The following is a 112,661-nucleotide window of genomic DNA, read 5'->3' on the forward strand; positions in this document are numbered from 1 at the left end:
CCGGGATTAGGGCGATGCAAGTAGGACCTAATCCCATTTATAATCGATTATAAAATTGCATAATTGTCATTTCGTTAACTTTCTGAACCTATATTCATAGAACTCGGTATAGACGAATACAACGAGCCAAGTGATGGTCAGAATTCAGTCGGCCATTACTGGGTCCCGTCTTCACCAAACTGGTGTTGTTACTGCCCAATTGGTAGATTAAATCCGCTTAAAAATTGATGTTGAGTTGTATTGTGTTGTAAACGTTCATTATTCTTTTGTCTACGTGTAACACGGGTGAGGGAATGCTGTTTAACATCCCCGCCAAGGCCACAACATTTCACATTCTAAGTGGGATAGCCCTAAGGGGGGACCCAGCTATGGCCGCCACTGAAGTGTAGGAATGCGTGAAATTAGATTCGTCTATACTCCAACCCAGGGGATCCAACCAATCAAACAAACTTACGTAATGGCAGTCCACATATCAAAACCGTCCAAGGGGCCAGCCAGGCCATTCAAATTTCCTCTAGCCAAGTTCACAAAAGTAGGGAACCAATCACTGACATGAATCAAGGCATTGTTGGTTGTCGATTTTGCTGCGGCTGGCAAAAGTGGACTATTAATGAAACCAACTGCATGAATACCACCTTCAAATAAAGTACCCTTTCCTCCTCTCATGGGCCAGTTGTTTCCGAAGCGTGGCGGAGCGCCATTATCTATGAGAAAATTGGTTATAGCGTACAATTCAATCTACAAGCATTAAATTATTATACCTCTTAATCATGAAATGATGTTGTTTTCGTTGTTGCCAAAAGGCAAACACCCTCCACAAGAACATTACAATAGATTGGTCTAATAATAATAATAATACATGTTTGTACAGCCGTCTGTATCAGTAGTATAGTTGCTCAAACTCCGGCCAGTTTGTTTTTGTGGAGAGTGTCTGCCTGCGCCTTTCATCTCTTTCGTGAAAAAAGCCCAGTGTGCTTGGAATTCTACGATATTTCAAAAAGAAGCAATGAAAATAAACGTGAAATAATTAACTTCATCGAGGTTAATTTTGTTAATGGTTTTGAACAAACTAGTTCCCATCTGAGCTGGAAGATAATGATGTATTAAATGTACCCATCAGTAAGTAAGTTTAGTTCCAGTCATAATTGATTGACATTTTGCCCTTATTTTGCCAACTCGATATATTTCATAGAACATTTCACACATCAAAAACGCTACTTCAGAAGGCAACTACTGATATCAGAAACAGATCACTCTATCCGAGGCCGCTGGTATTTTGGAGTAGGTACTAAATCCGTATGACTTCAATGATATTGGTATGCTACAAAATCCCGGGAAAAGTTTTACCAAGCGACTACTCCTCTTTTCGCCATACGGCAAGAGTTTCTAGAATGCTGCTAAAGTAAGAAAACTTTTAATGCTAATTTATTGCACATTCCAGGGAAGCGTGGTTACCTTTTTTTAAATAGCCGAGTGAGAGGGTTTTCAATGAAATATTTTTTGTGTCAAAATTGAAGCATCCTATGTATAAAAAAATATAATGAATATTTACTGCACATCATATATAACGATTCGTGATGCCCAATTGTGGCACATTTGATGTCGTTTAAGAGACAGAGAATTTTATTTCAATTTGATATAGGCCAAAATATTTTTTTTTAATGAACAAGAATAAGGATAGAAAAAACGTTGAAAATTCTATGTAAAAATTACATTAGACCCCACCAAAGATTACTGTTTCCTTTTAATGGTAATCTAATCTTTTATTTCCTGAAAAAAGTGGGGTCTAATGTGGATTTTTTTTTTTAAATGATAAAAACATCGAACGTGTATACAAGAAAAATAGCTAAAAATGGTAGGCTGACTGGCGCGATGTACAGAGCACGTGGCCGAAATCAAAATCGATTTATGTGTATCATAGTACCCTCGTATTAATTGTGTGTATGCGCTTGAGAATTCAACAATATAAATAATGGTAGCTCTATTATAACACACATTAATGTTTTAAGCAGATAAAATTCCAAAATATGGTACGTTTCTGTCTTTGCTTGTCACGTGGTATGTCGAAGTAAATGAAGTTGCGATTATATGTTTGAATTTTCACGATGACACCAATAAGTCCTCGTGGCCGACGGGCTAAGGCGCTGGTGATATGATATGTCGATACTGTATACATGATAGCGGAGTGCAGCGTGGGTTCGAGCCCCAACTCTGCCGAACTAAATTTCCTCTTTTTTTAAATTTCATATTATGTTAGGGAAATGTGGCTGGGAGAATGTATGTATGGCGAAGAGTGGTGTGGCTAGCGACCGGTAGGATTGAAAACGTTATGTGCAGCACACACCGACATCGCCCGGGTAATAATTACATTATACAACCAGAGACACTGAAATGAATACACGGGATCGATACACGTAAATGTGCTATGCACGATTGATATTCAGACGATAATTCTTTGGATACCGGGGTAGAAAATGATGAATATCTCCCGTAAATTCGTTTCGTATAAAGAAACCCGATCTGGTTCCTTGCACTTGAACATATATGTTCAACGGATATTATCGTCGTTAGCTAGCGTCTTGAGAAACTAGCGTGCGTCTTGAGCTGAAAAAGTGACCAAAATTCAGATTTTAAATAGCGCAGCGTAGACCCTCGTGGAGGTAGTCTCGGACCAAACTGTATGTGGCTATCACGAACATACAGGATCGACGAGTGTCAGACCGACTGACACAAACTGGCTGTGTAGGAGACTATCGTAGAGGCAGCCTAAAGGAAGATGACAATGGCGTATGTATGCTCGCTGACCGTACAGAGGTCAGTCACAGGCTAATAATGTCATTAGCCTTAGTCGGATGTCCTTCAGCCCATTATCCCCTTCGTACATACTGTGTACAATTGTACACATGGACTTCTATTGCTCCCTGTATATTTATTACTGCAAACAAACACCATGCGCACAATTGTGCATTCATATGCTATCCTCCAGTGCAGAGCGGCCTCGCCTGACTGAATGTCACTTTTCATAATCTAAGAGGGCATCACCCATTACAGCACGTTGCCAGAAGACATGTACTTTCCCTTTTTAATTTTATATGAAATATCATTGTGGACAAGCTAAATTCAAGTCAGGGGGTTAGTGTAAGACCTGTAGAAAACATGGAACACTATTTTTGATCAAATGCTTCAAACATATGTGGTGTAGAATTTTTTTTAAATGGTGTGTACAATTGTACACAGTGTGTCTCACCTTGTAAATATAAGACTAATATATTGTGTTCAGTTGTACACAGTGTGACTAATCTTATCAATATATAGGAGTTATTTAGTATACTTTGTACATCATTATAAGTTATTTTTAACTCTTTTGTCAATACTTCCATTCAGTTTATAATTTGCTCTGGATGCATTTTTTGGAAAAACCACTATGTAGGCCTATTATTACAGAGATAGTTAGGAGTAACTGGTCGTTGATGGGCCCGAAAATGGATCGTGTAGAGTGGAGTAACAAAATTAGTCTCAGAAATCAAGTGTATTAAGTGTGATGTCTTTTTCGGTCTCTCCATAGACAAGAACTGTTTATTAGCATTTTATACCAAATTAATGAGAGTTAAGAGCCTACAGATATGGACGTATGAAGGCAACAGAAAAAAGAAACAAAGGGTCCAAGTTTGTTGCTTCACATATGTTACCAAGTTTTACTGCCATTACTTAGTCATAATGTGTACAATTGTATCCAAAAAATCATTGTAAACGTCGTCACTTAGTCACAATGTGTACAATTGTACACATGCCCTAATTTGCATAATTGATGAGGTAATTTTTTTTTTTTCAGTTTTTCACAAATTACTATCCAAAATAGTTATAATAAGCATACAAAATATTTTTTTGATCGAGCCATCTTAAAAACTTAACAGCTCGGAACACAATGGCCATGCGTGGCTGTGGATTCAACCTACCATGGCATTTTCTGCCATGAAGATATCGGGCCGATGACACTGTGCAGCATAGACTTGTAAAGGAGAGGTCCTTTCACTAGTCATTTGCTATGCAGTACGTACCCTTTTACCTCTCTCTGGCATAGGAATATTCCACGCCATTATAAATGTATTCATAGTCCCAATTCCAGACAAATACAGCACTAATTGGAAGTACATACAATGTTCCTCTTTGCTCATGGAAGAACAATCCCTTACCTGATGAAAAGAAAATGACGGAGTTGTCATAGAGGCCGTTCTCTTTCAGAGAATCTACAATTTCTCCTACAGATTCATCCATTGCGCTAATCATTCCTGCCAGTTTTTTACGTGATTTGGTATTCATTATCTGGTTGAATGGGCTCTGGTAACTTCGGGGAACTTCTAGAGGTGTATGTGGTAATTGCATGGATACAAACATGAACAACGGCTATGAAGAGATAGTAAAAAAATAATTTTGTTGAGATGAAAATATATTTTTTTATCAAAACGATTGATACTCGTAGGTTTTGAGTGATTACAGTCAAATGTGACATTTCATCCACAATTGAATTACCTGATTTGTAGATTCATGTCGTCATAATTCTAAAATTTAAATCTTGTTCGAATTTTTTAAAGCCTTTGACACCATTGATCTTTTCATATCGCGGATGAAGTAACTGGGAGAAGTAGTCGGGTCAGATGTAGACGGGCTTCGTTCTCTCATCGTTATTAATCTAAACTGCAGCTTTTTAAAATATGGCGTATCACAGGGATCTAGTATTGGCCCAAATGGTCCACCATGTACCCATATGTGTAGTAATACCATTTGGAGAGCTTATGATGCGACTCTTGATCTTGTACTACACCGATGCGTGATAATCCTGGCCGATAATATAACCCTTTCCTCTACCTCCCATCATGCATTATTCCGGGGGGGGGGGTACTCCCGCCGCTTTCTGCCTTTCGAGTGTCGCCGGAGGTTTATTATAATAGAGTTCTGTTCATTCCATTCTGGAATACAGACATATATGATATACGATATGTCTGATGTGCTCTCATGTCCCTCAAAAATACTGTGCAAACGTTGTTTAACCAGAGTCCTTAAAGTGGTATATAATGTCACGATATAGTATATGTTTACCGGTTATTTATATCATTTATAAATTTTTGTCTCTTACCGTATTGGAGTTGTGTGACGTGATAATTTCTTTTACTCTGTTAGTGTAGATATCAGTAGTATATTCATTTGCGAAGTCCTGCCAAACTGTGACATTGTCTCTCCTGAAGTCATAACCGCTTATGTCGATGCCGCTTTTTTGAAAAGAGTCTATATGGTCGAAGTAACCAGTGGACTCTGCGAAGAAACCTGTAATTTTGAGGGTAAGATAATGTGATTAGGCTTACAACCGCTTATGCTGCAGACAACCGCTTATGCTGCAGAGCAAAAAGTATTCTCAAATAGCGATTTCACAATCATTATTACACAAAATTTTAAAGGGAGTCTCCGGCAATCACAACATTGTGCCTTATTAGATAAATAATTATCAAGCACGAATCGCATGGTTTTATTTAAAACAAACATTTAAAATCATAGTGCAGTTTTGTCCACGGCAAATTCACCGTGACCTTTTCAGCCATAAACCCGTTTAGTGAAGACTAAACCGAAATGTGCAGTACTAAACCATTATAGTAATCGATTGTCCAATGCAAATTTCTTACCACGTGATAATATTAACCCAATGAGCGATCGAATTGTCCGCTACGGTCGACTAATCCAATTGATAATGATGATATTGACATGTACGGGCGGAGCTCCACTGAATGAGTTTTGGGGTATTTTTCACTAGTTTGCTATCATTTACTTATCAAGGCGGTCCCCCGTTATTATAAGGACTATGCTAATAATTTAAAGATTGACAAGTAGAGAATGAACCATACTTGATTGACAGAAAGTGCTAAATTTGTACTTTGTACCTATTACGGTTTCGTGGCACTCATCTTCCAAATGCGACCAAGTCAGGGCGGCCCGGTGAAGCAAAATATGCATTGGATTAACACGGGAGTTAAGATAAGATGTAGATTTCCTTTCTCATACAAATGTATGTTCCCCCATTATTAAAGCTTGTACCGGGTTAAAAATTTAGATATTATGAAACGAATAAGTAATTGAAACATAGAGCAAGTACTAAAATCATAGCTTTTATGCTGTTTGATATATGACGCTAACTAGTTCATCTCCTATATCTACAACAAAGCGCTACCAGTACGGGTCAATTGCCTATTGTGAGTGCCCCTGTGTTGTGTGCATACATGTAGTTAACAATAACTGCATGATGTTGATCATAAAAACGAATGAAAACAGCCGGGTCTCAACACGTGATATTCAAAATTCCCGCGCCGAAATTGTCTAAGTGCAATGAGGTAATAGTTATTTGTACTCCATTGTCGTCAGCCTTCATTATACTGGGACGTCATTGCACAAGACAATTTCAGCGCCAGGGAATTTTGAATATCGCGTGTTGATAGACGGATGTTATTATTCGTTTTATGGTCACTTTGTTTTAACAATTATATTTCTTACATTATAAGGCATAATGCTGAGATTGCCCCCAAAAAAAAAAAAAAAAAAAAGATTTGTAATTTAAAGAGAATTGTCCATTACTCATTGAAATGAATCTAGTATAATAAATGGACAATATAAGTGTGCTCTTTCATTTAATGACATAAAATTAGAAAAATGTTTTAGGGATCAATTGGACTTTTGACTTTTAAAACCTACAGTTTGGTCAAAAATCGTGCTTGAATAGACCGTTTTCAACAGATTTACTACATTCGTCTTGTTATAAACATTGATTTGAGTCATCTGTTGACCTTATAAAAAGTGTGTTTAGCGGGAAGTGTTAGCTTTCGTTCAATATACAAACTTTTCTGATTGGATGAAGGAAATTATCGGTTTTTTTACAAAACCAATCACAGATGCCGTGTCTTCCACTAATCACCAGCTAGGAACTCACACAGCTCTTATGATGCTATGCACTCAACCGTGTAGTGTAAACACAGACTGTGTAGAGACAATACATTGCTAGATTGTCCGTGCTTGGAATCATTTGTGTGTTTAAGTGTATCTAGGTGGAAACTGTGCATAGATGCATTTATAAGAGTATCGTTTTGTGGATAAACCGGCGGTTGGGTTTTGAAGCATTTCTAAATAAACATATAGCCCCTAACTTTAATCACAGCGCCTATGTCTCACCAAGAAAAGAATCAAATCCCCTATAGATAGGCGTACACTCATATGCAAAGAACCCGAGATGCCATTTGCCAACCATATGTGTCTTATAGCCGGCTTCCCTTAATTTATCTGCAATAGTCTTCTCATTCAATGGCAAACAAAAAGGTCTGATTTCCTCTATGACATTGTGTTGTAATCCAGTGTGAATCTGAAAAGGGAATCATTATATGGAACGTGAATATTTTAATATTAGTATCATTTTTATCATCATTCATCTTAATTTAAAATTTAATGCGGGAATATCCGGGAGAATATTAAGAGAAAAAATGAGACTAGTTACTTTAGCATACTGTACGAGCGTATTATAGATGAGTTGACTTCTGACGTCAATGCCTGGCAGTATGCGCACGCATCATCACAATTTCCATTGTTTTTTGCCTGGGCGCGCATCATATTTTGTTCAGGACTCGTTTTTAAAACTCCCGCCACATTACAATAAGGCTATTGAATAGTGATGTGGTTGCATGGGGTTCACTCAAGCATATCGATATACCAGTCCCTTGCCTTTGTTGATAAACATTGAGGTCAACTCATCTATAGATATTAGTTTAGACAATATCGAATTACAGATTTATAATATCAAATAATGTACTAGAGACATTTGAATGAATTTTTGAATGAATCTCAAATGTAGCCAAATGATGAAGTAGAATAAGTGAATAAACTTATACGTTTTAAGTGAACTTATATTCATGACAAATTAATGGTATTGAATGTACAACGAAGCGCTAACTTTCGTATGTTGTGAACTGAGTCGATCTAGAAATTAGGCATGTTAGGAGGGCAGATATTATCTAACATAAGCAGCTTATAATGAAAGACAAAGATAAAAGACTAGTTTGCGTCTGACGTCACTGTCAAGCAAATTCTCTACGATCCTTGATTGGCTAATAGCGCGTATAAGGAAGGTCAATTCATCTGGCTGGTGCCGGATCGGAGAAAAGGAATAGCAGTGAATGGCGAAAAATTCGAAAAATTACGTACTCTTACAAGGCAAAAGCAACTTTTCTAGGCATTGTTGACATGGTGCCTTCACCAAAGAAAGTTTCCTAGTATAAAGACCTAACTTTTGAGATGGTTTGTATGTTTAAAGGTGCAAAATTAACAATGAGGCGCCCGGTTTTACCGCCGTGTTCAGCAATTCATATCATCACGAAACTTGTAAACAAACCGTGCTCGGAGTTTGATTGACAGATGACGTCAGACGCAAACTAGTCTTTTTATCTTTGTCTTTCATTATAGCGGAAGGCTTATATACATCCGTTCTTAAAACTTTGGTTCTGTAAATGGTAGCTTCTTCAAACTCAGAATGAATATACATTGGAATGTTACGAAATAAGGGCTAACGTATCTTGATACCCTTTTCAGATTTTTGTAGGTGACCTCAGAAGTAAAGTAAGACTTGATCCACCGGAAACTAATTGGAACAGAATACATTTAATCACCATTCATTTCAGAAAAGCATAATCAACAACACATCAAAAGTCCGCGAAAATCCACGTAGTGGAACAGTGCCTAATTTGCATAAATCCAAAATGGCCGCTTATGCATTGGGTGAAATTTCAAATCTTAATAAATACCATAGCAGTGTTCCACTACTTGGATTTCCGGGGACTTTGGATGTGTTATTAAATGCTTTTCTGAAATGAATGGTGTTTAGTATGGGTTCTGTTGCAATTAGTGGTGAGTTACCCGCTTATTTTTCTTAATTTGACTACAGCCTATTTATTTCCCCTACAACAAATAGAAAATTAAATTTAAACAGAATTTTCGCACAAGCTGGATAGGACCCTGGGGACAATCATGGAAAATATTGAAGGGTTACTATTATGCAGAAGCTGAGATACGAGGGTGGAGGTAGCACTTTCTACCTCCACCAGTAGATATATTTAGTATATCATTGATAATAATATTCATAACTTCTGACTCAAACATCGCTGAAGGTTGGTTAATGTACGGGACAACAATGAATGGTCAAAAGACTAGTGCTCTAGAAGTGTATTACCTGATAGCGCCCCGTTAGAAGCTGACTTCGTGTTGGAGTACACTGCGGCTGTACATAGTAGTTCCTAAGTATGACGCCTTCTGCAGCCAAAGCATCGATTTTGGGCGTCTCGATTCCACTTCCATCCTTATTATAACCTACGTCATTGTATCCAAGATCGTCAGCTAAGATTATGATTATATGTGGCGGTTGGGCGTTTCTTGCAGTCCGGCTGGCAAAAATAGAATATTAAATACAAAGGAGTAAAAAAAAGTCTATCCCATCTTTGCATAGGCATAGGCCTCCATCACAATTCCATGAAAATATGGGGTATATGTCAGTACTAATTAAGTAGCCTATGGATCACTCCATTTTTTTGGCTAAAAAGTCACGTAATATATGTTGTAACAAAATGGTCTACCCTGTGGGAAGGCGATTATTAGCAGTTAATTATTATAAAACACTTAAGCACACCAAAATGGTCAAATGTGACCGAACTAATCGGCACATACACGCGTAATAACCCAGCAGAGAAGAAATTACCAGCCCTTGTACTCAGCAAGATTTTTTGTTACTAAGCTTTTCATTAATTTTTACCCACAAATCAATACAGGATAGGATAATGACTTTCTCAATGGTAAGGGTTTAATTTAATATGCACACAGTCAACAGTGGATCTCTTATCAATGTACATGCAACCAATTCAGCCACTCTCCAGCCTTGGTCTCCAGCTCTATGTACCAGACTGATATCAAGGATGCATGATGTACATGTATAATGCTACTGGCTATTAACATTTATGGAACTTTGACCACTGGGAATGGGATGATTTCATTGCTATATTGTCGATAGGAAGAACGTTTGGCAAGTTAAGTGTGAATTCAATGAAAATATCATATTTTCGTCAAAATGTAACCAATCTAAATGTGTCAGGTGTCAATGTGCACTGAAAATGGGTTATTCGCCAGATTTCGCTGATTGCAGCAAATTTCATCCATGAACAAAAACCATCTGTCACTTTTCATATCTGCCTAAATTCTTCAAGTAGAATAAACAGCCATGACAACCTCGTCTCTTTTTCTGAAAATAGCTATATATTGAAGGTCATCACAAGAAATAATGCACAGGCAATTTAATGCAAATGAGGGAAATACCTATTGCCAACTTGGTAATATTGTATACTCATAGCCCAATTTAATCACATCATAGCACCCAGTTTAAGTTTGTCGTGTTCAAATATCGCAATTAAAAGATTCTTTAATCTTTAAGAAAAAACCCAATTGCAGTAGAAGCAATCTTTACATTTTTAATATAACCGATACGGCGAATTGAAAAGATACAGGGCACCTAATTTAAGTGCAAATTCCTAGTTATACCGCTATGGCGGAAAAAATAGGCTGCGCAGGGTAAACCAGAACCATTGTTTAATTGTTTTATGTTAATAAGCACAGGCCGTGTACACAACATGATACGCAAATAACACAAATTTCCGGGTAATAATGCGTGATATTTGTCAATAACGCGAGAATCGAATGGCCCTTGAGGCTTCAAGCACTGAAATTAGGGACAGCTCGTCTACATATTTTTTATACATGACTGGGAGTAAGGAAACAAACCAAAAGTTGGATGGCGTTTTATAAACGAAAGTGCTTTTGTTAGGGGAAGAGGGTCAAAAAAGCTCAAAAAGTTCGATAACGTTTGTATTAAAACTAGTTGAAATATCCGGTAAAATTGAACATTCGGGGTAAAATTTTCAACATTTCACACTTACGTTTCAGGGAGGAAAGGGTCAGCGTCTCCTACGTCACCGCTAATCGGAAAAGTAATTGCCGAGTTTGGTCGATATAGTACAGGCCGTAGGGGGAGTTCGTGTACATAGAAATTTACTTTGCATTTTCATGTCATATATTTTAAAACATTCACAAAAGGTTTGGGTATGAAATTCAGATCAAGTATAATTAAAGATGGCGTCCAAAATGGCCGCCAAATAGGAGTGCTCCATTAAAACACACTATAACAACATACAGATGATCTTATAATGATGAAAAAGTATCAATGCAATTAATGTTTCTAATCTACAGAAATATCTATGAGCCCATTTTGTTTCATTCGCATCTTTTCATTTCAAGATGATGTCCAATTGGCCGCCAGAATAGCCTATTTCCTTTGAAATACACTAGAGCAACATCAAAATGATACAATAATAAAGTAAATGGAATGAATGTTTCTTATCAAAATAAATAAATTTGCACACAATTTGTTTCATTTGCATTAGTCCAATTCAAAAATGGCCACGACTATTTTCAGTTAATTTAATGAATAAAAACATAGCAATAAAAGGAATCATATTTCCGACACGTGAGCCAAATGAAATGATCAGTGTGATTCCATCATCACATTTAATTTGATTTTTGATTTGTTTTTCAGGCCTGTGAAAAGTTTGGAGAATACAAAGCTGTAGCCAAGTCAACTTTTCACCCGGAACTAGCTGTAATCTTGTCAACTTTGATATTATAGCTGTAGCATTTCCTAATTATAGTAGCTTAGTTAACTTTCTCTACATATAGGCCTATAGATGTACCCTATTCAACTTTCGTAACGTAACTGCAGCAGGCGATAACTGATGATAAAACTGTAAGCACCAGCAATGGCTGTGAAAGAATGTGAGTCATAATGTCCATGTTACCAAGAGGCTAAGGCTAGCTGATGGAGACCCATTTTGTTATTTTGTTATGATCAATGTTACAATAAATATACAACACAAATCTTTTTCTAACACTGGTCTACCGGGTGACATTCGCTCATTTGTATGGCAGAATGTTCATTTGTGTATGGAGAGCCAGTTTACTAGAAATACCTTATAAAAGCATTAAATTAGTACAACCCCGGCAGTCCCTGTGCACTGGAAAACCAGAATTTGTTATATAAAAAGAATCGAAAATACAAAAAAAACCCAGATCCGCCTGTGTGCATGGGTAGCAAAATTTGTCTCAAAACTTAATGAATTCAACATACGGGATATAATGAACCATTGACCTGACGCCATGATGGCAGAATTTTAAATTATAATGTCTAGTATTTTGCATCTTCAATGAGCGTGTTTCTTGGCTTTCTGGCTCTAAATCGTCTGAAAAAAAACCCCAGAAATGTGAGGAATGAGCAATAGGGCCGGTCAATAAAAGTCTTTACGAGGGGGTCTTTCAACACTGGCAAAATTCAGGGGCCTTTTGGTGTTGTGCTGTCCACCCCACACACTCGTACAAAATGGTAATTTCAGTATGTGCATTAGGAATTTATCAAAGGCGTTTTGTATATTTTTCTTTTATTATAACCAATTATTGAAAATATAGAAAGTAAGTGAGATATTCTAGCCCATTTTTGAATATATGGATTTGTGCTCAGTCTGTGGATTTATTGTACATGCAAAATAAGGGCTTTTAGCATTATTTTACTAAAGATTGTTTGAATATGGAATTGAACTATTATTCACAGTCAGATCAAACTAGAGGCTTAAGATTGAGCTAGAAAGTTTGCCCCCAATAATAAATTCTGTTCTGATTTAAGGGCTGGGGTATGAACGTTTGGACAGTATTTATTTTGGGACATCAGACATATCGAATTGCATTCTGAATACGAAGAATGTCATTCTGATATCAAATAATTTTGATTTTTGAAATTCGCAATTTAATACACATTTTATGGCAAATCATTAAAATTGATATTTTTGATATTTAACAGTAGGCCTACTTGAAGTAAACTTTATAAATCTGATGATTTATACTTAAAGTGTATGTAGGTGGGATGAAAAGCCGACGATCAATTGAAAATTTTGACCTTTCGTATTGAAGATATGGATTTTTTTCCCAAAACACCAAAAAAAAATTAGGTCTTTTTGGGAAAAAATCCATATCTTCAATATGAAAGGTCAAAATTTTCAATTGACCGTCGGCTTTTCCTCCCTGCTACATACACTTTAAGAATATATCATTAGATTTATATAATTTACTTCGAGGACTGTTATATATCAAAATTTGAAAAATATCAAATTTTTATAATTTGTCATAAAATTTGTATTATATTGTGATTTTCAAAAATGAAAATTATTTGATATCAGAAAGACATGCTTCGTATTCAGAATGCAATTCGATAGGTCCGAGCTGCTCTCATGTACCACAAAAAATACTGTCGAAACGCAATAAACGCTCATTTTAGATCCCTTAATGAAATGAAGTAACCTCTTTTTGTTACTTATTGTCAAATCCAAAAATGATCCATGTCATTTCTAATAACTGCAACATTCAGATAAAGTTTTAAAAAATCAACTTGGGGTAGGATTTTGGTTATTTGCCTTATTAGGCTATTCCAGAAATTAATGAAGACAGGTAAGTTTGTACCATACATTTTTGGGAATTCCCAGACCAAAATATTATCGAGAAACATGGGAATTCCCATTTTGGCAATAAAATCCCAGTGTCCATAAAGAAGACAGGCAAATTTTGGCCAAATTTTTGGGAATTCCCAAGCCTAAAATAAAAAGGTGTCTTTTTCTTTTGGAATCCCCATGTCTTCTTTAGGGTTGTGAAAATAATGACAATTTTTTTGGGAATTCCCAGAGCAAAACAATGGTGAAAAATGTTGGGAATCCCATGTCTTCTTTAGGGGGGGGGGTGCCTTTAATTTCTGGATTGGCCCATTGACCCGATTTCCTATGGTATGCACAGGACAGGTTAAAGTAGACAAATAATTACTGTAATACCTGTGTGAAGTCAAGCATTACAGCTCAACATCAAAATCAATAGAATCATAGACAGGACGGGTTAATAAAAAGCAACATATTCTTCGTTCTAAATATGGGTCATCTATCATATAGTTCCAAACAATCCTGTTTAGTGATTAAGATTGAATTTTTTGGTGTCAGTTGTTAATTCTTCTGGAACAATAATAGGCGCTTACGGGGGAGAAGGTTTGGTGGTTGTCATGCATAGGACCTTTACATTATGTCAAGCATATATCTGGGCATTAAGGTTAGCAACTATTTCAAACTGTTGCGATTTGGTAGTTCACAGCATCTTTCGAATGGTAGTGAGCTTTGGCAAAAATTGCATTGATCATTTCATAGCGAGCGTACAGAAGAATTCAAATATAATACTTTTGTAGGTCCTGTGGTACTTGGGTTATGTTGTAAGGAAGGCTGCAACAACAACACTTTTGTAAAACGTATCTCATTAAGGCCATACTACACCCATATATTGGTTTGATTGGTCTAAAAAAATATTTGTTCATTTATAGCTAGGCGATATATGCACGGATCATGTGAAATAAAAATAATTATGAAAAAACTTTGTAAAAGTGTGTCTTTTCACCCATTTGTCTTAAAGTTGACTGGTTGGTAAGGACGCTTATTTTTTAGCGATCCACTTTTTACGTCTGTGACAGGCGGCGTAGGAAGCGCAACACGTGACGTACGAGGCTGGCGAAGATACACTGACAGCCCCATTCAAACTACACGGTTAGCAATTACAAATAGAAAATTATCATACTTGCAGTGGGGTACTTTGTCGTACCCCGACGGTTTTAAAGTAAGATAATTTTGCTTTGACACCACATAACAAATTTAGAATTCTTTGTGACGATTTCATGATTATGTGTTAAATCTAATGGCGACCTCAAAATTGGCGATATCGTTTCCATCACCGCCTGGTCTGTGATGTCAGCGGATGTCACTCTCCATAGGGATGGGCGATACCAGCTTTTGTCGATTGTCGATCTAGAGCAGTCAGGGGCGGCGGCCGAATTTTTAGAAAAAATTAAATTTAATTTAAAAAAATGGCCGCGGAGCGCGCTTGCGCGACGCAGGAGGTTGTCTGAGGGAGGATGTTCCCCCCTCAGAAATAAGAAACGGGTGCAAAATGAAGATCTAATTGAAGCGATTTGGTGGACAATTTTGGCGCTATTACTCACGGCGTAAAATTTTAGTTTGGCGGCCGAATATTTGTGAAATGTGCGGTTCATGAAGTCTTTCTTGGACAAGTTTCCCTATTGTCGTAGGCCTATAAATTGTTTTAAACATAAATCGGCGAAAGAAGAAGCGAAAATGGCCACTTGTATATCGATTACGCAGGGGAGTGAAGAAAATTGAAGTGTTTTGGTGGACCATTTTGGTACTAGTGTGTAAAACTTTAGTTTGAAAAAGCCGCGAATTTGTTAAATGATGGTCCATGAAACCTTCCTTGGACAAGTTTTCCCTGTAAGCCTATACCGCAAATTGTGTTAACATAGGGCTTAAATTTGCAAATGTTGGAAGAAGAGCGAAAATGATCATATATTTATCAACTACGCAAGGGTTAGTCTGAGGGGGATGTTCCCCCCTGAGAAGTTTGAAAAATTTGCAAGATGAAGGTCGGATTGAAGCCATTCGGTGCATTGTTTTTACACTACTATTTGAATCAATTGCTTTAAACAGAAAAAGGGCCCGAACTCAATTTGCAAAACTTGAGATTGGCAATTTACTAAAGCATGCATAAATCGATGAAGTCGGTATGGAGTCCGTCTTAATACTGACTTTGGTGGCAAAATGTGAGGGGCCCTGCATATCGGCGGACCCGCAGTAATTTTCACATGCTTTTAGGACGAGGACCCGCCTTCAAGCAATACCGAAAATAATCGCAGGCCTATATAGGACCTACTTCCAATCGTCCCGACTGTGCGATTATTTAGACATCGGCCTACTCTATTTCGTGCGATTTAGTTTCTCTCCTCCTTACCTCCCGTTTCTCTTCTCTCTTTCTCCTTGCTACCCCCCCTCTTCTCTTTTGGGGGGTGGGCCCGTCAGCCCCCCGAATCCGCGCCTTAAATGAGTCAATGTGTATGTTGGGGGAGGGGAGGGGGGTACTGAGGCCTACCACATTTAATAACGAACTTGCTTACTCTTTGTGGGATTTCGAATCGCAACACAGGTAATAATAAAAACAGTAGCAAACTTCACTTTACTAACAAGATACAACAACTTTACAACTTTCTTTTTAATTAATGAAACAAAGCTTATTTTTGACTCAGAGTTTAATTTTAAGATGCTAGCCGAAGTCAATAACTTTGCACATTCTTCGGGTTCCTTTGTTGGTTTCCACTCTTGTTAAAAGAAGACATAAAACCTGATGATCAGCTGACTCTTTCTGTTGACAATTTAAGTTTAAAACATTATTAACACAATTTGTGTGTTGATTGTAAACAAAACCAATAGGCCTACAATTGGCTAGTTTCAAATCTTTCGTAACATATTTTAAACCGTGTTTTTTGTACTGAAAATATTTTGTAAAAGATTTGCAATTACTTTGATTGGGATCGAACATTGCCACTTTACAATGCTCAAGGTCACCAAAACTCAGATGTGTGAAAAATCCTTTTTGTTAAAAATTGTATGAAATCATCCCTCAGCGTAAACTAGTTTCTATACCGGGGTACACTTCTAAATGTGAATGATACGGTAGGTAGCTGAAAAGTGTTTTGTGACGTTACATGTATGTATGTAGGCCTTCATTAGGAAAACAATTGTTATTTAAAGCACCGTAACATTTTTTTTTTTTTTTATTTTTACCTAATTGTAATAAATATAACATAACAAACACACCCTGAAATGTTTTATCGTGTAGGCCTACATGCCCCGCCAATACCCGCCATGATGTGCTGCTGAGTGCATATCCCATAGACAATCCATTGGATTATTCAAAACACTGTTAAATGTAGGCCTAGGCCTAGCGGTGGGCCTGGGCTGCGAGATCTGGATCTGGATCATTTATACTCCAATAAAAGCAGTGAATTCTGCACCCGGAATTCTGCATCACACTAGCTCACACTAGAGTTGGAGATAGTCTAGACCTACCACACAATTTATTCGCTACCTGAAGTCGCTAATAGAGAATGAGAGATTAGAATATTTGTTTTCAATTTTCTAATATTTTTTCAATACGTTCCATTAAATAATTCTTTAGGCCTATTCTGTCATGTCTGTAAAGTACGGTATCGTACGCGTACCGGTATCAGAGAATCCGCGGTATCGAGTATCGCGCAACCTTAGTCAAAGGTCAAAACCAATTATAAAAATATGGCGTCGATTTCGTCGGCTTATCTTCGAAGCGAGCAGTGATGTTATCAGTTCCAAGTTTCACACGGATTTTTCATCTTTTTCTCAAAGTGGAAGGAATACACACCCGCTACAGGTAAGTGACGAAACCGTTACTACACATGAAGTTTTAGGGTGTGTCCAACAGTTTAATATTGAGGTTTTACCATTGTGAACATACCGATTCACATTATTATCGTGTTTTGTAAGCTTTGCTATTTTCTCAGAAAACTGAGCAAAAATTCACCTAATACTGAAAATTGACTGTTTTGACTGTTCTTTAATTTCAACCGTATCAAACCTGAAACAAATGTGCTGCCTTGTGAACACAAATTTTGCATATCATTGTCAACTGGAAGGGGAAAATAACTATAATTTCATTGATAACATGAAATTGATGCATATTTGTGTTTTCAAAGCTGTGCATAATTAATGCATTTCCAAAATAAAAAATATTTTGGTACTATTAGGGTCTGCCATTGCTGATAAATAAGTGTGTAAAGTGGATTCACGTCAGCAGTTCTGAAATTGCAAATATGATCAAAATTGTGATGGGGTCATCATGTACCTCTCTTTGGCTTGTACAATTAAAAGCATGTAAGCTACATTATTATCAATACCACCAATAGAACGAGAAGATTTGCCCCTTCATTTTGCATACCACTTTGACCAATTTTTTTCTCTCATTTCTTCACAAAATGCAAAAAACCCGCAAAAAAATGTGATGGGTGTAGTACCCCCTTAACAACAATAAATCAAGCACGTTTTCAAAGTATATGATTTGTAGAATAAACTTTTGCAAAACATCAAAGTGATATTTTTCAATAATATATTGATTTAAATAATGAAAATCGACTTTTTGGCTGCTTCGCCCAACAATACGTCCTGTACCCTTAACAGCTGAAATAATTGTGAAAAAGTAATCAATAACTGTGACGCCGGAATGTCGAATAGATAAGCAAAGGTAATCCATCTAATACGAGTAAATAACTTTTTTGAAATACCATTGCTTAAAGTTTAACACAACTTACAAGGCGCGTTAATATTGCCATAATGCCTTTGATTTTACACTGCTATGCAGATCTTTTGACACAAAAGTAATACTGAAATCGTTCACCTTGGTTGAAAATTATTTTGAACCCAAAATTCATTTTTTATTCTTCGCGAAGAAAAAGAGACTGAGAAAAATATGAATATTACACCCATCCCATTGCCCACCATATTCGCCGGCGAAGTGACGTAATAATCGGATTACCTGTCATATCAGTAGGTGAAAACAAATGTTGAATATATCGCGCTGCACTACAAGCAAGTTGTATTCATCACCTGCAATCATAGAATCAACACAATATCGCTCTTTTCAAAGATACTAATCTTACAGGTGCGAGTGATCAGCATGATATGGTTCAATGCAGAAGTACCGCGTGAACGTACTAGTGCAACGCGGTATATCAAAAATTGTTTTCACTTATAGCTATGGTAGTTAATCCGATTATTACGTCACTTCGTCGGCGAATACTTATTCGGCGCAGGTTTTTTACGTAGCAGTTCATGCGATACCTATTGTAATTCATGCGATACCTATTGTAATTCAAACTAGTGTTGATTTGATTTTTGAAAAATATTAAGATTCTTGCAAAGGGTTTAGAAACCTTTGAAAATGTGTCAGTATTCTATTTATATTTACTACTCTTTTCTGAAAATAAAGGGAGTTGACACAAACCCTAAAGATTAAAAAGTCTTTTTTCTCAACACTTAGACTTAAATGGCAGGGATCATGGTTATTTTCAAAATCGTGTTCAACGAAAACATTCACTAAATTAAAGGCCTCAACTAGGCTTTCATTTTGCACAATTTTCTCAAATGTTAGGGGGCCCATGACCCTTAGACAACCCCTACGTAGCAATTGCGCGACGTACGCGATGAGCCTCTTTCAAACTTTTTCATCTTTCTAAGATTGGTGATCTGACTAAACCATTTTCCACCCTGATTTGGCAGTGACCATGGTGACGTCAGTGCGCATTTGAGCGCAATACAAATCGCTAGTGTTCGTTCAAAGCGCTGGCGTACACACGCACGCGCTTAAAGACGCCGCATAGATGCGCGCGCGAAACAGCTGCCTCAACGCTTTGACGTCACTGCCACTGCTGGTGGAAAATGCTTTAATCACCAATTCGGGCTGCGCGCCTGTCATAATGGGAAGGCAATGTTCATACGAAAAATTTCTTACTCGTTATTATCTTCTTGCTCTTTCAAAGTTTCCAACAACATCTTTTCTTCTTCCTTTTCTTCTAGAGCCTCCAACACCATCTTTTCCAAAGTTTCTTCTTCTTTTTCTTCGAGATCGTCTGCTAGCATGGCTAGTCCGTTATCGTCTGCTCGGTCTTCAACTTCCAGATCCTCCAAAATCTCGACAAGCTCTTCCGCGCGGGATATTTTCTCCAGTGAAGCTTTCAAATCAGCGTCTACGTCTGGAAATATAAATAAGAACTGTAAAAAATACAACCCCACGGATGAAGATGTTTCGTAAGGGTCTTGAATACTATTAATTGGCTTTATGTGTGGAACAATTAGTTATTTGGGAAATATTGGCATTGATTAATACCACCAAGGACATGCTAAGAAATACCGTAAAATATTCACAAATTTTCATGTTGAAAGTTGAATTTACTTTAAAAATGTGTGCTAAATACACATTTGTAACAAAAACATCAACCAAGTTTCACGATAATCAAACAATAATATTCAGTAGACCTCAGATGACCTTGAAAATTGTGCTGCTCAAGGGTTATGACATACTACGTCCAGTTTCATGACAATCAAATAGTAGACCTCAAATGACATTGACATGGCCTTGAACTTTATTGGCGCTTGATCGTAACCACATCCACCAAGTTTCATGGAATCTGACAATATACTCAATTATATATGACCATTGAAAATAAATCACTCTCAAAAATAAATCACTACAATTCTCACCAAAGCCACTCAATTCTCACTTGTCGTGTTTATTACATGAAAAAAAACAAGGTCAAACCAGGGTCATACCACGTTACGCAGCTCGCAGCATGTCGAACGAATTATAAGTGCCGATAAATTATGATGACGTGATTTAATAGCCAATCAAGACCCGGACCACTTTCGTATTTATGTTGAACAAAGGTAAAGTAGTAAAGGAGTCGACCCTGTATTTTTTATTAAAGGACGGAGTGCCCATCTCTCTTTCGTTAGCGATTATGCTAGACTCAACTGTAAAATGTTGCTGGGGGAGGGGAAACCGGATCGCCACACCTCCTCCACAGTGAGTCTGTTACCAGTGGCGTAGCCAGTGGGGAGCAGGGGGCCGGTGCCCCCCCGCTCGTCATGGCCGTCGGTACATGTAAGGCCGTCGGTAGACGGACGGTGTTGTTGAAAAAAAAAATCGTTCATAATAGACTAATTTTCACCCAGGGTGACAGGAAGAAGGGGAGAATTGTAAAGAAAATGATGAAAAATTATGAATTAAACGCCTATTATCCTTTTTTTTTTTTTTTTTTTGCTCTTCACTTTTTCAAACCATGCAAAAATTTTGGGGTCAACAAATCACAACTTCCGTCGGTAAAAAATATTTCCGTCGGTACATTTACAAGTTGTGCCCCCTCGGTTCCAAAATCCTGGCTACGCCACTGTCTGTTCCCTTCCCAGCAGTTAAGAATGCCTGTACAAATTTATACATCTGGGTAGAGAGAAGTAATCGAGTTAAAGTACCTTACTCATGCGCACAAAACGATGGCGTCACCAAGGCTCGAACCAGCAACCTACAGATTATGAGTCGGAGCCCGTTCCGCTCGGCCACCGTACATATTTACGTAGTACACTCGCTACATTGGCCAAAAGGTGCGAGGGAACACCAATGAAACATGCAGTCTATGATAGAATTTACAAGATGTCATTACCATGTCGCACTATCAGATCATAAGTTCTAGTAACTAAAAACTAATTTATAGAAATCGTGAAATGGTCTTCTTTGATCCTACAAACATAAACATTACCTCCTTATTAGCCATTACCATTTGGTTCAGTTATGTCTTCAAATATACAAGAAATAATCACCTCTTGGCAGATTCAACAATATATATATATTTGATCGCTTCTCTCGATTTATAGTGTGGAACACATACCGATAAGTTAAGCACCAATTGGCAATAATGAGTTGGCTATTCTGGTGCTTTTTACAGACATTTTTGGCTTCACATGGCATTTTGATATCACAAACGGTTTGAGTGGGGTTTTCTGCTGCTTTCTACAGATATTTACTGAAAAAATGTTGTGATATTTTCATGCATAAACAAAAGTTGCGCTATCCTATCACACCGTTTTCCGTTGTTGTGGTTCGAAATGCCAAATAAATTATGGACTCACATCTTCCGTAAAAATCCATTCCAATTGAAATCCATAAAAAAACATAACCTCCCATACACAGGGTATATATTTCAAATTGAGTCCCCCATTCAGGTAGCCCAACCACTCACACTCCTTATGTAATGTCTTCCATAGGGTGCATAAATTTCAACTGGAATAGCATAAAATACTTACAAGCTAAAGTCACCATCACCAACAACACACCAACCACTCCCTTCATTGTGGCATTTAAATGTAGATTTGTCTTATGAGCGAGACCGACTTCACTTGTGCAATAGTTGCCTTTTGGGTAGCAACTTTCCCGTGTAACTTTGACCAGCCGTTCGCTTGTGGATCACTTCAACAGCTTCTTGATAGTAGCTGATAGTTGAGGGGAATTCTTCGCTGTATTGGCGTCAGTTAGTCCGCGTGTATTCGGTACCGGTACGATTAGAAAGACACAGTATGGAATGAATTATAATATTATGTGTTTCGAGTGGGTGGTTCAAGGGCAAGGCCCTATCTTATAGTCCTACCTGCAATAGCTGCTCTACAATATAATAGACATTTGATAATAAGCCAAATCGGCATTGAATTTTTGCAATGCATTGTTGGACAGTTTTTGCAGTTTTTGGACTCTTTGTCCTCTGACCTATCGGCAAAATTGTTTTTTGTGCGTGCAAAATGTTATTTAAAACGTTTTATTATATTCTGTATACCTTTCTCGAGTCAGTAATCTATATTGTATTTTATTGTATCTCTAAATGTGATGATGAGAAGTATATAAAAGTATACATTTACAGAAAGGCAACGATGCGAGGAATTCAAACAGATTCCTGCAGAAATTAACAGTTTTTGAGAAATCTCAAAATTTGAAAATATGAATATGATATAGATTAATTATTCAAAATATTTTTAATGATAACATTATTACAATACTAAATAAATGAATAATATTTAGAGCAATTTTCCCGATATGTCAGAGGTCAAAGTGTCCCAAAAACTGGAAGTTACAATGGCGATTGGGCCTATTCTGCACTCCACCACGGCATTCCACACATCTAAAAATATGACACCTGGCAGCTATTGCAGATAGGCTCTTCGTGAACTTAACCCCTCGGATTTAGAGCTATTTACATGTATAGTAAGTATTGTTGTAGAACTTGAACAAGACAACGTGATGATATATTAGGTATATACAACCGACCGATGGTAAATAACTAATTCTCGAAATGGTTCAATAGTTTCTCCAAGGGCCAAGTCTAGCCTTTAAAAACGACAACATATGCATAAGCAAACCGTGAAAGCGCTTAAGCTAAGCTTAGCATATGCCTTCAAATTTGTTTGTTTTTGAATGCCTATGAGCTAATTATTTGTGCAGATTTATAAAACATGCCAAAGGGAATAATGTAGAAAAAGAACCACAGGCCCTGCCAAGTTTGAGGTCATTTGGTAAATTTAGTCATTTTCGAATTATTTAGCCACCTCCTGGTTAATTTCTCACTCAATTAAAGCAATAATATGCGATTTACATAACGAAATATTAGTTTTACCTAATCACACTATACCTTTTAATTTCGAGCCAAACAAATGAGACAAAACAAAGAAAATTGCTATTCATTCCAATGCCTACAATGCGTGCATTAGCTCGCCATCGTATCATCATTATTATTATTGAGCGTAATTTCATACAGCTGGGACGAATAAATAAGACGTAAGACTAATAGCGCTTTATACGAGACGTGTGAGCCACCACTCGAACGGTGAACTGGGAATAAACCTGGAAATCTCCGGATTAAATATAAAAACTTACTGCTATTAAAGCACTTAAGCCTTGGTCTTTCATATGGTATGTCAGTACACTATTGGGCATTACAATCATGCAAAAAGTAGAAATTCAAGAAAAAATTGAGGGCGTCGCTGTGGAGCAGATCACATATTATAAAGTGCGAACTTGTTGTAACTGCCCAAAGAGCATGCCACCATAATAAGATCAAAATCAAAATCACAACAAAATGTCAAACAGAAATTTCAGAAAAGAAAAGTCAATTCCAGAATCAATTTTTGAATAATTGTATTATTATTGAGTATAAATGTTAAAACTCATAACCATAAACACTTTACATGGATATCGATAGATACTGTATATTAATATTATACAGTGTATAATAAACAAAAATACACACAGCATTTTACATAGCAAAGAATAGTTTGTCTCAGTTTATGACCTGGTTCACAAAATGGTCAAGGTTAACACGATTCAATGGGCTCTGAACTTTTTGCCTTGTTACCCAGGTAACGAGAGATATGGTAAACTATTCTTTGGTTAAAATGTTTTCTCAAGCGAAACAATTTGAGACTATTATATGATAAAAATCGGATCATTTTTGAATTTTTCCCCCTGTGGACGATGTAGACCAAAATATGACATTTGATCTTTTTTGTATATACAGCTATATAACTCAAGAACTGTACATCGGAGACAGATCAAACTATACCTTTTCTGAATTAATGAGAAGAATACAATTTGATGGTTTTTAAAATCCATATTCGCCCAATTTTTCAAATTTGAGCCCTGCATTAGCTGCCATTTTGGATGTATGTAAATTTCCATTTTTACCCCTATTTCCCCTTTTTTCTACTTATATGTTGTACAGGAAGGTGTTCAGAGTCACTAGCAAGTAAAACAATTGGTGTTCCATTTTTGTAGTGCACCCATTTTACTTAAATTGACTATAAATCTAAATTGGCTGGCGCCGCAGCCATCATCAAAGAAGTTCCTCGACGACTCTCCCGTGACGTCACTCCAACTGTGTCACGGGTCAACATTTCAGCGCCAGCCCATTGATTAGGCAACATGATGCATCTGTACTGACCATGCTGACGGTAGCTACCATAAATAAACTGAGCTCATAAAGAAACTGAAAATTTTTCACAAGGTCATATCTTACATCCAAATGAACAAAAATTACACATGGGATTACTTCAATGCTCTACTCTAAACACAAGTCAGTAACCAAGCAGTTGTCCAACTGACACAACAGCAAAATGCATTGAACCAAATTCATAGCCCAATAATTGGCACCCAGCACAAAAAATTAGAACAATGCGTCAAGATCCTTTCACAGGTGAAAATTTCCAACGAGTAATTCGAATATAATGGAACAGGGCTGCTTTCTGCTTTCATCAAGAAACAGGTATTGGTCCACATTATTCCACTTACAGATTTCTTGTGCTGGGTGTCAATTATTGAATGTGGTCCAGGAAATCGTTCTATATCATTGCATTTGATGTTGTGTCAGTTGGACAACTGCTAGATTACTGACATGTGTTTAGAGTAGAGTATTGAAGTAATCTGGTATGTAATTTTGGTTCATTTTGATGGACAGGATTTTAAGATATGACCTGGTGAAAAATTATAAGTTTCTTTTTGAGCTCAGTTTAGTAAGTCCAGATGATTGGTGAACAGTTTAAATATTTATGTTACTATAGCTATCTACCTGGATAATTCAGAATATTCAATATATACACTAAGTACACTTTTAATATGAGTCGGAACTCGGAAATATTAAATTTTGATTTTCTTATATGATAGGACAAAGCTTTTGCAAAGCTGTATTGTGCAGAAAACCCCATTGAAATTGAGCAACAAGTTTCAAAGATATGAGCAATTAAAGAGTTTCCAAAACAAAAGGAAACAAAAGGAAATATTACCTTTGCTTGGCTATATCTCAAAATCAATATTTCTGAGTTCCGACTGATTTTGCTTGATCGCATCACATATATATATGTTATCAATCGTAGATCATAATTCATCACCACGAGTCAAAAGGAGCTAATATGACTGACCATGCTGACTGGGACCCCTTTTGATTTTGGCCTATAGATTATGTTAATACAGTTCTACATCATATTGTCTAGCTGCCCTCTAATTTGCATAATAGTATAATTAATGAGCTAATTTGCATCATAAATGCTAATTAATTATGCAAATATGCGAATTAGAAGGCGGCTAGACTATATTAGAACATATTTGAAACACTTTGGCCAATTTCATAGGCAAAAGTATACAAAATAAAAGTACCCCTGAACATATTTTGGATGTTTAGCAAAATATTGGCAAAAATTACATTGATGAGCGTTACCAGTCATTTTAGCTCATTTACTTGTTTGATTATTGAATTATTCATAAAAACAATAAGACACAAAGAAAATATGAATTTATATAATTGTTATAACCATATGTCCGATTTGCTTTAAACAAAACTGAACAAGCGTCATATCGGTGTACTTTTCTTTAGTCAGTTAATCTGTTTATTTCAGAAATATCCTTATATTCTATATTTTATTCAAAATTTGATTTTTGAGGGGTATGTTAGCTTACGAAAGTACATTACAACTTTAAAAAATCAGAATTTTGACAAAACTTTTGGGCGTCTTCCTCGCCAAATGTTACAATATGGATTGAAAAATGACAAATAAAAAAATATGAATTAATCCCAGAAATAATGAGGGAGGTGGGCGTGAAACGAAGTATTTTTTATGTGGCCGGCCTTGTCAACCTAATTTTTTTTAAAACAATTGATTTAATTGATTTAGTCGAAAGTAACAACAGGCACGTTTTCTTTAGTACCCCATGGCCCCCAAACACCGTTCGGATCGTAACCCTCATCTTTGTCGGGCCAAATTACGTTCGCAGCGTCGTCATAATAGTTCTTCAGATCTCCAAGCAACTCCGTAACCTTGTCAGTATTAGTCGCAGACAAATCGTTTTCCTCATTCGGGTCCTCGTCGATGTTGTAAAGCCAAACATACTTATCAGCATCATCCGTTGATTGGGTTATATCATTACCCGACTCAGGAGGAGGAGTCCAGTCCCTGTCGTCACCTGGATTGATTTTTAAATAAAGAGAGTGTTACAAATACCTCACAGACGAAATGACTGCAGCGCAACGCCCGGGGGAGGGGTCTTCGAAAACAATTGTACAGGGATGTGTCACCCAGACTTTTGGATTCTGACTTTCTCTATACCTACTTTTTGCTGTTTTTGCAACCCATCAGCACCCAAATTTGCCCAAATTTGGTGCCTTTTGGGCACTTTTGCTCGAATGCGCCCAACTTGGCGCATTGGTCTTCACTGAAAACCCAGCCATCGAGTGACCCCATTACAAACAATTAAAATCGGGGAGACAAAGGAACACAAAAAAAGGAAAGTAGCACGTTTCCTCCAAAAATTCACCCGACCATGGACCAAATAGTGTAAAATACCAAACTTGTGCGTGCCACGCGCGCATAATGTCCCAATAAAGACACTTTTTGGAAGCTCGAAAACCTTACATGTAGGCCTATAAAGTCCCTTTGTGAATGAGGATGTGTGCTTGGTTAATATAGCAACGGGTAAAAAAACAACTTCCCCATATACAACGGAGATCAATTTTTTAGATACTTTTTTTCGCTGACCAAAGTTGCCCCAAATTTGAGGTAACTTAGGTTATGCTATTTTTTAACCCCTAGGGCACCCTTAAAATGTAAAAAAAAATATTTTTCAACTTTAAGGTGTAGATTGGGAACCCTAATGTCCTAAATAACACTTAATCAAAAAAATATATAATTGGTTTTGTTGGGAAGCGGTGGTTTAAAAGCTCTGAAAATTGACCAAAGTTATCCCATTTTACGGTACCCGCGGATAATTAGAGTGCGGGAACCGGGAAATTGGGCTATATTTCCATGACCCAGTTGAAATCCACTCTACCCCTGTGGGAGATTTTGGAAATTGATTTTCCAATTGTAATTGGTCAGGGTTAATCATTTTGAAACTCATACTCAGTATTTCAAATGGAAGTTATCCAGTTGTCTATTCTATTTGAAGCTCATACTCCCCCTGTGGAAGATTTTAGTTAAATCTTCCACAGGAGTAGTGTGGATTAATAGCTACTTACCTGGATTGCCTGTTAGAATTTTCCAACTTCCCTTCCTAAAAGCTGCTTGGATTGATGTATCAAAGATACTGCAGTGCAACGCCCAGGGAGGGTCTTCGAAAACAATTGTACAGGGATGTGTCACCCAGACTTTCGGATTCTGACTTTCTCTATACCTACTTTTTTCTTTTTTTGCAACCCATCAGCACCCAAATTTGGTGCTTTTTGGGCACTTTTGCTCGAATGCGCCCAACTTGGCGCATTGGTCTTCACTGAAAACCCAGCCATCGAGTGACCCCATTACAAACAATTAAAATTGGGGAGACAAAGGAACACAAAAAAAAGGAAAGTAGCACGTTTCCTCCAAAAATTCACCCGACCATGGACCAAATAGTGTAAAATACCAAACTTGTGCGTGCCACGCGCGCATATTGTCCCAAAAAAGACACTTTCTGGAAGCTCGAAGACCTTACATGTAGGCCTATAAAGTCCCTTTGTGAATGAGGATGTGTGCTTGGTTAATATAGCAACGGGTAAAAAAAAACAACTTCCCCATATACAACGGAGATCAATTTTTAGATACTTTTTTTCGCTGACCAAAGTTGCCCCAAATTTGCGGTAACTTAGGTTATGCTATTTTTTTTAACCCCTAGGGCACCCTTAAAATGTAAAAAAAAATATTTTTAAACTTTAAGGTGTAGATTGGGAACCCGAATGTCCTAAATAACACTTATTCAAAAATATATATAATTGGTTTTGTTGGGAAGCGGTGGTTTAAAAGCTCTGAAAATTGACCAAAGTTATCCCATTTTACGGTACCCGCGGATAATTAGAGTGCGGGAACCGGGAAATTGGGTTATATTTCCATGACCCAGTTGAAATCCACTCTACCCCTGTGGGAGATTTTGGAAATTGATTTTCCAATTGTAATTGGTCAGGGTTAATCATTTTGAAACTCATACTCAGTATTTCAAATGGAAGTTATCCAGTTGTCTATTCTATTTGAAGCTCATACTCCCCCTGTGGAAGATTTTAGTTAAATCTTCCACAGGAGTAGTGTGGATTTTAAATGGAATAGCTACTTACCTGGATTGCCTGTTAGAATTTTCCAACTTCCCTTCCTAAAAGCTGCTTGGATTGATGTATCAAAGATACTGCAGTGCAACGCCCAGGGGAGGGGTCTTCGAAAACAATTGTACAGGGATGTGTCACCCAGACTTTCGGATTCTGACTTTCTCTATACCTACTTTTTGCTGTTTTTGCAACCCATCAGCACCCACATTTGCCCAAATTTGGTGCTTTTTGGGCACTTTTGCTCGAATGCGCCCAACTTGGCGCATTGGTCTTCACTGAAAACCCAGCCATCGAGTGACCCCATTACAAACAATTAAAATCGGGGAGACAAAGGAACACAAAAAAAGGAAAGTAGCATGTTTCCTCCAAAAATTCACCCGACCATGGACCAAATAGTGTAAAATACCAAACTTGTTCGTGCCACGCGCGCATATTATCCCAATAAAGACACTTTTTGGAAGCTCGAAGACCTTACATGTAGGCCTATAAAGTCCCTTTGTGAATGAGGATGTGTGCTTGGTTAATATAGCAAAAAAAAAAAAAAAAACACTTCCCCATATACAACGGAGATCAATTTTTTAGATATTTTTTTTCGCTGACCAAAGTTGGCCCAAATTTGCGGTAACTTAGGTTATGTTTTTTTAACCCCTAGGGCACCCTTAAAATGTAAAAAAAAAAATATTTTTCAACTTTAAGGTGTAGATTGGGAACCCTAATGTCCTAAATAACACTTAATCAAAAATATATATAATTGGTTTTGTTGGGAAGAGGTGGTTTAAAAGCTCTGAAAATTGACCAAAGTTATCCCATTTTACGGTACCCGCGGATAAGTAGAGTGCGGGGACCGGGAAATTGGGTTATATTTCCATGACCCAGTTGAAATCCACTCTACCCCTGTGGGAGATGTTGGAAATTGTTTTTCCAATTGTAATTGGTCAGGGTTAATCATTTTGAAACTCATACTCAGTATTTCAAATGGAAGTTATCCAGTTGTCTATTCTATTTGAAGTTCATACTCACCCTGTGGAAGATTTTAGTTAAATCTTCCACAGGAGTAGTGTGGATTTTAAATGGAATAGCTACTTACCTGGATTGCCTGTTAGAATTTTCCAACTTCCCTTCCTAAAAGCTGCTTGGATTGATGTATCAAAGATACTGTTATCTGTAGTTACACCTCTTAGAAGCGTTTTAGGATCAATATTATGAAGAATCTCGGTACGATTCCAGTCAAAATCTGGATTCCTATAAAGAAAAACGTATAAAGGTTAACAGTTTATGTATCCTATAATACCATAAAACCTCGACTACAAGCATATAGAGTGCTTTTGATAAAAGCTAAATTAATCCAGGCGCCACCCATAACATTATGGAGTTCGAGCAAATAAATTACCGATACAAGCATATACAAACAAGTATTATTGTAAGACCAATTAATAATATTGACATTTACGGTTGTTTCGTATTAATTTAGCTTTCATCAAAAACACTACATGTAAGGGGCTGTGCAATAATTATGAGCTCGGAAGGGGGCAAACAATTTTTGGCAGGAAGGGGAAATCAATTTTTGGCACACATTTAAGGGGCACCTTGTAAATAACACGCTCTAAAAATGGCTTAGGGAAACACTAGAGAAACGTTTAAATATGCAAAATTTCCTGCTCGCTATGCTCGCATCATATATCCAGACCATTTAAATTGGGGCAAAGATTTTGGCAGGGGTACCTTTTCAGCAATTTTGGTGTATCGATGGGTGGGTTTTCAGTGGAGACCAATGATATAACGATTGAGCCCATATTTATTGGACGAGCTATGAGTTTTAAAATATTGAACGAGACGAAGTCGAGTCGAATGTTTTAAAACTCATAGCGAGAGCAATAAATATTGGGCGTAAAGCATCCAATTTTATCATTATTATGTTTTGGATCCAATATTGTCACACACTTGGATTCATCAAAAATAATAATGCGCCCAATTTGACGTATTAGGCAAAGTGCATCTAAAAGCGCCCAATTAAGGCAAATTTGGGTGAGAAAGTAAGCATCCAAAAGTCTGCGTGGCACATCCCCGTACTTTGTTTCGAAGAACCCCTCCCCTTGAATACAATCATATTATTATTCATATCACCGATTTATTAATAATGTTTAACTTGTGTGAACATAAATGATTTTTAAACCCTGAAAACAACTCTGTAACTGCTAATAATCCATATTATGGATTTAAGTGATTTTAATCCCAATGGTCAATACACAATCTCCCAAAAAGTACGAAACGCGCAAGTCACTCTGAGTACTAGGGCGATACAAGTAATCCTATTAGTCTATTATAAGATTGATAAGAAGCATAATAATGTCATTTCGTTAACAGTGGCGGCACCACGTGGGGCATGGGGGAATTCCTCCAGTCGGAACTCTTGCCCCCAGTAAAAACCCAAAATTACGAAAATTGCCACTTTTACGGAATTTTTGCGGAAACTTTCTTGACCCCCTGCCTGAGATTCACTTTGCATTTCCCCCCTCCCCCATTCCTGGCGCCGCCACTGTTTTTGAACCAGGAGGATTCATCCCTGTGCATGTTAAAGTGTCAGAGCTATTCAAAAAGAGGAGGGGGACCATCCCCGGTTCTGATATCTCTAGGTTCAAGAGGACAAGATGGGCGCGATACAACGTATAAGTTATCTACTCATAAATCCAGTAGATCTAGAACTAGAACTCGGTATGCTCCAACCCCAGTGCTCCAACAAATGATAATTAATCAAACAAACTCACTCTATGACATTCCAGGCATCAAAACCGTCCAAATCGCCAGCAAGGCCATTCAAATTTCCTTCAGCCAAATTCACAAAAGTAGGGAACCAATCACTGACGTGAATCAAGGCATTGCTGGTTGTCGATTTTACTGCGGCTGGCAAAAGTGGACTATTAACGAAACCAACTGCACGAATACCACCTTCAAATAGACTATTCTTTCCTCCTCTCAGGGGCCAGTTGTTTCCATAGCGTGTCGGAGCCCCATTATCTATTACCATGAGAAAGTTGTTGATACCGTAGAATTCAATTTACAAGTATTCTAATTATGCCTCTAAATAAGGTTTTTTGACGTAAGAGACGAAAGGCAAACACCCTCCACAAAAACATTACAATAGATTGGTCTTACAATAATACATGTTTGTAGAGCCGCCTGTATTGTTGCTCAACCATCCGCTCCAAATAATGATTTTGTGGAGGGTGTGTGCCTTTCGTCTCTTACGTCCAAAACCCCTCATTTATAGACATATATTCTTGTAGATGGAATTCTACCGTATTTCAAAAAGAAGCGATGAAAAAAAAAGTGACATAACTATCTTCGTCGAGGTTAATTATATTAGTGATATTTGGACAAACTAGTTCCCATCTGAGCCAGTGGCGTAACCAGTGGGTGCGGGTACCCCCGGGGCATAGCAAGAGCCCCAGGGGCAAATGTGCAAGGAGCAGTTTTAAAATCTGCTTTATCAGCCCTATATCCCTAATCCACTTCATTTTTGCTTTTGTTCGCGGCCCCTGGACTTCGTGTACCTTGTCCACCAGCTTTCTACGCCCCTGATGCTCCCCTCTGTGGGGGTCCCAGAATCTTCATACACAAAATTGATACCAGTTGACACAATCAGGTCCACACCTCCTATTAAGTCTATTAAGTTCTATTCACTTAGAATAATGACCGAGACAAGTTTCATCCATGTTTTGCTAAAGGTGAATTCTGAGTCCATTCGGTGGAAGCACCTGGATCTCACACACGTAAGACGATCATCACTCGAACACCTAAGTGCACGGTCTTCATTGCTGTTTTCTGAGATTCTGAAAGAGTCTTGATGGCAGATCATTTGGCAAATGAAAGTACAATCAAAGGGATATATCATACAATTTTGATAGCAAAATTGAGGCAAGCCATCATGTGAAGAAGGTTGGTGGTAGGAATGTGACTGTTCTCGGATTGTGTCCTGTACCCTATTCTCCTCATTTTGTCAAGCTGTCATTCACGACAGAGAGGTCAGATAACTAAAGCAACCGTATTGTGGTCCAGGCTTCATAATATCAGGTTTGCTGGTGATCAATGCTGGTGATCGAGCCTTTACTGAAAAGTGGCTCATGGAGCATTTCATGGAGACTTTCATTTTGTTGAAATAGAAGGTTTCAAGAATTTGCGACGGGTGGAGTAAGATGTGCAGCGACCATGTTCAAGAGTCAGATAGAAAGAATTTGACTATTACTCTTTTAAGTACCTTGTTGTACGAGTTTATTGACCGCCCCTCGTACCTTACAATCAAAACACCACATCAGGTACTCAATAGCATATGTTACACCGCAAGGTGTGGTTTCACTTTCCAAATGTTAAAATGGTGGAAGTGCCCATAAAAAAAAGGATGGACCTAAGGGATGATATCAAAACTCGACCGTCGGTTGACCGCCGGTTCCGCCCGGTTACCATTGTTTAGACCAATAGCAACCGGACGGAACCGGCGGTCAACCGCCGGTCGAGTTTTGATTTCGTCCCCAGTACCGACTCTCCAAAATTTTGTCTCTTAAGGGCGCTGGAATGAGCGTTTCGACAGTATTTTTTGTGGGACATAAGAGCACATCAGACATATCGAATTGCATTCTGAATACGTAGAATGTCCTTCTGATATCGAATAATTTTGATTTTTTGAAATTCGCGATATAATACAACTTTTATGACAAATTATTAATATTTTTTTACATTTTTGATATATAACAGTCCTCGAAGTAAACTTTATAAATCTAATGATATGTACTTAAAGTGTATGTAGCTGGGAGGAAAAGCCGACGATCAATTGTTTTGACCCTTCATATTGAAGATAATATATTATACATTTTTTCCCAAAAAGACCTATTTTTTAGATGTTTTTGGTAAAAAAATCCATATCTTCAATACGAAAGGTTAAAATTTTCAATTGATCGTCGGCTTTTTATCCCAGCTACATACACAGTAAAAATATTTTAAACAACTGTTTAAAAATTTTAAACAACACTGTTTACGCCGGTCACTCTAACCACTTCTGTTCAAAGTTTAAACAAGCTTGGGTTTTTTAAACTTTAAACATCCAATTGTTTAAAATTTTTAACAATTTTTTAAACAACAGTTTTTAATCATCTGGGTTGTTTAACATTAGTTGTTTAAATGTACACAGTTGTTTAGAGTATTTTAAACAACAAATGTTTAAAAGAAACAGGTGTTTAAAGCTGTTTATGGCTGTTGTTTAAAACAATTGTTTAAAATATACATAGTTGTTTAAACTTGTTGTTTAAACGTTTTAAAAATTTTTGTTTGTTGAAATCAATTTACTTGGGAGAATGGGCAAGAAGAACTGACTGTAAAACATGCACATCAGCTCCATGCATCTGCATGAGCAGTGTGAATGTGATACATTCAGAGGAAAGTGTTTGGTTTAAATATTGTTTGATGTGGTTAAGCTTACACTCACACTGTACTTGTCACGGTTGCATACTACTGCACAGCTTGCATCATTTAGCATGTACAACACACAACTGTGTGTTCATGTAATACTCTATCACATCAAACAATATTTAAACCAAACACTCGCCTCTGAATGTATCAATTAGGTCTAGCATTTCCCACTTTTGGAGCAAGTCAATCACATAGTCATCCGCCATGATGATGAATCTGACCCTGATTTCAAGGAAGGAAACCCCTCTTTTGAAAATTCGATCTTTTTAAACAACGTTGTTTAAAAGTTCCTTTTTTGGTATTATTCATGAATTAAACACACACTGTTTAAAATTCAAGGACTGTCTTTTAAACAATGTTGTTCAAAGTTTGAACAACATCGTTTCAAACAGCGACATTTTAAACAGTGTTTTTGCTGTGTACACTCTAAGTACATATCATCAGATTTATAAAGTTAACTTCAAGGACTGTTAAATATCAAAAATAACAATTTGCCATAAAATGTGTATTATATTGCGAATTAAAAAAAAAATCAAAATTATTTGATATTAAAAGGACATTCTTCGTATCCAGAATGCAATTCGATATGTCTGATGTGCTCTCATGTCCCACAAAAAATACTGTCCAAACGCTCATACCCCACCCCTTAAGGGCAAACAAACATTTTTTATTTGCCTAGTGCAAGAACAAACTCTTACCTGATGAAAAGACAATGACCGAGTTGTCATAAAGGCCATTATCTTTCAGAGAATCTACAATAAGTCCTACAGATTCATCCAATGAACTAATCATTCCTGCCACTATCTTGCGATTTTTCATGTTTTCGTCCGTAATTATGTCTTTGAAATTTTTCCGGTAACGTTGGGGAACCTCCAGAGGTGCATGCGGGGATTGCATGGATACAAATAGGAACATAGGCTATGAAGAGATAAAAAAAAATGACATAAAACATAATTACAACTTTTATTAAAACATCGATACGCGTAAGTGAATGATTACAGCCAAATGCCAAATTTTATCCACGATAATTTATCATCAACTGATTTGTAGATTCATGTTGTCAAAAGTCTAAAGTTTAAATCCTGTTCGAATGTTTTGAAGCCTTTGACACCATTGATCTTGTCATATTTCGGATAAAGTAACTAGGAGAAGTAGTCGGTTCTGATGTAGACGGGATTCTTTCTCTCATCGTTATTAACCCTAACACCCAACCCTGCTTCTGCTATCGGAAGTTAAAGAAGAAACGAAAAAGGAGAGAAGATGAACAAAGAAGCCGCTTGGCACCCCAGGATACGAACCTGCGACCCCGCATACCAAGGACGCGATCACCGAACAGGTATCTACACGGGTCACGCTGCCCCGGGCAGCGATTCCGTGAGCATATAGTACTGGTATTTTGAGGTATTTATGGGCGTTAGGGTTAATCTAAGATCTAACCTTTAAAATATGGCGTACCACAGGGCTCTAGTATTGGACCATAGGGTCCACCATGTACCCAACGGTCCACCATGTAGCCGGACTCGTATATGCATTTGGAGAGCTCATGACACCAGAGGCATGGTCCATAATGCGACTTTTGATCTCTGGAAGCAATGACAGATTTACCATTGGGCCAGATGGACCGGGCCCTGTGCCCTCAACTGTTGGAGCCCCCAAAATGATGCCTATTCTCTCTCTTTCATATTGTACTAAAAAGCTTGGTTATAACAAATCATATTTGCCAAAATATGTTATATTTAACTTATTGGTTGTCATAAGCTCATCATAATTGTTGTACATATTTACCACTTGAGGTTGCTGAACTGACTTTATATACCATTTTAAGTGATGTGTTGCTATATATAGATTACCTAAAGGGGTATGTAAAGTAAATTAAACAACCTCAGGCAGGCGCTAAATGCCATTTATACGTCAGTAAGACATCTATATCGAGGGCTGACAAACAGAAGGCCTTAACTCACTTTTGGCCATTGTGAGATTTTGGTACCAAAATCATCTGTAATACCCACAGAGTCTTAAAATCATAAAGCCTTAACTCAATCAACTTCCTATTGCATCTATATAGCACAATAATACTTGGTCACATTTCAATGCAAAATATTATTTTACTAATTTTTCTCAAAAAAGCACTTTTTGATTTAAGGCCTTCTGTTTGTCAACCCTCGATATATTATGTCAAGTTGCTAAATTTACTTGATACACCATCTTAGGTGATCTACATCAATTAAAACATCACCTACAGTGGTATATACAGTCATGATGTAGCAAAGATGCTTTGACACTGTTCATTTGTATCATTTTTAATTGTTGTCCCTTACCGTGTTGGGGTTATCCGTGGCATGTGATGTGATAATATCTGTTGCTGTTTTAGTGTAGATATCAGTAGCATATTGATCTTTGTATTCCCCGTCGTAATTAGCCCCGCAAGCTACGCTTGTGCCATCCCTGAAGTCACAAGCGGTTATGTTTATGTTGACGGGGGGGTTGACGTTATCATTTACATAAGTATAAGTATGGTCATGGCTGTAGTATTCAATGGCCTCTCCGTAGAAACCTGTAATATTGAGGGTAAGATAATGTGATTTGTCAAGTCGACTTACAACCGCTTGTACTGCAAAGCGTAAAAGGTATATTGGGCACATATCGATTTCTCAATTACTCAGTGACGGCGTTTCTTCCTCATAAATTAGTACACAAAATAGACAAAACTAGATGGACCGCGGTTCTCGGATGTCGCGGTTTTTGACGCACAGCGTCGACCGTGATGCCTCCACCGAAGGGAGCAATGTGGCACTTAAAAGTTGATGCAAAGTTTCAAGCCTCAAGGGCAGACTGAATTTGACATCATATGACCCCTGGATGACTCGGCTGTCGCGATTACCTGGATGATGTTGACTGTACCCACCATACGTGCCCATACGACAGTTTGTACTAATTTGACCTCAGATGACCCTGAAATGACCTTCCAAAAATTTGGCTTTAAATGTTGACTGTACCCACCAAATTTCATGCCCATACAACAGTTTTGACCTCGGTTAACCCCTGGGTGATCCCAAATGACCCCAAAATTACCTTCCAAAAATTTGGTTCTAAATGTTGACTATACCTACCAAGTTTCATGCCCATACGACAGTTTTTGCTAATTTGACCTCAGATGACCCCTGGATGACCTCATGTGACCTTGACCCACTAACCAATACAAACTTGTTCTGCCTGGGGTCAAGATGCACCCACCCACCAAGTTTGAGGAACATGCAACCCCTAGTCTCTGAGAAAAGAGGTAAATAAGGAAAATGGGCCCCCTGTAGGACTACATGCAACAAAGTATAAAAAGGTCCCCATAAATAAATAATGAGGGTTCACATAGTGCAGCCATGACCTGAGATTGGTTGCATTAGGATTTAAACTATTCATATGAGACCAAATTTTAACCAAACGTCTCAAATTACTGGTTTTTGACCATGATCCACCTATCCTGAAAATCCGAAGTCAATCCGCCCATCCATGCCCGAGATACAGCATCCGGACGGACAGACGGAAGCTCGGCGAATTTACAAGTTTACCTTGTTTGACCTCAAATGACCTTTGACCTCAGTATATGACCTTTGACCCCACCCAAAAAAAGTAGCCAGAGTGGTTGACCATGACCCACCTATCCTGAAAATCTGAAGTCAATCCGCCCATCCATGCCCGAGATACAGCATCCGGAAGGACGGACGGAAGCTCGGACATTGCAAAAACAGTATGCCTCGCTGTGGAGGCATAAAAATATATTTTAATATTTTTCAAATGTTAAAATGATACAGGTAAGTCCCCCAGGTCCTCGGAAGTGTACGGTATAAATGGTTGCCACTTGGCATGTGCGTCAATCCCGGGCCACAGAAGGACGTGTTCCTCCGCCCCCACCTTTCGGGAAAATTACCCATTTTTTGTTCTATTCAGCCACTTTTTGACAATTCAGGCGGATTGTCCAACCCCCACTATCCCCACACATTTCAAGACGGATTGGCGCTAATTCCACCTGGAGGACAGTGAACCGATTCTGATATTCGTATTAAGTATCGCTGTGATCTTACCAAACCCCATTCTATAGGTAAGTAGGGGTTTGTGTATATAGGGGTGTATGTATGTGGGTAGGGGCGTGTGCACGTGAAGGTTGCACTTTCCTTAAGGGATGGCGTCAAAAACTATCCACCGGTCGATCACCGCGGCGCCTAGGCAGAACCCACGAATGGTAAATGTGGTTAAACAGCCCATCATGCAGTTATTGTTAACTACATGTATGCACACAACACAGGGCACTCACAATAGGCAATTCTTAGTCAGTGGGAGTGGTCTAGTTCGTAGACACATTTCTGATTGGACAATCGCATGATTTCGGGTGCCGTCTATCAGGCCGTAGATGACCCCACGTCATCATGCGTCTTGATAATGCGTAACACACGTGTAGAGGTGCGCGTATGTATCGCGCTGGATGCGTAGACTAGTGCGGAATACGCGAACTCGCTAGCAGTACGCGCATCAGAATACGTGAAGTTGTAAACAAGTTTCGTTCATTTTATAAGGAGGGGAGTTTTTATGACGGTGGGGGCTTAGTTTTTGCTTTAAAATTGTTTACAGTTATTAAAATAATATTTAACTGACTAAGAATGAGAATAAACGATAGGAATTTTTATTTTGCCTATCCTCTACCTATGATAGACGACAGGCAGGTCCAATATTTTTATCGTAGTGGATACCGGCTGCGCCGGCATCCACTACTCAAAATATTGGACCTGCCTGTCGTCTATCACACGGTAGAGGATAGGCAAAATAAAATTCCTATCGTTTATTCTCTAATTGAACCCTACTGGTAGCGCTGTGTTGTAGATATATGAGATGAACTAGTTAGCGTCATATATGAAAAAATATAAAAGCTAAGATTTTAGTACTTTCTCTATGTTTCAATTATTACTTATTCTTTTCAAAATATCTGAATTTCAACCCGGTACAAGCTTTAATAACGGGGGACCATACATTAGTTTGAAAAAGAAATATACCATCTATAGCCAAACTCCCGTGTTATTCCAATGCACATTTTGCTTCACCGGACCGCCCTGGCTTGGTCACATTTGCAAGAAGGGTGTCACGAAACCGTAATAGGTACAAATTTAGTACTTTCTGTCAATCAAGTATGGTTTATTCTCACCATGTCAATCTTTAAATCATTAGCATAGTCCTTATAATAACGGTGGACCGCCTTGATGAGTAAATGACAGCAAACCAGTGAAAAATACCCCAAAACTCAGTCAGTGGAGCTCCGCCCGTACATGTCAATAGCGTCATTATCGATTGGATTAGTCGACCGTAGCGGACAATTCGATCGCTCATTGGATTAATATTATCCCGTGGTAATAAATTTGCGTTGGACAATCGATTACTATAATGGTTTAGTACTGCATATCTCGGTTTAATCTTCAAAAAGCGGGTTTATGGCTGGAAAGGTCACGGTGAATTTGCCGTGGACATGAGTGCACTATGCGATTCTGCAAGGCCGGCGCCGGCGGTTAGGTTTTTAAGCCATCCCTAAATGAACATATAACCCTTAAATTTAATCACAGCGTCTATTTCTTACCAAGAAAAGAATCAAATCCCCTATAGGTAGGCGTGCATTCCGGTGCGTAGAACCCGAGATGCCATTTACCAACCAAATGTGTCTTGTAGCCGGCTTCCCTTAATTTATCTGCCATCGTCACCTCCGCCAATGGCAAACAAAATGGTCTGGATTCATCTATGACATTGTGATGTAATCCAGTGCGAATCTGAAAGGGGAAGCATAATTATTGACATCCACGTTTGAAAAAAAAAATCTCACTGCTTTAATATCTAAATATATGTCAGGGAAACGTAAATACCACCTGCCCAGCAAACACAAAACGTTTTCGACATCATTCGCAAAAGGTTATAAAAGGTTGTCAGAAAACGTTTAAATGTCGGGTTATATAAAGGGTACATTAATGGTATAAAACGTTTTCATAACATTAAATAACATTTGTTGGTAATTTACTGCACAGCAAACATAAATGTTTTACAGAAAACATTTAAATGTCGGGTTATATAAAGGGTATAAAAACGTTTTAATAACATTCCAAAAACATTTTTGAAAACTTGGTACAAATCATTCTAAACAGAATGTTGTTTTGGGGTTAAAAAAATATTTTGCAAAAAACGTTTGCCCAAAATATTTACAATAACGTTTTTAAAATGTTTTCACGACCTATATATAACCCGACATTTAAATGTTATTAAAACGTTTTGTAAAAAACATTTTAAGAACATTTCTGTGTTTGCTGGATGCAAATATTTTAACATAATGTTATTTAAGTGTTGACAAAATATTTGGCAAAAAATGTTTAAAAAAATAGTTTACAATGACATTTCGAAAACATTTTAAAAATATTGCTGTAGTGTGTTTTCATACAAAACGTTTTAAAACGATTTCATGTCCTTTATATAACCCGACATTTTAATGTTATTAAAACGTTTTTACCTAAACCAAAACCCAAAATATAACTGATTTAAAACGTTTTAAAAACGTTTTTGTGTTTGCTGGGTGATTCATTTAGTTGGGCAGTATTTGGCAGAAAATAAATACACGGGGAAACTAGCATATAATATGAAAGAGTATTATGGTTTGACAATATCAATTTACAGATATGCAATAATTACCAAATAATGCGCTGGAAGTGGAGACCTTTGAATAATTTTTTGAACTAATTTTCAATGTAGCTAAATGATAAAGTAGAAAAAGTTAATCTTATTATGCGCGACATTAAGGGTAGACGAGGTATTGTTGGTCGAAGCAACCTAAAAATCGATTTTCATTATCTAGATCAATATATTATTGAAAACAAACCGTCGGCAGAGTGCTACACTATCGTAAGTGCAGTTTGGACAGTTTTGCAGGAGGAGCATTTTTGTGTTTAGCGTAGCCGTTTGTTTCCAAATAGCCATAAAATGACATGGGAATGTAAAGCAATTTAATTTTAATAATATAAACTATATAAATGGTGTTAAAGTTAATAAATCGATGAATTATTTACTGATTTAGATGTCATAAGTGCCACATACGATAGTGTTACACTGAAATAGAAATGAGTGTAGAGTGCAACACTATCGTATGTGCCACATACGATAGTGTTGCACTCAAATAGAAATAAGTGTAGAGTGCAACACTATCGTATGTGCCACATACGATAGTGTAGCATGCATTGCTTAATTAAGATATGCATAATATCGGCTCAAATATCCAATATTTTGTCATTTTATGTTTGTTAACAAGTGTTAATTTATTTTGGTACATAATATTTACAATAGCAAGACACCTTTTGCCGTAATGTTATCTCTCAAGATTTATTACTGAATCTAAAACTAAAAACACCGGATTTATCGTCTTTATTACCAGTCATGGGAGCTATGAACTTAGTCAGCATGGCGACAACGCACACATCCGTCAGCGTCACAGCCACTGATGTGTTAGAGACTGTTTTGCACTTACGATGTTGTAGCATTCTGTGATCTTGTTGTTTAGGCCCAATAAAGTAGCGTATGTGGCACATACGATGGTCTTGCAGCAAATGAAAAACAAAATTAGCGTGCAAGACTATCGTAAGTGGCACATACGATAGTCTTGCATGCATTAATTAAAATTGCATTGCACTTACGATATTTTATTTGATTAATTAAAAAATAATTAAGCAATTTTGAAACTTAAAACCTGGTTTAAAATGTGCGTTTTTATATAGCCTTCCATAATTCGTCAAAATCTCATTTTGGCCAAAAATGTCACTTACGATAGTGTAGCACTCTGGCTACGAAACACCTTCATGTTTTGCAAATTTCATTCTACAAATCGTATACTTTGCAAACTTGCTTAATTTATTGTTGTTAATGAGTTACGTACGTTTTACAAAAGTGTTGTTGTTTCAGCCCTCTTTACAACGTAACTCAAGAACCGCAGCACCTATAAAAGTATATCTGTGATATTTTAATTCTTCTACACGCTCGCTATGAATTGAGCAATGCAGTTTTTGCCAAAGCTCACCACCATTCGTAAGATGCTGTGAACTACCAAATCACAACAGTTTAAAATAATTAATAACCTTAAAGTGAACTTAAATTCATGATAAATCAGTGGTATATAACGAAACCCTGACCCTAATTTTAACTCTAATTTTAACGTAAATTGACGAAATCGATGAAATCGGAATAATGACACTCTCGGACTAATAGCCTATAGCTATTCCCGCCAGACCCCCTCAACCCTAACTTACTCACCCGGGCTTACTCATTCGCTCGCTCACTCACGTTCAATTAAGTAACAAAATGGACAAAAACAAATTCAGAATGTGTTTTGTAGAAAGCACCTTTTGTGTCGCCGCATGCTAAATCGGTAATCTGTACACACTTTGACGTACAACTTAGGGTATAAACGAATCCAAATACACGCATTCCTACACCTGACTAGCAGCCTTTAGTTGGGTCCCCGTCGGCTACAATGCATCCAAAATGTGAAATGATTCGGCCTTGGCGGAAATTTTAAACTGCATTCCATCACCCGTTTTACACCTTCCGCGAAAACACAGGTAGACAAAAGAGAAGGTCGAGGAGGGTTAATAGAATAATACAATAGAGATAATTCCGCAGGTAATCCCGTCGCATCTATTCATAGATGTACAAATGGATGAACAAAAGGATATGTATGAATAGATGCGACAGGATTACCTCTATTGTATATATTATTCTATTAACCCTCCTCGTCTTTGCATCTTTTCTAGGTGTTAGGCGGCTTTTATTTGCACAATCGGGCGCTCAAAACCCCAGGTTGGTGCTAGCGGGAAACCAAAGATGGCCGACCAAATCCTGACCATTGACTTGGCTCGTTGGATTCGTCTATAAACACTTGGACGACTGTACATGATCCAATCATTCCGGCTGGAAGAGGACGTCGAGGAAGAGGAAGATGTATACTATATATCACGCCCACGTTTTATATGACTTCGACAATTTGACGTACATTTTACGTATGTGATGTATGGTTTATTCGGCCAGTGTGGCAAGTTAGATCGTCATACACATTATTTTCGTGGTATTATATATCGTAATTGTATTGGTTCAAACGGTTTATAAAGTTTTACACGGAAGGGGACTGTGCAAAACAGCATTAATTATGAGTGTAAAAAGGGGGGGGGGGTGGATTTTGCCCAGCCGAAAGGGGGGAACAAGAATGTTTATAAAATAATAAGTAAGTACATGTACATAAGGAAATAAACAAACAAATAAGTAATTAAATAAATAAATAAATAAATAAATAAATAAATAAATAAATAAATATATAAATAAATAAATAAATAAATAAATAAAAATTAGTTATGTTTGTACTTGGGGCTGTGGAATAATCATGAGCCGGGGGGTAAATCAAATCGGCATCAAAGAGACAATGCGTTACGTAATCTATTGCTTCTCCTTCGATATCAATTATCCTTGCAAATTAGCATCGAACCTCCAGACAATATTCCTTGTCAGTGCTACCCACGAAACAACAAGGTCACAACTGTAGCCACTCCTTCAATGCTCGCCTTGTGCGTATTTATACAAGCGCATTTATAAATATACACGAAGTACACTGATAAGTGTATTACCTGATAGCGTCCCGTTAAAAGCTGACTTCGTGTTGGGGAACACTGCGGCTGCACATAGTACTTGCCAAGTTTGACACCATCTGCAGCCAAATCATCGATATTGGGCGTAAATGTCGGCTTCGTCTCGAAAGCAGAACCACCTGTTGCAGTATACCCCACGTCATTATATCCGAGATCGTCGGCTAAGATTAGGATTATATGTGGCGGTTTGTCGTTGTTTCTTGTTATGGCATCTTGGAGAAGACTGCATACAAAAAAAATGAGGATATGATATGAATATACGCTACACGGCGTCATCATCCCTATATCTTCGTGTCAGAAATTGTCATGATAGTAGTGCGAATCCACTAAGTTCTTTAACGGCCCCGCATGGGGAGTTCGTTCGAGATAGGCCGATCGACTCAGGCTAAGTAGCCTACATCACCTGGGTGATATAAGTTACCGCAGCGTTTCCATACATTAGCTGAAATGACACGTTTCTACGATCTGCGCATGCTCATTATTGTCTTTGACGTTTTTAACCCAAGAAAATTCAATTTTTCGCCAGTTTTTGTTTTCAAGACGCAGAGCGGAAATTCAATTCGCGCAGTCACGCTTATCACATTGTTACAACACATATATTCAACAGCAAGTCTTGAAATTGTTGGTTTCAAAAGAAAAAAAAGTTATATATTACAGGGTTTGAGATATTATCACATCAAAGAATCATACACCATATGCACCATCATAGCACGACATTATATGTAGTCTATTTTCTAGCATGAAAGTTCATCTGTGTTGGTAAACTTCATAATTGGAAATTTAAACTTATGATCTCAACACAAAATTAAGACGTACCTCAAATTTTCGGTCACAACTTTGACCTTCATCTGGAGACTGGCAACCCAAGTTTGGGATCAGTGACCTTTTAGACACTTGACCCCAAGACCTTCTCGAAGTGTGTTTGAATTGTACTTACTTTGTGTATAATGGAAATTACTATCAGCAAATCCATGGCGCGGTTATGGCATCACCTGTATCCCCGATCGTCTGCAACTTATATATGGAACAATTAGAGCAGGAAGCTATAAGAACAGCCCCTCACCCCCCTCTGTGGTGGTTCCGTTATGTCGGCGATACCCATACAAAGTTAAAGAAACAATACGCGGAGGAGTTTACGAATCACTTGAATTCAATCGATCCGGACATCAAGTTTACGACAGAAGGCGAGGAAAATAGGTCACTCGCATTCCTCGACACTCATACAGTCATCCAAGAGGACGGTACGCTAAAAATTAAAATCTATAGGAAACCGACCCACACGGATCAATACTTGAACTTTGATTCAAATCATCCTGTCCAGCATAAACTAGGTGTAATCCAGACTCGTCACCACAGAGCGGACAGTATCATATCTGAGCAAGAGGACATAGCGGAGGAGAAATCGCACATAAACAGTGCATTAAAGAAGTGCGGTTATCCGAACTGGTCCTTTGACAAAGCTAAGAAAGCAAAAGAAGTGAAATCTAAGAACAGTAACCAGAAGAATACAAACGTTGAGACAGAAGGACAAGTAGTTCTGCCCTACGTTAAAGGAACTCCCGAAGCCCTACAAAGAATATTCGGCACCTACGGTATCAGAGTTTGTTTTAAACCCACTCAAACTCTGAGGCAGCTACTTGTCTCACCTAAAGACAAAACTGAGAAGAAATACATTACCGGACCAATTTATTACATCCCCTGTCAGGGGAAAACCCTGAAGGGCCAGTGTTCAGAATCATACATTGGTGAGACTGAAAGATCATTGAAAACCAGATTCTCAGAACACCGTCGTCCGAGTACTACCTCGTCGGAAGTCTCCCAGCACATCCACATTGAATCCCCCGGCCACCAAGTTGATTTGGATGAGGTCAAAATCCTCGACCGGGACGCTAGATACTTTGAAAGGGGTGTGAAGGAGTCAATTTACATCAGAGTCAACCAACCATCTCTCAACCGCGACGGGGGCCGATACAAGTTACCCAGAGTGTACGACCGGGTCTTGGGGTCAAGTGTCCAAAAGGTCACTGATCCCAAACTTGGGTTGCCAGTCTCCAGATGAAGGTCAAAGTTGTGACCGAAAATTTGAGGTACGTCTTAATTTTGTGTTGAGATCATAAGTTTAAATTTCCAATTATAGTCTATTTTCATTCTAGGAATAAAATCAATTCATCTAATTATATGCAACCAATGGACAAGGTCTCTTTGTCCCTAAGTTTACTATTCTATACAGACCATTGAAAGACGAATCCAATTTCACGCATTCCTATACCTCAATGGCTGCCAAAGTAGGGTCCCCGTCGGCTCAATCTCACCTAAAAAAATTAATGTGAAATAATGCGGCCTTGGATTGTATTTTAAACTGCATTCTATCACCCGTGTTACACGTAGACAAAAGAATGATGACAGCTTACAACACACAAAAAAATCTAACATCGATTTTAAACGGCTTTTTGGGGTTGCGGGGACCCAAAGATGGCCGATCAAATCCTGACCATGACTTGGCTCGTTGGATTCGTCTATACATTTGAATAGATTTAGGTTGTTTATTTATAGACAGAAAACTCATAGCGGAATCGCTGAGCTATTAGCGATTCACAGAGCACCACCAAAGTTCAATGCATTTTGCAACCCTATATCCCAATTCAATTAAAGTTGTTTTTATTTGTCAAAATTACGGCATTTTTTCAGAGGGGAAAAGGAGTAGGGGCAAGCAACTTTCTAAGGATGAAAATTTGACCAAAATGGTCAAAGTACAAAGATGGCTACAAATCTTAAATATCATGGCGGCCAACGTCCCCCTTGTTTCTTGGCTACAACACTGGTGCTATGCCCTGATTAATGGAGGTATAAATGACGGAAAGGCATCTCTGCTAGCTACGATAATTTCTTACTCGTTATTATCTTCTTGCTCTTTCAAAGCTTCCAACAACATCTTTTCCAACTTTTCTTCTTCCTTTTCTTCTAGAGCCTCCAACACCATCTTTTCCAAAGTTTCTTCTTCTTTTTCTTCAAGATCGTCTGCTAGCTTGGCTAGTCCGTCGTCGTCTGCTCGGTCTTCACCTTCCAGATCCTTCAAAATCTCGACAACCTCTTCAGCACGGGATATTTTCTCCAATGTACCTTTCAAATGATTGGCGTCTACGTCTGGAAAAATATAAACAAGAACTGTCTTTAAAAAAGACAACGCCACGGATGAAGATCATGTTTCATAATGAGTGCTGTTAATTTGTTTTGTGTGTTTATAATTAGCCAGGTGGGGACATACTTGTATTTATTGGTAAATACCAAGGACATTCTACGAAACGCCGTAAAATACTCAAGAATTTTCATGTTGAAAGTAGAATTTAATTTAAAAATCTGTGCTTCATACATTTAATTCAAAATTGTAAGCTAAAACCTCAATGATATTCAGTTAACCTCAGATGACCTTGAAATGACCTTGAAAATTGTCACTGCTCAAGAGTTATCACATACTGCACCAAATTTCATGGCAATCCTCTGTCATTATAAGAAATTAGAGTTTCATGTAAAATGTCCTATTTTGACTTTAATATATACGGCATTTGTGACCGTCTAGCACAAACGGCTCGTAAAGTCGGCAATTTGTATTCTGAGCTACAGTGCAAAATGTGCATAAAGGTTGTATTCATATGTACCTCAAGTTGGTGCTACATGTTTCTCTTTTCGTAGTGCCAGTCAAACACCTTTTAAACCAATCATTAATCCTATTGTTGAAGATGATAATAAGCTTCTACCTGTGTATAGAATCCGTAATTAGCTCTAGTCTTTGTTTGCTTTGGCTAAATTCTGCTCCAGTGGTGGGTTAACCAACAATTAACAATGTGAGGACATTCCTGAACCTCGTTGACTTGAGGATGATTTGAAGTGACCGCCAATTATGACCGATTGATATTTATTACCAGCAATGTGGAAGAGAGAAATTATGTAGCACCAAAATAAGGTACCCTTTTGCTGAAGGAGCAAAGTTCAACAAACCATAACTCCGCTACTAGCTACTATCGTTTGAAGTAAAATGATGTATGATGCGATCAAGCAAAATTAGTCGGAATTAACTCAGAAATATTAAATTTTCAGTTTCTTAAAGGATATATAGTAAAAAGCATTCACAAAGCTGGATTTTGCAGAAAACCGCATTGAAATTGAACAACCAGTTCCAAAGATATGAGCATTTCGTGGTGGACGGTCACATTTTGACTTAACCACTAGCAGGCTATGTTAGCACATTTTGTGCTACTAATAAAGAGGCGCAAAAGACTGAATTTGGATGATTTTTACGATTTTCTGAATGAGCAAATCACTGAATAGGCCTTTGATAAGTGTTTGGTTCAGTCGGTGGCAGCGCCACGGGGGGGGCAAATTCCCCAGTCCGAACTCTTTCCCCTGTTGCCCCCCTCAGTAAAAAGCCAAAATTACGAAAATTTAACCTTTTGCGGTAATTTTGCGCAAAATTAGTTTAGTTGATTCCCCCCTGATATTCGCTTTGTGCCTCAATGGCCCCGGAAAAATTCCTGGCGCCGCCACTGGGTTCAGTTTTGTCTTCAAATACAGGATTCGCAAGAAATAATCACCCTTTATTCCAAAATAATATATTTGACCGCTTCTCTTGACTAAAGCATTATGTATACTTTTTATTAGACGTACAATATTATATATAACATATCTACGTTATTTAATCCATTGCCATTCTATTTCCAGTCCCGGTTTCCAGTAATGTTTTTAAACATTACTGGAAACCGGGACTTAAAAGTTCTAACGAATGTTTGATGACGTAAAATCGATATATATTTCTACCAGATATTAGACGTAATTATCGATTTTACGTCATCAAACATTCGTTAGAACATTAGAGTCACGCGGTAGCCGTGACCAGCAAGTTTTAAAAAAAAAGACTGATAAAGAAGACTAAGATGATGCTCCCGCGAGACTATATTTACAGCTAACATTAAAACACTTGACTTCTATTGTTCGATGTTATTTTTCGCTGGGTACAAAATGTATCTAAAACCATGCTAAATGTTATTTACAGTCCCATGTGTAATATCGTGACAACTCATTAATTCCAAAAGGGCCACCAATCCTACAGTCAATCATTGTTCGTAATAAACAAATATTTTTGCTTCCATTTCACGCGGTATTTCATAGCGAAAATTAGTTGCAAATCATACTGATCCAGAATTTTTAGACACTGCTACAGGTCTACCTGGTTATCACCTTCACACTACTTTTTCAGATTCACTTCCAAATATACCCTAGCAGTTTCCTGGATACCCTACATACAAATTCTGAGCCCCATTCGCCAAAAAATCTAGTTTTTCACAATTCTTTTGTTCTTATCGGACGACACATCCATTTATATAATAAATGCTGTATTTCGACACAGTAATTTACAGCAGAAGCCCGTGGCCTAATGGTTAGGGCGCTAGACTCCAGATACGCTATCCCGAGTTCAAAACCCGGTGACCAACTGGTTTTTTTTTCAATGTTTTATTAAACAATTTATTGTCATTAATCAAGGATAACATAATTTTAAACATCCAGTGCTATTGTGATATTATTTTTTTATTAAAGCAAGTTGTTTGATTCTCGTGGAAATTGTTTATTGTGTTAAGGGCCTATTTAAAGACACAGCATAATGTGATACAACACCATCAAGGATCAAAAGAAATCTGAATAACACAAGAAACTACAATCCCGGACATAAGTCGTTCGAACACTTGTGTCAAAGTAGGACTGTTTGAGACCGTATTTCTGATATACTTGACATATTAAAATTTCGCTTTCTTTGACGTGGAGTCTGAACCATTTCCTACTACTACAACCCTCCCCCTGCCCCACCAATCAATGTTGGATGTTTCTAGGGTTCATGACCAAAAAACAACCAACAACATTGATCAGGGGAATGGGGGCATATTTGAGGTACCCATGTTAAAGTGTTCGAACAATTATGACCGGGATTGTATTTGCGATGTCAAAAATATAACATCTAAATTTGGTTTTTGGCTCATATCTTTAAAACCAAAGTAGGTATTACAACAAAATTTGGCACACATTATCACAATGATATGTGTCATGTGTTCTGAATTGGACAGCATGATATTGATTAAATTAAGGGAACGGTCAATGAAAATGTGTCGCACACCATGTAAACCTATGTGAAAACTGTCCTATTTTCAAGAGTGTTTTGCCTGCCAATTTAAAATGATTTAGTAGAATTCAATGATTTTTTTTAGATATTATTCCTGAAAGTAAGAACTTTATATACACAATAATATTTTCTATGGGGAACCTTTATATTTTAGGGATCGGTCAATATAAATATTGAATATTATAGGTTTTTTGAATGTAAATTAGGTACTTTTTTCGGAGAAAAGACCACATTTTGATATTAAGTGTTAAAAAGAAATCATTTTCATTGCAAATATATTTAAATTGTGTACAATTTAATAAATATTCGATATTAAATGCCAAACTTTGTGCTAAATTGATCACTGATTGAGCCACTGGAAGTGAATTACCGCAGAGGCAAGATTTATCTTCAGTAGATAGCAGGGTTTATCTTCAGTAGATAGCAAACCACTGCACAACCTGTACGTTTTTGGTTCGTGATCAGTAGAGTACAATCATTTCGACCCATATAAACAGAAAGCCAGAGATTCACAGATGGAGGCGACACCCCGAGCAATGTGTTTTGGGATTTTATCCTCAATTCAAATATTAAAGTGAAAAACAAAACAATCAACGTGCATTTTCAAGAAATTTGATGTAAATGTCAAAATCCAAAATGTTAATATATCTTATTAAGATAAAGTTACTTAATGACTCATCATTAAAAATGAAAAAAAAATTGTAAAAATATATCCATTTACTTTTGATTATTTTATTCAACAGTGTTAAAGCAATTTAATGTGTAAATGAGATGGGACGATAATGACAATGTTTAACACTAGAGGAAGTTTTGGATGAGAAAACGGACATTTTGATGAGAAACGGCCAAAATGGTGAGAATTTAAATGTTCTCATTCTTTTGGATGAGAAACTTCCTGGTGTGTGTGTCAATCATTATTGTCTTATTAAAACTGGTGAGAATTGCTAATCCCCGCTGAGCTCAAAATAAACATTATTATTTTCTCATCCAAAAGAATGAGAAAATTTGAATTCTCACCATTTTGGCCGTTTCTCATCAAAATGTCCGTTTTCTCATCCAAAACTTCCTCTAGTGTAAGTTGTCATACAGACCAAAAATCACATCATCATCATCATCATCATCATCATCATCATCATCATCATCATCATCATCATCATCATCATCATCATCATCATTATAAATACATACATACATAATTATCACACGTAGGTCTGGGCATACGTAATTATTTATTTATTTATTGAATTATTTATTTATCTATCGTTCAAACATACAACAAATCCGTATGCGAGTTAACGCATCATAAAGAATTCCTTCATAATCACTATGTAGCAAGTCCTTCATTCAGTCTCGTTCCAAAACTAAGTCTAATCGTGAAATTTAAATATACTGTATGGACTTTGCATTTTAGGATGCGCACATGACGATAAGCCAACGGTATACCACACGCAAATCAATGCATACCATCGATAATCCACTACTAATAAAGATTTGATCATAGTGATTTCTATTATTCTATGAATATGGTGGTATATCGTTAATTTATGTGTTTATGGTGTACAAATCGACACAATATTTTCACAACAATATGGATTACCGATATGATCATTTCAGAAATTAATTTTTTTAGCGCAATTTGTCAATTTAAATAACATGATTAATATGACACTTCTCAATGAACAAAACCAAACCAAAACCACTGGCCTTCAATAGCTCAATCGGTTAGAGCGCTCTTGATATGCAGTTAGCAGGGCGGGTTCGAATCAATCCAAGTATTTTTGTTTTCCTATTTATTAATTGTTACAGATATTTCAGGAAATTTTTCTTTCAAATAACTTTGCAGAGCAACTGTTGTCAAACTCTTTTTATTTTTTCAACTAAAATGCAAAATGTCACTATTATGCGCAGTTTATTGTGTCTTCTTAGTATATCAGGCAGATTCTCCTATACTCCGTTTGTTGTGCTATAAGTTAATATGTTGTTTCATGAAGATGATTAATATTTTCCTGTGATTTATCCCTAAATCGTGGACTATACATTTACCATGTTTACTAGTATTCATCCTTATGATCACCAGGACCTACAAGGATATGAATTTGAAAACATCTCCTTGCGCATTTACACATAGATTTTCTTAGAATGTGAATTTGCATGGTTTTTATGGTCCGGTATACATTTTCATTGACCGTTCCCTTAATTTACAGTATTTAATACTGCCCATTTTATAAAACTGAGAACATATTGTTGTGATAAACCGTGCCAAATTTGGTTGTAATAGCTGCTTCCGTTTTAAAGATATGAGCCAAAAACCGATTTTAGATGATTTTTTGGACATCGCCAATACAATCCCGGACATAAGTCGTTCGAACACTTGTGTCAAAGTAGGACTGTTTGAGACCGTATTTCTGATATACTTGACATATTAAAATTTCGCTTTCTTTGACGTGGAGTCTGAACCATTTCCTACTACTACAACCCTCCCCCTGCCCCACCAATCAATGTTGGATGTTTCTAGGGTTCATGACCAAAAAACAACCAACAACATTGATCAGGGGAATGGGGGCATATTTGAGGTACCCATGTTAAAGTGTTCGAACAATTATGACCGGGATTGTATTTGCGATGTCAAAATATAACATCTAAATTTGGTTTTGGCTCATATCTTTAAAACCAAAGTAGGTATTACAACAAAATTTGGCACACATTATCACAATGATATGTGTCATGTGTTCTGAATTGGACAGCATGATATTGATTAAATTAAGGGAACGGTCAATGAAAATGTGTCGCACACCATGTAAACCTATGTGAAAACTGTCCTATTTTCAAGAGTGTTTTGCCTGCCAATTTAAAATGATTTAGTAGAATTCAATGATTTTTTTTAGATATTATTCCTGAAAGTAAGAACTTTATATACACAATAATATTTTCTATGGGGAACCTTTATATTTTAGGGATCGGTCAATATAAATATTGAATATTATAGGTTTTTTGTTTGTATATTAGGTACTTTTTTCGGAGAAAAGACCACATTTTGATATTAAGTGTTAAAAAGAAATCATTTTCATTGCAAATATATTTAAATTGTGTACAATTTAATAAATATTCGATATTAAATGCCAAACTTTGTGCTAAATTGATCACTGATTGAGCCACTGGAAGTGAATTACCGCAGAGGCAAGATTTATCTTCAGTAGATAGCAGGGTTTATCTTCAGTAGATAGCAAACCACTGCACAACCTGTACGTTTTTGGTTCGTGATCAGTAGAGTACAATCATTTCGACCCATATAAACAGAAAGCCAGAGATTCACAGATGGAGGCGACACCCCGAGCAATGTGTTTTGGGATTTTATCCTCAATTCAAATATTAAAGTGAAAAACAAAACAATCAACGTGCATTTTCAAGAAATTTGATGTAAATGTCAAAATCCAAAATGTTAATATATCTTATTAAGATAAAGTTACTTAATGACTCATCATTAAAAATGAAAAAATTGTAAAAATATATCCATTTACTTTTGATTATTTTATTCAACAGTGTTAAAGCAATTTAATGTGTAAATGAGATGGGACGATAATGACAATGTTTAACACTAGAGGAAGTTTTGGATGAGAAAACGGACATTTTGATGAGAAACGGCCAAAATGGTGAGAATTTAAATGTTCTCATTCTTTTGGATGAGAAACTTCCTGGTGTGTGTGTCAATCATTATTGTCTTATTAAAACTGGTGAGAATTGCTAATCCCCGCTGAGCTCAAAATAAACATTATTATTTTCTCATCCAAAAGAATGAGAAAATTTGAATTCTCACCATTTTGGCCGTTTCTCATCAAAATGTCCGTTTTCTCATCCAAAACTTCCTCTAGTGTAAGTTGTCATACAGACCAAAAATCACATCATCATCATCATCATCATCATCATCATCATCATCATCATCATCATCATCATCATCATCATCATCATCATCATTATAAATACATACATACATAATTATCACACGTAGGTCTGGGCATACGTAATTATTTATTTATTTATTGAATTATTTATTTATCTATCGTTCAAACATACAACAAATCCGTATGCGAGTTAACGCATCATAAAGAATTCCTTCATAATCACTATGTAGCAAGTCCTTCATTCAGTCTCGTTCCAAAACTAAGTCTAATCGTGAAATTTAAATATACTGTATGGACTTTGCATTTTAGGATGCGCACATGACGATAAGCCAACGGTATACCACACGCAAATCAATGCATACCATCGATAATCCACTACTAATAAAGATTTGATCATAGTGATTTCTATTATTCTATGAATATGGTGGTATATCGTTAATTTATGTGTTTATGGTGTACAAATCGACACAATATTTTCACAACAATATGGATTACCGATATGATCATTTCAGAAATTAATTTTTTTAGCGCAATTTGTCAATTTAAATAACATGATTAATATGACACTTCTCAATGAACAAAACCAAACCAAAACCACTGGCCTTCAATAGCTCAATCGGTTAGAGCGCTCTTGATATGCAGTTAGCAGGGCGGGTTCGAATCAATCCAAGTATTTTTTTTTCCTATTTATTAATTGTTACAGATATTTCAGGAAATTTTTCTTTCAAATAACTTTGCAGAGCAACTGTTGTCAAACTCTTTTTTTTTTCAACTAAAATGCAAAATGTCACTATTATGCGCAGTTTATTGTGTCTTCTTAGTATATCAGGCAGATTCTCCTATACTCCGTTTGTTGTGCTATAAGTTAATATGTTGTTTCATGAAGATGATTAATATTTTCCTGTGATTTATCCCTAAATCGTGGACTATACATTTACCATGTTTACTAGTATTCATCCTTATGATCACCAGGACCTACAAGGATATGAATTTGAAAACATCTCCTTGCGCATTTACACATAGATTTTCTTAGAATGTGAATTTGCATGGTTTTTATGGTCCGGTATACATTTTCATTGACCGTTCCCTTAATTTACAATATTTAATACTGCCCATTTTATAAAACTGAGAACATATTGTTGTGATAAACCGTGCCAAATTTGGTTGTAATAGCTGCTTCCGTTTTAAAGATATGAGCCAAAAACCGATTTTAGATGATTTTTTTTGGACATCGCCAATACAATCCCGGACATAAGTCGTTCGAACACTTGTGTCAAAGTAGGACTGTTTGAGACCGTATTTCTGATATACTTGACATATTAAAATTTCGCTTTCTTTGACGTGGAGTCTGAACCATTTCCTACTACTACAACACGACCCCTGCCCCACCAATCAATGTTGGATGGTGCTAGGGGTTAATGACCAAAAAAACAACCAACAACATTGATCAGGGGGAATGGGGGCATATTTGAGGTACCCATGTTAAAGTGTTCGAACAATTATGACCGGGATTGTATTTGCGATGTCAAAAATATAACATCTAAATTTGGTTTTTGGCTCATATCTTTAAAACCAAAGTAGGTATTACAACAAAATTTGGCACACATTATCACAATGATATGTGTCATGTGTTCTGAATTGGACAGCATGATATTGATTAAATTAAGGTAACGGTCAATGAAAATGTGTCGCACACCATGTAAACCTATGTGAAAACTGTCCTATTTTCAAGAGTGTTTTGCCTGCCAATTTAAAATGATTTAGTAGAATTCAATGATTTTTTTTAGATATTATTCCTGAAAGTAAGAACTTTATATACACAATAATATTTTCTATGGGGAACCTTTATATTTTAGGGATCGGTCAATATAAATATTGAATATTATAGGTTTTTTGAATGTAAATTAGGTACTTTTTTCGGAGAAAAGACCACATTTTGATATTAAGTGTTAAAAAGAAATCATTTTCATTGCAAATATATTTAAATTGTGTACAATTTAATAAATATTCGATATTAAATGCCAAACTTTGTGCTAAATTGATCACTGATTGAGCCACTGGAAGTGAATTACCGCAGAGGCAAGATTTATCTTCAGTAGATAGCAGGGTTTATCTTCAGTAGATAGCAAACCACTGCACAACCTGTACGTTTTTGGTTCGTGATCAGTAGAGTACAATCATTTCGACCCATATAAACAGAAAGCCAGAGATTCACAGATGGAGGCGACACCCCGAGCAATGTGTTTTGGGATTTTATCCTCAATTCAAATATTAAAGTGAAAAACAAAACAATCAACGTGCATTTTCAAGAAATTTGATGTAAATGTCAAAATCCAAAATGTTAATATATCTTATTAAGATAAAGTTACTTAATGACTCATCATTAAAAATGAAAAAAATTGTAAAAATATATCCATTTACTTTTGATTATTTTATTCAACAGTGTTAAAGCAATTTAATGTGTAAATGAGATGGGACGATAATGACAATGTTTAACACTAGAGGAAGTTTTGGATGAGAAAACGGACATTTTGATGAGAAACGGCCAAAATGGTGAGAATTTAAATGTTCTCATTCTTTTGGATGAGAAACTTCCTGGTGTGTGTGTCAATCATTATTGTCTTATTAAAACTGGTGAGAATTGCTAATCCCCGCTGAGCTCAAAATAAACATTATTATTTTCTCATCCAAAAGAATGAGAAAATTTGAATTCTCACCATTTTGGCCGTTTCTCATCAAAATGTCCGTTTTCTCATCCAAAACTTCCTCTAGTGTAAGTTGTCATACAGACCAAAAATCACATCATCATCATCATCATCATCATCATCATCATCATCATCATCATCATCATCATCATCATCATCATCATCATCATTATAAATACATACATACATAATTATCACACGTAGGTCTGGGCATACGTAATTATTTATTTATTTATTGAATTATTTATTTATCTATCGTTCAAACATACAACAAATCCGTATGCGAGTTAACGCATCATAAAGAATTCCTTCATAATCACTATGTAGCAAGTCCTTCATTCAGTCTCGTTCCAAAACTAAGTCTAATCGTGAAATTTAAATATACTGTATGGACTTTGCATTTTAGGATGCGCACATGACGATAAGCCAACGGTATACCACACGCAAATCAATGCATACCATCGATAATCCACTACTAATAAAGATTTGATCATAGTGATTTCTATTATTCTATGAATATGGTGGTATATCGTTAATTTATGTGTTTATGGTGTACAAATCGACACAATATTTTCACAACAATATGGATTACCGATATGATCATTTCAGAAATTAATTTTTTTAGCGCAATTTGTCAATTTAAATAACATGATTAATATGACACTTCTCAATGAACAAAACCAAACCAAAACCACTGGCCTTCAATAGCTCAATCGGTTAGAGCGCTCTTGATATGCAGTTAGCAGGGCGGGTTCGAATCAATCCAAGTATTTTTTTTTTCCTATTTATTAATTGTTACAGATATTTCAGGAAATTTTTCTTTCAAATAACTTTGCAGAGCAACTGTTGTCAAACTCTTTTTATTTTTTCAACTAAAATGCAAAATGTCACTATTATGCGCAGTTTATTGTGTCTTCTTAGTATATCAGGCAGATTCTCCTATACTCCGTTTGTTGTGCTATAAGTTAATATGTTGTTTCATGAAGATGATTAATATTTTCCTGTGATTTATCCCTAAATCGTGGACTATACATTTACCATGTTTACTAGTATTCATCCTTATGATCACCAGGACCTACAAGGATATGAATTTGAAAACATCTCCTTGCGCATTTACACATAGATTTTCTTAGAATGTGAATTTGCATGGTTTTTATGGTCCGGTATACATTTTCATTGACTGTTCCCTTAATTTACAATATTTAATACTGCCCATTTTATAAAACTGAGAACATATTGTTGTGATAAACCGTGCCAAATTTGGTTGTAATAGCTGCTTCCGTTTTAAAGATATGAGCCAAAAACCGATTTTAGATGATTTTTTTGGACATCGCCAATACAATCCCGGACATAAGTCGTTCGAACACTTGTGTCAAAGTAGGACTGTTTGAGACCGTATTTCTGATATACTTGACATATTAAAATTTCGCTTTCTTTGACGTGGAGTCTGAACCATTTCCTACTACTACAACCCTCCCCCTGCCCCACCAATCAATGTTGGATGTTTCTAGGGGTTCATGACCAAAAAAACAACCAACAACATTGATCAGGGGAATGGGGGCATATTTGAGGTACCCATGTTAAAGTGTTCGAACAATTATGACCGGGATTGTAGATCAGGTATTATAGGGTATGCAATACGACGTTACTCATTGTAATTCTCATTTAAATATATTTTGTCCTACCACGGGCAAATTCGCATGATAATAGGACAATAAAACATGATTGTGATATGTATGAATTGTTGTTGAATCGATTCAGAGACCTGACTCTCTGTCATCTTCAGCTATCGTAGAACATGACAATTGTCATACCGTCCCGGTAGGTTGATTACAAACACTCTGTAGGTGTGGAAAATTGTTCCGTATGGAAGGCCAGCAGGAAAAAAAATATCCAAATAACATTTATCAAGCATATATAGTACGGAAGCGTCTATGTGACACAACAACACAAGATAATTATCTTGCCATGTCGACTTATTATCAGCATTATGTCAACATGACGATATTAGATATCTCGCCAAGACAACTGAACAAACAAGTCAACATGGCAAGATAAATTATCATGCTAAGTCGACATACCAAAAATGGATATCGTCTTCGCGAAATAAATTATTATGCCAAGTCAATTTAGCAACAAATTAATGTCTACATAGCAGGATATTTTGTCACGTCCAGTTGACTTAACAAACAATATAAGCCAACATGGTAAGATAAATTATCATAACAAGGAATAGTAATTTTTGAGACCGTATAATTTAAATCATTGAAAAGCATCCTCGGGATGTAGAGGAGGGGCGGCCCGAAATTAAAGGGAAAATTAAATCTCAAAAGACCGCCGACAACCGCCGCTGAATAGGGATATCCAACTAGATTGCCTGCAGGGCTACAAAGAACCACAAACCGCGAAATTTGGATATCCAGCTAGATTGCCCGGCAGGACTCAGGAACCACAAATCTTGAAATATGGATATCCTACAAATTAAAACCACAAACCGCGAAAAACCGCCAACAACTGCCGCTTAAAAGAAATATTCAACTATATTGCCCCGCAGGGCTACAAAGAACCACAAACCGCGAAATTTGGATATCCAACTAGATTGCCCGCAGGGCTATAAAGAACCATAAACCGCGAAATATGGATGTCCAACAAGTTTTAACTATAAATTAGCCCTCGATAGAGGGCAAGCCTTGAAGGATTAGGGAAATTATAACCACGAACCGCGAAAGTTGCCTTAACAAACAATATAAGTCAACATGGTAAGATAAATTATCATACCAAGTAATAGTAATTTTGACACCGTATAATTTAAATTATTGAAAAGCATCCTCGGGATGTAGAGGAGGGCGGCCCGAAATTAAAGGGAAAATTAAATCTCAAAAGACCGCCGACAACCGCCGCTCAATAGGGATATCCAACTAGATTGCCCCGCAGGGCCACAAAGAACCACAAACCGCGAAATTTGGATATCCAGCTAGATTGCCCCGCAGGACTCAGGAACCACAAATCTTGAAATATGGATATCCTACAAATTAAAACCACAAACCGCGAAAAACCGCCAACAACTGCCGCTTAATAGAAATATTCAACTATATTGCCCCGCAGGGCTACAAAGAACCACAAACCGCGAAATTTGGATATCCAACTAGATTGCCCGCAGGGCTATAAAGAACCATAAACCGCGAAATATGGATGTCCAACAAGTTTTAACTATAAATTAGCACTCGATAGAGGGCAAAGCTTGAAGGATTAGGGAAATTATAACCACGAACCGCAAAAGTTGCCTTAACAAACAAGATAAGTCAACATGGTAAGATAAATTACCATACCAAGTAATAGTAATTTTTGACACCGTATAATTTATATTATTTAAAAGCATCCTCGGGATGTAGAGGAGGGGGCGGCCCGAAATTAAAGGGAAATTAAATCTCAAAAGACCGCCGACAACCACCGCTCAATAGGGATATCCAACTAGATTGCCCCGCAGGGCTACAAAGAACCACAAACCGCGAAATTTGGATATCCAGCTAGATTGGCCCGCAGGAATCAGGAACCACAAATCTTGAAATATGGATATCCTACAAATTAAAACCACAAACCGCGAAAAACCGCCAACAACTGCCGCTCAATAGAAATATCCAACTAGATTGCCCCGCAGGGCTATAAAGAACCACACGCCGCGAAATATGGATGTCCAACAAGTTTTAACTATAAATTAGCCCTCGATAGAGGGCAAAGCTTGAAGGATAAGGAAAATTATAACCACGAACCGCGAAAGACCTCCAACAACCACCTCAATAGAGATATCCAACTAGATTGCCTGCAGGGCTACAAAGAACCACAAACGGCGAAATTTGGAAATCCAACTAGATTGCCCCGCAGGGCTACAAAGAACCACACACCGCGAAATATGGATATCCAACAAGCTTAAACAATCAATTAGCCCCGATAGAGGACAGGGCTTGAAGAATAAAGGAATACCACGAACCGCGAAAGACCGCCAACAACCGCCGCTCAATAGAGATATCCAACTTGATTGCCTGCAGGGCTACAAAGAACCACAAACGGCGAAATGTGGATATCCAACTAGATTGCCCCAGGGCTACAAAGAACCACGTACATATACTCGTATTTTTTTATTATCATAAATCAAGGATAATATTATTCAAACTTCTATTTTTCGCTTTATTCGTCTTATGGAGTACTTCGTAACCGGATGACTTTTCAAGCTTGGAGCTACTCGGCTTCATTCATAAAAAGAAAGGAAATCTACCAAAAAAACGTTGACAACGTAAAGAAAGCAGCAAGTTTAAAAAGCCCCCACCTCGGCTCACTTTTTGAAACTTGGTCCCATTTGTAAAAAAAAATGATTTAAACTTTGTCATAATTATCAACTTAAAACATTTCCAGAAGTGTTATGAATCTTTAATGTGCCGATGCGATATATTACTTAAAAGTTGTTAGCATTCTGGAACGATCAGAGAGGTTATTATGTTGTTCTTGGCCAATATCCTATATATGTTTTGTTTTATAATAATTATTAACTTCATGATCAATGATTGAATTAAACGAATAACAAGTAGGCATGTTAAAGGCAATGATGCTATTGTTTAAACGTTAAAAACACCGATTTGCTGTTGATATTCAAAATGGGACCAAGTTTCAAAAAGTGAGCCGAGGTGGGGGCTTTTAAAACTTGCTGCTTTCTTTACGTTGTCAACGTTTTTTTGGTAGATAAACATTACTGGAAATAGAATGGCAATAGATTAAATAACGTAGATATATGTTACATACAACATATTGTACGTCTAATACTCGGAGTCTGCTTACTGAGTTTGGACTGATAAGTTACGCATCACTTATTGATTGTTTTCTGCTGCTTTCTATAGATGTTTACTGAAAAATACAGCAATTTGTGATATGTCATGCATAAACAAAGTTTTATGTATTAATTTACCATGTTTACCGTTCCGGAGATACGACCAAAAAGGTAAAATATTATTTTTGGCTCCACTGGGTACGGCCAGATCAGTTCAGGGTCGAACTTGATATTTACAAACGGTCTCAAATTGTTGACACTCTCAAAAGTATTGTAATTAAAAAAAAAAAAAAAAAGTTTGTTATCAATTTACTAATTGCCGTTTGAAATTATATGTTGGGTCCTATTCATCCGGGCTTTAATTCAGCATCGAAGTGGTTACGTAATTCTCTTGGTTACCGGATCACGCTATTTTGGTATACCTTCGAGTGCCATATACTTTGTGTGGTGATTGTTTCGATCGTGGTTCATTACTCAAGCGCGTGATCCCGTTGACATAGTAACATTATGTATTAACTTCGCTGTCGAATTGACTTAGCACACCCGCGTTTTCCGTTGTTGTTATCATATCTGAAAATGCCAAATATGGACTCCCATCATGCGCGTATTTTTTTTTTTGGGGGGCTTTGGGGACGTTAGCCCCCCCCGTGGTCAAAGTAGGGGCGGCAAAAACGAAGGGGGGGCTAAAGAAGAAGGGCGGCCAAAACGTGGGCGGCAAAAACGAACGCCTAAAATCCTTTTTTTTTTTTTTTTTTTTTTTTTTTTTTAGCTCTTCACTTTTTCAAACGACCGTGAAAAAAATTGGGTCAACCTTTTCGGGCTGTTAAGGGCTGGGGTATGAACGTTTGGGCAGTATTTATTTTGGGACATTAGAGCACATCAGACATATCGAATTGCATTCTGAATACGAAGAATGTCATTCTGATATCAAATAATTTTGATTTTTGAAATTCGCAATTTAATACACATTTTATGGCAAATCATTAAAATTGATATTTTTGATATTTAACAGTACTTGAAGTAAACTTTGTAAATCTGATGATTTATACTTAAAGTGTATGTAGGTGGGATGAAAAGCCGACGATCAATTGAAAATTTTGACCTTTCGTATTGAAGATATGGATTTTTTCCCAAAACACCAAAAAAATTAGGTCTTTTTGGGAAAAAAATCCATATCTTTAATACGAAAGGTCAAAATTTTCAATTGACCGTCGGCTTTTCCTCCCTGCTACATACACTTTAAGAATATATCATTAGATTTAAATAATTTACTTCGAGGACTGTTATATATCAAAATTTGAAAAATATCAAATTTTTATAATTTGTCATAAAATTTGTATTATATTGTGATTTTCAAAAATGAAAATTATTTGATATCAGAAAGACATGCTTCGTATTCAGAATGCAATTGATAGGTCTGAAGTGCTCTCATGTCCCACAAAAAATACTGTCGAAACGCAATAAACGCTCATTTTAGATCCCTTAAGGAAGGGGCGGCAAAATTGTTTCTTCTTCAGCCCCCCGTGGTTGGGGCGGCCACGGTACGCCACTGCCCATCTTCCATGTCTTCCGTAAAAATCCCCGGTAAAACTCTAACCCACTTAGAAAACATGACCTTAAGGGGGTACTACACCCCTCGATATATTTGTGTATATTTTTTCATTTTTCTCAAAAACTAATAACACAGTGGTAACAAAAGTTATGTATATTATAGGGGCAAGGAATCCAATTACTACACTGGAATTTCAGCGACCCAATACAAGCAGTTCGTTATTTATGATAAGGTACCGCTAGGATGTACCTCATTTCCTATCATATATACTAAACCACTTGTCTTGAGTCACTGAAATTTTAGTGTGGTAATTGGATTCCTTGCCCCAATAATATACATAACTTTTGTTACCACTGTGTTATTATTTTTTGAGGAAAATTCAAAAATAATATCAAATTTACCACAGGGTGTAGTACCTCGGTGTAGTACCCCCTTAACCCCCTCACAGGAGGTGTAGATTTCAAATGGAGTCACCCGTCCAGGTAGCCCCATTTGATATTCACACTCCCCGTGTGGAAAATTAAGATCATGTCTTCCATAGGATGTGCATGGACTTCAACTGGAATAGCACAAAATACTTACAAGCTAATGTCACCATCACCAACAACACACCAGCCACTCCCTTCATTGTGGCATTTAAAATGTAGATTGTCTTGTGAGCGAGACCGACTTCACTTGTGCAATAGTAGCCTTTTTGGCAGCAACTTTCGCGGGCAACTTTCTCGTTAACCTGTGGATCCCTTCAGCAGCTTCTATAACACCTGAGGGAAACACTTTGCTGTATTGGCGTATTCGGCAAAATACTGGCACGATCAGAAAGACACCTTAAGGAATGAAACAGATAATAGCAAATGAAGTGTATGGAGTGGTTGGTGCAAGGCCCTATCTTACACAACCCTATCTGCAATTATAGCTGCCCTATAGACATTTGGTAATATGCATTCTACATTGCACTGGCGCATCTTAAAATATGACACCTGGCAGCTATAACTCAGATGGACATTCTTGGACTTGGACTTGGCTCTCTGATTTGGAGCTATTTATGTAAGCGAATATTGTTTTGATCATCCTTGTTTTTATCATCCTGTGACTTGAGCCAGAAAATTTGGTTATACAACCGACCGATGGTAAACAACGAAATCACGAAATGGTCCACAAGTTTCTCCGGGCCAAGTCTCGTGTTAAAAACAACAACACGCAAGGACAATACAAGCAACCCGTGAAAGGGACTCGGTCACCAGCCCTTTGCACAGTATTTATTGTGGGACCTGAGAGCACATCCGACGCACCAAATTGCATTCTGAATACAAAGAATGTCCTCCTGATATCTTTTGGTTTGTTTTTTTTAAATTCGCGATATAGACCTAATATAAATTTTATATGGCAAATTATTAAAAATTGACATTTTTGACATTTTTGAAGTTTCCCAAAGGTTTCCCAAAACATGAAAATACCTAAAGTATTTAGGTATTTCATAAAATTTGATGTATGTCTCCAATACGAAACGTAAAATTGTTTATATTATGATGGTCAGCTTTTCCTCACAGCTACATACACTTTAAGTACATATCATTAGATTTATAAAGTTTACTTCAAGGACTGTTAAATGTCAAGAATTCAGGTTGGCATAAAATTTGTATTATATCGCGAATTTCAAAAAATCAAAATGATTGAATATCAGAAGAACATTGCTCGTATTCATAATGCAATTTGGTGTGTCTGATGTGCTCTCAGGTTCCATAAAAATACTGTGCAATAGTGAGCTAAGTTAATACGGTGAACATTTACCAAATGGAACAGGGGCGGATCCAGGAATTGTCAATAGGGAGGGGGCGGCGCGGCGCCGACACAAAGTTAGGCGCCGCTCTGCAAAAATTAGGGTGGGGCGGGGCGCCCCCCTTAAATCCGCCCCTGTGGAATAATGAAGAAACAGATCACCGGCGCCCGATAAGTTTGGGGTCATTTGGTAATAATATTCAAAAAAATGTCTATGGAATTTTTAAGTCGTTTTTGGCACGTACTTCTCTCCCTGTCAATTCCCACTCAATGAACTCGTGAACTTCTTGTAATTGCCCAAAGAGCATGAAAAGTTAATTTATTCGAGTCACTGGACAAGAACAATTACAAAGAAAATACTTTCTTGTAGCAAATATTTTAGGTAAACAAATCCAGTAATTTACTAGCTTTTACTCACGACTTTAGCTTTTCGCCTTTACAGGTGATGGCTGTCTCAAAAGTGATCTAGTCTCTACTTCTACCCACGAAACCGTCCCAGGGCGTCATGATATAAACAGGGAATGGGCTATTCCATTTAAAATCCACACTACCCCTATGGAAGATTTAGCTAAAGTCTTCCACAGAGGGAGAATAAGTTTTGAATAGAAGAGACAGTTGGGTAACTTCCATTTGAAATACTCACTCCAGTTGTGGGAGATAGAGGTAAAGCCATAATACAGGGGGAGTATGGGTTTCAAAATGATTAACCCTGACCAATTACATTTGAAAAACACTCCCCTGTGGAAGATATTTCCAAAATCTTCCACAGGGGTAGTGTGGATTTCAAATGGAATAGCCCAATAATATACGTGTTCTAGAGAAAAACTGCCGATGTCTACTCGGTTCATGGTATTGGTGCCTCTCCTTCTAATGATAAAAAATCATCTCTTTCTATTACATAAGTCACGTTTTACATTTTTACTCCTCTCTTTATTTTCATTTTTCATCACGTAGCGGACAAGTTTTTCTTTCTAAAACACAAGTCCAGTTCAGAATTTTGTTTAACTCTATAGGGCTATTATAGACTCACCGCGTTCCAGAACTCCATCATAGATATGGTCTGATGACCGTTTTTTGCTCGCACAGAACGCGTGTTAGGAAAGTAATGCATTGGGTATAGTATTTAAATTTTTCATGTTCTTTGCGTTATCTACTGAAGATAGCATTTCTAGTGTTATCACATCTCGATCTAATGACTGTTTTACGCGCGCAGCGTGCTAGGTCTTTGGGTATATAAAATATTTTGATTTTTCATGTGTTTTTTCGCTCTCTAGGCCTATTATGGCATTTAGTGTCATATCCCGATTCATCATCATTTTCTACTGCATTTTTTCTCAAGCCGCCTGCTTCATGGAAAATAACGAGTGGTGCTATTCTGAAAATGGGGTGAACAAAGTGTTATTGTCTTCGCGATCCAGAAGCTCGAAAATTCAATGGTCATCAATATCAATATATATATATATACTAGCTTGGCTAGTCCGTCGTCGTCTGCTCGGTCTTCACCTTCCAGATCCTTCAAAATCTCGACAACCTCTTCAGCACGGGATATTTTCTCCAATGTACCTTTCAAATGATTGGCGTCTACGTCTGGAAAAATATAAACAAGAACTGTCTTTAAAAAGACAACGCCACGGATGAAGATCATGTTTCATAATGAGTGCTGTTAATTTGTTTTGTGTGTTTATAATTAGCCAGGTGGGGACATACTTGTATTTATTGGTAAATACCAAGGACATTCTACGAAACGCCGTAAAATACTCAAGAATTTTCATGTTGAAAGTAGAATTTACTTTAAAAATCTGTGCTTCATACATTTAATTCAAAATTGTAAGCTAAAACCTCAATGATATTCAGTTAACCTCAGATGACCTTGAAATGACCTTGAAAATTGTCACTGCTCAAGAGTTATCACATACTGCACCAAATTTCATGGCAATCCTCTGTCATTATAAGAAATTAGAGTTTCATGTAAAATGTCCTATTTTGACTTTAATATATACGGCATTTGTGACCGTCTAGCACAAACGGCTCGTAAAGTCGGCAATTTGTATTCTGAGCTACAGTGCAAAATGTGCATAAAGGTTGTATTCATATGTACCTCAAGTTGGTGCTACATGTTTCTCTTTTTCGTAGTGCCAGTCAAACACCTTTTAAACCAATCATTAATCCTATTGTTGAAGATGATAATAAGCTTCTACCTGTGTATAGAATCCGTAATTAGCTCTAGTCTTTGTTTGCTTTGGCTAAATTCTGCTCCAGTGGTGGGTTAACCAACAATTAACAATGTGAGGACATTCCTGAACCTCGTTGACTTGAGGATGATTTGAAGTGACCGCCAATTATGACCGATTGATATTTATTACCAGCAATGTGGAAGAGAGAAATTATGTAGCACCAAAATAAGGTACCCTTTTGCTGAAGGAGCAAAGTTCAACAAACCATAACTCCGCTACTAGCTATTATATCACTAATACATAAATTCTAGACAGTTCATTGGTTGATTACCATTTATCATTTTTACTATCACCCTCTCCGTGTGATAGTCTTTACCATCATGTGCTCTGCCGTAGTGCGCCTGCGCCAGGCCGTGCGCTGACTCTTGGACTCGCCGATTTAGTTATGGGGTGGACCCCAAAATGTAAAGTATATCACGGCAAAACATGGTGTTATGTTGATGAAAAAATGTATATCCTACCTCAAATAGTATTTTAGTAATAGAATTTATGCATGAGTGATATAAAACAAATATTAACTGTCTTAAATTCGTGTAATGGTCGAAATATAATCACTCGGTGAAAGATGTATTGTTCCATTCCACTCGCCGTTCCGGCTCGTGGAATGGAACAATCCATCTTTCACCTCGTGATTATATTTCGACCATCACACTCATAGACAGTTAATATTTGTATACTATCGTTTGAAGTAAAATGATGTATGATGCGATCAAGCAAAATTAGTCGGAATTAACTCAGAAATATTAAATTTTCAGTTTCTTAAAGGATATATAGTAAAAAGCATTCACAAAGCTGGATTTTGCAGAAAACCGCATTGAAATTGAACAACCAGTTCCAAAGATATGAGCAATTAAAGAGTTTCCAAAACAAGAGGTAACAAAAGGAAATAATTCCTTTGTTTGGCTATATCTTGAAACCAAAATTACCGAGTTCCGACTGATTTTGCTTGATCGCATCACATATATTATTTTAAAGCTTATGATATATATTTTCTAAACACGAAATAAAACAAAATTGATCGGGCCGACTTTACGAGCATTTCGTGGTGGACGGTCACATTTTGACTTAACCATTAGCAGGCTATGTTAGCACATTTTGTGCTACTAATAAAGAGGCGCAAAAGACTGAATTTGGATGATTTTTACGATTTTCTGAATGAGCAAATCACTGAACCATAGGCCTTTGATAAGTGTTTGGTTCAGTCAGTGGCAGCGCCACGGGGGGCAAATTCCCCAGTCAGAACTCTTGCCCCCTGTTGCCCCCCCCCTCAGTAAAAACCCAAAATTACGAAAATTTCACCTTTTTGCGGTAATTTTGCGCAAAATTAGTTGATTCCCCCATGATATTTACTTTGCCCCTCAATGGCCCCGGAAAAATTCCTGGCGCCGCCACTGGGTTCAGTTTTGTCTTCAAATACAGGATTCGCAAGAAATAATCACCCTTTAGTCCAAAATAATATATTTGACCGCTTCTCTTGACTGAAGCAGTATGCAGACTTTTTATTAGACGTACAATATTATTATGTAACATATCTACGTTATTTAATCTATTGCCATTTTATTTCCAGTCTTCCAGTAATGTTTAAGTTCTAATCGATAATATATTTCTACCAGATATTAGAAGTAACATATTATCGATTTTACGTCATCAAACATTTGTTAGAACATAAACATTACTGGAAATAGAATGGCAATAGATTAAATAACGTAGATATGTTACATACAATATTGTACGTCTAATACTCGGAGTCTGTGGAGCGCTTTAGACGTAATTATCGATTTTACGTCATCAAACATTCGTTAGAACATAAACATTACTGGAAATAGAATGGCAATAGATTAAATAACGTAGATATGTTACATACAACATATTGTACGTCTAATACTCGGAGTCTGCATACTGAGTGTGGACTGATAAGTTACGCATCACTTATTGATTGTTTTCTGCTGCTTTCTATAACTGTTTACTGAAAAATACAGCAATTTGTGATATGTCATGCATAAACAAAGTTTTATGTATTAATTTACCATGTTTACCGTTCCGGAGATACTACCAAAAAGGTAAAATATTATTTTTGGCTCCACTGGGTACGGCCAGATCAGTTCAGGGTCGAACTTGATATTTACAAACGGTCTCAAATTGTTGACACTCTCAAAAGTATTGTAATTATAAAAAAATTAAAAAAAAGTTTGTTATCAATTTACTAATTGCCGTTTGAAATTATATGTTGGGTCCTATTCCGGGCTGCAATTCAGCATCGAAGTGGTTACGTAATTCTCTTGGTTACCGGATCACGCTATTTTGGTACATGCCTTCGAGTGCCATATACTTTGTGTGGTGATTGTTTCGATCGTGGTTCATTACTCAAGCGCGTGATCCCGTTGACATAGTAACATTATGTATTAACTTCGCTGTCGAATTGACTTAGCACACCCGCGTTTTCCGTTGTTGTTATCATATCTGAAAATGCCAAATATGGACTCCCATCATGCGCGTATTTTGGGGGTGGCTTTGGGGACGCCAGCCCCCCGGGGTCAAAGTAGGGGACGGCAAAAACGAAGGGGCGGCGGAAGAAGAAGGGGCGGCAAAAACGAAGGGGGCGGCAAAACGAATTAGCAAAGAAAAAAGGGCGCCTAAAATCCTTTTTTTTTTTTTTTTTTTGCCCTTCACTTTTTCAAACGACCGTGAAAAAAATTGGGTCAACCTTTTCGGGCTGTTAAGGAAGGGCGGCAAAATTGTTTCTTCTTCAGCCCCCCGGGGTTGGGGCGGCCACGGTACGCCACTGCCCATCTTCCATGTCTTCCGTAAAAATCCCCGGTTAAAATCTAACCCACTTAATAGAAAACATGACCTTAAGGGGGTACTACACCCCTCGATATATTTGTGTATATTTTTACATTTTTCCTTAAAAACTAATAACACAGTGGTAACAAAAGTTATGTATATTATAGGGGCAAGGAATCCAATTACTACACTGGAATTTCAGCGACCCAATACAAGCAGTTCGTTATTTATGATAAGGTACCGCTAGGATGTACCTCATTTCCTATCATATATACTAAACCACTTGTCTTGAGTCACTGAAATTTTAGTGTGGTAATTGGATTCCTTGCCCCAATAATATACATAACTTTTGTTACCACTGTGTTATTATTTTTTGAGGAAAATTCAAAAATAATATCAAATTTACCACAGGGGTGTAGACCTCGGTGGTAGTACCCCCTTAACCAAAAAACAGGAGGTGTAGATTTCAAATGGAGTCACCCGTCCAGGTAGCCCCATTTGATATTCACACTCCCCGTGTGGAAAATTAAGATCATGTCTTCCATAGGATGTGCATGGACTTCAATTGGAATAGCACAAAATACTTACAAGCTAATGTCACCATCACCAACAACACACCAATCACTCCCTTCATTGTGGCATTTAAATGTAGACCGACTTCACTTGTGCAAAAGCAGCCTTTTTGGCAGCAACTTTCGCGGGCAACTTTCTCGTTAGCCTGTGGATCCCTTCAGCAGCTTCTATAACACCTGAGGGAAACACTTTGCTGTATTGGCGTATTCGGCAAAATACTGGCACGATCAGAAAGACACCTTAAGGAATGGAACAGATAATAGCCAATGAAGTGTTTCGAGTGGTTGGTGCAAGGCCCTATCTTACACAACCCTATCTGCAATTATAGCTGCCCTATAGACATTTGGTAATATGCATTCTACATTGCACGGACGCATCTAAAATATGACACCTGGCAGCTATAACTCAGATGGACATTCTTGGACTTGGACTTGGCTCTTTGATTTGGAGCTATTTATGTAAGTGAGTATTGTTTTGATCATCCTTGTTTTGATCATCCTGTGACTTGAGCCAGAAAATTTGGTTATACAACCGACCGATGGTAAACAACGAAATCACGAAATGGTCCACTAGTTTCTCCGGGCCAAGTCTCGCGTTTAAAAACAACAACATGCAGAGTGCAATACAAGCAACTCGTGAAAGGGGCTCGGTCACCCGCCCTTTGCACCGTATTTTGACCTGAGAGCACATCAGACGCACCAAAATTGCATTCTGAATACGAAGAATGTCCTCCTGATATCTTTTGGTTGTTTTTTTTAATTCGCGATATAGACCTAGTAATATAAATTTTATATGGCAAATTATTAAAAATTGACGTTTTTGACATTTTTGAGGTTTTCCAAAACATAAAAATAGCTAAAGTATTTGGGGATTTTTATATAATTTGATGTATGTCTCCAATACGAAAGGTAAAAATTTTAGATGATGGTCAGCTTTTCCTCACAGCTAGGCCTACATACCCTTTAAGTACATATCATTAGATTTACTTTTTTTTTTATTTCGAGGACTGTATTTGCCATAAAATTTGTATTATATCACGAATTTCAAAAAATTAAATTATTTGATATATCAGAAGGACATTGTTCGTATTCATAATGCAATTTGGGTGTGTCTGATGCTCTCAAGTCTCACAAAAATACTGTGCAAAGGTGGGTGACCGAACCCTTAAGTTAAGCATAGGCCTTCATATTCTTTTATTTTCGAAGGCCTATGAGCTAAGTAAATTGGTTGTGAAGATTTACCAAAGGGAATAATGAAGACACATAACCCCGGCGCCCGCTAAGTTTACGGTCATTTGCTAAATATTTTAGTCATTTTCGAACGTGTCTGTGGGATTTTGTAGTTGTTTTTTTTGCACGTACTTCTCTCCTCTCCCAATCAATTACTACCACTTAATTAAAGCGCGTTAAAACTTGTTCTAACTGACCAAGAAGCATGAAGAGTGAATTATTCGAGTCACTGGAGGAGAACAATTACAAAGAAAATACTTTCTTGTAGCAAATATTTTAGGTAAACAAATCCAGTAATTTACTAGCGTTTACTCACGACTTTAGCTTTTCGCCTTTACAGGTGATGACTGTCTCAAAGATGATCTACTCCCCATTCCAGAAAAATACAGAACTATTTTTTTGGATTAAAAAATATTATCCTGTTTTGCCAAATGAAACATAGCTAAATCCTAATCCTTTAGTTAGTCCTAACTGGCAATGAAAGTTAAATTTTAATATTTGTGCAATTTGAGGGAAAATGGTCCAAAAGCATGCCATTTTGCATGTTTTCTTACAATTGAATACATGAATAAAAAGCCACCCAAGTCCATGGGAAGTGATTTTGAGAGAAAAACCTGTGTATCATTTTAATTCCTTCAGTTAGATTTACCTGGTCAATATGGTAAGTTCTACGTGCAAATGAGTGGATTAACCTGTATTAGGTATGACGATTAGCATTTCAGGGACTTCGTGGGGTTCATTTTTAATTTTTGACTTGGGTGGTTTTTGAATCATATACAAAGACAACAATGTTAGAATGAGATTACCACTAGTAAGATAATACAAAATAAAGCGCACAGGTATGTATAATGTTGATAAGCATTCTGCCATGTAATATAAACCACACACTTTCCTTTATTAACCCTTTTTTTTTTTCAAAAGTCACTCTCTAGCAATGAATGTGTTACAAGTGGACTTTTATACATACTGGATTTTAATCAATGTGTTACAAGACTCAACTCATGGAATTGGGTGATTCTTTCATACATGCTATTTTCACATGCTCAATAGACACAGAGGATGAATTTGAGTTGTTCTTTCATACATATGACAGGCCTATGTAAAGCAACACTTTCCCATGCTTAACTCAATTTGGTTTAAGTATGGACTTGGGTGGCTTTTGTATTCATATATTCAATTGTAATCACAAAATTGTAAGACTTGACACAAGTCTAAGCATACAAAATCTTGAGTATAGGCTAAGAATTAGCTCATAATTTTAATATTATATGTTATTTTTGCTAATTAGTTATGAAAAGATTGGAAAATGTGTTTTCCAAAAATTGGAATGAATGCATAACTTGATATTAGCATTTAGTCAAGTCTTTGGGCTTGATTGTCAGAGAATACGAAAAGGTCGAAAAACGCCCTAAAATCCATGTTTTGGGCCCTTATTTAAGAAATAAAGGGTAATGCATGATCCTTTACACGAAAATAATGTGTCCGAGGCAGTAAAAAACGTAAATAATGGGTGAGGCGCAGCCGAACCCATTATTTAAACGTTTTTACTGCCGAGGACACATTATTTGCGTGTAAAGGATAATGCGGTACCCTTTATTTCTATTCTATTACCACAAAATAGTGTGATTTAAAGAGAAAATATCAATTTTTTCCCCAAATATTTCAAGTTGTTTACCTCAAGGTGGAGCGCATACGCGTAGCCAAAGCGTTTGCACATTCCAATAACACAACCTAACATTCCATTCTCCCCTATAAGCAGGTATGTACATACAATAACACACCCCTGACATTCCATTTTCCCCTACATAAGCAGGTGTGCTGTGCGCTTTGCTGTGCGCTGTGATGATAGAAGAACATAAAGTTCGTTGCCCTTGACACTTTATCGCCAATTAATGGTCTGTCACGTGACGCGTTTCAACAAATCACAGTGCGCGATTTTGAATAATGGGTCGTGGGGTAATAGAATTCCAAATATTGACCAAACATTAAAATTTTTACTTTCATTGCCAGTTAGGACTAACTAAAAGATTAGGATTTAGCTATGTTTCATTTGGCAAAACAGGATATTTTTTAATCCAAAAAAATTAGTTCTGTATTTTTCTGGAATGGAGAGTAGTCTCCGTTGCTACCCACGAAACCGTCCCAGGGCGTCATGATGTAAACAGGGAATAATATACGTGATCTAGAGTAAAATGCCGATGTCTCGGTTCATGGTATTGGTGCATCTCCTTCTAATGATAAAAAATCATCTCTTTCTATTGCATAAGTCACGTTTTCCATTTTTCTCTTAGTCTCTTTATTTTCATTTCATCACGTAGCGGATAAGTTTTTCTTTCTAAAACATAAGTCCCGTTCAGAAACTTTTATCTCTATAGGGCTATTATAGACTCACCACGTTCCGGAACTCCGTCTCTCTTTAGCTTTTTAAATAGCTCAGCATTAGGTCTAATGACTGTTTTTTGCTCGCACAGAACGGGTGTTAGGAAAGTCATGCATTGGATATAGTATTTAAATTTTTCATGTTCTTTGCGTTATCATGGTTATCTACTGAAGATAGCATTTCTAGTGTTATCACATCTCGATCTAATGACTGTTTTTACGCGCGCAGCGTGCTAGGTCTTTGGGTATATAAAATATTTTGATTTTTCATGGTTTTTTCGCTATCTAGGCCTATGGCATTTAGTGTCAGATCCCGATTCATCATCTTTTTCTACTGCATTTTCTCAAGCCGCCTGCTTCATGGAAAAATAACGAATGGTGCTATTCTGAAAATGGGGTGAACAAAGTTAAGTGTTATAGTCTTCGCGATCCAGAAGCTCGAAAATTCAATGGTCATCAATATGTTTTCTTTTTGTTTGTTTACTTGTTTTTTGTTTGTCTTTCAGGAAAACATTACTATGAAAAACTGAGTCGCTTCGTAAGGTAGGTAGAGCCATTTGAATAGAGCCCATTTTGTACACAAAGTATATGGAAATTTATTACTATTTTAATGGTAATAAAATTGTTAAAATTAAAAGTTGTGCTACCTAAACAATGCTAAAGCAATTATCATTAGTACCCATGACACCAACATCCGGGGAGAGGGAACTCGACTTTAAGAAGTCCCTAAAAGAGGATCATAGATGAGTTGACCTCAATGTTTATCAACAAAGACAAGGGACTGGTATATCGATATGCTTGATTGAATCCCATGCAATCACTGCACTGTTCAATAGCCTCATTGTGATGTGGCGGGAGTTTTAAAAACACGAGCCCTAGACAAAATATGATGCGCGCGCATACTACCAGACAAAAAACAAGGGAAATTGTGATGATGCGTGTGCATACTTTCAGGCATTGACGTCAGAAGTCAACTCTTCTATAGATAGGACAAGTTTATTTAGTTTGGCCCAGTTTGGTCCGAAATGTCAAAAAGGAGTCTAATTTTGATAATATTAAAAAATAGAAAAAGAAGTTCTGGTTATTTAAGAAAAAAGGGGGTCATATAGTGAGTCCTTGTTCCGTTGTTCAGATTTAAAGGGGGTCAAACGGGGTCATTGGGTGAGGACTGTTAAAAAAAAGGGGGGGGGGTGGTCAATGTGGCCGCGCATCCCCTATCCCATTTTCAGTAAGCGCCGCCTAGGCTCCAATTACCCATATGGTCCGCCGGATCGCAATTCATATCTTTGGTTTGGCCAAATTACGGTCACCTTGGTCCGTTGCAATAATAATTATAATAATATGACGCCTCGTTACGCTTCTGTGATAATAACAAATTTTACCAGGTTAATTCGAAGAAACCCATTTTCTGGATGGTGATCATAGGCCAATCAATCAAATTAAGGAAAATCAGAACGCTTGTGGGAAAGTCTTCGGGTATATTTTGATTTTTCCTGTTTTTTCGCTATCTACTGAAGATAGCATTTAGCATCTTATTCATCATCTTATTCTACTGCATAAGTCATGTTTCACATTTGTTCTTTTTATTTTCTTTCTTTCTTTCTAGAACACAAGTCCCGTTCAGAAAATGTATCTCTATATTATAGACTCACAACATTCCGGACCTTGCATCTCTATTATTTAGCCTTTTTTAATATATCGCTTATCAGTTATTTAGTAGGCCTAATGACTGTTTTTAGCGCGCAGAACACGTATCAGGAAAGCCTTTGGGTATATTTTCATGTTTTTTTGCTGAAGATAGCATTTAGCGTCTATTTCTATACTGTATCTGTCATGTTTTACATTACTTTTTAGGAGTCAAAATTATCATGACAATATTTGAAGAAAACCAAGTTCGGGTCATTTAAGACAAGAAATGTCTTTAAAAAAGACAATGCCTCAAGAGATTCCAGCGGGCACCATTTGTTATTAGCTTATAAGAGATAGGGGAGAGTGGGGTAAGTTGAGCCAGGGGGTAAGTTGAGCCACCCCCTCTAGGAAGAAAATTAAAAGCTTATGTTACTTTGCAGTTCCACTTATTTGTATATGACATAACAGAGGTTTCTCAAGTGTAATATGGAATCACTTGCACATAGGGTAAGAAAGCTGCATTAGAAAGTTCATTTTTCGCACTTTTGTTGAACTTTTGGCAAAAACCAATTTTTTCCATGTTTCCTCCAGGAAGAAAAAGGCTAAAATGATAGCATCCTGGGTATTGACGATGTAATATATGAACACTATTTTAGAAAACTATTTACAACTGTAACAAGTTTTAGTCAGGCAGGAGGCTTGGTTGTTGACAAAAAGGGTCACATGGGGTAAGTTGAGCAACAGGCCATGGGGCAAGTTGAGCATAGGAAAAACCTGCAGAAATGTCCCCAATTTTTTTTATTCAAAGTCAAATCTTGTCAGAAACTACTTGTATGCAATATTTAGATCAAACTACTTCTATTTCAAACTTTTTTTCAAAATAAATACCTGACAACAACAATTTAAAAAAAAGGCAAAATTGAATTTCACAGCTATGGCATATACTGTGCATTTCTATGGTGGCTCAACTTGCCCCCGCGACTGGCCAATTTGCAAATGATTTTTGGCGTCTCACTGTGAGAAAGTGCAAAATATTGATTACAATTTTGTGGTATCATAACCAAGTAAACAGACATATGTTTCATTTGTAACACTGCATTTGGGTCCTGCTTTATTTATTTGAGCGTAGTGAAAGTAAATGTAAAAAGTGGCTCAACTTACCCCGCTCTCCCCTACTTGAAATGCTAGCTTTAAGCCATCTTGCAATGGTAATAATTCTGTTGTATTTAATGTAGGAATACCTGCATGCCGGGTGGTAGTCCGAATAATCAGTCCCAAAACAAAATAGGCCTAGGCCCTATTCATTTACTGACATGATCGTTGGACCCTGCATTTTTCAATACATTGATGCGGTAGCCTTCGTACTGAGGCTACACACGAGGAAACTAGGCTATAATCACGTATCATGAGCCCCGGATGCTTATATATAATAGAGGGCCTCCTTCAACTCCCAACTTGTGACCACAGAAATAGCTTAATAACTGTGTAGGAAAAAAAAATTGAAATTTGGACACCAGAAACTTAAGGTTGAAAGTCAAAAAGTGTCAATTGGTACACCTTTATACAGCAGAAGTTATCATACAGTGATAGTAAGATTTTTCAAATAAAATCTCTTTTCTGTAAAATTGATTGCTGTGCTGAAAAATGTTGCATAATGGGTACTTGCTTTTTTGTACAGGTATTCATTGTAAGGTACCATCAATGATGGTCACAGAATTGGGAAAAATACATTTGCCCAAGTTAAATAATCACCTTTCTAAACAAAACAATTTCAATGTGAAATATCCTACTTGCAGGGTTGTCACCAGGACCAAAAAAAGTACTAAAAAGGCTACTTCGAAATTTGATGATCATACCTAGCATAGGCCTAGGACAGGCCTACACAGCCGCTTTCGCCAAACGTTTGTCAAACAATTGCCGAGCACAAACGTTTGTCAAACATTTTCGCAAACGCCCATAAATGTTTGGCAAACGTTTTGATCGCTAAATGTTTGTCATACGTTTGGCGAAAGCGGCTATGTAGGCAAAAAAAACCCTTTTTTTTCTAATAATTTCTCCGCAAGCGTCATTTATGTCGACAAATTGTTCACATATCCACAGCAGGGTTGCAAATATACCGTACCATATGTCACTCAGAGTGCGACAATTTGTACAGATAAATTTATCACAACAGGTAATTTGGCCATTCGTCTGCATATTACTAAAAATAACGTCATTTATGTCGACAAATTGTTCGCAAATCCACCGGTTAGTATATGACAAATCATCAAAATAAATTTATAATGAATGCTTTTGTGGATATTTGCTAATACAATATATACATCTGACATGTGTAGATGATTTATGTCTTCAGTAGGAATTCGGCTGAGGGAATTCCAATTGAATGAACTTTCAATAGCGTGACGAATTTTTGCGTACACTGCGCGATATACGCCAGCGTGTGCGATTGTGTGTGAGTATCGCGGAAGTGAATCCAACCATGCCAACGCACTCATAGACATACCACCTAGACCTATGAGTGCACATCCCTAACCAGGGCAGTAGGTGAAGCCACGTATCCAAGGTGATTTTGGTCGGTTGGTCGGACGCGGAGAAAAAAAGCGTTCATATCTGGAGAAGAGACGCGCTTTGCGTGATTGCTGTGCCATTATCACTCGTGTCAAATGCAACATGTTCTGTACACGCGACTGGAGAGAAAGGCGCGCTGGTTTGTGTGATTCCAGCGCCATTATTGCTCGCATCAAATACAACATGTTCCGTAGACGCGAACATATCTGCTTGCTTGCGCCCAGGTATGCGTCCGTGTCAAAGTCGTTGCTAAGCAGTGTCCGCTTCACTACGCGAGTCAAAGTCACTGGTCTAGGTGCTCGTTTGTCTGGGAATGCACTCGTGATTGGTTAGCATTGTATCCAAGGTCGTGCGTTCGCGTTGTAGTTTGAAATACGCGATATACGATCGCGGTTGGATCGAGTGCAGCTGTTGAAACCTGCGTTCATTCAAAAGTCTCAGCCTCCGGTTGTAGTAAGTAGGTATGCCAGATGAATTCAAACTTGCCATCAAACTGCATCATTTTATATATCAAATTAAAGCCCTTGAGTAAAGAAAGCCAAAACTGAAAACCTTTTTTTCATAGCACTTTCCATAGTAAAGTTACATCTTGTCAAAGATTGACTTTCATCAAAAAGATTAATCTAGCAAAATTCCCGGTGGTGTTTCTAGATCTTAGACCTCATGTTGATAGCAGCTTTTTTAATGGAACTGCTATCAAAATCCCTCTAAAATTCCATGTGCGAGTGACTTATCACCATAAAAAATCATATATTTGGGTTAAGTGAAGTATAGACAACATATTTATGTAGGTTTCCTTGACCGGCCAGTTCTTTTATATTTCTATGTAAATATACTGTATTGTGTTCTAGGCGAATTTGGCTGACTAGCAAATGTGTTAACTAAGGTTTGCCTGGCATACCTATAGTAACGCTACAAATTTCAAATGTTTGAGGACTTGTTCTCATTGCTTAGGCCTACCTGGGGTACCTGTATTTTCCCGGTATTTTCACATCATATTTTGTGGTCAAAATGATTACAAATGTGTAAATTTGCAATCATTTCGTCGTGTGTACGGCGATACTCTCGAAGAGAGGAATGTACTCACCGGTAGAAGAAGAAGAAGAACGTTGTGAGTGCTACTACTTCAATAGTGAAACAGTTGACGCGAATTTCTCCAACATGTCGAATGCTAATTTATGCACCCTTATTAGCAAAAATACAGCTGATTTAGCCAAAGTGAACATGAAGTCATCGGTTATAATATTTTCCTAGCATATTGAGCTAACACCACAGCTACTTGGTTTTTTACAATATACTAGTATTAAAATAAAGAAAATCAGTAAAGCTTAACCCATCGAGCGATGCTTTAAAACCGGAGAAAGCCCGAGACGAATATACCTAGTATAGGGGAGACCGGGGCAAAGTGGAACACATTTTTTTTGTGTGGCCCAATCAGGATTACGAAGGAAGGCAAGGCAAAATTTAAGGTTTACAAGATACATATTTGGTGCATTCGCACCAATATGAACCTCGCGCCAATCGGGCCGTCTTCACGTACCAGAGGTAAAGTTTGACATATCGCACGACTCTGGGATATTTGGTTAAAAGGATAGAGGGTTAAGTGCACAAAGTACAAAAAAGTAACTATATCTCATTAACAATGATCCTATAGATATGCGACCACTGACTTTTTTGTTCCTTATGACCAGAGGAAAAGTTTGACATATCGCACAACTCTGTGGTATATTTGGTTAACAAGATAGAGGGTTAAATGCACAAAGTAGAAAAAAGTGACTATATCTCATTAACCAATAATCCTACACTGCAAATGTTCCCGAACACGTGACGCCTCTCAGACGCGTCCGAGGTGTTCATAATTGTCTCTTTAGAACACTAGTGTATTTGAAAATATGATCAGCCTTGCACATTAGTGTTCTTTTAGTATAATGTAGAACACATCGTATTGATCAGACATGTCACAAGTGTTCTGAATGATTATATTGAATACTGGTATTCAAAAATGGAACGGATGAGCAGATAGAGGCGTTGGAGAGCTGCGACGTGTCAGCGAGAAATACACGGTGCTCCTTTGAAGGAGGGATATAAGTAACAACAACAATGGCGATGAAACGTGGAAACGCTTCCGGGAAACGCTATAACAAACTGTCTTTTCCAAGACAAATGGGATGATAGTGAGAGTAAATTGGAAGGATTTAGAGAAGAATGAAATTCAGGGCAACTTTGGGAGCGACTCGGAGCCCGTATATCTGTGGACAGCGATGAACAAGCATAGGAGAGACACAAGAGGGTGACTATGGCCGAGCGATTTTAATCGCAGGAAAATCGCATTGAAATGCGTTGCGCTGTCAGCCGGGAGATACGATCGGCGAGGGTTCGAGCCTTGGGCTTGCCTTAGGTGAAAACTCTCTGATTTCATCTCTCGGAATTCTTCGGAACACCGCCATTATCTTGTTTATACTACCATGTATTTGTTTATTGTCGAGTAATGAGATTTTGAAAATGTATAAATAAAGGTTGAACACCAGCATTCTGAAAATCAATGTTTGAACACGTGTCATGTGTTAAAAAACTGTTACATTTCTTTCATGTGTCCGAGGTGTTCATAGATAGTAATTTTGAACACCAGAGTTTAAAGGATTAGAACATGTTACACTAGTGTTCTGAGGTAATAACACCTGTGTTCTCTACATTAACACTAGTGTTCTCTAAATAAGTTGAACACGTGTCATGTGTTAAAAAACTGTTACATTAATGAACGCGTTCCATGTGTTCTGGCCAATTTACAGTGTACAGATATGCGACCACTGACTTTTTTGTTCCTTATGACCAGAGGAAAAGTATGACATATCGCACGACTCTGTGGTATATTTGGTTAAAAAGATAGAGGGCTAAATGCACAACGTAGAAAAAAGTGACTATATCTCATAAACCAATGATCCTACAGAAATGCGACCACTGACTTTTTTGTTCCTTATGACCAGAGGAAAAGTTTGACATATCGCACAACTCTGTGGTATATTTGGTTAACAAGATAGAGGGTTAAATGCACAAAGTAGAAAAAGTGACTATATCTCATTAACCAATAATCCTACAGATATGCGACCACTGACTTTTTTGTTCCTTATGACCAGAGGAAAAGTATGACATATCGCACGACTCTGTGGTATATTTGGTTAAAAAGATAGAGGGCTAAATGCACGAAGTAGAAAAAAGTGACTATATCTCATAAACCAATGATCCTACAGAAATGCGACCACTGACTTTTTGTTCCTTATGACCAGAGGAAAAGTTTGACATATCGCACGACTCTGTGGTATATTTGGTTAAAAAGATAGAGGGCTAAATGACAAAGTAGAAAAAGTGACTATATCTCATAAACCAATGATCCTACAGAAATGCGACCACTGACTTTTTTGTTCCTTATGACCAGAGGAAAAGTTTGACATATCGCACGACTCTGTGGTATATTTGGTTAAAAAGATAGAGGGCTAAATGCACAAAGTAGAAAAAAGTGACTATATCTCATAAACCAATGATCCTACAGAAATGCGACCACTGACTTTTTTGTTCCTTATGACCAGAGGAAAAGTTTGACATATCGCACGACTCTGTGGTATATTTGGTTAAAAAGATAGAGGGTTAAATGCACAAAGTAGAAAAAGTGACTATATCTCGTTAACCAATGATCCTACAGATATGCGACCACTGACTTTTTTGTTCCTTATGACCAGAGGAAAAGTATGACATATCGCACGACTCTGTGGTATATTTGGTTAACAAGATAGAGGGTTAAATGCACAAAGTAGAAAAAGTGACTATATCTCATCAACCAATGATCCTACAGAGATGTGACCACTGACTTTTTTGTTCTTTATGACCAGAGGAAAAGTTTGACATATCGCACGACTCTGTGGGATATTTGGTTAAAAAGATAGAGGGTTAAGTACACAAAGTACAAAAAAGGATGCAGCCAAAGATAGGAGCTTGTAGTCACCTGCTCCGCTGCCGACTGATGATTCCGCTTTGCCCCGTGTTCCACTTTGCCCCGATCTCCCCTAAATATTCGTCTCAGGCTGAACTATTTAGCTACCGTTCAAAAAATTCGACATTTTTGTAAGACGGGGGGTGCAGGCCCTTTAAATATCCCTAAAATCCTTCACAGATACCTTATTTCAAATTAACTTCTTTAAAACAATAAAAACTTTACACATTCAAAGCTTTATATTCTTTTCAAAGTCCAGAATCAAGTCAAACATTTTTATAATCACTCTTCAAGGCAAACATTTTACTACAACCCCGTATAAAGAATTTATGACCGTCCCTGTCATTTTTTTTCTAATGCATAATTCATTAGCCCGAAATGCAGACTCATTGAGCATTTTGTACTGTAAGAACTTCGTGGCAACATGGAAAACGTAGCCCAAATGTACTTGACAGAATGATTTGTCATGGCAATCCGGCCATTATTTCGCCCAATAGTCGTGTTTCATGTTCCAATTCGAATACATACTGCTTTCGGCAGAAAAAAGTGGGTCATTTGGTGAGACTTTGTTCCCAGTGGCGTGCGCAGCACATTGAAAGTGGGGGGTGGGGCAGGTTGTTCAGTTCCCCCGAATGGAGTCTGATTTAGGTGTGTAAGGTGCGGTTTTAGCGTTTCCGAATTTCCCCGAATGAGCAACAAAAGTGGGGTGGGCACGTCACTGCTTGTTCCGTTGTTCAGAAATATCATAAAAAGGGGGTAATTGAAATACGGGGTCATTGGGTGAGGAGGACTGTTGAAAAAGGGGGTCAATATGGCCGCGCATCCCTTATCCCATTTTCAGTGAGTGTCGCCTGGGCTCCAAATACCTCTATGGTCCGCCGGATCGCAATTCATATCTTTGCTTGGCCGAAGTATGGTCACCTTGGGCCGTACTACTACTAATAATTATAATAATATGACGCCTCATTACGCTTCTGTAATAACAAATTTTACCAGGTTAATTCGAAGAAACCCATTTTCTGGATGGTGAACGCTTTTCAAAGTTAAAGGTAAAGGGCGTCTGTGTTTACGCGCTGATGACCACTGTCTTTCGAAGTCATTATTGGGCTTTCAGTGCTGGCATTGTTATATATTTGTTTTAGTTAGTTTTCCTATACTTAGTGAAACCAATGTTTTTTTGCATCTTTACACTTACAAAGGATAAAACTAAAATTGGTTTCATTTTCTGAAAGACCCTTGATTTTGATAATTTCAGCTCTAAAAGACCCCCCCCCCCCCCCAAAAAAAGGCCAAACAAGACCCTTGATTTTGACTATTCGCAGCTCCCAAAGTCTCCATTTACTTGTTCGCAGCTCCCAAAAGACCCCCTTTTACCGGTACGCTCCCAAAGAACCACCACCTCAAAATTCCGGGGGAACATACCCACCAAAATGTTTTGATGTGCCCCGGGGGGGGGGGGGTGGTAATAACGTCAATCGTCCTATTGCACTAGGGTGCTTAATTCAGGAGTTAAGGTCAAATGTCAATTATCTCATGCACGGAAGCCAAATTTTTAAAATGCACTGATTCAATCGAAATTTGGGATCCGATCATGCAAAATCAGTCGGAACTCGGAAATATTAAATTTTCTTTACAGGATAGTAAAAAGCATTTACAAAGCTGCATAATTTTTGCAGAACAATCCATTGACATTGAAAAACCAGTTCCAAAGATATGAGCAATTTCCAAAACAGGAAACATTTCCTTTGTTTGGCTATATCTCAAAATCAATATTTCCGAGTTCCGACTGAATTTGCTTGATCGCATCACATTGGTCTCAAGTTAGTCCTCTTGGCAGACCAAATAGGAAAATTATTTGAGAAATTTATAACATCAGAATCGTATGAAATTATGGGTCAAATGTTATGCTTGTACATATTTCTATTAGACTTAGTCTGCATGAACTCTTGAAAGGAGACCGGACAAAAAATAATACCAAAAATGCACTTAAAATGGTGAATTAAGTAGGAAGTTTTAGATTTCTTGGGGAATTTGAGACCAGTTTCGATGAAATCTTACCATTTTTTAATTTTGACCTCCGTGTATGAATTTTTTGGACATTAACCTATTCGACTCCTGAACCACCGTAGAAAAATATGACAATGATCCTTTTATTCCGTGTGATCAGGGGAACAATTTGAGATACATTACAACATGATGGGGCTATTTTTACATAGAAATGTTCAGATTTGGTCCGCAATGTGAATATTATAAAGTTTATGAGACTTTTTAGCAGTTAGTGATACGTAATGAGGTTCGACCGTCTTTCATTTGGTAAAGTCGCTCTGAAAGAAATAGAACATCTTTATCTTTATTGAATACTTCTTAGTGATATTGTCTTAAGGGGTTGTTTTGAATGACAGGTGAGTCAGGGGTCAAAAACAAAATTGATACCTTTTTGACCTCAGCACATGTGTATGTATGATGTGCCATACAAAAATTAATAAAACAATACCTTAAAGTATCATTTTTAATGAATTTTGCGATAAACAGTATCTTTTACCATGTTTACAAGCTACAACTATTTGTACCGTGGGCGTGTCTGTTGCCAGGTCATTAACAGACGGTCAGACCTTGAATAATAAATTTTGTGGCTTTCCATAATGCATTGCTTAAAGCAATTATAGTAGCCTTGGCCCAAGGCTTTGGTTCTATAAGTCACATGTGGGAAAGCATACAATATAGGCCTATTCAATAATTGCTTTATATGCCCCCCCTTGTGTTGTTTCATATCCCTGGTCAAATCCAGCTTGCAAAAAATATAAATGTGCTGATATTAACTCATGGTGGTTTCTTTAATGTTTACATGTAAATGGCTATCATTGCACCTGGCACCATTTTCCATACTGTTAGATTACATACATGTAGGACCAAAAATTGTGTACTCACAAGAAACTGAACAAATCATAGATCCAAACTCAATATCCTACAATTGGTCTTAGATTACATGCATGTAGAGTGTGGCACCAAAATAGTATCCTCGTAAATTATACCTTTTATGTCCTGTTTGGAAGATTTTGAAGTTAATAATTTTGGTATATAGGCCTACATGAATTTAATTTTGAATTTTTGATGATTCATTAATACTACTTCATAAAGTACCATGTTAACTGTAAAGTAGGGCCTATGTTAAATACAAAATAATAGGCCTATGATATATCTTGATAATGATAATGATAATATGTGCCTGGACACCTCGAATAAGCCGTAAAGTCCCCCTCTGGTCATTTTTACTTTTTTACATATTTGCAAAGAGCATGTTTCAGGGATTAAAATGACACCTCAATGAACTTAATATGAAAATCAGAAGCAAAGTTATGGCTTGTTAAAGGTTGTCATGAATCAAAACGCGAAACCGAGAAAAACGCGTTCAAAGTTAGGGAAGCATAATGACCACTCATCAGATGGGCCTCAGAAAATGTAAATTATTTCATATTTCCACTTATTTCTTTAAAATAAAACTTTGTATGTGTTTAGAAGAAAGATTAAACATTTCAAATCTGCAAAAATCTCAACTTCGCCAAAATACGAGATTTGCATATATTTTCACCTGTAGCTCGAAATGAAGTTTGCCGAGTTTACGGCTCATTCGCCGCGTCCAGCCACATATGTCGCACACCTCTTATAACTTAGTAATTTAGGCTTAGGCATATATACAGCCTACATCATGAATTTTCTCTGCAAATTAATTTTACTGTTATAACCATGTCAAAAGACTTGGTCAAGTCTAAAGCAACAGAGGGTATACAATATAATGTCACTCATGTCAACCTCATCATCAATATAAAATATTGACATCGTATAAGGTACCACGGGCAATTCGAATGATAATACAGATAAAAACAGGTGATGGGTATGAATGGCAGTTAGTGGTTTTGGAATCGAACTACACACCTGTGCCTCTATCACCTTAAAACTGTCCCATGTCTCATCCCTGAATAAACCAACCGAGCTTAACCGTAAAGGTATAACAATTGATATTGTTAAGCTTTATAGAAATCAGTTCCAATGTTTAAATTGGACACACCTCAGTGATCCGAATACATTAATGTCCATATTTGTGGAATATAGTATTGGCGAGTTGTGATTTACTTTGCAGAGTTTATAACTACGTTTTAAAATACTGCAGCATTCTCTGTGTGGTAGCATGTATGCCTATAGTGTGGCGTAACATGTGATGGTGTGTAGGGCGGGTTGCTTGTTTTAGGGTGCGCTTATCTTTTAATATGGCCATTTGTGGCATATTAAAACTTGATCCGTTGTCCTATACAAAAACGATTTGGTTTTGAAATATTGTACACATTTCACGTTAAAACGTCATCAATTATGCCTGCCTAATTTTTGCTCCTGCCTTGTGGTATTATTTTCTTAGGGTGATTGAGGTAAAATGTTTGACTGAATGAAACATTTATGTAATATGAAGGTATATGCTGAAATGCATCTTTTTATTGTTTTTCTTTATTTCTTTTTGTTCACAATTAATGATAAGACACAAATATATCCTAAACCTAACCCCAACCATAACCCTAAACGTCGCCTTAACCTGTAACCTAAGTTTTAATCCTAAACCTAAACCTAGCCCCAAACCTTATCTAACCCCTGACTCTCTGAATCCCAATTCTGACTTCCAACTCCTCACCTATGCACACATTCCACCTTGCAACCCTTAATACTCACACACGCACATCCCACACCCCCCCTACAGCACCCACATCAATAAATCCACACTCCGTCGACTTAAACACACACCTACCCCGGGCTACCCCCAAATAGGCCTACCCCATTCGGGTCTAACTCTAATTCTACTAATAACTCGACACTAAATTCTACTAATAACTCTCACTAAATTACTCTAGAAATAATTATACATGTTGGAATATAAAAAATTGGTTGTCGTTTTTTCCGATGTATGCCCCGCCTACTTTATCGAATGGTTTATAGTCCAATAGAGGCTGAAAGCGATAAAAAAAAAAAATGCTAGCTCCAGATCACAATAAGGCTATTGAACAGTGTATAGAATAAGCCGGTCCCTGTAAATTTTAGTCGTTAGCCGAAGCGATCAATGTTTAGAAGGCTTTTAGAACATATTTTGGCAGTAGAAAAATGATCTGTGCAGTATCGCGGCCAGAGACTAAGTTCGGTTTTATACATTAAGCGTATATTGACAACCTACATTGAGACCCCTTGAAATGATGATAAATATATCGACACTGAATCCAGAGCTGCTCAGAGTGACACATGTTTTTAGTTATGAAGTATTGCAATGGACTGTTACCAGGAAAATGTGGATTTATACTAATTCAAGACACCAATCGGAAGAAACATAGTAACCACTGTGCAACGCTTGTGTTTGGCCTTCTTATGTGTGAAATTTCGAGGCAAGGCGGTGAGTAAAAAAAATAAAATCAATGAATTTATGCTAAAAATTCCATAACATCAATTCTGTAGATATGACATATAAAGGCAAAACTCAGCACTAAAGTGGACGTTTTGAATAGGATGCATTTACTAAATACACACAAATTTGGGTTTCTTCGCTAACGGAATGGGTGTAGAAGTCTTTTTCGTTAAAAAAGTGGGACATTTTTTAAATTTTGATGGACAAAATTGCAATAAGAAATAGGCATTTCCAAGGTTGCAAAATTACGATGAATTGTGTGCACAAACGATACCAATTAAGACACATGCCTTACCCTCAAGTTGAAAGTAAGTACCGTAATTATTTATATAGAGTGTGCAACATATTAAGGCGAACTTCTGGCGAAATCGATGCAAAGTCAATTCATGAAATCTTCGTTGCCACTAGAAAGTGCGTGAGCAATAATGTAACATCAAATATACACGCCTGTTTACATAATTTCCTAAGACCTTACACAAGTGATCAGGCTCAAATATAAAACTAGAGAGTTTGGTCATTGATATGTACCATCAATTTTGAACCTATGATCAATATTGCTAGGCAAAAATTCACATCAAACATGGCAAATTTCTCTCATTTCGGAGATATTTGAAACAATACAGCTCGACCCCTTAATGCTTGTTAGTAGAAAGAGACAAAGAATGAGATAATTTGCACATAAGTTTTAAATATATATTTTATTTGGCAACACATTTTATAAGCAATACAAGAATGTCTGCAGCTCTTGGGCGAACCACACAATAGTTGGTTGCTGTATTACATATGCCAAAAGTTCGGTTTTGAAAAAAATAAAATAAAGGTATATTCTGACAAATGGGAATTGAAAGATCGTATATTATGGCTTTTAAGTAAATTACGAGGGTCGGTAAATATGAAATGAAAGTTGACGTGTATAACCCAAATGTGACCTATCTCAAACCGCTCGTAAAGTCGGCAAATTGTATTTCGAGTAATGTTTGTACTACATGTTTCTCATTTTAGTCCAGTCAAACACCAATCTGTAATCCTATTGTTAAAGAGGATAATAAGCTTATACTTGTGTATAGAATTAGTAAAAAGCTTAAGTCTTTGTTTGCTTTGGCTAAATCCTTTTCAAGTGGTGGGTTAACCAACAATTAACAATGAGAGGACATTCTGAACCTCGTTGAGTTGGGGATGATTTGAAGTGACCGCCAATTGATATTTAATACCAGCAATATGAAAAAAGAGAAATAATGTTGTGCCAAAATAATGTACCCTTTTACTGAAGAAGCAAAGTTTAACAAGTTATCAGTCCGCTTCTGGATATCATTTGAAGTCAAATGATATATCATTGTAAAGCTTATGATATATATTTTTAAACACAGAAGAAAACAAATTTGACCAGGGGCCGACTTTACGAGCGTTTCGACCTGGACGGTCACAATATGGATTATTTTCATGGCATATTTTGCTATGATCACACAAACACTGTACTTTTGTTTTTCAAACAACATGTAAAAATTATATCAGTATCACATTTGATTACGTAAGAGCATTAGCATTAAATCACTTGCTGAAAATGCGTCGAAATAAGCAGAAATGAGGTGTTGTGTATTTGAGATTTTTCGGAAATTACAGTATGGAGAGTGCCGCCTTTTGGAATAGTAGAACACAAACGCCCAGCTCATAAATCCATCTTTGTCGGGCTGGAAAGGTTTCAGTTTATTTGTATAGTGTAATACGAGTTATTGACAAAAACCGAGGCTTTTCCATCAATACACATTTTGGTATTGCCAACAATAGCAAACGTTGAAATTTTTTGTCAGTTCTGTTGACTAATCCCCGAACATTAAAATATGGGTCTCCCAAGTAAATATATGAAACGGTTATTAAGATGACTGTTATTCTGCTATTGCTTATTTATACAAAAAGTAGAGGTACATTTAAGGTTGAGATCGTCCATAAAAAATCGAAATATTAAATTTCTATTTACACAGCATTTTGTAATATTTTAAGCCCTATTTACATTGAATTTTGCACATTTCCAGTATGTTGTATCGATCATCCCACCTACGCACGCGCAGATTTATGTTTAAATTGTATCCGTTATCATCGTACGAGTAGGCCTACTTGCTCACATTGTGACCAATCATTGTATTTCAATCCGTTTCATTTAGGAGATAATGTCATTTGTATTTTCACGTTCGCCATTTTTGCAGAATGTTGCATCCCATCAAGTTAAGATTCGAAGTTCAAAGATGTTCCATTTTCCAACCAAGTTTAATGGCAAGTTTCGTATATTACCAAAGGCAGACCCAGGACCCCCGGGGTGCAATAATTATGTGTATACCGGGGTGGTGAATTATAGGGGGGCAAAGATTTTTGGCAGGCCAATAGGGGGGGGCAAGCATTTTTGGCAGGTCAAAAGGGGAGACAAGCGATTTTGGCAGGTCAAAGGGGGGCAAGCAATTTTTGGCACAGATATTTTTGGGTACCATTTTATATTACGCCCTAAAAAGGCGTAGGAAAACGTTAGGAACACGTTCAAATATGCAAAATTTCCTGCTCGCTGCGCTTGCATTATATGATAAGACAATTTAAGGTTTTAAATTCGGGTTCCCCAAAATCTTGCATGTGTAAGGGGGGGCAACGATTTTTGGCACGTCAAAAGGGGGGCAAAGGTTTTTTGGCACGTCAAAAGGGGGGGGCAAAGATTTTTTGGCACGGCCAAAGGGGGGGGGGGGCAAGCGATTTTTGGCAGACCATTTTGAGAATTCACCACCCCGGGGTACACATAATTATTGCACCACCCCTTATCCCAAACAGGTATAGGCATACAATGGTGTGTTTCTGCTTATGGTGTATATTTTACCCGGGATCATGCGGATATTCCTGCCGGCAAAATACAGAAGCTGCTGCTGCTGCTGCTGCTGTCGAACATGGAACTGTTGAGGTCATACGTATTACCTTGGTGTGAAACATTATTACTTTCATCATGGTAGACGTATCACTACACATGGTTCTCGTGTTTATACTACAGAGTTTTCGTCCGGAGTTTTCGTCAATTGGTCACTGTAAAACTGCCATGGACCGCGTGTTTTTTCCAGAAGCCGGACCTATCTTTTGTATTTTGTATAATATATTTGGTACTTTTGTAAAGTGTACTAGTAAAAGTTGTCTATACGTCATTAAAATGTTCTAAAATGTTGTAGAAACGTAACATACGTTTTCTGATGGTGACAAGTGCGTCCTGCAATAAAAAACAAAATATGCAATATGTTTTTTACGTTCCTATAACGTTTTCAGGACGTTTTGGACGTTTCTACAACGTTTGTAGTACGTCCGTTGCGTACTACAACGTCCGATACGTTTTCTGTAGGTCCTGGATACGTCCTGAGTGACAGAAAGAAAGGTTTTTAAAACGTTGTTTACGTTGTGAAAACGTTTTAAGAACGTCTCTTAATAACGTTTTTAGAACGTCAAAAACCTTCAACAAAATTACGTTTTAAAAACGTTTTATCGAAACGTCTAGAAAACGTCAACGATACGTTCTCAGAACGTTCAGAGAACGTTATTTGGTTAGCTGGGTGACCATAAGAATATGGTTGTATATGGTATTTAATCGATTTAATCCTGTTACATCAGTAATTCTACGGCGAATGCCGAGATTGCGCTGGTTGGATGGACTCAAAGGGAACAAATGGATGTTCCGATTCGCAGTCGAAGTGACGTGATAATCGGATTAACTACCATAGCAATAGATGAATACAATTTTTGAATAGCTCACCCTGCACTACAATGTTCATATGGTACCTATGCATTAAACAATAGATATCAAAGAAAGGCTGATCACTCGCACCTGTAAGATTGGGCTATTCCAGATGTATTCCGCACCCCCCCTATGGAAGACATTTAAAAAAAATACAATTCCAGCTGGAATTGAGATGTGTCTAGAATTCCAGCAGTCATTTTTAACACAGATTCCGGCTGGAGAGCATGGAAGAGTGAAATTCCGGCTGCTAAAATTAACAAAAAAACAAGAGTGCATGGGGATTGTGAAAGGCCATGATGTACCTATGGAAGACATTCATATTTCTGAATATTCCGGCTGGAAAATGGTCAAAAATACATACATATTACATACATATTGAGCATTTATAAAGCGCTGCTACATTAAGAGCGTAGCGCTACACACAATATTGAAGGTGGCAATAGGCCAAAATATATACACAAGCAAAATATATACAGAGCAACAGAACAATTAGGAAGAATTATACAAATGTGTCTTAAGAGCCTTCTTAAAAACAGGAAGTGATGCAGATTCACGGATATTGATCGGTAAACGATTCCACATTCTGGGAGCATTGTAGTAGAAGGCCCCGCGCTCAGCAGACTTCAGCAATTTAGATGTATTGTGCTCTGTCAGTCGTGTGGTGTCAGATGCTGAGCGCAGTCCAGCTCTACCAGGTTGATTGAGAGTGATACAAGAGGAGATGTAATTGGGAGCCATATGATTCAGGCATTTGTAAACAAATAAAAGTACTTTAAACACAATTCTTTTTTCCACAGGGCAACCAATGCAGTTCTTCCAAACATGGAGTTGCATGATCTTGTTTACGGACTTGACATATCATCTTCGCAGCCCAGTTCTGAATGTGTTGAATACGCTGAATGTCAGTTTTGTTTGACCCTAGGAGAAGTCCATTGCCATAGTCGATTTTAGACAAGATGAGGGCACGGATGTCAAGATGGCAAGTATCACGATCAAGATACCTACGAATCCTAGAAAGGTTTCGAAGATGATATGTCAAGCTACAGCAAAGGTTTGTAATATGGGCAGACAATGACATGGAAGAATCAAATATAATACCTAAATTGCGGATGTTATCAGATGGATTGATCAACATATCACCAACACACAATGACACAGGACCCATTTTCTGAGAGCCTCGGCATCAACACAGCAAGACAGGTTATTCAGAGCAACCACAATGGAAGAAGGGTCCTTGGGGTTAAAATTTGTGTACAATTGTATGTCATCTGCATACATGTGAAAATTCAAATCGAAAGATCTAACTATACGACCAAGCGGCAGAACATACAAAGTAAAGCCAAGTGGTCCTAAAATAGACCCTTGTGGTAAACCAAACTCTAAAGACATAGGGTCTGAAAACACACCATTGATTAACACACTGCTTGATCTATTTGAAAGGTATGACCTGACCCACTGAAGAACAGTACCCTTTATACCAAGATCAAATTCAAGCCTGTTAATGAGGATTTCATGGCTGACAGTGTCGAAGGCACTGCTTAAGTCTAGCAACACTAGAAAGACACCTTGGCGTTGAGCAAGATTTTTCATGATGTCATCCTTAACTCTCATGAGTGCCGTCTCAGTGATATGTGCCTTCCTGTACGCTGATTGAAATTCTTCACCCAGATGATAGTTATCAATATAGTTGGTTATAGTGGTATAAGCTTGTTTTTCGATCAGTTTGGATACAAAGGAGAGATTTGACACCGGTCTATAGTTTTTGAAATCATTTTGGTCAAGAGATGGTTTTTTGATGAGTGGGGTAACAATAGAATGTTTTAAACTACTTGGAAAAATACCTGTCGATAGAGAACCATTGATGATTTGAGTTATGATTGGTACAAAAGAGTCAATATTTTCATGAAGGAACCATGTAGGCACAGGATCCAGCGAACACGACTTCTTAGCAACTTTATTTATCATCTGGCGAACGTCCGTCTCACTTAACAGATCCAACTCAGAAAGAGAAGGAGAGCTAGGTACAGACCATTCGGAGTTAGGATCTGTCAGCCCATCTTCAAGCGAGAGATAAATAGCTTTGATCTTATCATTGAAGTAAGTTGCAAAGTCATTGCTGAGATCCTTTGCCGAATCATGGACTGGAAGCTGTTTTGTAGTTTTATTTAGTAAGCCATCAACCTTCTTGAAAATAGCTTTGCAGTCCGCATTCTGAAATTCATGCTTATAGTACACCTGCTTGGAATGTTCAATCAGCAAGTTTGTGGCATTCCGCTGCTCAACATAAGCTTGACGATCTATTTCAAGCTGCGACTTTCGCCATCGACGCTCTAGTTTTCGACGCAAACGACGAGCCTGATGTATCTCATCATTGTACCATGGTTGTCTACGTCGACAGCTGCGTGAGGAAGTTTTGACTGGAGCATGCTTGTCCAATGTCAATGTGACAGCAGTCTCATAGTGAGAAACCAGATCATCGACGTGATGGTAATGAGTCGGCAATACGAACTCTTTCTCAAGATCTGCTTGGAAAATCTCTCTATTAACTGAATTTAAAAGTCGCGAATAAACCTGGATCTTGGACGGTTTACATTTCTGTTGATTTACATTGAACAGAACAACATGATGATCTGAACCTAGTCGCAAGTCCACAGTGCAATTGATAGCAAGATCTTCTTCAGGACGAGACATTATCAGATCTAAAGTATTCCCGTCTTTATGTGTGGGACCAACAACGTGTTGGTGTAAACCAGCACTGTCCAGTGTTGTGAGAAAATGCGATACTCCATATTTGGAAGGAGTGTTAACATGCAGATTAAAATCACCAAGTATGATGATTTTACTAGTCATGGTGTTTATGCATTCGATAAAGTTATCAAACTCAATGAGGAATTGCGAAGTTTTCAGACCATTAACAGACGACGGGTAAGGTCTATAAACAAGAAAGTAAAATACACCTTTGTCAATGGTGGTGAAACATGCAAATTCGAAAGTTGGAAACTTCACGATTTCAGTGTTAAATATCTGCCATTTCATCTCTTCTTTAAATAATACACCTATGCCACCACCACTAGTAAGACTGTCACGTGGTGTACTAAGAAACCTGTACCAGAGAGTTGATATTCTTGAGAGGGCACTCTATTCACGTGGTTTCTTTTCCAACGCTAAAAGATCACGAATTTTGGTGGTTTGCAAATGAAAAGTGTCCGCACTATCGATTGATTACGTAACTGTTATGAATAATGTATTAGGTTTTCAATGCAATCGCCTCGACCCATCAATACATATTATCTGTATTAAAGTACTTGGAATAGCAATCTGGTGAGTTCACTGAACTACGCCCTAATACTGATGGAGTTTTAATGGCGTTTAATGGCGCTAATCCTCTCCATACACAGATGAACAAATACAATAGGAGAAGGTCAACACATATGACCTCCTATATGACATGTTATATGAGATGTACAACAACCTGAATATCATAAAGATCAGTGTTCGTTTGTGCATATGAACTGCATATTTACAATACTAAATATTAGTCGTTATATATTATGCCAAATATTGGTATTATGACAACACGGTATATGCATTGTATATAAAACAACTAATAGATCCTGCTATCATGGCGTCAGGTCATTGGTTCATCATATCCCGTATGTTTCTTAAAATTCATTCATATTTGAGACAAATTTCTGTGCCCATTTTATAGGCGTACAGGTGGATCCGGTTTTTTGGTCATTTTCATTTCTTTTTGATGAAAGAATTAAGGTTTTCCACTGCACGGAGGCCACTATGTGATACTAATTTAATACTATATTTATAAATTGAATACGTGTTCCCGATTGGCTCTATAGCGATTTCACAGAAAAGGTATTTCTAGTACAATGCAGCGTCGGACTCTAGCTGAGAGCGTAGTAGCCTAAGTCATGGACTCCAAGAAAGGCTCTCCATACACAAATGAACAAACACAAAGGAAGGTAGTCTCCTCCGTGACCAGCTTGATTTCGATGGAGCGAAAACAAATTGGCTGCAGAGGAGACGGGTAATTTTGCCATGCAAATGAGGTGAGTGTCATCCCCCTGCCTGTACCCAGGTTGTTCCAGTTCTGCTACAACAACCGGGTCAGATACATTTAACCAGGTTTCAACTAGCATACAACAGTCAAGATCGTGTTCAATCATGTACTCGCTGAACATGGTAGTTTTGTTCCTTATCGAGCGAGCATTCCACAATCCAAATTTAACACCTGACGTTTCACGTGTATGTGGTAAAGTTAGGAGATCAGAAATTGGTGTTGTGTTGAGTTCTCTATGAGGGGATGTTTTTGCCTTTTTAGAACCTTGTGAACCTCTATGAGTAGGTCTCACTGCCTGTAAATCAAGTGACACAATCCTCTTCCACACATTGCTAGGAAGGCGTGTAGTGGTACCCCCGTTGAGAGCCAAGAGCTCACTTCTACTATAACAACCCATTATATCAGTTTCACCAGAGAAGATGTAAAAGAAGGAGATAGATCCAGCTATCCTCAAACAAAATATGTGTGTTGCCGCTCATTCAAAAGCAATCACGCTATTTAGGTTTAACAATAAAATACAACAAAAGGGTTCGAACCCATGACGGGTGTGATACACAAGTTGCTGCTTACTGGTTTTAGGGAAAGGTCAGTGTCTGTATACCATCAATACCATGCATACCATGCATGCAGATCCTAACATCCAGTTTATTTCAAATAAAATATGACCGAAGTTCCATGGCAAATAATAATTTTGCACGCTTGGTTACGCTTTCAACCTCTACGATTTATGATACAGACTATTTTCAATTATCAAAATATCTTTATTAGGTTTGCAGGAAATGACAGGAAAATACATTAAAACAATAAAATATAGATGATCAAAAATCATCCCGTTTCTAACAAAATCCTAAAACACTCTCCTAAATAATTAATATATATTCCAAAATGGGCGGATTTTTTTTTTTTTTTACAAAACTACATTTCTTTCTTATAGTATCCACGTGCGGTATCCCTGCAGAGCAACATCAGGTTCTTAACACACACGTGTCATACTTTCAAGGAATTATCTATAGAAACATTGGATATGGTTTCAATTCTGGAGTGAAAATTAATCAACCGTAGTCGGCAAGGCACATCACATCAAAGGCTACTTTCAAGTAGATGTGTAACTACTTGAGAATAAAGGACTATGAATAGGTGCGACAGGATAACCTACGGGATTATCTCAAGGATATAATTCCGTTCTTCCTCCTTCTTTTTCAACTTTCCTGGTTTCACAATCAATAAAGATTTGTATTGATGACTTCAGAGATAAATTGTCAACAATGAAATTATCTGTCCCATCAACTGATGTTGTTGACAGAAAAGTTAATGATGTGCGACTGACTCTGTGGGTACCCAGTACCCATAATAGTAGGGATGCCCACTGTCCATACAGTTTCCACTAGAACGATTTTTCATTTACTGTGTGCGTGCACTCACACAGGTATTGTCTATGGAGAAACTGATCGATACAAGAAATCCCAGGCCTGTTAAATGGCGTACATACTTGTTTTTGATCCAAATGTAGGCCTATATCAGGGTGTTTCAAGAAATTCCTGATTCCACCGGAAAACATTAACCAAACTTTTTCCTGATTGGTCAGTAAATAGAGAAGACCTTCCTCCATGCAGAGATCAACTTTTTTTAAAGAAAAATTGAATGAGATGAGAACTACAACAGGTTGAAGTGACACCATTCCGTGCATCAGGTGTTCAAACGCAATTATTTCCGAATTTGGAGTGAATCAGACAAGCAAACTTACATAGTCATAAAATGTAACTATTTTTGAAGACAAAATGTACAGGATGTTAAGAAATTTAAGAATGTTTAAGCCTACCGCGGCCCATCTCAAATCATGCACTTCTCACTACCATGTCCATTTCATATGCTATTCATGGCTTCCATGCACACACAGTGTATTGCTCAATGTATTAAAGATAACCTTTGAGTTGGAGCAAATTTCTCAAAATTGGTAGTGATTAATATTACCAAACTTATGCCATGATGAAATATAATAATTTTTGAAGATAAAATGTGCTGACCGTAAAAGATTGAACAATGTTTAAGACTACCGCCATTCATTTGAAATAATGCACTTATTGTTCATCTCCTCTATGGAGATATTTTCCATGGCGGCCATCTATGATCATGCTTGCGGTTTCACCAAACAAACCATGGGTTTTGAGGTCTTATATTTTTTGTTGTATGTCAACAAAATCGATTAAATTTTCAGGATGATCTTATTTTCATGTTGTTATAAGCAAATATAATGTTCCAGATAACGCTAGTTAATAAATACATTAAGAAAAAGTACCTTAAAATTGCACTTTCTGTTAGTAATCCTTTTGGACTTTAACTTTTTAACATGTTCTAGCAGCCCTATATAAAACCGTAACACTCAAAAGGCCATATCTCTGGAATGAAACGTCCGATTAAGATTATTTAAACGCCAAAATGTTTCTTTCATCAATTCCCAGCCAATAAGTTAGGTCTGAATCAATTTAAAAGTACTTCAATTTTTAGTGGACATGCCTAATAATAGAGTAGTTAGGAGTATTAACAACCAGCTTCTTGTACTAGCCATGGACAGTGTTTAGATCAAATCCCAGAAACAGTAGTAAACAAAAATCACTTTCCTTTAAATTCTGCTCAAAAGACAGCACAGAAATCTTCCAAAAGTGACCAGTAGATTCCTTGATGTTACTGCTGAAGCTCTGTAAATGCAGTCTAGACTAAAGATGGTGTAGTCCAGCAAAATGGCCACAAATGCTCCAATTCAGGCAGGATCTTCACTTATGGTCGCCATCTCGATTAACCTATGAATGACATTTACAATTTACTTGAATTCTGGCTGGAAACTGAAAAAATGTTCTAATTCCAGCTGGAACCTTATGGAAGACATTTACATGTACTTGGAATTCCGGCTGGCCATATTACCACAATTCCGGCAGGGTCTTCCATGGGGTTTTCCTGACATGTGAATTCCGGCTGTCAATTTAGCCCTGAATTCCGGAAGTGTCTTCTATGGGGGTGCGGAATACATCTGGAATAGCCCATTAGTATCTTTGAAAAGAGCGGTATTGTATTCAATCTATAATATGATTGAAGACAGGTGATGAGTGCAAACCTGCTGTAGTGCAGAGCGATCTATTCAAAAATTGTATTCATCTATTGCTATGGTAGTTTAAAATCTGATTATGACGTCACTTCGCCACCATATTTCCTATCTGTTTAGTTATGTGTCTCAGGTTGAGCCCACAGATTTCTCATCAATTTTCTTGATAGCAATATAATGTGATCCGACTGTTTGCCTACTTTTATTTCAACTTGGATACGAATATACAAAATACATAAGGGAGAAAAACGTTTGCACAATGTAAAAAAATACACACAATATAAAACACCTGTCAATCAACTTTACTACATCTACACCTTATATGGCAATGTGTCATCACTTAAAAATACAATGATATAATGAAAATTCTAAGCTGAATTTATGCTAGTCTCTGTCCCAGCTGGCTTGTGCTGGATGTCACCAGAAGGTTTGTTAGTGATGAAGGAGCACAAGTTGGCTGGTACTGAGACCAAATATATACATACTAGTTGAAGTATGTATGAATAAATGAATGAATGAATGAATGAATGAATGAATAAAAAGTCTAGTAATTGCAAAAGTCATGCTTTGAGTGCCATTTTCAAAGGCTTTGAATTTTATTTTCAATTATCATGTGACTTATCATGTGACTTATCATGTGCTCTACCAGTTGGAGTATTGATTTTGTAATAATTCACTGAATTCTTATTAATCCCCATGTTGTGATGTTAATTTTACACTCATAATCAGCAAATCCGATTTGTACAATAAACATTTAAAGGCTTATTCAGTGATCCTAGCTCAAGTATAAAAAAATTAAAATTGGGTATAAATCCCTTAACCCTAACCCGCCTGAATACTACAAAATACTACTTGATATATGCGCTGTTCGTGCATGCATCCTAAGTGATATATAGGCACGGTTTCGCTGGCCAGTGAAGCCCAAGACCCGTGGCGCAGTGTCGCAGACCGAGTGCTTGGCATGCGAGGGGTCTCGGGTTCGAATCCCACCCAGAGCAAACAACTTCTTTTCTTCTATTCTCTCTTTATTCTTTCCTTCTTTCCCTTCCCATCGCTGAAAAGCCCTTAGGGGGTTAGGGTTAGGTTACCACTATCGAAACTCAGTATAGGCTTCCTTAACCCTAACCCGCCTGAATACTACAAAATACTACTTGATATATGCGCTGTTCGTGCATGCATCCCACGTGGTGTGATGACGCAATCGCCCTAAGTGATATATAGGCACGGTTTCGCTGGCCAGCGAAACCCAAGACCTGTGGCAAAGTGTCGCCGACCGAGTGCTTGGCATGCGAGGGGTCTCGGGTTCGAATCCCACCCAGAGCAAACAACTTCTTTCCTTCTTTTCTCTCTTTATTCTTTCCTTCTTTCCCTTCCCGTCGCCGAAAAGACCTTAGGGGGTTAGGGTTAAATGTGAAGGATAAGTTGTTAAAAATTGTCCTAAGGTATTTCTGAAATGAAAAATTTGGGCAGAAAAAAGGAAAGAATCATTTATCAATAAAGTTGAAGCCCCATTGAAGTACATGTAGATATACTGTCAGTATATAAATTACAGATTCATATAAAATGTCTGATTTTGTCTCTCATACACAGCTTTTGGCTGAACCACTAGCAGGCTATGTATAATAGCGCATCTGTGACAATGACAAAGGTACCAAAATCTCAATTTTGATTATTTTTACGATCATCCGGATGAGCAAATCACTGAATGGGCCTTTAAGTAGTCGATTTCCAAATTGTTGCTTTGAGTCTCTGTTATTCTTTTAAATTTAAATACAACTAGAAGAATCAGTCTTAGATTAAAGGGGCATTTTGTGATCCACAGCATCATCCCCTCATCTCCAAAAAAGTTGAGATTTTTATACCACTGCAAACCTCTGACTACATAATGTTCATGTACCAAATTTTTTTTGCAGATTAATTCGTTTAGCAAAAATATCGTCATATTGGAATTACGTTGGAATTGGAACTCACAGGGCCTATGGAGCAGTGTAATACACATAATCATGTATAACTCGAAAATGCAAAAGCGGAATAAAATGAAATTTTGGGAATAAGCTTTCTTCGTGGATCTTTAGTGAAAAATGTCATAAAAAGAGGAGGCTAGGATCACAAAATACTCCTTCAAGGGTAGACTTGGTATTGTTGGTCGCTGCAGCCAGAAAAAAAAAATCGGTTTTCATTATTTAAATTAATATATTATTGAAAAATAACACTTGGATGCTTTGAAAAGATCATTCTACAAATCATATACTTTGAAAACTTGCTTGATTTATTGATGTTAATGAGTTATGTACGTTTTACAAAAGTGTTGTTGTTTCAGCCCTCTTTACAACATAATTCAAGAACCACATGACCTACAAAAGTTTATGTGATATTTGAATTCTTCTACACACTCGCTATAAAATGATAAATGCAATTTTTGCCAAAGCTCACTACCATTCACAAGATGCTGTGAACTACCAAATCGCAACAGTTTAAAATAATTGCTAACCCATAAGAGAATTGGCAATGAGTGGATTTTTAGCGGATTCGACGTCTGACAAGTTTAGCACTGTCAAGCTTTGGTCAGGAGTAGCTCTGACTTCTTCAGGACAAAGTACCTAAACAAGGGGCAGTCTTCAGTGAACGGCTCTTTTCAGAGCCATCAGTAGGCAAGGGGCGGCCTACATGTCTCATTCTTAAGTACTTTGTCCTGAAGAAGTCAGAGCTACTCCTGACCAAAGCTTGACAGTTCTAAACTTGTCCGACGGCGAACCCGCTAAAAACCCACAAATTGTTATGAATTCCTGTCGTAAAAGCCTATCCCAAAATTTGTTTAACCCATAAGAGCTTAGATTGAATAGCTGCCCTATGATGTTACTTAAAGTAGTTGTGCTCCAAGGGCCCAAGTTGTTGATGGAATCTCAGATATGCAGTTTGTAAAACCTGATATAGTTCGATCATCATTACTAGGTGACAAAACACTCCTGTGGTTCTATGGGCTGTCGACCTGAACTTTTCAAGTAGTAGCTACTCGCTTTCCTGGTTCAGTCTTTACCCGTAGAACAGGATTTTTCTTTTTCTTTTTTTTGTCACCTTTCTCTGTATTGTTTGCACAATAAAGTTATATGATCATATGTATAAAGAGTCCTTCAGTGTCCTTTCATCCAAGATCTTCTTCAATATGTTGTCTGCAGTTTTGTTTGCCTGTGAATAAAGAGGAATAAAAGCATGTTTTATGAGATAGTGATAAGTTTCAAGCTAGTGAAACTTGAAAGCCTAATTGAAAAATGAAAACCTAATATGACCTCCCAAGATTGAGAAATGCAATTTTCACACTCATGATTTGAATCAAAACCATTCATCTGTCACGGACATTCACAAAATCCGTCATCACTGAGAATGTGGCCTCTACAAATCACTCCATCAATTGGGAGGACTCTAAGTTATTTATCGTGAAGCCGACAAGACCACCAGGTGGCTGAAAGAAGCCATCTGGATCCGCCGAAAAGGACATGACACTCTAAACAAGGACGAGGGGGCCTACGCACTCAACAACATCTTTGACCAACTCATCACGCCCTCCACGGTGCATCCTGTTGCCTATAAAAGCAAGCAGTCAGATGTGATGAGTTGCCAGTCTGATGAAGCCACTAGTGTAGAGGTGAAACGTTACTAAAAACATGAGTAAATCACCTCGTTTTTACTTGGAATTGTTCAAAATAAACAAAATTCACAATCTACCTTTGGTCATTCAAATGCGTATAGCTTAGTGGACTAAAGTTGCATTGTGTCGAATGATATATCAAAGTATGCAGAACAAAATTCTTCATCTATCAACTACATTGTACTTTTTTCTTGCAATTTAGTTTCAGTGTTTATAAGAAATGGCTATTGTTTTGGGTGTTTGGATACTTTTTGTACATAGAATATAAATAACAGAAGAAAAAAGTGCACCTGGTAAAAACCTCACCTTTGTAATATTTGAGAGAACTGTTGACTGCAGCAACGGTGTAAAGACTTTGAATGAGTCCAAGTCAATGAACATGGATTCCAAAAAGGCAACATACAAAGATGCTGGCAGATTACTCACTTGACAATGAGTCAACACTGTAGAAAACAAAAACATAAAAGTTTACAATAAATATGAAATGTATTTTTATTTATTTGAGAGATTTACAAAAAAAAAATCACATTTTCAAGCAAAAAATTATATAAATTTTTTTTCAAAAAGAAATTGTCTCATTGTCAAATACCCTATGACAATCAATATTTCTAAAAATATCAATTTTCACATCTACTACACTGAATTGACCATAAATATAAGTAAAGTCCATTCCCTCTAGAGAGTGAAGGTTTTGACTGGGTGTGTTTACTAGGTTAATGGTTTTGCCTCATTGATTTCACTGACCACAAGTTCTGCAGGGGTACTCAAGAAGTCATAACAAAGAGACACTTGTCATGGTATAATAGTAGACAGTATACAATTTAAATATTTTCGGAAATGGTGTATTTCAGTTTCACTTTATTAAGTATAAAAAAATGATACAAAATAAGAATAACCCGAGTACAGTCACAGATTTGGAAAAAAGTCTTAAAATATTTATTAACATACTGCTTGTGGTGTGCCAATTGAATCAGTTGTTGACAGCTAGGAAACCTCTCTGGTGTGTAGTAATGTGGATTGGTTTTTATCAGTGTTGGAGGACTCGGGACTCGGACTCGAGTCCGGACTCGAGTCCTTTTTTCAAGGACTCGGACTCGGACTTGGACTCGGAAGCTAAGGACTTGGACTCGGACTCGGACCCCAAGGACTCGGGGACTCGGCTTCGAGTCCCCTTCGAGTCCGGCAAAATATGGTCTTTTTAGGTCTTTTATTTTCGTTCATTGTAAACTTCTTCTTATGCTTGATCAATGATCACATCACATGATTAATTTAAGTAATTTTACATGCAAATAAATTCAGTTTATAAATAAAAGTACAACCAAAAAACAAGATTGCTTTCAGTTATATCTTTAATTGGTTAAATGGATTTTAATCATAATCGTTTGTTTTGTACGGAAAGTCTAATCTACGGAAAGCCCAATCGGACATTGTAACAGCAATACAGCATGACTGCTTTTTTAGGCGCAAGTTTAGAATATAGGCCTACATGAATAATAATTTGTGGGCAAAATAGGGGCTTGATGAACTGAAATTTCAACATTTTTGTGGAGGTCTGTGAACTAAAATTGGGCCATATTATAGGCTTTAAAGCTAACAAATTCAAAATGTTTCCAAATTTGAGCTAAAGAGCTACAATTTTCAGAGTATTGGGCTCAATGAACTGGAGCATGATGCAAACTGTGGGTCTCAAGGAACTGCCAGAGAGCATGAAAAAGGGACCCTTGACCGCCGTACATAGCCTACCCGTACCACCTTTACATGTGAGTAATCCCCCCCCCACTCCCGGAATAATACTGCATACGCCTACAGCCAGATCCAACACCCTTTCGTTTGGCACCTGAAGTTTGGTAGTGACGTCATATTTTGATTGTCATATTGCATCTTTTGCCTCTTTAAAACACAAGCCTAATAAGTTGGGTGGGGGGAGTCTGTGATTATACTCTGTTATGAGCATTTGGGGAAGGTAAAATTAGGGGCAAGATTTTTTGGCCGATCAAAAGGGAGGGTGGAAGCAATTTTTGGCAAGCAGATTTAGCGGATTTAGAGAGGGGAACAAGCAATTTTGACACATGGGGCACCTTTCAAATAAAACGCTCTAAAATTGCTTAGAAAACAGTATGGAAACGCTTACATATTATGCAAATTTGCCTGCTCGTTGCACTAGCAACATATATCCAAGGTTTGTAAATTGGGATCCTCAAAAATAGCATGTGCAAAGGGGGTGCAAATTTTTTTGGCAGATTAGACTACCGACTGAATTACTGGTATCATTAGACCACTTTCTTGGTCTGTTAAAGTGGTTGACTACATCGTTTTTCTCTCAACTTTCGATCATGCATGCACTATTTTATAATAGGCCTACAAGATGGTTTCCGAAATAATTTTCTTCTGACTTGCAGATTTTTCATACACATTAATATTTTTATTAGCCACCTAATGCTATGTCTTCTAAAGGTATTTATTTCCCTATTTAGCTCTATTGGTGCAAAAGAATAAGCCTACAAGAAGGTTTCCAACCACCTTTTACTTCCGACTTTCGCACGATGCATGCACATTAAAGAAATATTTATAGGCCTATACAAGATGGTTTCCGAAAGAATTTTCTCCCGACTTGAGGATTTTTCATGCACATTAATATTTTTTATTAAGCATCTTCATCTAACTGCTACACATCATGCTATGTCTTCTGGAAGTATTTAGTTAACTATTTAGGTCTGCAAAAGAATAAGCCTGCAAGATGCTTTCCGACTTTGTTTTCTCAATGGTGCACCCAGTGGCACATTAATATTTTTAATATTTTTCTTTAACCATGCATAGATATTAAACTGCTATACCCAGTACAGTCTTCTAATTGACATTGGCATTAAACTGTTTAATTTTTTTTTGAAAACATGAACAAACCCCGATATTAGGCCTACAGACTGATACTATGATGATGATTCAGATGATGATCAATGATTTTCTGAACTTGAAAGATTTAACAAAGCATACTTCTAACAACATTAGAAGTAACAAACCCCAATGTTTCAAGAAAATGTCAATTTGTTTGGTTTACATACTTTACCCAATTTCTTGAGGTCAAAGGTCACATACAAGGTCAAAGGTTGACTGAGGTCACCAAATCTTTTAATGATTAATTTTTAATTGTGCATCACATATCCCACAATCAGCTTGATCAGTCATGTAATTAAGGAAATATGACAACTTTAAGATGGCTGCTTTCCATGTAAAGTATAGCAAAGTAGCACTTTCAATGAGTGATAACTTTCGTAAAGGAAGCATCTTTCTGTATTGATTTATTAGTTTGATGGAATGGTTCTTTGGTATTGCCAAATTTGATTGCACATTCGTAAGGTGGGCCCCTGGACCCCGGCCGTTACGTGCTCGGTCGCACAAGTGCTCCCTCGCAATTATGTGTTCTACTTTTGGGGTTTCTGGGGTTGGCAGGTATGCAAAAGGTACATTTTTTAAAAATACGGTTTTAGGGTGCAAAATACGGATTTTTGTTCTTCTGAGTACGGAAATCTGGATTTCAAAGTTGGCATGTCTGCCCAGGGCTTGAATTTGATACATAAGGACTCGGACTCGGACTCTGACTCGAACATTGAGGACTCGGACTCGGACATCAGAAATTGGCAAGGACTCGGACTCGGACTTGGACTCGGACACCAAGGACTCGGACTCGGACTCGGATGACGAGGACTCGACTACAACACTGGTTTTTATCAATATTGGGAATTATCAACTAAAAATAACCTTTACAGTTAGAGAAAATGAACTTTAATTTGAGGCATATTGTATACGTCCCAAATCTAAAAATAAAAAAACTCACTTCTCTTGGTTTCAGGTCACATAAGTATAGTACAGGAAACAAACTTTCAGATGGGAATTGTACAATGGAGCAAAAACAATTAGCTGCTGTACATGTACTTTGTTCTGCAAATTTCTAATTGGTGAAAATATGACTCTCATCATAACATTTATTGATATGGAATGGGTGCATAACCTATGCTGGCTATGCAAGTTGTGTGTTGCGAGTGATGGATGTACACTTGTCAATTTGCAAGAGCCTGAGTTTATTTTTGACAAAATCCAAATAATTTTCAGCATTTATAAGTAGAACAAAGTATAGCAGCAAATGACAGGCATAATAATGAACTTTCATGGCAAAACCTGGAACTGACAGAAGAATCTGAATTGAGCAAAAATACCCCCCAAATGGCCTGAAAATAAATAAAAATATGTACAATTTTGGTAACAAAAACCCCTAAATTACGGTTTAAAACAAAAAATTCTCATGCCGGAAATGATCAGGTCAAAATTATTTCTGTAAAAAAAAAGGATGCTTTCTGGTAATCTGATTATATGTTCAGTGGTGTGCACAAATGGGGGGGCAGGGGGGCCACGGCCCCCACTTTTGTTGGTCATTCGGGGGAAATCAGTCATTTCCCGCACCTTACACTCCTAATCAGACTCCATTCGGGAGAACCGAACAACCTGGCCCCTCCCACTTTCAATGTGCTGCGCATGCCACTGAATATGTTTACTGTTTGAATTGCCAAATATCAACCAAATTAAAATTATGTACTAACGGCCGCTGTGGCTGGATGATTGCCCCAAAAACAAGTAGCCAAATTCCACAGCTAAACTAGGCACTGACAACACTGATTCTCACCAGTGGTGTATCCAGGTGACGACAAGGCTATTTTCAAGGGGAAAATGTTGACGAAAATGGTCAAAAATGGTCTAGAAATCTAAGATATGGCAGCAAGCATCCTACAGGGTAGGGGAGGGCGCAAGAAGTCCAATGGGGGTGCTGCTGCCTTCTTTGCCACCCCTTGGCTACGCTACCGATTCTCACCTGCTGCACTTAGACCCTTGACTGTATTTGGCGACTCTAAAAATGGCACTCTACTTGGCTGTGATTGGCTGTGTGCTGGAGATGACCTGAGACAACGCAGAAATGGTGTCTGGATTTCTGAGATGGAGACGGCTGCCTTATAGGACTGGACTGGACAGCTGTCCAGAACTAATACTTCTATTGATGTTGTGTCAAGTTGTGAGAAGATCTGAATGGAAAAACAGGAATCTTGTAAAAGATGTAATGGGGAAGGAGAGGTAATGGGGTGTTTTAAGTTTTGTGGTAATTATATTCAAATATCAAAATGGTGTGCATATTGGTCATTTGATTCAGTAAAGCAAAATATTATGCACACAAACTCCATCGTCCCTTAGAAGTTTAAGGGATATTTGCGAGTTGTTCCACCCTTTGGTGGTTTCTGAACCAGAGGTATTTCAATGTCCTACTATAGTAGCTAAAGTTATATAAAACATATCCAATGTTCAAAGTACTCACATTTTATGGAGACTCAATGTTTTGAAACCTACTTGTCTGGTTTCTTAGTCATGAGTGATGACTTGATCCAGAAGCACTGGTGGTGTTTCTGCAAGAAACACTCCCAGGCAGTTTGGATGACTGCATGGGTGATATTTTTTTACGTTTTGTCATTCTTTACAGGAAAATACATCTTCTAGAAACACCACCAGTGCTGCTGTATCAAGTCATCACTCATGACTAAGAAACCAGACAAGAAGGTTTCAAAACCCCGAGTCACCATAAAATGTGAGTACTTTGTACATGGATATGTTTTATAGAACTTGAGCCACTAATTGAACTAACCAAATACACCTCTTCCGGAATTTCAATGTTCTTTATGAAATGATATCAAGGAAATTGGAAATCGTTATTTTGAATTAATCATTAGTCAGTAGATTCAACCTTTTCCATACCAAACATCAATTTTAGATATAGCATTCTGTATCTGAGCCCTGTTATGTCCAAGCCTTAAAATAAGCAGACTGGAACCAGGAGCTATTTTTTTTCAAGAACCAGGAGCAATTTCTGAAGAAATGGGAGCAATTTGCAGTAATGCATCGAGTGTAAAACTGGAACAGGAGCAATTGGTTTCAGAAAATTGCTCCTGCTTAATGTGAATTTTAGAAAGACCGGGAGCAATTGCTGTTTTTATGAGGCCAAATTTGCTCCCAGCACCTGCTTATTTTAAGGCTTTCTTATGTCTTTATTACCTTTTCCGTCCACTGAAACACTTGTTCTGCCAATATCTCTTGTTTGCATTGGCAGACTATCACTCCAGGATGCGTTCTCAGCCTAAAGAGGGCGCTCTCTCTATTGGAATGTGCTTGATGTCTCGCTGTACTACCTTCACTGTCTATTTTACCTGCTGTGATGTCGCCTATTTTGGCGGCTTCATTCTGCAAAATGTACGCTTCCACAAAACCTTTTGGAAAGAAAATTGAAATAAAAAAAGTGAAAATTTATTTGCGATTAATTTTTCACACTTTGCCAATTTTGAACTGTTTCGCTTGTTTTTAAATTTGTGATTCTAAGTTTCCTTACATCGACCTATACACAAAAGGAATATATTTGTGCTTTGTTATTTTCGCAGTATAACAAATACCTCTTATTTGATATGTGACCAGCTCTTTAAGGCCTTTAAAGATGACATTCCCATAAAAAATTTTTTTTGTAATACTAATTTTATGGTATATGACTGTGGGACTAAGTGGACATTCAAATCCTTGAAAGTATTTATTAAAAAGAGGTTATATTAAAATCAATGAATAACAGTTGAACTATGATAATACCTGTTTGTGTAAGGCAGGGAACTAATTGGCCCATTACTCAAAATAGCAATTTGGCAAAAATATCAAGGTATCACCAAATTATCCATATCTTGAAAAGTATTGATGCTATTTATATAATTTTGGTATCATCTTAAAGCTTAATGTCTAGTCAGTGGTTTCCTTTTTATTCAGATCATGAAATGTCAAAATTGTGACTTGTTCCTGGTTTTGTCTTATCATTCCATAAAAATTATTGCAGTCAACTTTCAAGGGTATATTATACTTTTCTTCCTTTGTACAGGAGTGTTAATTGGTGATGAATCCACTTTAACAGTACCGTATATGCGAGCGCAAGTAAACGGAAGCACACATACGTGTTATGTGAGCGCGAGTGCCTGGAACTTGTATGCATATATACGTCTAGTCGTCAGCGTTTGAAATAAGGCGTGTCCTTGCGTCAAATACCCGTGAAAGTCGAAGCGGACCCGCAACGCGGACCCGTAAAAATTGAACCAAACAGAGAGCAGAAAATCCTAGTTTTGTTGTTCCACTGGAAAATTTGGTTCACATAATACGTGTAGCTCCCAGGAGGCATTGCTAGTTACTGTTTCTATAGTCTACACCTACATTTAATATTTCATAAAAGTCGGACCCTTGAAAATTAGTGGGGAACCTTGAAATTTCAAAGGCAGGGGTCTGGAGGACCCTTGGATTTCTTTTCTTATTTCAAGGCCTGTTAGTCGTCTACAACTTTACATGTGGAATTCATTATTTTGGAGGAAGCAGATAAACAATGCTGTTTTATTCTAGTTTTATTACTAACATCAACGAGAAATCATCGATATTCTTGTAATTTTGAGTGGTGAATTAGATGATCTTTAGATTGTTTTCCTTGCTGGAAAGGGATTCAATCATCAGGGCAGCAAAAAATGAATTCCTTTCTGGGAACTTGAACAGCTATTTGGAATATTTTCTGCAAAGGCAGAGCACAAGCCTTAACAGGTGGGTGGTGGGGTCCTGAGGACAGCATCCCCTGGAAGCTCCTGGGTTTGAATTTGATGCAGTGATGCTTTTCATGCATAAAAATTAGCATGCTGACTTTGCTGAGGCACTGTTGCATTTTCAGCTCATGAATTTGTGTACTTATATCAAGAGTGATTGTGTTCCCAGAAAAAATTCCAGAGCCACAGAAAAATGGATATTATTTTCCCCCCATCTTTATTTTTTTTTCTGCGACTCTTGAATTTTTTCTGTGCCACACTGTAGCATGGTACAGTGGATTCTGTAGCACTGTACAATCATGTTTCAACAACAATCACGTTTTAACAACAATTATCCAGCGCATCGGCTGGGGCGTAGTGCAAGCTTGGGCTGGGGACAGGGTGGACAAAGTCCAGAGGCCCCAAGCAAAAGCAAAAATGAAATATGGGGGAAAAGTGGAGATGTTAAAAGGGTCCCACACAACTCCTTATACATCCATGGCCCCTGAGGCTCTTCCTGCGCATCTGCTTGGTTTAATTCGCTGGGGCAGCTAAAGCTGAAAAACCACACAGACGACACAGACACAATGTTGTTGATGAAAAACGGTGAAACACAATTGTATCTCTTATTTTACCTGCAGCAGCAGCTCCGACTGTTACTATCAGATTACTACATTTCAGCAATTTGTTTGGTGACTTGTTGATTTCTTCATTAATTCCTTCACTCCACTCCAATTCAGGTGATCTAAATAAACACAAAGAAGAAAAAAAAAGTGTTGATGTGATTAGGCTAATGAGTGATATTTTCTAATTTTGGCTAATCCCTTCAATATTGTCGGTGTTTGGTCTACACGATTCATATACATGTTATATATGGCACATAAATTTTTCACTGAAATATATAACAGTGGGGCATTTCGTGATCCACAGCATCATCCCCCCACTTTTCCCGAAAAAAATTGAAATTTTTATATCACTGGAAACCTCTGGCTACATGTGTATGTACAACAAATTTCTTGCAGATTAATTTGTTTAGCAAAGATATCGGGAAATTTGAATTTTGTTCTGGTATACCAGAACGAAATTACAATGCATTGTCTATGGAACAGTGTAATACACATAATCATGCACAACTCATGAACACAAAGTCGGAATCAACTGAAATTTTGGGAATAAGCTTTTTTAGCGATTTTTTCGTGGATATCTACCATGCTACTGAAAAATGTCGTAATAGAGGATCACGAAATACTCCTTTAATTACACATCTTCTTGTACTTCTTGCCTAAACTCCTATGCTTGAAATTTAATTGTAATACTCCATCATTCATGATCATAATGAGGTATCCCATGCAAACCTTTGCACATTTGCTAGTCAGCCAAATTCGCCGAAAATGTCAATGCAAATTTACATAGAAATTTAAAACAACTGGCCGAAGAAGGAAACCTACATAAATGTTTTCTATACTTCACTTGACCCAATATATGATTTTTTATGGTGATAAGACAACCGCACATGTAATTTTAGAGGATTTTGATAGCAGTTCCATTAAAAAAGCTGCTATCATAATGAGACTAAGATCTAGAAACACCCCCGAAATGCCATTTTGGGGAATTTTGCTAGCTGAATCTTTTTGATGAAAGTCAATCTTTGACAAGATGTAACTTTGCTCCGCAAAGTGCTATGAAAAAAGGGTTTTCAGTTTTGGCTTTGTTTACTCAAGGGCTTTAATTTGATATATAAAATGATGTAGGTATGCCAGGTGAATTCAAATTTGCCCTCAAACTGCATCATTTATATATCAAATTAAAGCCCTTGAGTAAAGAAAGCCAAAACTGAAAACCTTTTTTCATAGCACTTTCGTAAAAGTTACATCTTAAATTCCCCAAAAAAGCATCTCGGTGGTGTTTCTAGATATTAATCTCATGTTGATAGCAGCTTTTTAATGGAACTGCTATCAAAATCCTCTAAAATTCCATGAGCGAGTGACTTATCACCATAAAAAATCATATATTTGGGTTAAGTGAAGTATAGACAACATATTTATGTAGGTTTCTTTCTTAGAACAGTTCTTTTATATTTCTATGTAAATTATGTATTGTGTTCTAGGCTAATTTGGCTGACTAGCAAATGTGTTAATTAAGGGTTGCCTGGGATACCTAAATGATACAGTTTGATGGCAAATTTGAATTCACCTAGCATACCTACATTAGTACATAATTAATGATGTGTCTGTTTTGCCCGTTTTTTTTTAAAGTTTGTGTTGCGTACGATTTCGTACATGCAACACAAACTTAAAAAACGAGCAAAACAGACACATCATTTAACGGTACAACATTTCCGTATTGGTGCTGCCCTATTGTAGGTATGCTAGGTGAATTCAAATTTACCATCAAACTGCATCATTTTATATATCAAATTAAAGCCCTTGAGTAAACTAAGCCAAAACTGAAACCTTTTTTCATAGCACTTTCCGTAGCAAAGTTACATCTTGTCAAAGATTGGCTTTTATCAAAAAGATTCAGCTAGCAAAATTCCCCAAAACGGCATTTCGGGGGTGTTTCTAGATCTTAGTCTCATGGCGATAGCAGCTTTTTTTAATGGAACTGCCATCAAAATCCTCTAAAATTCCATATGCGACTTGATTATCACCATAAAAATCATATATTTGGGTCAAGTGAAGTATAGAAAACATATTTATGTAGGTTTCCTTCACCGACCTATTCTCGAAAAAAAAATTCAAATTTCTATGTAAATATGCATTGTGTTGGGGCCCCGGTCTCGGCGAATTCGCTGACTAGTAAATGTGTTAACTAAGGTTTGCCTAGGTTACCTACCTATTGTGCA

General features: G+C 37.3%; 3 protein-coding genes across 3 annotated transcripts in view; all 3 read right to left on the minus strand.

The window, feature by feature from the left end:
* Positions 1–450: 450 nt before the first annotated feature.
* On the minus strand, positions 451–21,972 carry LOC140140546 (arylsulfatase I-like). The gene is made up of 7 exons (XM_072162305.1): positions 21,927–21,972; positions 19,582–19,822; positions 9,254–9,464; positions 7,210–7,396; positions 5,135–5,322; positions 4,194–4,404; positions 451–704 (listed from the first exon to the last, which is right to left on the minus strand). The coding sequence occupies exons 1-7, from the start codon at positions 21,970–21,972 to the stop codon at positions 451–453; spliced, it is 1,338 nt and encodes a 445-aa protein (XP_072018406.1).
* Positions 21,973–29,802: 7,830 nt separating this feature from the next.
* Positions 29,803–63,653, minus strand: LOC140140547 (arylsulfatase B-like). The gene is made up of 8 exons (XM_072162306.1): positions 63,608–63,653; positions 46,776–47,028; positions 43,864–44,107; positions 39,798–39,984; positions 36,502–36,737; positions 34,882–35,101; positions 31,489–31,738; positions 29,803–29,965 (listed from the first exon to the last, which is right to left on the minus strand). Exons 1-8 carry the CDS (start codon positions 63,651–63,653, stop codon positions 29,803–29,805), a joined length of 1,599 nt encoding a protein of 532 aa, XP_072018407.1.
* Positions 63,654–101,595: 37,942 nt separating this feature from the next.
* LOC140141245 (proteasome assembly chaperone 1-like) overlaps positions 101,596–112,661 on the minus strand; it is an 11,948-nt gene continuing 882 nt past the window's right edge. Inside the window, exons 2-6 of the mRNA XM_072163051.1 lie at positions 110,452–110,561; positions 108,279–108,490; positions 107,053–107,260; positions 102,498–102,634; positions 101,596–101,731 (exon numbers count right to left, since the gene is read on the minus strand). Of these exons, the coding sequence (XP_072019152.1) occupies positions 101,657–101,731; positions 102,498–102,634; positions 107,053–107,260; positions 108,279–108,490; positions 110,452–110,561 (742 nt within the window). The 3' untranslated portion in view covers positions 101,596–101,656. The remainder of the gene's footprint in view (positions 101,732–102,497; positions 102,635–107,052; positions 107,261–108,278; positions 108,491–110,451; positions 110,562–112,661) is intronic.

Source organism: Amphiura filiformis, chromosome 19 (genome assembly GCF_039555335.1).
Source record: "Amphiura filiformis chromosome 19, Afil_fr2py, whole genome shotgun sequence".
NCBI classification, from domain to species: Eukaryota; Metazoa; Echinodermata; class Ophiuroidea; order Amphilepidida; family Amphiuridae; genus Amphiura; species Amphiura filiformis.

Coding starts and splice junctions, on each gene's coding strand:
- LOC140140547 (XM_072162306.1), bottom strand. CDS start 63,653: ATGAAGGGAGTGGCTGGTGTGTTGTTGGTGATGGTGACATTAGCTT. Junction 36,738..39,797: donor GGGATTTGATTCTTTTCTTG/GTAAGAAATAGA, acceptor TCAATATTACAG/GTTTCTACGGAGAGGCCATT. Junction 31,739..34,881: donor GGTCATTGTCTTTTCATCAG/GTAAGAGTTTGT, acceptor TCATGGTAATAG/ATAATGGGGCTCCGACACGC.
- LOC140140546 (XM_072162305.1), bottom strand. CDS start 21,972: ATGAAGGGAGTGGTTGGTGTGTTGTTGGTGATGGTGACTTTAGCTT. Junction 9,465..19,581: donor GAGCAAGAAGATAATAACGA/GTAAGAAATTTT, acceptor TATTTTTGCCAG/CCGGACTGCAAGAAACGCCC. Junction 705..4,193: donor CGTCATTTTCTTTTCATCAG/GTAAGGGATTGT, acceptor ATTTTCTCATAG/ATAATGGCGCTCCGCCACGC.